The following is a 144179-nucleotide window of genomic DNA, read 5'->3' as shown; positions in this document are numbered from 1 at the left end:
TAAAGCAGAAGGAGGGCTACATGTCCTTTCAGTGTCATTTTTAAACATGTTTGCCTAATAACTCTTTAATTATCTACATCAGAGAATTTGCCTGTGTTTGACTTTGCTGTTTATTATTTGATTAGAAACCAGATAGACACTGGTTTCTGGTTTCCAGAAACCAGATTTCTGTCCAGTTAAAAAAGGTAACCCCAGGGGCGCCTGGGTGGCTCAGTCAGTTGAGCGTCCGACTTGGGCTCAGGTCATGATCTCACAGTTCTTGGGTTTGAGCCTCACATCAGGCTCTGGGCTGACAGCTTGGAACCTGGAGCCTGCTTTGGGTTCTGCGTCTCCCTCTTTTTCTGCCTCTCTCCTGTTCACACACACTCTCTCTCTCAAAAATAAGTAAACATTAAAAAAATTATCAAAAAAAATGTAACTCCAGAGGTTAATGCACAATAGGATGTTAACCAATTTTGTATCAAGTAAGCAGGCAAATTCATTTCAGCATTCCTTTGACCAACTGTATAAAATCTCTGCTTCTCTAAGTCTTCTTTGCACCAGCTTTATTATCTTAACTATTCTTTCATTAATAGTTTGAATAAAATCTTAGACATGTGTTCATTCTATATTTATATGGTAATCTGGTGTTTAACTTTCTGAAAAGTCTACTTTAATGTTATGTTATAACATTCCTACTCAACCCTGCTTCTTTCCAGGGTTTACAAATGGAATAAATTGCTCAGATTTTTGCATGTTTGATGGTTAATCTTTTGAATCGGATGAGGTTGGACCTCTTAGGACATGAGGATTCTTAAAAAACAAAACAAAACAAGACTTTAATCATGGCAATGTAACACAAAACCAAAAATGTATATATTAGATTTTGGTTTATCCATAAATTGGAACACGTGGAGACTTACCATTTAGGAAGCTTCTGAGCTCAAAAGACTGATTTGTGTATGTTCCCACTGGATGCTGGGTATGGAGATTCTCACACCAGCACTGGAGAGCAGAGTATCTGACACAGGACAATAGCAAGTGTCCTGAATTGTGGCTTGAGCTTGCTTGTTAGGAAGAAGAGGAAAATATTTCCAGTGTTCCTGATTAGAATTTATAATATAATTTTCCCAAAAGGCAATTAAATAAGTAATGATTAGTTTCATTGAATTGCCCACAATGTAGTTGAAATAATGTCTTTTATACAACAGAATTATTTTCAGTAATTGTATCTTTTCACTGCAAACTATTTCAGATACAATATGAGTCAAATAGTCTTTTGTGGGGCAGACTGGGAAACTAGTCCCAATTTATAGCATTGTTTTTATAGAAAATATGTATTTTGTTCCAAATAACTAAATAAAAATGCTTTGGGGAGAATATACAGTTCTTTTATAGATTGGGAACAGCCTACAATGAGGTTTATTACAATGATAAAATTAAGCGAATTAAAAGCTGCTTTACTAAAAGGGAATGAAGAGGAAGTGTGTGTGTGTGTGTGTGTGTGTGTGTGTGTGTGTGTGTGTGTGTGTATGTATGCGTGGGTGTGTTTGGTTAATGCGATCACACCTTTTAGTTTCTTATCACACAAAGTAGGACATTTCCAGGTTCCTGAGGCTTTTGCCTATCTTTGCTTTTTTCATATGGTGCTGGTGTTAATACCTTGTGATAGTTACAAACAAAATGATTTTCAGTTTCAAATTAAACTTTCAGCCACCAAAATTTCACCCACCAAAATATCATACTTTCACCCCAATTTCTGCAAAAACAGAACAGATTCTTTCTGGATTTTCTAAGTAGAACATTTCATTAACAAATAATGAGACTGACCACTTCCTTATAACAAAGTCATTTTCATGTTCTGAATGACAGCTGATACTCCACTGCTTTTCTGAAGGAGATTCAGTAGGGGTACAGCATTCTAATAATTATGGTGAATTAACGATACTCTTTGAAGATTTGATACATGCACACTGGAAGATTTCCAAAATTTTTTGAGGATGGTGGCGATGGTAAATTTTTCTTAAGGTATTTATTAAAGATCATTTGCATTTTTTGTTTTCTGCATCAGTGAACTAGGAATATGAGCAGTAAATGCCGGAAGTTAATGAAAAAGAGACAATTTTAGCTATGACCAGGCAGGCATGTTTTCTGATAGGAAATCCCTCAGAACTAAATTGAGAAAATGCCAAATATCATACTCCAGAGAGGAAATAAAGTGTTAGAAATTGGAACAAAACTGGAAACTAGAATGATTCATCAGCTTTAGTTCCGTCGCTCTTAAAATAGTTTATATTTATTTCACTTCTTATATCAAGTATTTCCTATGTAATTAAAATGCCTCAAAATAATGTTAAAGAATGTACAGTTTCCTGCGCATGGCTATGCCTGTGGTAAATTATTCCTCTAAGGCTCTTTTTACTGAATTTGCTTTTATAATGTGTCAATGAACTTTTGTGCATGACTCTTTGTCCATACCTTAAATTATGACTTTAAGATGGTTTCCTTCAATGGAAATTGGTAGGTCAAAGGCTATGAATATTTATTACTTCTGTTACAAATGACTTTGCAGAAAGACTGTCAATTTGTGTCCCATCTGGTTCTTGGTGTGTATTTTGTTCATTCTTCCTACGATTCTAGGATTGAGTATTATTTAAAAAAACAAATCAACACCCACCCCCAGGGAAAACTCCCCCTCCCTCCGCCCTCCTACACACCGCAGTAACTTAAAAAAACTTAAAATTCACATACAAGATAACATAGTCATGCTACAGAAGGGTGAAAAATACAAGGCGATTTTCCCCCTTATATTTTTGGAACTTAGTTCTACTTTCTTCAAGTACTATTGTGATAAAAAAAAAAAAATGACCAACTTAGCACTTAAAAACAAGGCTTTGCTATTTACATAATCTATATTTGGGAAGGAGGGGAGCGAGCTTTAGGGCTACTATACCATGATCCCTGCCTTCATTAAGCTCACAAGACCTTTTTTTTTTTTTTAACTTTATTTATTGTGAAAGAGAGAGAGAGAGAGAGCATGAGCAGGGGACGGGCAGAGAGAGAGGAGACAGGAGACAGAGACTCCCAAGCAGGCTCCGTGCTGTCAGCGCAGAGCCCAATGCGGGGCTCCAACCCACAAATTTTGAGATCATGACCTGAGAGAAATCAAGAGTGTCGCTTAACCAAATGAGCCACCCAGGCACCCCAAACGTCCCAAGACTTTTGACATGAATCCAGTCTACAGCCACCTCTAAAAATGGCCTCTGTTTTTTGCTGACATTCCACCGAGGAAGATGAGACCCCAGTGCATTCAGAGGAGAAGGGAAGGTGGACTTTGGAGCCATAAATTGGCAAACTTGAAAATGGCTATTTACAAGTATTGATAACCTGGGTTTGGGAAAGGTTACAGCTTCTAGTCACTAAAACGTTTACGGTTTGTAAAAAGTTTATGGCATTTATCTAAGAGAGTGGAAAGTTTGTGTAGGCAAGTAAAATATTAAAGATTCTTAGTATGGAACAAAGTTCATAACAATTGATTATTGAGGCTGTTTTCCTTATCACTACTCTTTAGAGTGTCTGCCTGTTTGCTTATCTTTCAGAAATGTTCCATATTGGTGCTTAGACTCTTTTTCTTTCCCTCTTTCACCTACTGTGAATTATTCGAGTTTTTTATTTTTTAATTACTTGAGAGTTAGGTGCAGACATTGTTTTCTGTTATCCCTAAACACTTAAGTATACTAAGAACAAGGACAGTTGTATAGTTTCCTGTATAACCACAATACTATTTTCACACTCAAAAATTTACTGTATACAATAAATATTATCCAATACACATCTATATTTAACTTTCAGTTGTGCACCAAATAATCCTTTAGAGCTGTTTCTTCCATTTAATTTTCCATTCAATCCAATCCAAGTTTGCAATTGCATTTGCTTATCATTATATAATCTTTTTTAATTTTATTTTTTAATTTGTATTTTTTTGTTTATTTTATTTTGAGAGAGAGAGAGAGAGAACAGGCACAAGTTGGGGAGGGGCAGAGAGAGAGAGGGAGAGAGAGAATCCCAAGCAGGCTCCTTGCTGTCAGCACAGAGCCCAATGTGGGGCTCAAACCCACCAACTGTGAGATCACGACTTAAGCTGAAATCAGGAATCAGGTGTTTAACCAACTGAGCCACCCAGGCACCCCTATATAATCTTTTTTAAAATTAAACTTCAATTTTGAGATAATTGTAGATCCACATGTAATTGTAAGATATAATAGAGAGAAATCCCGTTTATGCTTTACCCAGTTTCCACAAGTGATAATGTCTTGCAAAATTATAGCGTGGTATCACAATAGCTTTCCATGGATACCTGATACCATCAAATACCAAATATTTCCATCACTGCAAGGTTCTGTCATCTCGCCTTTTTTAGCCACCTCTCCTTCCCTCCTGCCTCTACACCCCCTAACCTGGAAACCACTAATCTCTTTGCCAGTTCTATAATATTATCATTTCAGGAATGTTACATGAATGGAATCATATAGCATAGCAACTTTTGGATTGGAATTGGCTGTAAACTCTCCTGTGCTGGTTTTTGTGTGAATACAAATTTTTATTTCTCTGGGTCAGATATTCAGGAGTATAATCATTAACTCGTATGGTATGTACATTTTAGCTTTTTAAGAAACTGCCAAATGTTCTTCCAGGGCAGCTGTGCTATTGTATATTCACATTAGCAATGTAGGTGTGATTCAGGTTTGGAGAAGTTATACACATCTCTTATTAAAATTATTTTTAGATGTTTCACATCTTCTTTTGCATTTTTTAATGAGATATTCTCCTCAAATATATCGGCTTTGTATTTTCTTTAAATATTGTATTGTTAAAAAAGCCACAGAAATAGCAGAACATGCTAGGAAGTGCAAAGAAAACCCTAAAAGTTATTTTTAATTCTCTGGCAGAGAGATCCTATATATTCATATTTTTATGTCTATCCTTCTAGTCCATCTGGAATATTTTCACGTGTCTTGTGCAGAATACTGTGTGTTAGTATTTTTATGTGTATCCTTTATTTTTTTTTATTTTTATTTTTTAACGTTTATTTATTTTTGAGACAGAGAGAGACAGAGCGTGAACAGGGGAGGGGCAGAGAGAGAGGGAGACACAGAATCTGAAACAGGCTCCAGGCTCTGAGCTGTCAGCACAGAGCCTGATGCGGGGCTCGAACTCACAGACCGTGAGATCATGACCTGAGCCGAAGTCGGCCGCTTAACCGACTGAGCCACCCAGGCGCCCCTATGTGTATCCTTTAAAAATACAGGTATTTGTATGCATATTTTACAAAAAATGGTATCATGTTGTTGTTACATAACCTACTCTCTTCACATAGCAATAATTCTAAGCATTTATCTGCTTCATTCAACAGCATGATTTTAATAGTTTCATCTGAGAAATGCTCCCCAGAAATTTATTTCTAGTGTCTCTTTTGTTGTGAATATAGGAAAGCTTTCACACTCAGGGGCACTGATTTTATATGTAGTCACTTTACTAAACTTTCAATGATTCTTATACTTTTTCCATTTAGTCACTGAGTTTTCTAAAGAGGCAACCCTAGTGAAGAGAAATTATGGTAATTTTGTCTTTTCAATTTCTTAGTTCTATTTCATGTTGGATTATCTCACTTAAAACCTTCTGAAAATGCTAAATAATGGTGAATGTGTTTTGTATTTTGTTGCTCTCTCCCTCCTCTGGTATTTATGTATCTATGTAAGTGTGTATTTAGAGCATGACAAGGAAGGGGCAGAGAGAGAGAATCCCAAGCAGGCTCTGTGCTCCGTGCTGAGCCCAAAGCGGGGTTGGATCTCATGACCATGAGATCAAGACCTAAGCCAAAATCAACAGTCGAATGCTTAACTGACCCCTCCTTCCTCTGGTTTTTAAATGGGGATGTTTCTACCCTTTCATTGTTGAATAGTATGTTGGCTAATGGTTTGATTTGGGATAAGAATATTTATGATTGATATTGAGATAAACATTGCTTTTGATTGAGGTGACCACATGTATGATACAAAATATGTTTAATTACTAATAGATGTCCTAATATCCAACCATCCAGCAAAAAATTCCACTTAAACAGGTGCAGTAATTCTAGTAATGCCATGCTGAATTTGATTGGCTCCCAATTAAAAAAAAAATTTTTTTTAATGTTTTTATTTATTTTTGAGACAGAGAGAGACAGAGCATGAGCAGAGAAGGGGCAGAGAGAGAGGGAGACACAGAATCTGAAGCAGGCTCCAGGCTCTGAGCCATCAGCCCAGAGCGTGACGCGGGGCTCGAACTCACGAACCGCGAGATCATGATCTGAGCTGAAGTCGGACGCTCAACTGACTGCGCCACCCAGGCGCCTCTGATTAGCTCCAATTTTATTTATTTGCTCACGTTACTTTTTGTCAGGTTGTGCTAAATGGCTTATGCGTGATTCACAAATGTATTTCTAGCTTTTTAAATAATCTGAATCAAATGTATGTAGCATTATAATTAACTCCGTTAGAATTTTGAAAGAATTCATTAGTTAAAAATTCACTGCTTCCTGAAGATTTTTTTGGAGGTAATTTTTAAATATTTATACTTGCATAATTGCTCTCTTCAGATATTCTGCTTCTTAAGCTTAATTTATGGTTCAAATTATATTCTCCAAAAACTTTCCACATTAGTAAGATTTTCTAATTCATTACCAAATAATCTTATATGATATGATAATTTATTTTTTAAAAACCTCCCTTGAGGCAAGGAACGTTCTAAGAGCTAGGGATACAGCAGGAACAAACAGACAAGAACCTGGCCTTCCCGGAACTAATGCTCTGGTGGAGGGAGTAAGAAAATATTTAACAAACAAACAAATAAAATGATTTCAGGTCACAGTGAACCTTATGTTTGATTTGCTCACTAAAAATTTCTAGTTTTCCTTCTTACCACATGGTAGAACTGTATGGCTCTGCCCCTTTGAGTTAGATATGGCCACGTGATTGTTTTCCCATTGAAACGTGGACAGAAGTCCTGTGTCTCTTCAGGGTGTATCATTTGCCATACCTACTCTTTCCCTCGGCCACAGCAACCCTCATTTCTGCTGCAATTTATTAGCCACAGGAAAGTCACTAGGCCAAGCCGGTATCAGGGTTTGGAGGAATTGTTGAGAGGAGTTGCAAAGTCATATTGCAAAAGGTGTAGATTCAGGGAAGGGTGACTAATTGTAACTATTTTGCAGTCAATAGACCACAATTATTTTCTGTTTGGATTTTTAAGATTTCCTTTTTTAAATCTCTCTTCAGTGTTTTATTTAGAGAAAGAGAGAGAGAGAGAGAAGAAGAAGAACAGGGGAAAGGCAGAGAGAGAGGGAGAGGGAGAGGGAGAGGGAGAGGGAGAGGGAGAAGGAGAGGGAGAGGGAGAGGGAGAGGGAGAGGGAGAGGGAGAGGGAGAGGGAGAGGGAGAGGGAGAGGGAGAGGGAGAGAGAGAATCCCAAGCAGGCTCCATGCTATCAGCACAGAACCTGATGCAGGGCTTGATCGCATGAACCTTGAGATCATGACCTGACCTGAAATCAAGAGTCAGATGTTTAACGACTGAGCCACCCAGGCACCCCTAATCTGTTTTTTTTTAACATTTAAAAATTTTCACTTGAGTAGCTATTTCATGTGTATTTAAAACAAAAACAAAAACTTTAAGGACTACTATTTTGATCCGTTTCTGCCCGCAGAACACTCCTGACACCCAATGTGTGGAGTTTTTTTCTCACACCAACCAATTCTGCAGCTTTCTGGGCACCCACTGGGTGTACCACAATTTAATTCAATTCTGACTCTAACTACTCAGAATTAGCACAGACCCCACAGTACTACAAGATGGCTTCCACTTCAGATGTCAGTGCCAAGTCTGGGCAACATATACATCTGGCTTACCAGCTATGAAGTTGAGGGGTTCCCACGAGGTCTGATAATTTGCTAAAATGGCTCATAGAACCCCGAGGATCACTTCACTTACTATTACTGGTTTATTATAAAGGATATAACTCAGGAACAGCCAGATGGAAGGAAGAGATGCATAAGGCAGGGTATGTGGGAAGGGGCAAGAAGCTTCTATGCCTTCTCTAGGCAAGCCACCTTCCCAGAACCTCCATGTGTTCACCAGCTCAGGAGCTCTTCAGACCCTATTGGGGGTGGGGCTGAAAGGTTCAACCTTCTACTCACTGAGATGGTCCCTCTGGCAACTGGCCCCTATCCTGAAGCCAAACCCAAACTCAGGTATGCTTGAAACGGGCTTATAATGAATAATAAAAAATGCTCCTCTTAACCCTATCACTCAGGAAATTCCAAGTGTTGTAGGAGCTCTCATGAACCAGGGACAAAGATCAGATGTATTTGTCTGATTATATCATCATATCACAAATCCATTTAGACCTGCAAATTTCCATTTGAGTATCTTACCAATTACTACATGTCAATATGTGGTGGTCTTCTTTTTTTATTATTCTGTAAATAGTCTAAAATTGTAGTTTTATTTCATTGTACTCTCTTTTTTGATCTAATAGCCCATAAGGTTATGTTTTAAAATATTCAAATCATCAGGATTTTCTCTTTATCTTTGTTATTAGTGACTGCATTATGTTACATTTTGGTTGGAGGATATGTTTCATGTAATTTTGTTACAATGAGGTCCGTTATATGAGCAATCTTTGAAAATGTTTCATGGATGCCAGAAAAAAAGGCATGGGTATTTTTAAATTGTACAAGAAGTTTGAGATAGAGTTGTATGTAAGATCAAACACATTAATTAGAATATATGAAATCTTGAAGTACACACATCCACATAATTCATCATAGAGAGTGGCTTCTTAAAGATTCTATGAGGGGCGCCTGGGTGGCGCAGTCGGTTAAGTGTCCGACTTCAGCCAGGTCACGATCTCGCGGTCCGTGAGTTCGAGCCCCGCGTCAGGCTCTGGGCTGATGGCTCGGAGCCTGGAGCCTGTTTCCGATTCTGTGTCTCCCTCTCTCTCTGCCCCTCCCCCGTTCATGCTCTGTCTCTCTCTGTCCCAAAAAAGTAAAATAAAAAAAAAAAAAAAAAAAAAAAAAGATTCTATGAAAAACAAGTTTCTGTCCATTTATCCTCTTTTTTTGTTTTAAACATTTCAGTGCTTTGTCATTAATATATGAAAGATAATTATTGTTAGTTCATCATTTTAGATTATGTATAGTTTAATTTCTGGTCTTTATCAGGCATTCATTTTGTTCAGATCTGCTCAACTAAGGTGCATACCTATCAAGTTCCCTTATTCTATGTCAGGGAGCAAGAATTCTTGTCCCCTTAAAGGTCCTTCTAGCAGGAATAAGAATCAAATTGACATGAGACAGATTGACAGGGGAAAATAAAATTTATTAGCATTTGTATGGGGAATCCATGTGGATAAGGAAATTCCAAATACAGGCAAAGTGAGGTATATGTCATTATGAATTAAGGAGAAGGGGGTAGGGGCCTGGGACTTCTTTTTTTTTTTTTAAGTTTATTTATTTTTGAGAGAGAGAGAAAGAGGAAGAGGAAGAGAAAGAGAAAGAGAAAGAGAAAGAGAGAGAGAGAGAGAGAGTGAGAGAGAATGAGGCGGAGAGAGGAAATCCCAAGCAGGCCCCCTGTTGAACTCAAGAGTAAGATCATGACCTGAGCCCAAACCAAGAGTCTTTGGATGCTTAACCAACTAAGCCACCCTTGCGCCCCAGGGGCCTGGGACTTCAAAGGGAAGGAATGCAATTTATAGGAAGAGGGAAAAGAGTAAATGTTTGGTAAACAAGTGTTTGCTGGGCCACTTGGAAACAATGGTTCATAGAGGACTTTGATCAAACAGGTCTGGCTAGTTTCCTCCCTAGTATACCTAGTTCATATCATAATGTAGTTATCTATGGTGATAGCTCCCTTCCTGGAGTAGGTCCTCTATCTAAATTCTTTTTAGGGGTGCCTGGCTGGCTCAGTTGATGGAGGATGCAACTCTTGATCTGTGGGTCGTGAATTCAGGCTCGCATTGAGTGTATACCTACTTAAGAAAAAAAAAAATCTTGTTAGGCAGTTGTGAAGGGAGGTAAAGAGTTATTCCTGAATTTGCTGAGTTTTAATTACTTTTTAACTCGCAGTAATCTGCATGCCAAAGTAGCCCAGCTTGGGACGGCCTGCCCTTGGCCCCTACATCTGATACAGAGTTAATGGTTAGCTTGTCTTTCACATCTTGGGGAAACTAAGATAACAGAAAGTAGGAACAAGTGTATTGTTTGTCACAATCAATATGGATGGATGAAACTCACCTATTAAAAGGGAAGGATTGGATTAAAATACTAAATCCAATTAGATACTACTTATAAAAATCCCAGTTTAAATGAAATAACTACTATTAGTCAAAACGAGAAACAACTCAAGTGGCCACCAAGAGTAAATGCTTAAGGAAACTGTGGTGTATAGAATACTTTATAGCAATGAAATTAAAGCAGAGCCGGCCACAGCAAATGCAGTGAATCTTCAAACATCAAGATGAATAAAAAATGTCAGGCAGGAAAAGAAAATTATTACTATTTTATCTATACAAATTTCAAAAACTTGCACTTAGGGATGTATTCCCAGATAGTAAAAGCATAAAGCAAAACGAGAGAGTGTTTGCTTTAAGGTGTGAATAAGAAAGGACACACAAAGACATTTAAGGTTGGCAATATACTATTTCTTAATTTGAGTCGTAGCTCCGTGTAAGCATTCATCAGACTGCACATAAGTTTTTTGAAACACACGAATAGAGAGTTTTATTAGTTTCCTATGGTGCTTCATAAATTATCACATATTTTGCAGCTGAAAACAGCATCCCTTTATTATGTCACTGTTTCTTTTTAAAATTATTTTATTCTTAATTTTTCCCCAGCTTTCTTGAGATATAATTGACATGGACTGTGTATGTTTAAGGTGTACAATGTGTTGATGTGATATATTGTGTATATTGCAAAATGATTACTGAGAGACTAAGAGAAAAATTACCAGGTGTACTCACAACTGCAAAGAAAAGACCTCCCCCCACCTCCCCACCCCCCCCCACCGTTCCCGGTTGTGGTCTGACCTAAAGGTGGGAACCAATCAAGTTCTGCTGAGTGGTTTGAAAAAAAAGGCGGGAACCAATCAAGTTCTGCTGAGTGTTCAAATTTAAATGTCAACCAATAACAGCTCTGTAACCACAAAAAAATCCCTAACTTGTTTGTGCCTGTCTATAAAAGAAGCTGTAGGATCCTTGCTCGGGGCCTCTTAGCGTCACCGGCAACGAGTGCGGGGAGGACTGGGTTCGAACCTGCAATAAACGACCCTTGCCGCTTGGCTTTGACTCTGGACTCTGGTGGTTTGTTTTCGGGGGGTCTCTTGAATTGGGGCATATCAATTACCACTATAGCATTAGCTAACCCTTCTATTCCAGTATGTGATTTTTTAACATAAAATTTACCCTATTAACCATTTTTAAGTGTACAGTTCAGTGGTATTAAGTACATTCCCATCGTTGTGCAACCATCACCACCATCCGTCCCTGGAATGTTTTCATCTTCCCAAACTGAAACTCTGTCCCCATTAAACAACTTCCAGTTTTTGCCATCCCTCCAGCCCTTGGCAGCCACCAATATACTTTCTGTCTCTACGAATTTAACTCTTCTAAGTACCTCGTGTAAGTGGAGTCCTACAGTATTTGTCTCTGTCTTCTTGTAGGCTGTTAGCCAGTGGCCTGCTCTCAGTTACGAGAGGCTGCCAGCCTTTCCCTGCCAGACGATGAAATCTGTGGGCCCTCTCACCGTATGGAAGGGAGGAAAGTCTCTCTCTTCTGGCTGCTTAGATAGGGTCTTGTGACATAGTGTAGTCAAAAAGCCTGATTATCATCTTGACCATAATCCCTTGCTGAGAGCAAGTCACAGGTTCTGTTTGAATTCAAGAGGAAGAGATTGACACATAAACGTTTCTATGCACTCTTTGTATGAGTAATATATTTATAGTACATTAAAATGATTACATTAAAAGGATAAAATAGCATGGATGGCAAAAAGATGGAGATTATCTATTAACTATTGTGAATTAAGAACAAAAACAAACAAACAAACAAACAAACAAACAAAAACCAAACCGATGCAGGGCAGCAATGGTTATCCTAACCATAGTAGAACTCAAAGAAAAAGCATCAAATACAATAACGAAGGTTATTTAAAAAAATTTTTTAATGTTTATTTATTTTTGAGACAGAAACAGAGCATGAGTAGGGGAGGGGCAGAGAGAGAGGGAAACAGAATCTGATGCAGGATCCAGGCTCTGAGCTGTCAGCACAGAGCCCAACGTGGGGCTCCAACTCACGAACTGTGAGAGAGCATGACCTGAGCCAAAGTCGGCCGCTTGACCAACTGAGGCACCTAGGTGCCCCTAATGAAGGTCATTTTATATTGACATTACTTCATAATTTTTGTTTTTCAAAGGTAATTTTTTTCCAAGAATGAATATTTTCAAGACCCTTTATTATTCTTTAAACTTTAAAATTTTAATAGTCTGTGTCTTCGAAGAGATCTCTCTATTCATTATCTTTATCAAAATAGAGCTCTTCTAAAGCTAAAGCTTTGTTTCGTGCTTGGAAATTGACTTCAATTATAGCTGGAGTAATGCTTTCATTCCATTTGGTTTGACTGGATTCAATTAACTTTGGGGGGAACACCTACCATTCTGTGGATTTCATGTCACCGTTTCATTTAACCTAGAGTATCTATTGCTATCTTTTTTCTGTTGTCATTTTTGTCTCTTTATTCATTTCCTGTGTGATCAGAGAGTGTTTCTCCAGTTTGCCTTCTGTATCACCAGGTTGCAAACTTGTCTTTTCTAGCACCCAATGTATTTATTTTATGTCTTCTCCCTGGGCGTTAGTTTCATTGCACTTCCTTCTGATCTCAGCTTCTCTCCTCATAAAGGCCTCATTCTCGTTCAATAGAGACAATTCCCTATAGGAACAAAAGTAAATAAATATTTTCCCATTTTTCTTCTGGTTCGGAAAAAAGATTTGAAAGATCTGGTCATTTTCCACTGAAAGATTTGGTCATTAGAAAGGTTTTACTTTGTGCTGTAGAATTTCTTCATAGATCTCATATTGATTTTGTTCTATTATTCATGCTAGAAAGAGGAGAATTCTATGTAGAGACGATGTTCAAGAATACTTATGTCAACGTCAGTCAGAACCCTCAGACCTTTCCTTCCAGGGGCTACTGCAGTTTCAGCTTGAGTTTAAGCCTGGACCTACCTCCATAGGAAAAAACAATGCTGGCTTTGTTTCCAAATGTAAGACTCTTCAATGACAATGCAAAGAGACTCATATTGAAATAGTTCTTACTTGATTCAATTTCAATGGGTTCTTTTTTTTGAAAGAGAGAAAGAAAACAATCAGGGGAGAGGCAGAGAGAAAGAGAGAGCACGAACAGGGGAGGGGCAGAAAGAGAGGGAGACACAGAATCCAAAGCAGGCTCCAAGCTTCCGAGCTGTCAGTACAGAGCCCAAAGCTGGGCTCGAACTCATGGACCACGAGATCATGACTTGAGCTGAAGTGGGATGCTTAACCAACTGAGCCTCCCAGGCGCCCCAATGGGTTCTTATTTGACAGAATAAGAAGGCAAATATGGATAGGCACCTAGCTTATTGTATACTTGCAGACCCCTTTTACTGTCATTGCCTTTTTTTTTCATATGGTAAAACAAATACATAATCATTGAACTCAGAATAAATCTTACATGCATCTAAACCTGTAGTTGAAAGAGGCAGGCAGGATTATAGGAGAGCTTTCTGAGGGGCTCTTTAACCTTTCCCCTAGGCCTGTTTTTCTGGTTAATGCAGTGCTGCTTGCTGGAACGGATTTTTATCTTTGCCTTCGGAGTCAGCCTCCCGGATACTTATAACCGCAGCATATCTGAGGCAGATTCTCTCTTCTGCCTTATGCTCCAAGGACTTTCTACTTTGAGCAACCCTGCTCATTAGGGCAGTCTCCCTTCCCTTTGTCAATTGGGAGGTGTCCCTGGCCATCACAAAAGGGGCCTCAATTCAATCATCAATGGGCTTTCTCTTTTCTCCTGCTCCTTCCCTTCCTTTCCCTCTACCTCCTTTCCTTTTATTTCCTGTTTTCCTTCCAGACAATTTTCTCTGCAAAAATTAAAGAGTGGCTTGGGACCCTGTCTGGGTCTCAGTTGTGCCCCTCAAAATTCTTATGTTGAATCCCTAACACTCGATGTGACTGTATTTGGAGACAGGACTTTTCAAGGGGTAATTAAAGTTAAATGATGTCATTTTAAGGTTAAATGGATGATGAGTGGTTTATCACCCAATAGGATTGGTGTCCTGACGTGGGGAAGAACAGGCAGCAGGCACACGTGAGCACAAAGGAAAGACGCTGTAGTGAGAATGCCCCACAAGAAGGCGGCCATCTGCAAGCCAAGGAGAGAGGCTCCAGGAGAAACCAGCCCTGATGATGCTTGGGTCTTAGACCTCCAGAACTGTCAGAAATAGACTTGTGTTGAAGCCATCCAGTCTGTGGTATTTGTTATGAGAGCCCTAGGAGATGAATACACACCCCATCTACCCATCGTGCTGCTAATCCGTGGAGACTCCTTCTGGGGATCCTGGTGTCTAATTTTTATCCCTAATATCTGATATTGCGGAAATTTTCTGGCATTTTAGATGTTTTATAGGCATTTTATTTTTTATTTATTTACTTTTCAGAGAGAGAGAGAGGGAGGGAGAAAGAGCCTGAGTGGGGAGGGGCACAGAGAGAGAGGGAGACACAAAATCCAAAGCAGGCTCCGGGCTCTGAGCTGTCAGCACAGAGCCCGATGCTGGGCTCGAACCCACGAACTGTAAGATCATGACCTGAGCCAAACTCAGACGCTTAACTGACTGAGCCACCCAGGTGCCCTATGGGCATTTTAATGAGCCCTGGGAAAGAAGGTTCTGCTTGGCTTTCCCTTAATCCCCTCTGAAACTTCACATTGCTTATGGTCTCTAGCATGTCATTTACAAATATGCCCTATCCTGTTTTGCTCATTTATAGTAGCAGCTTTAACATCATCTGCCCAATTCACCTATAGCTTGCAAGCTGCAGGCTATCGTGTTCTGTAATTCCTGTCTAATGCCATGCTATGCTTAAAAATGCTGGAGGGTTGGTTGATTGACTTAAAACCTCGAATTGGATCCAGGGCACAGAGATCTTGATCCTTTCTGTTTGGTAGGTTCAGATTTCTGTTTGGTGAATTCAGATTCCGGGAGGAGTGAAGGCAGGGGGGCTGGGCCTTCTCCCAACAGATGGGAACATTTTGAAGCCCCAGTTCTGGTTTCCACATGAAGTGATGAGCTGGTCTGTTGTTTTCCCTGGGGACCCAGAGGCAGCCGCAGACAAACAGCAGGTGAGGAGGAAGAGGCTGGAGCAGGCTGAAGCTGTAAACAACTGGGAGCTATATTAAGAAAAGTCTTGCATGGGCAGTCCTGGTCTCAATGCTGCCACCCACTGGGCATTTCCTGAACTGACTTTCCCCAGTCAGCGGCTCAGGGACAGGTGGTTGAATGATTTGTAACATAAAAGAGTCTTTAAGTTGGGGGGACTATTACCCATCATAAGCTTTGGTGTTTTACAAGGTCCAGTTGTGGCAGATGAAATGATTTTAGGTAGAGACATAGTCACGTTGGGTGTGCATTAACACTGGATTGCTTTTCCAATTTTCTTTTAATCCTTTTGGTATTGAAAAGGAGAAACCATCTGGTGCTGGCAAACCTTTGCACCCGATAACCTTCCTAACAGAGAAAGCATTCTCCCTCCTACATTGTGTTTCTGCTACGACCATTAGAAAGCATATGAAAGTCTTTCTTCATGTAAACAAGGTGACTTCCTTTAAAGGCAAATGTTAAGGGGTGCCTGGATGTTGGTTAAGTGTCTGACTTCGGCTCAGGTCATGATCTCGTGGTTTGTGGGTTTGAGCCCCGCGTCGGGCTCTGTGCTGACAGCTCAGAGCCTGGAGCCTGCTTCGGATTCTGTGTCTCCTTCTCTCTCTGCCCCTCCCCCATTTGTGCTCTGTCTCTCAAAAATAAATAAATATTAAAAAAAAAGATTTAAAAAATTTTAGGGCAAATGTTAATAGTGCAGGTGATATTTGATGTTCCTCCCAGGATCCAAGAGAAAAGAGAGGTTCTCTAGGAGTCAACCGAGCTTGGCATCCGGATGGACCTTCACAATGGCAACGCCTGACACACAGACAAGGTCTCCGAGTGGCCACCCTCCTACTGGTCACCAGAAGAAAGAGAGAACAGTGCTGGGGGAAAGAATATTAAAAGTTGGGAGTGTATTCCCTGTGGCTTTAAAAGGCATGAGAAACCAGGGACTTTAAGTTGTATCAAAGGGGCATATGAGCTGGCAATGCTGTGCAGAGGCAATACAGCTTGCTGCCACGAGTTGTGGATCCTGGGGCCTTAAACCCTATTTTGGATTTTTCCTTTTAATCCGTCAATTTTTATTACATGTTATATACTTCCATGTAGAAAAGTAGGAGAAAATAGAAACTACATATAAAATCCATTGGCAGAGAAGTTACAAAATTCAACTGTGCAAGTCGCTGAGTTTATTTGCTTTCAGAAGCCAACGGACTGGCCATTAGGAACTCCCATTTAGTGGAAAGGCAGGGATGTAAACAGTGCCTCATTTTCCCAGTCATTTCACAGTCACTCCTGTATTTTCCCTCTTGTCCTCTGTCCTTCTTTGGTGGCTCCTACATTTCTGACATTATGGCTTGGAGGTGGGGGATGGGGACCTGGCTGACCCCTGCTCAGGGTTTTGGGTATGGACTTCATCACATCTCAGTATTTGCGGACAGAACTCTTTTTCAGCGCTGGTCATCTGACTTAGTTCAGCCTCTTCCTCCTTGCGACAGTGAGGTCCTCTTGCGACCTCTCTGTGTCCTTTCCAGAGTCTAGCATCAGAGAATCCATGGCTTGTCTCTGACCCCTGATCCCCTGCACCCCACACAGTGTTACCAACTCAGCTGCTGGGACTCATGCAGCCTTGCTAGAGTGCAGCTGGGAGATTTTGCCCACTTTTCCAGGCTCAACCCAGGAAGTCAGATACTCTGTGCTCTCAGATCCCCAAAAGTATTGGGACACGGTTCCATAGGCACCTCCCCTTCTGCCGATTTCGTTCAAGCTGGGCTGACACCCACAGTCCCTTCTTGGAGGCTTTCATCAACATCTCTCTCTTGCTGGGCCTGTCTCCTTCACCTCTCCTTCCAAACCCCATCTGCTCACCAGGATATTGATCACATCTGGAAATGGGATGGCCTAGTGCTTGGTCCAAATCTGTTATTTATGAGATACACTAAATTCAAACGGCCCAAGCTAAGGCAAAACAAAATATTTTGTTTCTTTTGGACTTATTTTCTGAGTAATGAGTTTCAACAGGCTAATTGGAAGGTCATACATTAAGAATTATCTTTGTTCTTCCTCTCAAGGCAGTGGCAGTGGCCTGAGTTCCTCTTGCTGGTAAGGGGAACACATTGGTTCATGATTCAAAATTTATCTAGCTCTAGCTCTGGCTAGCAGTTTATATTTTCTAGAGAAATATAAATAGCCTCTCAAAACTTTTTCCCATTCACTTTTGAACTTAAATAAAATTCTTTGCTTTGTTCCCTTCAGATTTAGAACTATTTCTTATTCAGTATCACTTAAAAAATAAATTTCTGGGATGCCTGGGTGGCTCAGTTAAGTGTCTGACTCTTGATATCAGCTCAGGTCATGAGCTCACAGTTCATGGGTTTGAGCCTTGTGTCAGGCTCTGTGCTGACAGTGCGGAGCCTGCTTGGGATTCTCTGTCTCCTTCTCTATCTCTGCCCTTCCCCCACTCCCTTCTCTCTCTCTCTCTCTCTCTCTCTCTCGCTCGCTCTGTGTGTGTGTGTGTGTGTGTGTGTGTCTCAAATAAATAAATAAATAAATAAGCACTAAAAAATTAAACTTATTTTGAAGCTACAGATTTACATGTAGTTATAAGAAATAATAAAGATACGACGTACCCTTAACTGTTTCCCTGAATGGCAACATCTTGCAAAAGTATGGTACAATATCACAACCAGCATACTGACCTTAATACAGTCAAGTACAGACTTTTCCAGCACTCCTAGGATCTCTTGCATTGCCCCCTGGTAGCCATACTCACTTCCTTCCCACCCCCACTCCTTAACCCCTGGTCACCACTAACCTGTTCCCCATTTCTAGAAGTTTGTCATTTCAGGAATGTTATATAAATGGAATCATACAGGGACACCTGAGTGGCTCAGTCAGTTTAGTGTCTGACTACAGCTCAGGTCATGATCTCTTAGTTTGTGGGTTCAATCCCCACGTGGGACTCTGTGCTGACAGCTCAGAGCCTGGAGCCTGTTTCGGATTCTGTGTCTCCCTCTCTCTCTGCCCCTCCCCCACTCATGCTTGCTCTCTCTCTCTCTCAAAAAATAAATAAACATTAAACATTTTTTAAATGGAATCATACAGTATATAAACTTTTGGACTTAGCTTTTTTTCTTTTCTTTTTTTAAATTAGAGAGAAAATGTGTGAATGGGGCAGGGGGAGAGAGAGAGAGAGAGAGAGAGAGAGAGAGAGAGAGAATCTCAAGCAGACTCCACACTCAGCATGGAGCCTGATGTGGGGCTTGATCTCACAATGCTGGGACCACGACCTGAGCCCAAATCAAGAGTGGAATGCCCAACCAACTGAACCACTCGGACACCCCAGGAATTAGCTTTTTCCACTCAGCATAATCTCTGGAGATTCATCCAAATGGTGTCTATCACTAATTTGTCCCTTTTCATTGCTGAGTACTATCCCAAAGTGTGCACGTACTACAATTTGTTGAGCTATTCACCAGTTAAAGGACATCTGGGTTATTTCTAGTGTTTGGCTATTACAAATGAAGCTGCTATGAGCACTCGTGTACAAGCTTTTGCATGAACACAGTCTTCATTTCTCTGCAATAAATACCCAGGAGTGCAATTCTTGGGTCATTAGGGCAGTTGCATGTTTAGTTGTTTTTAATGGACTTTTTCAGAACAGTTTCAGATTTATAGAAAAATTGAGATTATAGTAGAGAGAACTCTCATATATCCCAAATTCATAGAAAAATTGAGATGATAGTGGAGAGAACTCTTGTATATCCCTCACCTAGTTTCCTCTATTACATGAAGATAATATATTTGCCACACTTAATGAACCAGTAAACTTCCTTCAGCCTTTCCTTCATTAGACTGAATGATGGCCCCACAGTTTCCAGGTTCTAATCCTTGGAACCTGCAAATGTTATTTACATGGCAAGACTTTGCAGATGTGACTTAGTTAAGGATTTTGAGGTGGGGAGATTATCCTGGATTATCCAGATGGCCCCTCAGTGCAATCCTAGATGCTTTTCTTAGGCTCTGGAGAGGCAGAGAAATACTTAACACAGAATGAAGAGGAGAAAGCAATGTGACCACTGAGGCAGAGATTAGAATGTGGCCACTCTAAGAGGATGTAAGAAATGCTGCTCCAGGGACTGGAAGGAGCAAAAACCAATTCTTCAATTCTTTCCCAGAATCTTCCAAAATTCGTAACTTACTAGAAGAATCTAAAAGCTTCTCTTCAACACAGTTCCGCTTTCTGAAGGCAGCCAGTGTTCCTACATTCTTGCTCATTTTCCAGAGATATTTGATACATATACAAGCAGATTATATTTGTACATATTTCTCTCCTACTTTTAGCTGTATAGTACCATGTACATTGTTCTGTTCCTTGCTTCCCCCCCCCCCCCCCCGCCTCCAACAAGAACTGTTAAGGATTGTTCCATATAAACACACTGTTTCTTTTCCTTTTTATGTGCTCATTATATTCCATTGAGAAGATAGATCAGTATTCATTTAACCAGTGACAACATTAGTTGTTCTCAATGTTTTGTTATTGCGAACAGGTCTTAATGAATGTTGTACATATATCACTTTGTTTGCATTCAAGTATATTTGAATATCCCTAGGATAAGTTAGTAGATGTGGAATTTCTAGGTCAAAGTATTAGTGTATGTTATGGACTGGTCCCCAAATTCACCTTGAAGCTCTAATCCTCAGTGTGACTATGTTTGGGGATAATGCCTTTAAAGAGGTAATTGAAGATAAATGAGGTCATAAGGATGAGGCCCTAACCCAGTAGAACGGATGTCCTTATAAGAAGAGAAACACAGGGGTGCCTAGGTGGCTCAGCTGGCTGAGTGTCTGATTCTTGATTACAGCTCAGGTCATAATCTCACAGTTTGTGAACTCAAATTCCATGTTGGGCTCTGTGCTGACATCATGGAGCCTGCCTGGGATTCTTTCTCTCACTCTCTCTCTCTCTGTGCCCCTCCTCCACATAGGCTGTCTCTCTCTCTCTCTCTCTCTCTCTCTCTCTCAAAATAAATAAATAAACTTAAAAAAAAAGAAAGAAGAGGAAGACACACCAGACTTCACACACAAAGAAACCATGTGAAGACACAGCAAGAGGGCAGCCATCTTCAAACCAAGGAGAAAGGTCTTACCAGAAATCAACCCTGCTACCACCCTTGATCTCAGACTTCCAGTCTTGAGAACCGTGAGAAAATAAATTTCTGTTGTGTATGCCACCCAGTCTGTGGTATTTGTTATGGCAACGCACATAGACTACTACAGTGCATAAGTAATCTTGACAATTATTGCCAAATTGCTGTTCACGCACAATGTACTGATTTGTACTTCCTCCTGCCTCTGCTCTTCTGCTGATGGACATTTACATTACTTTAAATTGTTCGTAACAAACGGTACTGCAATGAACATCGTTTTAATTAGTTTTTTTAAAAGACTAATTTTATTTGGTTTTGCTGATTAATAATTGTACACCTGATCAAAAGACAGCCAGACACTTGCTTCAGTCAGAAACCCAAATTTGACCGAGTTAAACAAAAGCAAAAACAAAAAAAAGGAACTATTGGCTCTTCTAACTCATGAAAGTTTGCAATTTTTATGTGTCCCACCGGTATCAAGAGAGGCTCTAAAGTTTCAAACATTCCACTCATTAAATTGAACTTTTACCTATGATGTTATCCCAAATTTCCAGGAAGCCATGGTTTCTTAGATTCAAAATGGCAGAAGGAAAGACCTGTGCATATGTTAGTCAGGACTTATTATGGTTTTGTAGGACAGAAATCCAGATCAACCTAGCTTGAGCAGAAAATGGAATTTCTTCGCTTTGATAATGGAGAAGCCTATGAGTTTGAAGCTTATTTCAGGCATAGTTGGATCCAATAGTTTAAGTGATGTTATCAGTTCTTTCTTACTGCCTCTCTGATTCTCTTGCATGGATTTCTTCCTTGGATTTCATTCCCATATAGATTTTGTCATAGGTAACATGATGGCCTTGGCAGCTACAGACTTATGAAATCCTTTGGTTGCCCAACCTTGGGAGAAGAGAGCAGTCCTTCTCTCTCGATTGTTCATATCACTCTCCCAGAAAAACGCTGCCTGTGAAGGTCATGTGACTAACCCTGGCCAGTCACTGTATCCAAGGGACTGGGAAATTTGATTGACTGCCCTTGGCTCAGTGAGGCAGGCAGGGCTGTGAGACTGACAGCCATGTTAGGGTCACGATAAGTGGAGGAGGAGCTGGCCTCAGTTGGACAGACAGAAAAGAACTGATATCAACTTTCTTATAGAAGATCAAATTATAGTCAGAATATTGCTTGCTGAAAATCCAGCCAGAGCAAAAGGATTTAGTTGGATGATTCAAAAGTGTAATGATTTCAGGCAAGATAGCTTGCGGAGTTCTTCAAGCTATGCACACCCCAAGGATAGGAAAGTGGCATTTTGGGGGTTGACAGCCCCCTTTCTTTCATGAATATTTGTGTGTTTCTATAGACTTTCTGGCTTCAATTTTCTAAGTTTCCATTAATGACTGTATTAATTTTCTAGAGCTATCATAACAAAGCACTACAGGGTGAATGGCTTAAACAACAGGAATTTATTGCCTCACAGTTCTAGAAGCTTGAAGTCTGAGATGAAGGTGTCAGTGGGGTTGGTTTCTTCTGAGGCTGGTTTCCTGTCTCCTTGTCTGGTAGATGGCTATCATCCCCCTATGTCTTCACATGGTCTTTCCTCTGTGTGTGTCTGTGTCTTGATCTTTTCTTATAAGGACACCAGTCCTTTTGAATTATGACCTTATTTTAATCTAATTATCTCTTTAAAGACTCTTTCTCTAAATACAGTCATATTCTGAGGTGCTGGGCATTAGGAATTCAACATATGAATTTTGAGGTGACACAATTCAGCTTATAAAAATGACCCACCACCTCACTTTGGCTAATAAATTCTTTTCATATTTTAATATCTGTCCTCAAGTTTTACTAAGCCTGGAAACGATGTATTTTCTCCTCTTGATGTGACTTTTCACATCTCTATTCTGATTTGTTATGGATTGATTTTATAGAATAACTCTAAGAAGGCAAACTTAATTCAAATATTTTTAGGGGGTGGATATTTCTCTAGTATTCCCATGTAACACCTAATATTTATTAAATGCCTACATAGCATCAGACTCTAACCAGGCATTTTCCTCTGATTATTTAATCCTCATAGGGATTCTGGAAAGTAGGTGTTACCCATTTTTACATAAGATTAATCTGAGGAAATCATCATTGCAGTGTGGTTACATGAATGGTTCAAGGTTACAGAGCTACCTAGTGACAGAGCAGAAAATACATCTCCTATCTTTTGACTCTTGATTCATAATCTCATTATCTCTCTCTACCGAGAGATACCAACTACTCCAAACATTCCAGATTTGTTTATTTTAATTCTACATTAGACTGCTTGTTTCTAGAAGTCAGAGGCAGCTCTGATGGTTGATTTTATGTGTCATCTTGACTGGGTCACAAAAGGTTCAGATATTTGACTAACCACCATTTCTAGCTGTGTCTGTGAGGATGTTTCTGGATGATATTAACATTTGAATCAGTAGACTGAATAAGGCCATTTGTCCCCTTCAATGTGGATGGATATCATCCAATCTGTTGAGGGCCTAAATAGAACAAAAAGAAGGCAGAACTTATTCTCTCTCTCTCTCTCTCTCTCTCTCTCTCTCTGTTTGACTGTTCAAGCTGGCACATCAGTCTTCTCCTGCCCTTAGACTGGGTCTTATGCCACTAGCTTGCCTGAGTCCTTGCTTACAAATGGCAGATCATGGAACTTCTCAGCCTCCATAATTTGTGAGCTACTTCCTCATAATAAATTTCTCTCCTAGATATCTAGAATAGAGATATCTCTTATTGGTTGTGTTTCTCTGAAGAGCTCTGTCTAACATAGTAGCATTGGGGCTCCTGGGTGGCTTAGTCGGTTAAGCATCTGACTCTTGGTTTCAACTTAGGTCATGGTCTCACAGTTTGTGAGATCGAGCTCTTCATCGGTCTGTGTGCTGACAGCACGGAGCCCACTTGGGATTCTCTCTCCCTTCTCTTTCTGTCCCTCCCCCATGCATGCCCACTCTCTCCCTCTCAAAATAAATAAACTTAAATAAATAAATAAAATGGCAGTGTTTAATGCAGTATTTCAGCAGAGAGGATAGCAAGTGGAAATACTTATGGGCTTTTTGAGGACCAGCACAAGCATCAGTGTGGCTATAGCAAGTGGGTGGAAGAAGTAATGATCCTGGTTTGTCCTTGTGAAATCTTTGGCTTTTACTCTAACCAAGATGGGGAACCACAGGAGGTTTTTGATCAGAGAAGTAAAATGATCTGACTTGTAATTTTAACAAGACTAGAATTTGCTGACTCATTGGATGTGAGGATTTAGAGAAAGATAATGAAGAATGACTTCAGGAATTTACCTTGAACTAGGGAGTTAGTTGTCTTTAAACAAGATGAAAAAGACTATGAGGGGAGAGGGTTTGGGGGGAGGATGGGGAGTTATTGAGGCAACATTGTGCTTAACAGTGTGCTAAGCACCTTACATGTATTTGTTTAATTCTCCTAAGAACTTTACCAGGCACTACTCTATTATTTCCATTTTCAAATAAGGAAATAGAGTCAGAGAGGTTAAGAAATGTGCTCAAGATCACACAGCCTACAAGAATTGGGGGTAGAATTTAAACCCAGGTTTGTGTCACTCCAAAGCCTGCAGTACCCAGTACCACAGCCAAAACTGATACAGATAATAATGGCCAAGATAGCCACATTTGCTCATTAAGACGGTGGCCTAATGAGTATCCTCAGATGTGACCATCCATAGAGCCTCTTCCTCCTTGGGTAGGTGGATAAAGGAAGTGTCCAAGATAAGAGACTTGATCCGCACTATATTAGTCTGCTTGGCCTACCGTGACCAAACACCACAGAGTGGGTGGCTTCAACAACAGAAATGTTTGGGCACCTGGGTGGCTCAGTCAGTTAAGCGTCCGACTTTGGCTCAGGTCATGATCTTGCGGTCCGTGGGTTCGAGTCCCGCATTGGGCTCTGTGCTGACAGCTTGGAGCCTGGAGCCTCCTTTGGATTCTGTGTCTCCCTCTCTCTCTCTCTCTCTGCCCCTCTCCTGCTCACACTCTGTCTCTCTCAAAAATAAATAAACATTAAAAAAATTAAAAAAAGAAAAACAACAGAAATGTATTTTCCCACAGGGAAGGCTAGGGGTCAGAGATCCAGGTGTCTCAGGTTTGGTTTCTTCTGAGACTTCTTTCCTTGGCTTGGAGATGGCCACCTTCTCTTTGTGTCCGCACATGGTCCTCTGTGCTTGTGCATATGGTCCTCTGTGCTTGTGCATCTCTAGAAGTGTCCTAATTTCTTCTAGAAAGGACATCAGTCAGACTGGATTAGGGCCCACCCGAATGACTTCCATTTTGTCTTAATCACCTCTTTAGAGGCTCTATCTCCATCTCCAAATACAGTCACATTTTGAGGTACTGGGGGTTAGGATTTCATCATGTGAATTGTGGGAGATACAATTCAGCCCATGACACCCACCTTCAGATCAACAGGCAGAAATCAGAAATTATGTCAACACTATACTATGTTGTTGCTGATTATTACCAAGGAGAAATAGTTTTGTTGGAGAAAGGTCATGAGTTCACGTTGCCAAGAGGCCATTGAACCTGGAGTTGATTCCTGGTATCTTACACCAAGTCTCTATGTAATGGCCTGTGGGCGATGGGTAATAAAGAAGCCACAACGAGACTTAAGAAGTCTGAGAACAAGTCATGATATCATATTGCTGAGAACATTTTTTTTGGTATAATACATGCTAACTAAAAATAATCATGGGTCTTTGTTAGTGGTTGGTGATTTTTTTTTGGGGGGGGTGGAGGGTACTGGAGATATTGGATACGTTGAAGGAGGTTGGAGGATTGGAGGAGAATGATGGTATGTTCTTTGCTAGAAGTACAAAGAACATCAAATCTCAACTAAAGTTCAACTCAGCTAGTCCCCCCCACCCCTTCTTGTCACAAAGCAAAATTACTTTTAAAAAAAAATTGTATTAAAAGTTTTTTTAAGTTTATTCATCTATTTTGAGAGTGGGAAAGGGGCACAGAGAGGGAGAGAATCTCAAGCAGGCTCCTTGCTGTCAGCACAGAATAGGACACAGAAATGAGCACCAAAGCAAGAGGTGGACACTTAAGCAACTGAGTCACCCAGGTGCCCCAAGCAAAGTTACTTTTCAAGGTTGACATGAAGACAGGAATGAGTAGAATCCAGATTGGTCTTTGTAGAAACTTGTATAATGAAGTAAATTATTGCTACTAATAGCCATCCCTAGAAGTGGAATTAAAGATATAAACATTTCTCTTTTCTGCAGTGATAATGGCATGGTGGGATTTTATCTGCATTTGGAAATTGTGCTCTTTGTTTGAGTGGGAGAAGTGTCCCAGGAAAAATTTATAATAAGATAAACATTTAAATCACATAGTAAATTATAAACTGTTTTTTGAGAAACATTGTAGGCAATTCAATGACAGATTTTTGCACAAAAGTAATGAGGAGTTGATTCTGTCTTTCCGTTTCTCTCCAGAACCACTATTCATAAGTTGAAAAGAAAATAGTTTTTAACTAACATTTATTGAAAACATAGCAATTGTTCTCATTATATAGAAAATCAAGCCACGTAGTAACTACGTACAGAAACACAGTTAAATTAAATTAAATTACAGTTAAAGTCCCTTCGTTTAAAAGTATCTTTTTGTCACCCTCCAAAAATTATTCTGCAATTTTGGGAACCCCCAAATTGTAGAGCTTGGGACAGTTGCCCAGTGCGGGTTTTTGTAAAACCGTCTAGTGCCGTCCTGTGATTACTCATTTGGGGCTATTATGTTTACCCTAGGCTGAGAAAGCTCATTCCTCAAACTTGAATTCTAGCCTTAAGAAATTTTGATCCAATTCATCCTACACTGGTGTTTGAACTCATTCTTAGACCATCTGCAGCTAAATAGGACAAGGAGGAAAGAAACGACTTTCTATATTTGGGGTTTGACGACGGAACAGAGGACTCCAAATTAGAAAGGATGTCTAGTACAGTCATAACCACTGCACCTCACTTCTCAGTTCCTCAGACTCCTTCACGAGGCCATGGGGTCTTCATGTTTTCACTTGTTTGAGGAACGAGGAGAAGGCGTTCATTACCTATTTTCTGGGGCCAGTTAGCAGTCATGAGCTTCACGTTGGACCCTTGGCTCCAATGGAAGATTGCAGCCAAATAGGTGTGGGGTGTTGAGCCAGCTACTTCGACTGCCTAAGCTTCTGGCATTGTTTCTTAGTCTATAGAAATTGTGGGGGGTCCCCACAGAGGTAGAGGGGAAGGTGGGGGGGGGAGGATGGAAGTTGGGATAAAGGGAGGGGAGAAGAGAACCAAACTAGGACTCCTGAAACCAGTTCGCGGATTCGACTTCAGGAGACTTTTTTCTGATAGACTTTTTTTGCCCACACGATGGCACTAGCCGTTTAGAAACAGCCTCGCTAACATCAGCGAGCCCGGTGCGGCACTCCTGAATTTGTGGAGAAGGAGCAGCAGCTGACGTTTAGAGCAATTAATAACACATTAGAAAATTTACTAACAGGGATAATCCACATTGAGTTAATTAGAAAGCAATTTCAAGACTGGGGAAGTGGGGGAGGAGTGAGCGTATAGAGATGCTGGCTGTCTGCTACCAGAGCCGTGGCAAGTTTGCATTATCACGGAAGTCTCTAATCTAGCAGTGACCTATTAAGGTCCTGCTTCTTTGCCAACTCAAGTTCCTTTCCAGGCTAAGGGGAGCCAGATGGCATGGGGGTGGGAGAGGCAGGGATGCTCCCTTTCCAGTGAAGTGGAAAGAATCTTGTCCCGGGAGCCTCGAGAGCTGGTTTGCAATGCTTTTCCTGCGACTAATTCCCTCCTGTGACATTGAGCAGGACACTGCCCTTCGGGGACTGTTTCTCACCTATAAGATGTGTTCGTTGGGTCAGATAACCCCTGAGTTCCCTTTCAGCTCTGGCATTTGAGTTGGCGATGTTAGGAGGCAAGAGTTTTGTAAGCTGGAGATATATAGATACAAGTTTATATATGTAATCACGATGTCAGTAAATAGCATCTGCTGGATTATGATAAGAGCACAAAATGCCGCGTTCACACACTCAGACCACAGCTGCAGGAGGAGATTTTGATTGATATCAGCCACTAGAGCTCATGGCTGTCTGGGAAGAAATTGAATTTGAAAAGTTCTCTTAAAAGGGCCTGCAGGAAGCCAAGGGGAGTAAGTGTAGGCAACTTGCTAAGGAGGGTTGGGGGCTCGGATGGAGAGGCCAGGGAAAGGAGTGACGGCCTGGGAGGTGCACGTGGCCAGAGGGAGCCAGGCCAGAGCAGGGCCTGTCGACACTTCCAGGATTAACCATAGCTAATCACTCAGCTGGGAGTGCTGTGCTCAAGGCTGGAAACTGGCATCCAGTCGTCCAAACGCCACTTTGCCCTTTTCATTCTTTTCCTCTTGCTAAATTTGGCCAAGATCTGTCAGCAGTGTTTTATTTTTAATTTGCTTGGAACAACGTAGTATCCTAGGCAGCTCTGACTTTGCTGATTTATGACGGAAGTCCAAGTTTGCTCCAGGTGGGGTATGTCACGTGGAAAAGATCTGGAGCACGAAGAGTGGGTAGAATTTTAGTGGCCAGAAAAAGGGACAAGAATTCATGGCTGAGCTCGTTTCTCCTGATGATCCAATAGAGGTCTTAATTCTCAGCAGAGGACCAGGTGACCGTGATGTATTTTCAACATGGATGGGAGAAAGGCCCCAGGTGTCATGGGGAAGAACATGGAAATACTGGAAATCCTGCCCTTGAAGAATCCGATATATATAAATCCAGACTTTTATTTAAAAAAAATTAGAAGAGTATATCTTCATATGCACCCAATACTATATTTTGCCTCATTTAAAATTCATTATAGTACTGTTACTTATTTGTAAATCTTATGTGGTTTTTTTTTTCTATTTTAAAGGTAACATAACTGATAAGATTAGACAATACAAAACTCTACGGTAAATATGGTAAAAGAAAAAAAAAAGATAAAGCTCTCTGATGGCTAACTGGTCTGACTTTCATGCCCCTGTCCCCTATGGCCTGCTGCATATTCTTTGACGAGTCTCTGTGAACACCTAACTTCCCTAAGAAAAATTGGAAAGGATTCCATTTATGAATTTTGAGCTTAGATGAATTTTCCAACTCTGGTTTGGGCTTGAAGCGTGACCAACTGACCCTGTTTGCCTCAGGCTTTCAGGTCTAAACTCAGGAAAGTTCCAGGCAAGTGGGATGTTTGGTCACTTCAGTTTCACTTAACTTCTAAGTGAGTCTTTAGAACTGAAGCCTGATCCTTGGAAGCTGGGACTCGCTGCTTTGTTCTAAATCTGTGAGATATTTCCCATTCGCTTCAAGGCGAAGCAAGAACATCTGGCTCTCTCTCCTTGAGACATGAGTCCATGAAGACAAGGGTTTGGGAGCATGGGAGGATGGATGGGAAAAGCATCTTCTCCCCTATCAGTTATGTTGTGCCTCCTCTCTTCCTGACCCAACTGAATAAAGAGGACTTCAAAGCCATAAAGCCCACACACCCTGGAGGCCCTACTTCCTGCTGAGTTGAACAGTTGAACATGGACACGGAACTTCTCAGCTCCCACCTGCCCAGTCTCACAGTGTCATATGAATCTCAGGCGATGAGTCCATCCCCTTGGGCACAAACACACTGAAGTGCCTAGAAGCCACAGGCCATCCCTCCCAATAATATTACAATGGCTTCTGCTCTGTCTTTAGCTTAGTGAGCAGAAGCTGTGTCCCCGGGACTGTTGTGCAGTTAGATAGACCCAAGTGCAAAATAGTGGGGATCTAAGAGGAGTGTCTTAGGCGGACAGCATAGCACAGAAAAATCCGCGCACCTGCCTCTCTGACAGTTTTTGCTAAGAATCAGATGAAAACAGGGGCACCTGGGGGGCTCAGTCAGTTAAGCGTCCGACTTTGGCTCAGGTCATGATCTTGCCATTCTGGAGTTCGAGCCCTGCGTCCGGCTCTGTACCGACAGCTCAGAGCCTGGATCCTGTTTCAGGTTCTGTGTCTCCCTCTCTCTCTGCCCCTCTCCCAATCGCACTCACTCTCTCTCCCTCTCCCTCTCTCAAAAATAAACAAACATTAAAAAAAAAAAACCACGAATCAAATGAAAACAAGACAACCCCTCACATGTTAGCTGGACAGAGGGGGTACTTTGGGAATAAAGCTGGCCTACGAACTATGAATGGTATTTGAAACAGAAGGTGCCAGGTATTCATCCTCACACTATTACAAAGCGCCTTTCAATAGTCTTTCACAGTGGAGTGGAGTGGAGTGGAGTGGTTAAGGGGCCCACGTTCACTAGTTAGGGCTGTGTGATCTTGCACAAGTTCTCCATTGCTCTAAACTTCTGTTGCTTCTCTTTAGAGATAAGAATGTCCAACGTAGGAGATTGCTGGGACAGTTAAATAATAGGTAAAGCACTTACAAACCTGGCCTACTGCTTGGGGCTAAAATGATCCATCCTACTTGTAGATGAGGGGATTATGGCTCCCAAAGTTTAAGTAATGTATCAAAGACCTGAGGCAAGATTCAAATCTAGGTCTGTTGACTTCAAAACACTGATAGTCAAGTTTAAACTCAGTGTTGGTGCTAGGAGCACAATGTTCTCTGACTGAGAATTGACCAGGTACGAGGCTTATGGGATGGTTTGGATACTATTTTAAAATAACAACAAGAAATTTTCACCAAGCTAGTATTTGATGAGTATCTACTGAGGGCAGACACTGTCCCAAGTATTTTCCTGTCCTAACTTTCACTGTATAACCTCACTGACTCTGAGGTATATGCTATTAGTATTGGATGAGATAACTGAGGCACAGAGCCCTAGAATCTTGGTAGAAGCCAGAGCTTATGTTGACAAGTTCATTTCCAACCCAAACAGTCTTGGGGAGTGAACTGGCAGCTCTGGCAATGTTCCAGCACACACCCGTGACACCTGGGTCCCCCAGCTAAGCTTCCTGAAGGGCCAGGTGCCAGCTGGAGCTGGGGGCTCCTGGCCTGTGATTGGCCGCCATCATGTGTGGTTAGCTGTCCGTGGTGGGGGAGGCTGGGAAGGACAGTGGAGGCTGATAAATAATGCAGCAGTCTGTTCTGAGGGACGAGAAGGCAAAGAGGAGGAGGAGAACACACTTTGCCTTCTCTTTGGCATCAAGTGATATCAGACGAATTACAGACATCCCAACAATTTGGCCAGGCAGCCTGCTGAGCAAGGTAACACTCATGATTTTCATGCCTTGAACCACAACATTTATTACATTTTTTTTATGTTTCTAATCAGAAGGACTTAGGCTTTTCTTCCTTGCAGGGATTGAGGGGAGGGATCAAGGGAAGCTGACAACAATTTGATTTTTCTTTCTAACGTATAAAAATTGGAAAGGAATAAGAAGCCGAGTTTAGGAAGACACTATAGGTTCATAGAGAAGGCACAGATATCCAAATTACTGTAAATGAATATTGTGGGCAGAGAGAGGCTTTAAGGAGCGCTTCTTGAATGAATGAGTAAATAAATCAGCAGAAGGAAAGCTATGACTCTTGGAAAGGAATACTGTGCTTGTCTAGGCATGATCATCAGCAAACGGATTCCAGAGTGGGAGGAAATGTGTAGTTTCCCAGGTATTTCCAGGTATTGCCAGGAATTTCCTGAACTAGATTGGATGAAGTAGCAGTCCAGTTTTTCTCAAAGTGTGACCCATGGACTCCTCACAGCAGGATCACCGAAATGCTTAACAAATGCATTTTCTGGACTCCATCCCAGATAAACTGAATCAGAATCTCTGGAACCTGATGATCTGCATAAAATTTTAAAAGCAAGCTCCCCAGTGATTCTAATACCCAATAATCTTGGGAATTGCCACTGTAGAGACCCTACACAGAGGTTATGTTCTTGAACCAGGATTGCTGACCAGGGGGTTGTGACAGTGCCCTTCTCCTTCTGAAGTGGTTCAAGCAGGCAGTTGCCTGGAAGAAGGGCAAGAATCTTCGGGTCATGTCGTGGATGCCTAAGACTTATAAAAAGGCTGTGGACGTTGTCAACTTTTTGATGATGGTGTTTGGCAAAAAGCAGGAAATAGTATTTGTGGAGTGAACGAACGGATGAATGAGTGGGGTGGGTGTGACAATGAGGGGTCACACTTGGGCACGCAGTGGTCACTTGGACATTGTGTAGAGACTAAGTTGAAGATGGGAAGAGGGGAGACTGTGAGTCAAGTGCTAGGATGTAGGTGTGTGCAGGGGAGGGGTTGGGTGGGGAGTCGGGGGCGGGGCTGCTGCTGTGACCCAGCCTCCTGAAGTCACTAATCACACACTCACCAAACCGTAGCTTCTGCCCTGGTTTGTCAAAATGAATCTGTGCCCTGTGTTGACAAAGTCCCCACAGCTGTGATGGCAGGTGATGGCAACACTGAGGTGGGAACGGGGCTGGGCCACCAACAGTCACTTTGCCTTTTAGATTCTAAGGTTGGTCTGCCGCTGAGACCTTTTTTTAGAAGAGAGGAGATCAAGCGTTTGCAAGATTCCTGAGTGTCAAACAATGACTACACGATAACTCGTTCATCATGCTAACTTCATGCTGTCTATAGGTCCATATTTTAGTTCCCTTTCTATATGTTTACCAGAAAAAAAAAAAACAAAAAAAAACGGAAAGGATGCTGGTCAGATTTGAGGCTTAGCCAGGTCTTAAAATTCGGTGAGGAGAGGGGAGAATTTAGGAAGAAATAAAAATGACTATGGGTACATATGAATCTAGTCATTAAAACATTTTTCCCTAAAGTGAACTGATCACAAAATTAAAAAAATAATACACGTCTGTTGTGAAAAACTAAAATGGTGTAAGAATGAATAAAATAGAAAATTAAAGATACCTTCTCACCAGTGTCATTCCATTTTTAGAGTAGATGTTGTTAAGATTTTAGTGCATGTCCTCCCAGAATGTTTGCACTTCCAGGTCTGAGCAAATGTGCCTACATGGAATCTTACTATACTCGTTCTTGTTGTCCGTTCTCTGCTTTGTTGTGTGGGTATCCTTCTGTATCGTTGAGGCATATAGAAATCACACATATGCACTAATGCATATGGAAATGTTAGACGTCTGTGTTGTTTTCCATTGTATATCTGGACCATAGTTTACTTAATAATGCCCTAGGGGTGATTATTTATGCTGCTGCCTCTTTTTTAAGGTAACAATTTTTTTAAACAAATCTCTTTCTGTCGCTCTTTCTCCATGTAATATTCACTGTGGGAACAACCTGTGGAATGTTTATTCCCACACAAGGAATAGCCTGTGGGAATATATCTATAGAATAACTTCCTAAAAGCAAATTTATTGCACCAAAGATAAAATATATTTAAACTTTTTTTTTCTTTTGAGAGAGAGAGGATACAAGTGAGCGAGGGGCAGAGAGATAAGGTGGGGGGGGGGTGGGGAGCGTGGCTCATCCAGGGCTCATGCTCACCCTAAGTTGGGCTCGTGCTCATCCAATGTGGGACTCAAACTCACAGACTGTGAGATGGTGACCTGAGCTGAAGTCAAATGCTTAACAACTGAGTCACCCAGGAGGCCACTATATTTAAACTTTTAAAAAACATTGCTAAATTGTCCACTAGAGGTATTATACCAATTTATACTTCTCCAAAGAATGTATGAAGATATTTGCATTTCCCCACACCTTCATTAATGCTGAGTAATGATAGTTTTAATCTTTGTTAACCATATAGATAAAAAAAAAAAAACACCTCATTAGGTCTAGTTATTAAAAGTTCTATCTTCTTGTAAAAGTAATAAATGTTTATTTCAGAAAGTAGAGATCATAGGCAAGCATGAAAAATATAAAACATCTACAGCTCCCACAGATCGCCACGATTAGCAGCTTGATGTATATTCCCTCAAAACAAAGAGCATAACACATCCCTTCCACCCTCTTCTTGCTTTTTGTTTGGATAAAGTTTTAGCAGTTGAGTTGAAAGACAAAATAGCAAATACATTTGATTCGAATGTCAATGGCTAATAATTGGTTGGGATAGTACTCTTTCTCTGGGAGTATTTAAAGGAGTGTATTTTGGCAGATCACATTTCCAGCCAGTGGGTGTCAGGAGAGGAGTGGGCAGGGAGGGGAGATAGTTCTAAGGATCCTTCCAACAAGCCTTGTGGTTGACTTCCTCATTGTGGAAGCTCATTATTTAGCTCCAGAGATGGTGATGCAGTTGTTTTTTTTTTTTAATTTTTTAATGTTTTTATTTATTTTTGAGACAGAGAGAGAGAGAGCATGAGCAGGGGAGGGGCAGAGAGAGAGGGAGACACAGAATCTAAAGCAGGCTCCAGGCTCTGAGCTGTCAGCACAGAGCCTGATGCGGGGCTCAAACTCACGGACTGTGAGATCATGACCTGAGCCGAAGTCAGACGCTTAACTGACTGAGCCACCCAGGCACCGCCCCCCCTTTTTTAAATAACACCTCAAAATAGTATCTTGGAAATCCAGACAACAAGCATGTTAGAAAAAGACTGGGTAGGAAAAGGCTAATGGAATGAAAAGGCATTTGGGAAAGAGTTCCAGCCAATGGGACAGGGGAGACCTGGAAGGCCTTCACACCTGACATAGGACAGAATTTAGAAACATAACTGAACCATAAGCATGTTAGAAAAAGACTGGGTAGGAAAAGGCTAATGGAATGAAAAGGCATTTGGGAAAGAGTTCCAGCCAATGGGACAGGGGAGACCTGGAAGGCCTTCACACCTGACATAGGACAGAATTTAGAAACATAACTGAACCATAAGCAATGTTGAGGCTGCAGTTGAGATACTTCTGAGGTTAATGAGACTTTTGAGATGGTTGAAATTGTACAGATCTCACACAGTCCTGTGTTCATATCTCACACAGTCCTGCAATTTCACAGGATTTCCTTTTTGACCATGTTGTCATGAAAAACATCAATCCCTGAATCCTAGTGCATGCCAGATGGAATAAACTTCAGTAGTTTAAAGGGATGACTCAAGAAGAAACTTTGTTAGCAGCAGTTAGGATTAGCACTTGTCCCTCCTTCCCCACAGATCCCACCCCGGCTCTTTCCTCTGAGGATTAGTCTCCATGACCACATGATTATATAAAAATATCATCAATTTTGTTAGCTAATTAACTGAGAAGTCGGGGGGGGGCGGGGAATGTGTTGCTTGATATAATTGATGGGTCAAGAGTGTTAAGCTAGGCAAATTTGGGAGAGAGATGATAGGTTGAAATATAGTTGCTATTTTTCCAGTGATGTGTACCAAGGAATTTTGAGAATAGTAGGCTGTTTGGATCTGGAGAGGACTCAAATGACATTTTCAGATTTTTTTCTACAGCATGATTGGTGTCTACACTGACACCGATCGGTAGGGTTTCCTGGCATATGCAATTGCTAATATTTTTTTATCAGAAGAAAAATGTTATTCCCACCTCTTCTTATTACAAACCATAAAACTAATGTCCATTGTCCACTAATGACTTCCAGGATGGCCTATGTGATTTTTATCTGAAACTACTTGAATTTTTCATCTTAAAAGCCCTTTGAAATGTTTGTATGTGCACCCTACGGTTTGTTGCAGGTTTAAAGTTCTGTGGTTTTTTGTTTCTAATAGAGACACAGCCCTTATAATTTACAGCAGTGTTCACTAATTAAAATTGTAAGCATAATTACTATCCATGATACTTATTATTAGCTAGCATTCATAAAGCTTCAAAATTCACTTCATTCTTTCAAGTAGTGAGTAATTAGTTTCTTTGGGTTTGTAGCTTTATCATCCCTTTATGGCCTGTTTGGAAGAAATAAACAACCAACCTCCTGGGAGACTGCTTTAAAAAGCTGGAAATATATCGTCCAGCTAGAGCAATGAGGCTAATACAATGCAGAAAATATGACTTTTCCGTGGTTTCACTAGCCAGTTTTTCCTTGTATTTCTTCAGCAAATAACTATTCAACCCTACTAGGAATTGTACTAGGAAGTGTACTAGGAATGTTGGAGAGACAGAAATGACTTACTCAGAGATTCTGTCCTCAAAGACCTTAAGGTTTTGGTGGAAAGAGGTAAGAGTGTACATATCTATGTAACACAAACCATGGTGGCTCACGGTGGTGTAAACGACCACGTGCACTGTCAAGGCAGGGAATGACTGTCCTCTGCTGTATGCTCAGCACCTAACATAGTGTATTAAAATGGGACGTTTGAGAAGTAACTTTTTGCATCAGTGAATGAATGAACAATTGAATGTATTCATTCCTATTTCTTCCAAGATGCATCAGTGGGATATTGAATTTTTTGTCTTAATCTGACTTATTTCCATTGTTCTCAGGTAACTCAGCCATCATGGCTGTCTCTTTGCCACCTGCCCTGGGACTCAGTTCCGCCCCAGATGAAATTCAGCACCCGCATATGAAATTTTCAGAATGGAAATTTAAGCTCTTCAGGGTGAGATCTTTTGAAAAGGCACCTGAAGAAGCTCAAATAGAAAAGAAAATTTCCTCCGAGGGGAAACCCTCTCTGGAGCAATCTCCAGTAGTCCTGGACGAGGCTGATGGTCAGAAGCCAGCCCTGAGTCAACCGGCATTAAAAGCTCACCCTACGTTTTCAAAGAAGTCCCATGATGATGGGAAAGCAGGAGACAAAGCAATCCACCAAGCCAACCTTCGCCATCTCTGCCGTATCTGTGGAAATTCTTTTAAAACTGATGGGTACAATAGGAGCTATCCAGTCCATGGGCCAGTGGATGGTAAAACCCAAGTCCTTTTACGAAAGAAGGAAAAGAGAGCCACTTCCTGGCCAGACCTCATTGCCAAGGTTTTCCGGATTGATGTGAAAGCAGACGTTGACTCGATCCACCCCACTGAATTCTGCCACAGCTGCTGGAACATCATGTACAGGAAGTTTAGCAGTGCCCCGTGTGAAGTTAACTTCCCAAGGAATGCACCCATGGAGTGGCATCCCCACACGCCATCCTGTGACATCTGCCACGCTGCCCGCCGGGGACTCAAAAGGAAGAGTCATCAGCCAAACGTGCAGCTCAGCAAAAAACTCAAAACCGTGGTTGACCGAGCGAGAAGAGCCCGTCGGCACAAGAAAAGAGCCCAGGCAAGGATCAGCAGCAAGGAAGTGATGAAGAAGATCTCCAAGTGCAGTGACATTCATCTTAGTACCAAGCTTCTTGCGGTGGACTTCCCGGCACACTTTGTGAAATCTATCTCCTGCCAGATTTGTGAACACATCCTGGCTGACCCTGTGGAGACCAGCTGTAAGCACGTATTTTGCAGGATTTGCATTCTCAGGTGCCTCAAAGTCATGGGCAGCTATTGTCCCTGTTGCCAATATCCCTGCTTCCCTACCGACCTGGAGAGTCCAGTGAAGTCCTTTGTGAGCATCTTGAACTCCCTGATGGTGAGATGTCCAGCAAAAGAGTGCAATGAGGAGGTCAGCTTGGAAAAATATAACCACCATGTCTCAAGCCACAAGGAGTCAAAAGAGACTTTTGTGCATATTAATAAAGGGGGTCGGCCCCGCCAGCATCTCCTGTCCTTGACGCGAAGGGCTCAGAAGCATCGCCTGAGGGAGCTCAAGCTGCAAGTGAAGGCTTTCGCCGACAAGGAAGAAGGTGGAGATGTGAAGTCTGTGTGTCTGACCTTGTTCCTGCTGGCACTGAGGGCGAGGAATGAGCACAGACAAGCCGACGAGCTGGAGGCCATCATGCAGGGACGGGGCTCTGGCCTGCAGCCAGCTGTGTGCTTGGCCATCCGTGTCAACACCTTCCTCAGCTGCAGTCAGTACCACAAGATGTACAGGACTGTGAAAGCCATCACGGGGAGGCAGATTTTTCAGCCTTTGCACGCCCTTCGGAATGCTGAGAAGGTCCTTCTGCCAGGCTACTACCCCTTTGAGTGGCAGCCACCTCTGAAGAACGTGTCTTCCAGCACTGACGTCGGCATTATTGACGGCCTGTCTGGACTGTCCTCCTCTGTGGACGATTACCCGGTGGACACCATTGCCAAGCGGTTCCGCTACGACTCGGCTTTGGTGTCTGCTTTGATGGACATGGAAGAAGACATCCTGGAAGGCATGAGAGCCCAAGACTTGGATGACTACCTGAATGGCCCCTTCACCGTCGTGGTGAAGGAGTCTTGTGACGGCATGGGAGATGTGAGTGAGAAGCATGGGAGCGGGCCAGCAGTTCCAGAAAAGGCGGTTCGCTTTTCGTTCACAGTCATGAAGATTTCCGTAGCGCACGGCTCAGAAAACGTGAAGGTATTTGAGGAGGTCAAACCTAACTCTGAACTGTGTTGCAAGCCCTTGTGCCTCATGCTGGCAGACGAGTCTGACCACGAGACGCTGACGGCCATCTTGAGCCCTCTCATCGCCGAGAGGGAGGCCATGAAGGCCAGCAACTTAGTGCTGGAGATGGGAGGCATCCTTCGGACTTTCAAGTTCATCTTCAGGGGCACTGGGTACGATGAGAAGCTTGTCCGGGAAGTTGAAGGCCTCGAGGCTTCTGGCTCAGTCTACATTTGTACCCTTTGTGATGCCACCCGCCTGGAGGCCTCTCAAAATCTTGTCTTCCACTCCATAACCAGAAGCCACTCTGAGAACCTGGAGCGCTACGAGGTCTGGCGTTCCAACCCGTACCACGAGTCTGTGGAAGAACTGCGGGATCGCGTGAAAGGAGTCTCATCGAAACCTTTCATTGAGACCGTCCCTTCCATAGATGCACTCCACTGTGACATTGGCAATGCGGCTGAGTTCTACAAGATTTTCCAGCTAGAGATAGGGGAGGTGTACAAGAATCCCAATGCCTCCAAAGAGGAGAGGAAAAGGTGGCAGGCTACGCTGGACAAGCATCTCCGGAAGAAGATGAACCTGAAGCCAATCATGAGGATGAACGGCAACTTTGCCAGGAGGCTCATGACCAAAGAAACAGTTGAAGCAGTCTGTGAATTAATCCCCTCCGAGGAGAGGCACGAAGCTCTCAGGGAGCTGATGGACCTTTACCTGAAGATGAAACCCGTGTGGCGATCGTCATGTCCTGCTAAAGAGTGCCCAGAATCCCTCTGCCAGTATAGTTTCAATTCACAGCGTTTTGCTGAGCTCCTCTCTACCAAGTTCAAGTATAGATATGAGGGCAAAATCACCAATTACTTTCACAAAACCCTGGCGCACGTGCCTGAAATTATTGAGAGAGACGGCTCCATTGGGGCATGGGCAAGCGAGGGAAATGAATCTGGCAACAAACTGTTCAGGCGCTTCCGAAAAATGAATGCCAGACAGTCCAAGTGCTACGAGATGGAAGATGTCTTGAAACATCACTGGTTGTATACCTCCAAATATCTGCAGAAGTTTATGAACGCTCATAACGCGTATAGAAACTCTGGGTTTACCTTAAACTCGCAGTCAGGCGTGGGGGACCCAATAGGCCTAGAGGACTCTCTGGAAACTCAAGATTCGATGGATTTTTAAGCAGGGCAGCCGCCTTTGTGTTGGTTTTGCAAATAAGTTTTCTTCTGGGTTGCACTCAGACCTTCTCCTGGCACCCTTCACTTCTGTGTGTGGGGCTTCACCACCCGAGCAGTGGTAGATCGGAGAGGCCAGAGGTGCCGAATCCATGTCAGCAATGGATAACTGATGAGCTGAGTGCTTGAGCCGTTTAGGGAGTTCAGGAAAGCAACAGGAGAAATCAGTTACTTGGAAGCTCAATAACTCAGAACAGGAGTAACTGCAGGGGCCCAGAGATGAACAAAGATGTGCGTGTGTGACTGAGTGCCGTGGAAAATCAAAGATAAGGTTGTCAAAGAAATAGCCAGGGAAGTCAGGAAAGGGATTTGTCTTGTGGTTTGCATTCCCCACCCCCTCAATGTATTATTTTTTGTATTGAGATATAAGTGTGTGTTTTTTTTAAATACCATTTCTGTAGAATTCTTTATTTTATAAATTTCACAGATCTTGGCTTATTCCACAGGATTCAAAAATCTTTCAAAGCTTTTCAGATTTCTCTGATAATAACATCTTACACTTGTATGGCATGGTGACCTTTACAAAGTGCTCAGTGCATTTTCTCATTTGGTATTCTTATGCAGAAATACCCTAGAAATATCCAGAAAATTTTTGGAAAATCAGCCTTCTTCTGAGTCTCAATGATGTCAATGTCGAGTGACCTTAAGGGGCTTAGGGGGTCATCTGCCACCGTGAATTTTTCAATAATAAAGTTGAAAGAATAAAACTGTTAGCTACAGTTAGTCATGAAATCTTCTGATAATACATTTTTCTTATCTATCAGTAGCCAAATATGATTTTTATTTTTACTTTTTAATTTCAATAGAGTCTCCAATGCTTTTCTATATAATCTTGAAGCCTTTTAAAATCTGGGTTGACTTACTGTATAAAAACAGATTTAATGTTTTACTGAAAAATTTCTGCCAGATTTTCTCCATGTGAAACCGGGGTCAATTTTACTAAATCCAGATTTCATGGAGTCTTTCCCTCTGCAATATGTTACTCTTTCTATTAAGACCAGTTTACTTTTTTATTATTTATTTTTGTTTTTATTTTTTGAGAGACAGCACAAACAGTGGAGTGGCAGAGAGAGAGAGAGAGAGAGAGAGAAAGAGAGAGAGACCCAAGCAAGCTTCACGCCCAGTGCAGAGCCTGACATGAGGCTTGATCTTGCCACTGGGAGATCATAACCTGAGCCAAAATCAAGAGTTTGGCTTGGGTGACTGAGCCACCCAGATACCCCAAGATCAGTTTACTTTTAGTGTATTCAGATTTTCATAGCAGGATACCTTTGTACTTTTCACACCTGCTCTGTTTAGATGAATCCTGCTCGTAGTAAAGAGGAAGAGTTAACATTTGTAGAGTGAGTTTTTGGGGTTTTTTTGTGGGGTTTTTTGGCCACTTTTGAATATTTTCACATTCATTTTTCCTCACAACAACCTGTGTGGGTGGATATTGTTATTATTCCCATTTGATGGAGGGTTAAACGATCTGCCTGAAGTTACTGTGATAGTAAATATCTGATCTGGAATTTGAATTCAGGCATTTTGTTTCCAAATTCCATGTTCCTTCCACCACAAAAATTAACCACCATCTTTTTTTTCTTTTTATAAGGCGGTATCATTGTTTAGGATCCAGAACTAATCACACTACAGTTTATAATTCTTAGGAGCAGAGATGAGTGGGTTTTACAAGTCATTATTGTGCTTTGAGCTCTTTGATAGAAGGGAATGCTAATGCCCCCAAGAGGCCCCCAAATCTCTGGTGGCTCCTGTTATTTGGAAACTATTGTCTTCATCCTTAGGAATTTGAGAATTGCCAATTGCTGGCAATTTAGAGCAGGCATGGGATTTTATATGCTAGTGAGTCATAATGATATGTTAGTGTTAATTAGGTTTTTTCCCTTTCTTTGATTTTATTGGCCATAATTGCCACTCTTCATACACAGTATATCAAAGAGCTGTGTAATTTAGTTGTCAAACGTGTGTCAGTGACATTATCCTAAATGATGTGCATTTAGTGCTTTTGCAGGGTTTGAGCCCTGAATTTTCCACTAAAAAATACAGCAGTCTTCCTTGCTTTTTATATATAGCATATATATAAATTGCAAAGATATTCGTAATTTAGTTGTCAAAAATATATACAGATTTTAATTGTTTTTGTTTTTCTGGAGAATGTTGAGTTTTGTATTTTGTAAACTAATGGGCTTCTGAGCCACCCCTACCTTTCATCCCATTTAATCCTTACAGCATGTCTCTGCGCTAATAAACAGCTAAATTTATGTAATCATTCATTTCCTGAGGCATGCTGGTGCTGGTTATTTGCAGATTTTTCCCCCCATTTCCACTCTGTTACTTGATTGGTGGCACTGTAAATACTTTCTGATATTAAATTCTCCTTTCTAGCATTGCGGGATCTATTTTGAATGCATGTGACTAACAGCATGATTTATAGCACAACCTTCCCAATAATCTCTTAATCAGATCACATTTTGATAAACCCCAGGAACATCTGGCCGCAGGAGTTTCAATATGTAGAAATGCTGCCTCTGGTTGTTTGAGCCCTCAGTGTTGAGACTGCAATATCGAAGACCTGGTTTTATACTGGAGTTTTATTTTTGACAATGCCCATTGTAAATGCACGCACATTCTCCAGGGAAATTCACCACACTGAACAGAGCATTTTGTATTTTTTTTTTTTTTTTTTTTGGAGTGTAGACTGAGACTTCAGAAGTGCAATGCATTTTTCTCCAGTGAAACCTGATTCTACAAGTTTTCCTGCCAACCCACGGAGGTGCACTGCAGGGACCAGTGGTAATGGCTGATGTAAACTGATGAGTGGTTGGGGTGAGGTCAAAAAGTGCTCTGGGATTAATAAACACACACTGAGAAGCAAGAGCAGGAGAAAAGATGTGTTTTCCTTCCAGGTGAGCTGGAGTTTAGTTTTGCCTGAATTTGTTTTCACAATATAGAGACGAAGATAAAGATTTTGTTGGTTGAGTATGTAGGTCTCGCATTACATCAAACAGAATTCAAATTCCGGGGACTAGTAGGGTTTGTAAGCCAGTGGTGTTTGAGAGGAACAAATCATTTGGATGCAAATGATTTTTCACTGCAGATGTGTATGTGTCTTCAGTCGTAGACTGGGAGATGGTCTGTTCTTTCATTGTTAAGAAGTAAGGGTGTTTTAAGTAAGTTTACTTTCATTGTTTTAGGTAAGGGTGGATATTTTGTTCTATTTCATTTTTTCTCTTTAACTATAGTAATCTACATAAATATACCTCAGAAATCATTTTTGGTAAGATTTTTGTAAGAACGGCACTTCACTTTATTTTCTTGACAAATAATCATAAAGTCTGCTTAATGGCTTCCAAGAGCTTTCCTTTTTGTGTTTTAGGGAAAGTTCAGGTGCCAGGATGCAATGGAATTTTATCTGATGCAGCTTACCTATGTTTCCCTATCAAATGTTTTCAAATTAAACAAACTATGTATTGCAATACTTACTTTTGGATTTTAATATTTTTACTCCTTATTAATATGAATATTGTTTTTGTGAACAATTTTATGTTTAAGTATTTGAAATAAAGTTTAAAATTTGAAAACAGAGTGTATTGTGATTTATATTCAAATAATAATATTGAGGGCGACATTTGAAACAATGAAGTAACACATTTTTTCTTGAGGAAAATACAAAATAAATTTGGTGAACTTTAGAATAAAGGGCAACAGAGTAGTGATAACGAGTATGATTTATCCTAATATAGGCTGAGACCATTTGTTTCTAGATATTTGAAGTGAATAGTAAGCCTTTTGAAAATATAGAATTTGAAAATCAGTGTTTTGGCTCTTTTTGAGAATCAAATAAAATATGGGCCTGTTTCTCAGAAAATTCACATTTTCATACCCTGAAAACTTTGGTCAGAGTGGTCGACTTGTCAAGAGCCACACAGGTAATGGCAGGAATGAGCAAGATCCCGAGTTCTTTTGTCCAGTGTTTTTTCTAATGGTGATATTGATGATGATGATGATGATGATGATGATGATGATGATACAAACATCAACAACGTCTGCCACTTAGCAAACAGGTGTGGTAAGCAATGGCACATGGTTTTCTCATTGGATTCTTTCAGAGCGGGTACTGTTACCTCCATGTTGCACATGAAGTCACTGAAGCTTAGCTCAGCCAGAAAAGGGCAGGCCTGCAGCTCCACAATTTCCCCTCCAGCTCTGTGCAGCTTCCCTGTACACTACTCAGTCATCTCTTCATCATCCATGGATTTTCAAGCATCTCAGCACATCTTTGCTAGAGACCTCTGAGCTCCCTTCTGCTTAGAACAGAGATTCAGCCTGTCTGCTTCTGTGCAACCGTACCAGCTTTTTAAAAAAATATTTTTAAGGGTATTTATTTATTTTAGAGAGAAAGGGAGAATGAGTGGGGGAGAGGCAGAGAGAGAGAAAGAATCCCAAGCAGGCTCTGCACTGTCAGCATAGAGCCCAGTGCAGGGCTCAGCCTCACAAACCATAAGATTATGACCTGAGCTGAAATCAAGAGTTGGACCATTAGCCAACTGATTCACCTAGGTGCCCTGTACCAGTTTTTAAAATATTGAAATCTGTTTGTACTTGTAGGCAAACAGCCTGTGTCCCCAAGGCCCTAGTAGTCTTCCAACTCTGGCAGCCCTGTCTCATCCTCAAGGAACCCAGATCCAGCAAGTAACGGGTTAATACTAGCACATCAGGGGGCCTTAAGAACTGCCTCAGCGCCATTTTCTTCCATTGATTTTTTTAAAACTGTGCTATCCTTGCTTTGCTTTGTTTTTCCAGTTTTGTTGAAATATAATTGACAAAATTGTATATCAAGTGTACAACATAATAGTTTAATACACATTGCAAAATATTTACCATAATCAAACTAATTAATGCATCTATCATTTCACATTGTTACCTTTTATTGTGGCGTGGTGAGGGTGGTTAAGATCAAATAAAATATGGGCCTGTTTCTCAGAAAACATTAACTGTCGTCACCATGCTGTTCACTAGATCTTCAGGACTTACTCATCACAAAACTAAAAGTTTGGACCTTCTGACCAAGTATTTGAATATTACTCCTGCCTTTGAGAATGAAGCATCTCCTTACCCCTTAAGGCCCGGCTAAGTTCTATATTGTTCCTAATAGCCTTTCTAACTACTTCAGCCTATATTTTAAAGAAATACGTATAGGATACCTTCTATGCACATGCAGTGTGTGCCTGGCACTGGAGATACAGTGATGAACAGCGCAGTTTTTGCTCACAAAAAGCTAGGTGGAAGCAGACATGAAGACAACAGTAAGCCTAATAAATGCATCACCGCACACTCTAGTAGATGTTATGAAGAAAAAGCACTAAGTTCAGTTTGAGTATAGTAAGACAATGGAATTTAAATTGGGGGGTCAGAAAAAGCATCTAGGAAGAAGGAACCTTTAAGGAGAGATGGGTAGAATGGGTGATGTGGGGGCAAGTGTGGGGGGTTAGACCAAGAGCAGACTTCACCCGTGGGAAGATTCTGAGGTGGAGAGCAGTTGGTGGAGTCTAGGAACAGAAGAAAAGTCCCTCTGACAGGAGCAGATAGAGTGAATGCGAGGAAGGGGTTGTGTGTATTTGGAGAATCAGGCAGAAGCCTTATTATGCAGGACGTGGCAGGTGGGGTAAAGACTTGACTACTACCCCGGTGGAAATGGAAACCTTTGAAGAGTTTTAGGCGGGCAATGGATGCCATCCAAGCCATGCCAGGAGTGGGGCATGACTGAAATGTTTTCAGAAGGTATACATGGGAGGGGATTCGTCCAAGATTAAGAAGGGTCACGCATAAATATTTCAATGACGGAGTAGCGATTTCAAACATTTTTTTATGTCAATTATACATGACCTGCTGATTCATGTGTCTCACTACCTCACACAACTGTGTCTAACCCTAGGCAGGAGGATGTGAGGGAGGTTCTGCAGCAGCAACATCTTCTCATGAATTTAGCATTTCTTTCCATGACAGTTTTCCTTCTCTCTTGTGGAAAGTTCCTTTTCTCCTTGGCTTCTCTATGATTGTTTTTCCTCTCTTCATGGTGACAATGTATCTCTGCCTTCACAAAATACACACTGAGTTACTTGTAGGCCAAGTATGTGCATTTAAGTTTATTGATTTATTTATTTGAGACAGAGAGAGAGAGAGAGAGAGAGAGAGAGAGAGAGAGAGCACGAGGAGGGGAAAGGCAGAGAGAGAGGGAGAGAGAGAATCCTAAGCAGGCTCCACGCTGTCAGTACAGAGCACTATGTGGGGCTTGAACCCATGAACCGTGAGATCATGACTGGAGTCGAAGTCAGACACTTAACCGACTGAGCCACCCCGATGGCCCCAAAGTTTGAAGCTTCTAATCAAGGCTTGCTCTCTCGGGTGACCAGCCCCCATGCTGAAGTCATACAGGGCTGTCTCAATAGAACAAAAGACTCTCCTAGCACCCTTATCACTCAAGAAATGCCAGGAGTTTTAGGAGCTCTATGCCAGAACCAGGGACAAAGACCAAATATCTTCCTCTGACACCACATTCATAGTTTTTAATGGTTAAAAATTGATGATTTGGTCATCTTTAATATGTACACCCACACCCCTCCTCTTTTGGTTATCACCATACATTTTGGATGGCACTTCGAGCAGTCTTTTCCACATTTTAGAGTTGTCTTGGACACAACATCTCTTCAGCTAAGGTCAATATAACAAAGGAGACTTAGAGATATTTTAGTCCAATTTTTAAATTTTACCACTATATTCCAGGTTAAAAAAAAGAAAACTGTTATTGCAAGGATAGCTTGCACTATACAATTTCAAATTTGTCACCAACTGCTTCCAGTATACGATTTCACTTTCTGTAACTCTCCTGTCCTGCCCCTTGCCCCGTTCTACAGTAGGACAATAAGTTCCTTAAAGACGGGGCTCTTCTTTTGTTCTTTTTCAGGTCCCATAATATTTATTGTGGATCTTGGATTTTATTTTCTTTTTTGTTTTTTAATTTGAGAGAGAAAGTGCATTTGAGTGGGGAGAGGGGAAGAGAGAGAGAGATAGAGATAGAGAGTGAGATGGGGTGCCTGGGTGGCTCAGTCGGTTAAGCGTCCGACTTCGGCTCAGGTCACGATCTCACTGTCCATGAGTTTGAGCCCCGTGTCGGGCTCTGTGCTTACTGCTCAGAACCTGGAGCCTGTTTCAGATTCTGTGTCTCCCTCTCTCTCTGACCCTCCCCCGTTCATGCTCTGTCTCTCCCTGTCTCAAAAATAAATAAAATGTTAAAAAAAATTTTTTTTAAAAAGAGAGAGAGATAGAGATAGAGAGCGAGAGAGAGAGAGAGAGAGAAAGAGAAAATCCCAAGCTGGTTCCACACCGAGCATGGAGCCTGATGCATGGCTTGATCCCACAACCCTGGGACCATGACCTGAGCCAAAATCAAAAGTCAGACATTTAACCAACCGAGTCACCCAGGGACGGCCAAGGATGTTGGATTTTCAATAAACACTTACTGATGGGTCCCCTGAAATAGTCTATTAATAAGGGAATTAAGCCAGAGATTCAAGGGATCTTTATCCTTAAGCTATACATACTCACAAGCCTTTTTTTCCCCATGTTTATTTATTTTTGAGTAAGAGAGCATGCGTGGGGGAGGGGCAGAGAGAGAGGGACAGAGGATCCAAAGCCACCTCTGCACTGACAGCAGCAAGCTTCATCTAGGGCTCGAACTCACGAACTGTGAGATCATGACTTGAGCCCAAGTCAGACACTCAAGCAACTGAGCCACCGAGGAGCCCTATATCCACCAGTCTTTTTAAAGGGGTGTTATTGATAACTTTTCTTTCCTATTCTAAAAATAATAATTTAAATGAATATACATTTACTGGATTGATATCTAGAGACAGAATGAGGTATTGGTTCTCTTAGTAATAAACGTGCTGTATTAGATGTTTCTTGACAGAACTATGTTTGGGAAAATGTAATATCATTTATGGCAAATTCCAAGTCAAAAGGCAATGTTCTATGGTAGAGTAGAATTTGGTGGTGTATAAATCATTTGAAATTCTTGTGACTGTGGGTTAGAATGGCTGCCTATTCAAGCTAAGTTTACCAAGAAATGCCCAAGAGTGGTACAGAAATAGACAAGTCCTAGGTGGTCTCACAGAGAGAACTGTGACCATGCTGAGAGAAGAAGGGCAGAATGATCTCCTCCATCATATGAGCCCAGTAGGGACCCAGGAAGCAGCTGAGAGAAAGCTAGATATAATGATGTCTGGTGGTTAAGGCTGAGATACAACTCAGGAGTCATCATGAAGCTGATAACCTTGGCCCTGTGGGGGTGTGGGTATTGTAGCAGAAGCCAGTGAGAAGGGATGACGACCCTTAAGGACCAAATGCTTCAACCCTACTCATTCCCACTTCTGGAAACCCAGTATTATGTTTCTCCCTGGAACCTGGATAAAAAGCTGGGTAAAGAGGGTAGACCTTAAATTTATTGAAATTAAATTTCCAACACACAGTAAAGGTGATGCATAATACAATGTGAGTTATAGAAAAATACAGATGGTTTTGTCTCTTGTACTGCTGAGTATATAAGCAGAGATTTGTAAGTGCTATGGCCATCAAGGAGGTAATGGGGTTCAGAACAGCCTTTCTGAGGGAGAAGGTATCTGAACTGAGATGTAGAGTGGATAGGAATGGGCCAGATAGTCTAGGATATTAGCAGGAGTTATAAAGCACCAGAGGAAAGGCATGCCCAGCAGAAGGGATGGGTTGCTCAAAAGCTTAGTTTAGTATTTTTGGAGAATGAATACAAAAGGCGAAGAGTAGTGAAACAGGAGGGGGAGGGGACAGGGCAAACGGTATGAATGCAGTTGTATATGACTTTATTTTACCGATGAAAACCTCAGGGAGCCGGCCCCTTGCTTTAGGGTCACGCCATTCCATACTCCCTTTGTTTACTATGTTTTAACCATACTGACCTTTCAGTTCCTCAAACGTGATAAGCTTCATCTCACCCCAGGGACTTCAGACTAACTATTCCTTTTCCTTATGCTTCCTCTCTTTCTAAGACATTCAGCCCCTTAAAATGGTCACCTTGGAAAGCCAAATACTTATTTATTGATATTATTCTAGGTAAGCAGTTTCCAGACTTATCTTTAGGACATATTTATGAGCCATATCAGAAAGACCATTTGTACTCAGACTTTCTTTTTTCTTTTTCTTTTTAACCTAAAGTGGTAATACTGAGAGTTATACCCTACTAGGGCTTTGGATGACATTTGTCTGTTTTCAGAGATGTTTCCTACTCCATCTCTAATGGTGGAAGAAGGACAGTTGTTAAGTGTCTTCAAAGGAATGAACCATAGGACCCGAAGGTGACTGAAGTGTGAGTTCTATAAATGTTTTAAGCAAAGGCAGTATATCATTAGAATAAGTGAATCCTTTTCTAATGTGGTCCATTTGAATGTTTGCATGTGCTTATCAGAACAGAAACTTCATCATCTTTAATGTCAGCTGCTGAATTCACTTAGGACTTAAAAAGACCTAATTCTACTAAAAAATATGGTAGTAAAACCAAAGTACTTGCTTTCGTGACACATACTCATATAACACACACACACACACACACACACACACACACACACACACACACACACTCTAAAAGTAGCTATGCTGGTGGCATCTGAGTTTAACTATAGAACCCAGTGAGTTCAGAATTAAATCACTTAGATTATCATTGACTACAAAATAAATATGGTAATAATTCTTCAGCTACTCAGTCACTATAGATGAGTTAAGGGAATGTATCTACCTCTTGAAGAAATAACCCTTTTGAACTCTGTAAAGGATATTTCAGTTCTAACTTATGACACTTCCTATGAACAACAGAAAAAAGAAATCAAAGTAGAGTGATCCTGAGAAAATTAAATAGTATAATTTTGTCCTTAATTGGGTAACTATGCATATTAATAATGACAAATCAATATAAACAAGACATTTTAATGCTTTATTGGGTTTACATAGATGACAAAAACAACAAAAAATCAAAGCAAAGGTATAGCAAATGGTTCAAAAGGAGTATTCATTAAGCAACATTACTGAAACAAACAACAGGACTTAATTCATCCAAGTTAGTTTTAGTAGCTAAGACATGGAACTGGTAGCAGACGAACTTGTATTCCAGGGATTTATCTCCTGTATGGTCATGTGCCCCCTAAATCTGGCAATAGAACTTCACACACTGTGGACTTTCAATGAATACTGATGAATAGGAAGCTGTGGCTTAAGCTCCTAGGATAAAGTAAGATGCTTTTCTAGAAAAATACTCCAAAAGGAGAGACATTTATTTATAAGGTCATCTAATTATCAGTTGATGTCTTAAAGCCTCAAAGTGAACAGTCTTTTTTAACTCTCTTTCTAGAAAGTATCTAATTGAACCATAGCAAGTTCATTGATTTTGCAATTTTCATTGGCATCCAACACCACATGTCAACTAGACACATACACACACAAATTTATTTTTCCCCACTTAAAATCTTATACCTATTAACTTTAGAACATTCTTTAACTTCTTTCATTGGGGGGAAATAATACTATTGTTCTTTATGAGATTTTAACTGGTGGTCTTTTCTTAGCATGCTCTGACTTATTCCCTTTTCCCAGACTGCTAAGTAGCAGTGGACTTCAGTTTTCATTAAATCTCTCAAAGAATTGGTTCAAGCAATTGGCCTTGGTCCATCATCTGTGCACCAGACAGGGCAGAGAGGGGGAATCCTCTGAAAAAAGTCATGCAGGTAACTTGATAAAATATAACAAACTTGATGTAGAGTCCTTTTCTCCTCCTTCATGTCAATGGAGACTATGTTACAGCTTAAATAAGCTTTATGGAACTTTTTCTGTTCATAGATATAATCAAGAGACCAGTTTAGAGTTAGAGACATATAAAGAGTACTAGCATGGGATACAGGTGATCTTGGTTTTAATTTTTGGCCAACCATCAAATTGTTATATTGTGCAAAAAAATTCATTTAAGTCCTTTGGGTGTTAGTTTCTTTACTGGCTTAATTTTGTCTTAACTACTCTATAGCTTATTTGTTATGAAAAATTATATGAAGGATATAAACATATCTTGATTATTACTACTGCCTCTGTATTGAAGATTGCTTGAATGAAAAAATTCAGGTCAGAAATTCTCATTTAAGATACCTTTGACTAAAATTTTTTCAAGCATTTAGCATTGTATTATGAGCACTTTCCCCTGGCACTTGATTCATAAGACTAAAAGAAAACACGGGCATTTTCAATAAACAAAAATAGAAATATAATTTTCATCATTGTTATGATTCTTTAAAACAGGTTTAAAAATTTGATGCACTTGAATTTGGAAGACATTTGTGAAACTAATCAAACAGCCTTCTAAGAAAAGATTTCTTGGCAGGAGTAAAAATTTTCCCAGAACCTTTTTTGTGGAGGGATTTCAGTGGAGGCTTTTTTAAGGGTAGGTCTCTTTTGGGGGTTTGTAGTGCTCTTGCTATCTTCACATGCTCATTGCAGTAATACTTGTTGCTTCCTTCTGATAGATGGATGAGTGTGCGTTCTGCCAGATCCATGCACTGGGCATGGACCCAGTGCCCATCTCCATGAGAGCAGTAGATCATGGCAGGTTTATTGAGCTCAGTTGAATAAAATGGTACCCAAGTGTTGATATCCACATCACAAGTAGCACAGCATGTAATCCAGTAGCCTGTCTCAGACTCATCTTCTTCATCGTCTTCGTTATAGGTGTCAAATTCATCATCGCCATCAAAACTATTTGCTTCTGCACTGAAACAAAATTCTTCTGAGTCTTCAAAGGGAGTGGAGTCCCCTGGGTCTTCTGTTGATGTCTGACTATTTGTGAGTGTTTTCTGATCTTCATTCACATCATCTTCAGCACATTTCAACATATAAAAATAGAATGCCTCTGAAGAAGCCTGTTTATTGTCTCCTGGTATGCCAAGGAAAACATTTCCATTTCCCATGTTGCTCCCAAACCAGATCTTGCTGTGCTTAATATCTGGGGTCCAATCTGGGGTCTCCATCTCACAAATTTCTATCTTGTTGTCCACAAAAGAGACAATGTTGCAGACCATTCTCTTTTGATTTTCAAGCTGATAGCCACCAACAATAACAAATTCATCACTGTTTGTTTGAGTCAGGATCGCACTGGAGACAGAGATTCCTCCTGGCAATACTGTGCAATTCACAGCTGGGCTACCCAGTGGGAGATCAACCTTTATGCTGTATAGGTTGGCAGGGCGGATGTTATTGGCAAGTGAGTGTCCTCCTAAAATATAAATGGTATCATTTCTGGCAATGGAGACATGAAAAGATAACCCATCCTGAAGTTCTGGCAGAATGTATGACGTAGAACACCCAAATTCAAAATCTACCAGGAAAACATGGGGCAGACAGTCAGCTACACTATTCCATTTTTCTGTGATTCTTTGGGCAGAAGGCATGTATGACCGTCCTCCAAAGAGAACACCTATGCTTCTCCCTCGACTATACACCACATCAATGGAATGACCATATCTGGCTTCAGGAACATCTCCTACCAAGTCTTTCTCCGTGCAGCAAAAAGTAACTTTTTTGTTGTTCTTGCCAACAACAGACATGACATAAATCTTATCTGAAAGCTCATTATTTGGTGTTTTCCCTCCATGGATGATATATTGATGCTTTTCAGACTCTAAGCTGCCTCTGAAGATGCAAGTGGCTGGGTAACGAAGAGGAGGAAGGTAGCAGGAATCCTTAGAGAAAACTGCAGGCTTCAGTTTGAGATGGTTATGCTTTACATCAAAGTGGAAAACTCCAGTGGGGCAGGATCTCTTGGGCCAGCCTTTTTGGCCAAAGAAGAAAACTTGCCCATCAAAATTCATCAGTGAGAAGCCTGGTTGTATTAGGGCTGTATTATTACTGACTGTTATCATCTGTAGTGACATATTTTCTGATAGTGGATGGATCTTTTATCTGAAAGAATTACACACACAAAATTACTGTATCTCTTCATATAAATCATTATGTTTGCATCACCTTACATGTAAAACGCTTATTTAAAAAAAGTTCTTCCACAAGCTTGTAGAGGGACTGAATTAGCAAAATCCAGGCAGCTAGGTAAGTAAAGAGCCACAGAACCTTCCTTCCTAATAGGATCCAAGCAGTTGGGACATGTTTTCGACATGGACCATCCTCCCTTAGATTTCTGGGAATTGTAGTCCTATCCCCCCCACCCTCTCCACAGATTCACCGCTTGTCGGCCGAAAGAACTACATTTCCCAGGAATCCGTTCTCTATGGGATGCGTGGTTGGAGACAGTTTCTGTTGCTCCGGGAGAAGCGACTCCTGGGATGCCCCTCTGAATAAAGACGCTCAAAGTGCGGAGTGACTAGAAGGGAGCCAAAGCGGAAAACTAGGGAACGGGAGGTGAGCGCAGCTGACGCAGACCCAACATCCGGGTTACGGGAAGGCTGCAGCACCAGGAGGGGCGTCAGGCCGACTGCTGCCAAGTGTTCCCGGTGCCTCTCCGGGGACTCTTAAACAAGTGACCCCGTAGGAAGCACAGTTGTTTCTGGCCCTAGTGGGGTTGCCTGGAAACCGCAGCTTAGAAGGAAGCCCCGGATGAGGCGTCCTAGCGGACTCCTGCCTGGATGCTTTCGAGGACTCGAGTCAGTTACACCCCTGAACGTCCTTAGGTTGCTGGGTCGGGGCGGGGGGGTGGTGTGGAGGACCTGAGGTCACAGAAGCTGTGACTGTTTTACGGAAGCCAAAGACCAGGCTCTGAATACCTGGAGCGCGGGGGAGAAATTACCTGATAATGATTTCGTAGTGGAAACACTAATTGGATTTCAACGAGTGTCTTGGCAAAAGCCCCTGGTTTTTCCTCAATCGCTCTTGCTCCTGCATTTAGGGTTCTTTCAGGGAAGCAGAGAAGGTTCCTAAATACCCCCCTGCCTCCATTCTCTCTTCCTCTTACCTCTAGGAAAATACAGTTAGTGGCCGTTATTTCAGATCGCTCTTTCCTGCACAAAACATTTGACATAAGCCTTTAGAAACGCTGTCGTAAGCAGGTACTAAGCAAAGAGGTGCCAGAATTATTCAGGATTTAATATTAGTCATAATATTTTTTAAAAAGCTATTTATTAGATGAACTCAGCTGGATACATTTTTATTTTATTATTATCACTTACCTTAGGGAGATGCCAGGAGCCTTAATGAGAAATATACTCTGTTTGCAGAGTGAGGTCCTAGGCACCAAAGGTTAAAGGAATCAAAAGGGTACAGATTCCCGACTGTTCAGAGTAAATTATTACTATGCTTCAAAAACAGGATGAAACAGTGTCTCTGAATATGGTTCTCAGTAGAGTATGGACTCTGAAGGCCGTTGGCTATAATCAAATCCTTTGTCTGTCACCTATTAACTATATGAACTTGGGCAAGTAATTTAACATCGCTCTGTCTCAGTTTCCTCATCTGTAAAATGAGATAATTTACCTACCTCCTTGGTTGATGTAAATTATCATTAGTAAATTACTGCATGTAAATTATTTACAATAGGGCTTTGCACACTGTGTTAGTTATAATTATGCTTGAACTTATCAAAAGTAGCGTTGTTAGTACACAATTACCTACAAGTCATGGCAGATGATACTTAATGTTGGAGATGGTTAAAAGAAATTTAGGATCTGGGATCTGGTCAGTGGGTATAGATTGATGAATTTTTTAGACTAATAAGAATTGGATAAGCATACACAATGGAGGTGTGGGTGGTGAGTTCAATTTAAATAACAGGAAATCATTCAGTCATTCTTCTGTTACTCTTTCTCTAACCTCTCCTTAAAAATGCAGACTTTGGGGGTGCCTGGGTGACTCAGTTGGCTAAGTGTCCGACTTCTGGTCAGGTCATGATCTCACGGTTTGTGGGTTCGAGCCCTGCATTGGGCTCTGTGCTGACAGTTTGGGGCCTGGAGCCTGCTTTGGATTCTGTGTCTCCCTCTCTCTGCCCCTCCCTTGCTCATGCCTTGTCTCTCTCTATCTCTTAAACATAAATAAATGTTAAAACATTTAAAAAAAATGCAGACTTTGCAGCCTGAGTCCAAATCTTGGTCAAGTTATTTTTTCTCTGTTCTTTCTTTTCTGTAAAATGGGAATAGTATTAGTGTGTATTCATTGGGTTGTTTTGAAGGATAAATGGGATAACACATGTAAATCACATAGCACAGTGCCTGGCACATAATAAACATTTGATAAATGTTGGTCGATACTATAGTTTTTATCTTGCCTGCAAAGATTCCTTGGCCATTTAGAATCTATGTGTTCAGTGTAGTGAGATTTTGGTAAGGCTTTTTGTCTTGAAGCACTTCTGTAGATCAGATGTAATTAACCACTAAATGTGCTCTTCTATTTAGTTTTAGTTTACTTGGGAGATTCCTCAAGGTGTGATATTTTAAGAATCACATCTTGTGGGTTATGAAACCAAGTGAGGACATGGTGAATGATAAGGGTTATTGTTAAAGTCATGAAAGCAAGCCTGCCTCTTCTTCATGATGGTTTGTAGGTTCAGCAACTTGCCCTGCTTATGAAATCACATGGGTGTCTTTTTTATTCATGGCCCATCCAAGTATGCATGAGAGAAGGCCTGGTGCAACTAAGAACATGCTCTCCATAGGGATTAAAAGGAAGTATCGTTCCCTCAATTCAGTAAATGAAAACTGTAAGTGACTCAGCATGATACATGCTTGTCAGACAGTTGTCCGCTTCTGGGTAGGGAGAGCACTGAAGCCAAAGCCAGTTTGTTTTAAGTATCTCTGAAGACTGTTATTGGAATAAAAAGCAAGCTCTACAGGGGTCATGGAGTCCATATCCCAGGGGGTGAACATATACCAAGAACACTAGCTTTTAAACAGCAGACTTAAAAAAAAAAATTAATGTTTATTTATTTTTGAGAGAGACAGAGACAGAATGCGAGTGGGTTAGGGGCAGAGAGAGAGGGAGACACAGAAGTGGAAGCAGGCTCCAGGCTCCAAGCTGTCAGCACAGAGCCCAATGCGGGGCTTGGACCCACGAACCCTGAGATCATGACCTGAGCTGAAGTCGGATGCTCAACCGCTCAACCAACTGAGCCACCCAGGTGCCCCAACAGCAGGCTTTTTTAAAAATAAGGTCTCATTGTGGCCTTTTGGCTTCATTTTAAGGTTGTCTTAGGGAATTTGGCTTCTCATAAGTGAAAACATGACTACTACAGATGAAACAGATACATTTTCTTAGGCAAGACATAAGGAATACTACCCATTTTTTTTACAGCTTAGTTTGGTTCCCTAAAGATTTCTGACCTGTTCTCCTTTTGATGCCCTGCTCTTGATGCACCTCGTAATTTCAGGGCCCTAAAAAACAGGCGAGGTTTATTACTGTTAAGGTGAATTTCCTCCTCTTGTAATGCAGGTCAAGTATCTGTGTATTTAATGTTTAGATTACCCATTTAAAACCATGACCAGATGGCACACTTATTTAAAGAATAAACAGGAACACTGAAAGTATTTTCACATTAATTTGCCATATTTTTTTAGCTTTTGAGATTTGCTTTATTCACTTAAATATGCCCTCACTGGAGTGGACTATTGTATATTTTCCATAGTTTTAACATGACTATATTAGTCACATCTTGGTTTTTAAGAGTTTTTAAAAGGTAATACTAGAACTAAAATAATCTACTTTCTTTAAATAGTCTAGATAAAAAAGGAAGATTTGGAAAAAAAAAAAAAGATACTGTTCTTCAACTGAAGGAAGTTTCAAAGTCCACGCATTAAAGATTCTTTTTAAAAGACAGAAATAGAGGACCAATAAATTTATACAATTTTCCCAACCCCATGCTAACATTCCTCAGCAGGGAGGTTTTCATTTATTCACTGTGAAGCTAGGGCACAGTTGAAAATCAAAAGAGGACTAATGGTGTGAGGTCTGGGTTTGTAGTTTCCTGTGTCTGAACTGACTCTTTTTTTCCTTCCAAAGAAAGGTACTGTACTCGGAGGCATTAAATCTTACTGATCAGTGTTGCCCGTGTTTTCTTGATTGCTCCAAAAGAGTAGGTAACCTCATGTAACCACATCATTTCGGGCATGAATTAACACTATCTTGCACAGCTAATTGGGTCTGAGATATACGTTGTTTGCTTTTTTTGCTGGCACTGAAGCCAGGATTAGGTCTTTTTGTTTTGTTTTTTTTTCCTGACACTTATGCCAGAGAAGCATTTATGTACTAAGATGAACACATGGGCTCTGATGCCACAGGAACTGAATCCTTGCAGCAGCCTGACAGCAGAAAGCCCCATAGTTTCCAAATTTTACAGCATCCCTTCCCCATCTGGACACCCAATGCATCTGTAACTCACCCGCTGCTAAAGTGGGGCATCGTCTTTCCCTTCAAGTTGACAAACGTAGGTGCCCATCTTTTAGCTTTGATAGAAATGAAGGTATCGGACCTACCTGAAGGCCAGAGAGGCTGCTCACCCCTCTCTGAATCTTTGCCGCTAAACCAGGTATTAAATGTCAGCACTTGGGGAAGATTCACTGACTGCCCACTCTGACTGTGGCAAGAGGAAGGCTCACAGTAAAGAGAATGTGTATATGTGCCTCCAGATGTTCCAGTGAACACTGATCTAACGGGAGTAACTGACTGTGACCTTTTTTTTTTTTTTTCTTTTCTTTAGATGGTCGAGGGAGATATCAACCGGGGTACATGCTCAAGATTTAACTATTTCCTTACTGGCAAACAATGGAAACACAGTCAGCTATTTGTAAAGACCAAAACAAAACAAAACCTGGCTGAAACCTGACTTATATTTTTATTAAAAACATTTTAGAGAAATATAGAAGAAAATGAATATAATTGCTATGATTTAAATAACACTATTAAGAATCAAATGATAAATTATTTCCTAAAGCAGAGACCACTGATACCAATGTCAGTTATTTTGATCTTGAATTGCTCTTCAACAGTCTCATTTTCTTTAATGCAAAGCTCAGAAGTCATTCTAATTATTGGAGGCCTACTGCCAACTTCATATCATATATCAGGAGCTGCTGTGTAATATTACCCAGCAGAATGATTAAGCAAATGGGCTTTGGAGTCAAACTGACCTGGTTTTCTTTACCAGCTCTGCCATTTTCCACTGGAGTCATCCTAATCTCTAAGCCTCTGATTGTCTCTGTAGTGGGAATAATAGAAATAGTCACCCCAAAAGATTGTTGCAAAAAGATTAAATAAGATAATGTCTTTATTTTTTTTAATTACAATTTTTAAAAAATGTTTATTATTTTGAGAGAGAGAGAGAGACAGACAGACAGACAGACAGAGAGCCAGCAGGGGAGGGGTGGAGAGATACAGAACTCGAAGCAGGTCCCAGGCTCTGAGCTGTCAGCACAGAGCCTGATGGGGAGCTCAAACTTGCAGACCGCGAGATCGTGACCTCAGCTAAAGTCGGATACTTAGCCGACTGAGCCACCCAGGTGCCCCTCAGTTAGTATCTTTAAAGTGCTCAGTGCCCAGTAGCAACAGATGAGCGTTCCTATAGCTGCACATCCTCACCAGCATTTGGTGTTGTCAGTGTTCTGGATTCTGGTCATTCTAATAGCTGTGTAGTAGGATTTCATTGTTGTTTTAGTTTGTATTTCCCAGATCACATATGATGTGGAACATCTCTTCAGGTTTTTTGTTTGTTTGTTTTTGTCATCTGTATGTCTTTGTCAGGTATCTCTGAGTTTTTGTTTTGTTTTGTTTTGTTTTGTTTTGTTTTTTTGCCAGGTTGTTTGTTTTCTTATTGTTGACTTTAAGAGTTCTTTGTATATTTTGGATAACAGTCCTTTGTCAGATGTGTTTCTGGCAAATATCTTCTGCCAGTCTGTGGCTTTTCTTTCTATTGTCAGTGTCTTTAGCAGAGCAGAAGTTTTTAACTTTAATAAGTTATTATCAATTATTTCTTTCATAGATTGTACCTTTGGTATTATATCTAAAAAGTGGTTGCCAGACCCATGAGCTGTGAACTTTATGGTTTTGCATTTTTTTTGTTTAGGTCTGTGATCCATTTGAGTTAATTCTTGTGAAGGGTGTAAGGTCTGTGGCTAGATTAATTTTTCACATGTGGAGATGCAGTTCTAGAATCTTTGTTGAAAAGACTGTGTGTATGTCTATTCTATTGCCTTTGTTTCTTTGTTAAAGATCAGTTGATTGTGTTTATGTGAGTCTATTTCAGTGCTCTCGGCTCTGTTCGATTGATCTGTTTGTCTATTTAACTAATACCACACTGTCTTGATTACTATAGCTGACTTAATTTTAAAGCAACTCATTAAAAACAGTTCCATCAGGAGAAATATATACCACTCATTAGCTTATTGCCTTATCATAAAATTTTTTATTTGTGCTCTATTACAATGTTTATCCAAATGTATATACATTTTACCTGATTATAATAAATAAGAATGCATTTAAATTTTATTTTCTCTTTTTAATGTAACATTATTTCGTATACACTATGAAATGTGTATTTTATTTCTACCTTTATGATTTTTAATAACTTTCTAAAATTCCATTCAGTAAATGTAAGATAATTTTTCTGACTAACCACCATTGTTGGTTATTTAATCAGTTTCCGTGTGGCTTAGATGATAGAATGCATGATCAGAAGTAGACAGATCTGGATTTGAGTCTCAGTTTTGCCACTTACTAGCTAAATTCTCCTTTTGAGCTTCAGTTTCCTTATCTCTAAAACAGGAATGATCCCTGCTTTGTTGTAAGAATTAATGGATACAAAGTGTCTGATATAAAAGAGTGTACTAGTAAATCTTGTCTGATGATGATGATGATGCTATAAATATATTTGTACAAGTGACTGAGTTTTTGCAAAATTTTAGTATATATATGTTCAGGGTTGATTTTTTAAAAAACTAATGAGTAGCTCAGTTGTTTGGCTGATTTTCATCATTTGAAGTGTTGGTCCATCCTTTAAAAAGGCATCATCATCTCTTCTAGTTACTTCCATGATGATTTTTTTCTTTGTCTGCAAAAGAGTATTGGATTATTTCCCTAATCTGTTTATGGTGTTATATGATGATTATAGTACTTGAAATTCCAGCATCAATGACAGCTCTCATAAAGTTGATGTATTGGGTATCTCCACAGTAAATACAAAATAAGAAATGCAACATAGTAACCATGGGTAGGTTTAGGCAAATATTTTAGCCTTTCTGTGTTACTAACATCAGAAAACAGGCAGTTTGTTGCTGAATGGGTTAGTTGTTTTCTGAAGCAGCTGGAATTAGCAACACATTTGGAAATGGATTTTAAAACCTTTAGCCTTTGCCACACCATTAGGAGAGCATTAGATTTGCAGTGATCTCAGTCAAGATCCCAATCTACTGAAATGCTCAGCATAGAAACTAAATGTGAAATAGTAAACTGTATTTATTGTGCATCCACTATGTATAGGGGCATGTGGAGAATTAGAAAAATTATCACAGACACAAATCTTGTCTTTAAGAGACATACATAGTAATGGGACAAAGCAACTTTACATCCTTCCTTACACTTACCCTTAGAAGGTCTTAAAAGTTCACCAGGAAATTGTAATTATAGGTTACTCAGCCCATTCTTAAACCCCTTTGGCACAATCTAATTCAAACTTCTGCTGAGGGGCACCTGCGTGGCTCAGTTGGTTAAGCATCTGATTTTGGCTCAGGTCATGATCTCCCGGTTTGTGGGTTCGAGCCCTGCATCAGGTTCTGTGCTGACAGCTCAGAGCCTATAAAGCCTGCTTCAGATTCTGTGTCTCCCTCTCTCTCTGCCCCTCCCTCACTCAACTCTCTGTCTCAAAAATAAACATTTTTTTAAAATTTAAAACAAAACTACTGAAATATATTAATTTCTCCTACCTTAATCCAAAACACAGTGGATAATTAAAGAATGAGAGTCAGTGCAATTACAGAATAAAATAATTTTTCTTTCACAGTGGGGAGATAAAAGTAAGAGGATATACTGACATAGTAATTGAACAATTAGGAAGCATAATTGGAGAAAAATAGAATGCCAGAGATGGGGGACAGCTTCAAGTCCAGTGCCTTTATTTTCACAGTCAAACTACTTTAAGGTCAGAGAAGTTAAATAACAGAACAAGGGTAGCAGAGCTGCAGGGGTGTGTATCCATGGTGGGTTGAGGGGATGCAGGGGAGGGACACTCTTCTGTGAACTCATGATTGGTTTTCAAGAAGTACAGAGTGCCTCTCAAGCATTTCCATCCCCATTTTGCAAATGGAGAAAAAATTACATTGCTGCTCAACGAATTAATAAGTTTGAGTCAAGGACAACTTTTCATAGCATTCGGATAGGAATAGATAATTTTTACTTTTTAAATAAGTGGCTGATGTTTAAGGAAATAATATAAACAGCCTAGGAAAAGGAGATATTTGACTTGTTGAGTGAATCCCGTAATGGGAGCCACAATGGAAACTGGCAGAGAGGAGAAAAGAGGCAGGAAAAGGAAGTCTATGGAAGGAAGCAAACTACAGTTAGTATGATGGATTGTCAAAAGAAGGACATGACAAGTGACCTGTCACTTTTTATTTAGGACAATTAATTAAATATGGCCACCTGACTGCAATGACTGGTATTTTCCTCTTCATTGTTCTGTGATTTAAGGTGGACTCTGCTGTAAAATAAAATGGAGAAAAATTGCAGAGGTGATTTACAATGTTGTAGTAAAAAAAATTCACTTCAAAATTTTATTTTTAGAGAAGGAGGGATTTTGTGTTTCTTAGTTACTGTCTTTGGATATAGAAACCACATTTGTGTATGTGTGTTACATTGTGTACATTGAGGCAAAATTGCAATTAAAATGCTGAGATTAATTGGAAGCTGGGGAATTACTGTACTCCCTGTTAAAGCTCATTTATTATTCCACAGTCATAGTCATAGGAGTTTAGAATAAAAAATAGTTGAGAAATGCATCTTTAAAATCTTATTTCTTTCAAGAAATGTCAAATGAAAAGGTCGATTTTATTTGCAAGATCTGGCATTTTGAAGCACTTAGAAATGAATTTCTGCAAGCAGAGTTGGTTTAGTTGGGTTTGTCTACACCTGCTTCTGACTGGCTGTGTGGATTTTGCTTTAAAGCAGGATTTCTGGTATTGTAACAGTACTGTGCACTGTGCAGGTGGCTTACAGACTCAGGACGCTGGAGAGAAGGGGATAGCTTTAATTAAGAGTGGATACCTTTGTGCTGCAATTACTATGCAATACAGGTAACATAGGCATTAATGGGGCATTGCATCCCCTGTGAAGGTGGGATTACAACTGAGCTAAAAAAAATTCTCTTATGATTGAAATATTATTGCATGGTTATAGAGCTATAAAGTTGACTCAGAAACTCTACTGCCTCTACTGGATTCACAGCTTTATCAGGCACCTTGAAAAAATGTTCGATGAAAGACTCGTCACCATTCATAACGCACTGATGTAGTTGATCACATTTCTGAAGATAGGAGATCAGTTTTGAAAGTGGTTGAAGGACATGTGTGGCACATTTTTCTTGATAAATGGACTAGCCTAGAGTTAATGTGCTTGTTGGAGTTTTACTAGGGGGTGAAGATAGGGTATTTACTTGTGATTACCCATAATGAAATTTTTCAACAAAGCAAATAATCAAAAGTGGTAGTGAAAAAGTAGTCTTTCTGATTTCCCAAACAGTGGATTTTCTGAAATTTGTCTTATGGGTATATCCTTCAGATTCCATATCCACTGGTAATCTGCTTTTTAAAAAAATTATAGGAAACGAGTGGGGGGAGGAAGTTTGAATGCTTAACTGTGTGCATTTTTCTTTGCTTAATGGAATTAATAACTGTGTAATTGAAAACAATCTAATACTCAGTTGACCTGCCTCAGTGAGTCAATGCAGACATTTCTGGATTGACTTAAACAGCTTGAAGGAAGAGTATATTTTGGGGACATAAAATTGATTTTATACAATCTGCTGATGAACAGTAAGGCTTAATGAATGATAGCCTCAAGAAACCTCATTACAGTAGCTTGGATGGATGAGCAGGAAAGGGAAGCAAATTTTTCAACAGGAAAGTTTCTGCTTCAACATGTAATTTTATAGATTAGTGTTATTCCCATTCCCCCAGAGCTTTCTGCAGGGGAAAAACAATCAACATGCATAATTTTATTTTCTTAAATCTTTTCTTTTACCTTACTTGCCTTAGCCTTCTTCTCTTGCTCCCCTTTTCCCCTTTTAAACTTTTAACTTTGAAATAATCACAGATCACAGAACGGATTCATGTGAGGTTCCAAAAAAAATGTATAGGGAGGGAGATTTTGTGCACTCTTGTTGCAGCCTTTTGCAATGTTAACATCTTGTGTATCTGTGTACATTATAAAAGTCAGGAAATTGATATTGGTACAATCCATAGAACATATCCCGGTTTTACCAGTTACATATGCACAATTTGTGTGTGTAGTTCAGCTGTCTGACATGTGTAGCCACATGTCAAGATACGACAGTCAAGATACCCAGCTCTATCACCACTTCCAGACTAATGTTACCCCACTTATATCCACAACACAAAATTGGTGTTCTCACAATTTTTCTGATGATTTGTCTCACCCATTCTGATGAGTGTGTAGGGGTATCTCATTGTGGCTTTAATTTACATTCCTTTAATGGCTAATGATATTAACATCTTTTCATTAGATTATTTACAATTTATATATCCTCTTTGGTGAAATGTCTGTGCATGTCTTTAGTTTTTTTTTTTAACTGGACTTTTCTTTAATGTTGGGTTTTGAGAGTTCTTTATATGTTCCGTGTGCTAGTCCTGTGTTGGATGTGTAATTTATAAATGTTTTCTCCCAGCCTGTGATTCTTTTTTATCTTCTTAACAGGATCTTTCCCAGAGCAAAGTTTTGAATTTTGATGAGGTTTAACTTATCACGTTTTCTTCTTTTTTTATTTCAGGTTTTTATTTAAATTCTATTTTTTTAAATTTTTAATTATTTATTTATTTAATTATTTATTTATTTATTTATTTTGAGACAGAGAGAGACAGCGTTAGCCGGGGAGGGGCAGAGAGATAGGGAGACACAGAATCAGAAGCAGGCTCCAGGCTCTGAGCTGTCAGCACAGAGCCCGATGCGGGGCTCGAACTCACAAACCGTGAGATCATGACTTGAGCCGAGGTCGGACACTCAACCGACTGAGCCACCCAGGCACCCTGTTAAATTCTACTTAACATATATTGTAAAATTGGTTTCAGGTGTAGAATTTAGTGATTCATCACTTATATATAACACCCAGTGCTCAGCACAAGTGACCTCCTTAATACCCATTACCCATTTAGCCCATCCCCCACCCACCTTTCTCCATCAACCTTCAGTTTGTTCTCTACACTTTAAAGTCTCTTATGGTTTGCTTCTCTCTTTTTTTCCCTCCTTCCCCTATGTTCACCTGTACACACACACACACACACACACACACACACACACACACACACACATTTACACCACATCTTTATTTGTTCCTTAGTCAATGGACATTTGGGCCCTTTCCATAATTTGACTATTGTTGATACTGCTGCTGTAAACGTTGGGGTGCATGTGCCCCTTTGGATCTGTATTTTTGTCTCCTTTGGGTAAATACCTAGTAGTGCAGTTGCTGGGTTATAGGGTATATCACTTTTTCTTCTTAGAGACATGCTTTTGGTGTCGGTTCTAAGAACTCTTTGCCTAGTCCTATGTCCTAAAGATTGTCTATATATTTTTTTCCTGCTTCTTTTATAAAATCCACTGTTTTGTCTTGATATGTTTTCATTGTTCTTACTATTACAGCCTTCATTAAAAAATACTTTCACTCCATTCCATATTGCTCTAATTTAAAAATAATCACCAAAAAAATACAAAAAATAAAAACAATCACCATACATATGGATCATCAGAGTCATTCTTGTTACAAAAATGGAGTCCTGTATAGAGTGCATAGATTACAATCCTCTTTAGGAAAGGAACTAGATCTGTTTCTCTTAAGGCATCTCTTGTATCTGTGTTCATGATGAGCATGTACTTAGCTCGCATGTTTTATTAGATGCAGCTTTTAGTATGGGTGTCTCTTTTTTCTCTTTTCCTCACGGTGAGATTTTGTCAAGGAAAAAATAAGCTGCGAAATTCCTATTAATAAGACCATCGCATGGATGACAATACAACTTCTCTCTTCTGAAGCTCTGTAGTCGGCAGTAATCCCCAAGCTTTTTCACCTCCCTCCAAGTGCTGCCCTTAAAGCTCAATGCAGAAGTGTGCCTAGGGAAGTCTTTATATAGACATGTAGATGCTTATGCCATCAACATTTTGGTGATAATGAAGAATTCCGTGCCTTTAAGTGTTAGGAAAGTCTCGTTGGGAGAAGCTTATAACTTGAAGTGCAGTGTATTCTTTGATGCTAGAATTGTATGTTTTTATCTCATTCTGATAAAACGCAGCAGAGGAGTTACTGTGCACACACGTATACACATATGCTTTGCCTTGCTTTGCCTCAAGGTTTTTGTATGTTGTTGAGGTACAGGATGTAGTTGGGGGCATGGTTATAACAATCCTGATGAGATTTCTGCCTTTCCCTTAATTTCCTGCTGCCTTCATGTTTGCCTTGAAATTCATAGTCATAAGCATGTTGTCATTACTGTTTTGATATGCAAACCATAGTACTGCTCCTCATCAGTAGTCCTTACTTGACAAAAACCCTACCTGAAGTTTCTTTGCCAGATTTATTCATTTATTCTCTGTCATTGGACTAGATGACCTCCAGGTTTCTCTCAACCCTGAGAATCTGTGACAATTTCAATCACTGGATTTCTTTCTCTCTTTAATATGATCTAAAAGACATAAAAAATATTAGAGGATGCAAAATAGGTGTAGTTCAGTCAAGGCAGAAGAAATCAGTTCATACCGGGTCTCTTCTATCATCTAAATAAATCAGTACACTTGCAATGTAATTTTGGTCTTTTTAAAATTTGCCCATTTTCCAAAAAATAAAAGAAGACCCATCCTGTGAAGTACCAAGGTTGATAGTTTCATCTCTGTAGGCAAGGTGAATTCTTTTGATAATATTCCATCTTACCATTCGGCACAGCAGGAGATTCTTGTTGAGCAGAACTATGAACATTTGAGGAAGTGGATTTTGACAGCCTCTGCACAACTCTTTAAAAATGTGTTGTTATTTATTATTTTAAAATATCAGCAGTAAACCTCACAGTTTAAAAAAGACAACCCCATTTTTGTCAACGTACAATTCTTTATGCTGTTAAAAGCAGGTTATACGCTTTGAGGGGAGACCAGCTCATGGCGACTTGTTTCCGAAGACTTACCACTCTTGCCTCTGAAGGTTGCAATTTGTTTAGGTAGGTTGCATTAGGCAGAGGTCTGCAGATAAACATCAAAGATGTGTTAAGTCAATGGTGATAATTCCACATGCCATGTTTCATAATTATGCTTTTCAGAGACCACAGAGCACTAATTGGCTTGGGTGGTTGTTAGTTTCATTATTTGGTAGTAGAAAACAGGACCCCGGGAAGGTTCTGTGATTTTCTCTCCATCTCTCAGTGACTGGATAGGAAGAGAACCGAGCCTGTGGTCTTCCTGTGAAATTTAGTAGTCCAAGCAGAGCAAAATATCCTCCCTGTGTTTCCCTCTGGAGGCTGTGATTGTGAAAGTGTTGTGTGTGATTTTCCAGTCAATATTTCTACTCATTTACTTATCGTCACAAAAGTTCTGGGTCTTTCATGTGGAGCTCTAAGCCTTAAAATATAAAATCCATGCCAAAATAAAGGATCCTATTATGGGCAAGTCGCTCTCGCTCTCGCTCTCTCTCTCCCCCTTTTTCCTTTTTAGAAATAATACTTCACGATAAAAACAAATAAACGTGAATGGCAACTGAAAAAGCATTGCTTCCTTCTAGAAAACCACTGGGATTTGCATAAACCACTTGAGTGTCTGGTAAATGATTACCTGCTCTGTCAGTCCCTGGGGACTTTTAACATTAGGCTATTTGCATTTTTAGAGATAAGGAAAGTTCTAAATTTGAAGGTGGGTATTTGTTACACTCTTCAGATGATGCCAGTTTACAAAACTCTTTATAAAGTCAGTAAAAACATTACCTCTTCTGTATTGGGATAACCACGTGAATTAAATTAAAGGCCTTGAAGGAGTTTGAATGTGTCCTGTGCATAGCCTGTTAATTATGTCCTTTTGGTAAAACTGAGATGTGTTAAGGCTAAAATCTCAGAATATTACCACTTTGAGAATTGGAAAAGAAGTTTAAAGGATTTTCTATTGTCACTCTTAAAGCATCCACAAGGAGACATTTACAGCAATGTAAAACAGCCTGGCCGCCTCTTTTCGGTATTTATCGGCTGAAGGAGATTTGAGGAAGAGATTGATGTCCTACGGAGCTGGAATTTCACTGGGGTTCCATCCTGGAAAAGCAGATTGACGTTAACATTCTTGTAACTAAGTCCATGTCCTACTGACAGTGAAATAATAGCCACCTTTGAATTTATTATTTTTTATCTGGCAACTGCAAGCATAGTTTATTAAACTTCGAATTGCTGAAGCCTGGCAGTGTTATGGGTGAATTTGCATAAACTCTACCTGATACTTTTTCCTGTATTTAATTTTCAGGTTACAAATAGTTTGAAACAGTTTCTTTCATTTTGAGTTCATATATAGTTACGTTAAAATTTTTCCTTTTATTTTTATTTTATTTTTTGTGGTTTTCAGACTTCGATAGCACCATATTTTTTTCTAGGGTTGTAAAGCATGCGGGCTTATCTTGATTTATCTTGAGGTGACATCAATGCCTTCAAAGTCAGAGGGGGTCACACACAGTCAAGGCAGGTCTTTGTGGAGGCAATGGACAGAATACCAAGGCTGATCCATTATCATCATGGTCATCATGGCTAACATTGTTTGACGGTTCATTTATATCCATTTAATTCTCACCGCAATCCTGTGAAGTATGCGAAACTTAACAATTCCTTACTTAAAACCCTTAGGGTCAGATGTGTTTCAGAATTCAGAGTTTTTTGGAGTTTAGAAAGGTAATCAGGGGTAATACCATGTGTTACACAAAATCTCCAGTGGGGTCCGGGAAAACACCTCAAAAGCATCCCCCTTAGAACTTCTTCAGGGAAACGTCTGAGTGGTCACACTGAGTAGAATTAACAAAAACCATAGATACTTTCATGTTAATTCAGGTCAGGTCTTGCCACCAAATGAGGTTGGCCATCATCTTATGAAAACATTTCTGTGTCTATCTGAACTTCTGGTAGATACCAAATAAATAAATTTAATAACAGATAACAAAATTTTGTGCTTGTTTTGGAAAACTAGAAGAAGCTTGGTGCTTTCTCTCCCTCCTGTACACTATCAGAGAACACCCTCCTTTTTATTATCCCCCACGAATTCTACTTCTTAGGCAGTAATTACTCTTCTGCTTTCTGTAGATAGTAAATTTCTCAAAGCTATGATATTTCATACCGAATGAATGGAGTTTAACAAGTTGAAATGTCACAAGGAAAAACAAAGTTAGACTGCAAGGATTGAGGCATTGTGTCCTAGCCGACACGCATTTAGCAGTATGTTAAGTAACTGACAATGTGAAGAGGCCACCAGCAATGTGAACACACTTCAGCATATAGTAGGAGTGCAGTATTCAGAATGTGGGAGTTAGTCAAACCTCACTGGATCCAGAGCATATCTGGAGTCTTGTCTTCATTTCTGGTTGGCATACTTTAAAGGGATGCAGGCGGTGTGAAATCTCTTCCGGGTAGACTGCTCAGGAGAGCGGAACCGCTTGAAGCTGTGTCGTGTTAAGGCACAGGTGAAATAATTGGGCAAGTTTAGTTGAGTTTTGCCAGTTTCTAGCAGTATTTGACTACCCTACCTGCTCAAATGAGTAACGTTAGCTTCATATTGATAGGTGCCAGCTGTATGCCATGTCCTGAGCTATTTAGCACTTGGGATACAAAGAAGGAAAGACATGGGCCCTGCCTGTCACAGGCTTCATGTCTAATGGGACCCAGAAATCTATACAACTATTTCCAATACAGTATGTTAAGTGTAACCATAGACACAGTATGAGGCAGCACAGAGAAATTGTGATTAGCTCTCTGTGGTGATGGGGTTGGAAGGCTAAAGCCTCCGGAGAGAAACTGATTTTTTTTTTTCTTCATCGAGAGAGAGTGGGGGAGGGGGAGAGGGAGAGAAACTTTTTTGTAATTTTAAATGTTTATTTTGAGACAGAGAGAGGGAGAGTGTACACGTGCAAGCGGGGGAGGGGCAGAGAGAGAGAGGGAGGGAGAGAATCCCAAGCAGACTCTGAGCTGTCAGCATACAGCCTGACATGGGGCTTGAACTCACTAACCGTGAGATCATGATGACCTGGGCCGAAATCAAGAGTCAGACAAGTGTCTGACTGAACCACTCAGGTGTCCTGAAAGAGAGAGACAGACAGGCAGACAGTGAGAGAGAGAATCTTCAGCAGGCTCCACGCTCAGCATGGGGCTTGACGCAGGGCTCAATCCCACGACCCCGGGATCCTGACCTGAGCTGAAATCGAGAGTTGGATACTCAACTGACTGAGCCACCCAGGCACCCCGAGAAACTGAATTCTGAGGTTGGTTTTGAAAAAAAAAAAATTAAGTGAGTGAGATAAAATTGAGAAAGGACGGCATAGGCTTGTTCAAATATTTGGAAGGATGTTATGTATAAGAAGGATTGAAATTGTGCAATATGATCCCCAGGGGCTCAGGGCCCAGTTGGGGAGATGTGCAGGGAGAGAGATTTTGAAGGAGTCTTTGATACAGTGGTCCAAAGGCTTCTTTGGAATGTTCGGAGTTCCCAGTCCTTGGATGTGTTAAAGCACAGATGAGTCAGTTGTTTGGTGGCAACAGTACAGTAGCACGTGGTGGGGGCAGGGGTACCACACAATGGCTAGAGGTGAAGCACAGTGAAGTGCTTAAGGGCATGGGTTCTAGATCTGACTCCTGGAACTGGTCCTTCTAACTACTGGCTCTGTGACCTGAGCTAGGATTGTTAGGAAGTTAACATCGAAGGGCTCAGAACTGCACCCGGTACACAGTGAGTGCTAAATAAGTAGCTAATGAATATTAGCTGTTATTGTTGTCGTTGGATATACCCTTTGAAGTACCTCTCACCTTGAAAGACTGAATTTCTGCAAATTTCTACAACATTTTCAAGAGAGGCTGGTACCCCAACTCTCTCTAGCTCATGCTTTTCTTTGTCCCATAGATAAAGTGGCCTCGTGAATAGGAATGCCTGCCCGAATATCAGAATTGGAGATCATGGATGAAGATCGATTAACTGAAGAAGTCTTGGATAAGTTTGTTAATTGTCATGAACAAACATATGAAGAATTTCTGAGCACTTTTCCTCATCTTTCAAAAGGTAAAATGGGGAAGTCAACTCTCTAGAGCAGTAGAGATAAAGAATTTTATTATAATTTTATGTCTTTGCTGTTTTTTCAAAAAGACTATTTAATAAGCATTCATTCATTCCTTTCCTTTGATCAGCTAATGCATATCAGGGATTTGAGACTGATGCATGCAAATTCCAACATTTTTCTACAACCAAGAGTTGTATTATGGAGTCAGAGCCATCGAATTTGAGAACTAAAAGGGACCCGAGAAATCATTTCATATAATTCATTTGCTTTTGAAGAGATATAAGCGCAAAGAGTAGAGGTTTTTAAAAGCATGTTTAAAATGTTTAAGAAATATAGCATAATATAGGCTATGGAGTTACACTGTATCCCTTTGGGTCCTGGCATTGCCACTTTCTAGGTATGTGACCTTGGGAGAGGCGGTTGAGTAAGGGGGGTGGGTAATAATGCTGCCTTAAAGGTTTACGAAGGTTAATTGAGAGACTCCAAGTAAAACCCTGAGCAGAGTGGCTAACACAAGAAATACTCAATGCTAGGCATTGTTGGTTGTTGTCACTGGGATGTCACTGGGATGCTGTGGTCACTGGAGAATGGAAACACCCCTCCAGACTGGAAGTGATAAACCGAAGCCTAAAGTCCAAGCCCATGTTGTGTGTTTCATTATGTGTCTTGCTCGCCTCATACAGTGGTGTTGTGTTTTTTCGATTGAGTCAACCTTTAAAAGTTGGGAAATGTTACATAAAAAATCTTTATTTATGGTCTTCTTTGATTAAGAGGGAAGACCTGTTACCTCTGATTTCCCTGATGGCAAGATCAGCTAGAGCTGGGGAGCCCTTGCCCTGTGAGCGCCCTGTTTGTCACACCCTCTGGCATTCGCACGTTGTGAAGAAGTGTGTATGCGTTGCCTGCTTCATTCACCGAAGTGGCTCCTGTAGGCATTTGAGTTTGTAGTCTTTGTTCTGGGTTCTGCCTCAGATGGCCTGCCATTGGCTCGGTCTCAACTTTGGTCCTTTCTGGGTCCCTGATCCACATTTGTGAGACAATTGGTTCTCCCCCTTGCTGCACATCGGACTCACCTGAGGGGTTTTTTAGAGCATGGTGACACCAGGGCCCACTCTAAATCTTAGCTGGGGCCCAGGAATTGGTATTTTGTAAAAATTCCCCTGGTTATTCTAATGCGTACCTGATTGAGAATAGGGAGTTTCATAATCTCCGGGGTGATCACACTTTCAAGATACTTCATGATTTTAAGTCATGATTCATGTGCCCTTAACAAATGTAAACGAAGGGTATTTATAATGAAGAAAAGGAAAAGTGATTCTAACTGGTTACTTTGTGCAAGATAGTTGGAATATTGATATTTGTTTTGTTTACGCTTGAAAACTGTGGGCGATGTGTTTATTTACACTTAATGGAGAAATTAGGAAATATCTTGTTTACTTTGAGGCTGTGAACGATCTGTTTTGACATGATATGTCGATCAAATTAATCTTGCTTAAGGCCAAATCATCTTTTGGTCTATAAACTTGGGTTTGGGAAGATGTTTGCTTTCTCAGAGCCTAATGATTTAGTTCCATCCTTTCTGTACCTAACAAAGCAGTAGGAATGGTTGGGGTGGGGTGTGGAAACAAGGGCAAAACTAGCAGAATTAATATATTTTGTATGACAATTGCATTTTGTGTGTGGTGGTTTTTTTTTTTTTTTTTTTTTGGAAAGAGTGTGTGTGCAAGTGGGGGTGGAGTGGGGTGGGGGGAGAAGGCTGGAGAGAGAGAGAATCTTAAACAGGCTCCATGCTCAGTGTAGAGCCCAACGAGGGCCTCGATCCCACAACGGTGAGATCATGACCTGAGCCAAAATCAAGAGTCGAATACTTAACTGCCTGAGCCACCCAGGCGCCCCACCAATGGCATTTTGATAATCCAAATTATTTTGGAAGTTGCAAAGCTGACTTTATTTTCATACTCTGGAAAAGTAAGAACTTCTTGCAAGGACCTGAATGTTTTAAAGGGGTTATGATGTTTTTTGTTTTGAGGGTAAGGGGCATATTGTGTTTTCAAATTTCTGTAAGATCATTGCATGCTGAGAAAGAAACTGTTGCAGATGTGGTGAACTCATTCTGAGTTCAGTTTTGTGCCCCAAATTGAGCTGAAATAAATGATGATGCAAGTTACATTAACTGCATCTCCAAGCACACTCTTTTTTTTTTTCCCTTTCAAAATATCCCTAGGCACCAGTTCACATTATAAACTAATGACCTGAAAAAATTCCTCTTAAAGCACAAAGAATTGTGAGTGCAAAAATGTGTCTTAAATCAGTAAGCATCCTTCCCTTCCCCGCCCCCGAAACATTTAAGTACCTTCTGAAAAACCAAATAGTACTCAGGGACAGGCCTAGGAGTCTGCAGAATTGATTGAACTGAATGCGGTTAGTTTTGTTTTAAGGAAGAGATGAAAGCTGTTTGTTCAAAGTTTTCCCATTCTTTCCAGCCCTTCATTTGTCTTGGTGTGCTCGCTTGTTTTGCTGGTGTGTAGAATCTTCTCTCTGTGAAAGTGGTAATCACCACACAGGCTCATGTACATTTCTTGAGTAAGTTTGGTTTCTCAAGTCTATTACAATTTCCTCTGATTGACTGTTCTATTTATTTTTATAATAGTTATATGCCGGAATGCTTATAAGATTCATTTTCTTTCCAAGACTGTTAAAAGGGTCAGTAATCCTATTAAAAATATTTCCCTGGAAAAAGATTAAACTATAGCCTGATTGAAAGAAATTCACATCACTGTTTCAGACTGTTGGAAAATCATTGGAAACTGTGAATATTGTAGCAAAAGTCTCACTCCAATACATTGATGTTGATCCTATTTTGCAAGGGTTTTGTTTTGTTTTTTAAAGCAACTCTGTTTTGTTTTTTTTTAACTATGGTACATACTTGATAATAAATACAATGTTCTATCAAAATGTTTATAGAGACACATTAATTATGTGTTTCAAACAGACAGTTGTAATTGAATTCTCAATAGTATCATCAGTTCAAGAGAGTAAGACAAAGTTGTGAGATTTGTATTAGAAAATCAGTGTGCAGACTTTGGTTTTATTCATTATTGGTGAGATGTTTATTATATTGTTGATATTATTGAGGGTAAAGATAAGAGGCTAAGTTTCAATCCTTGGCATCTCAATTTCTTTGTGAATGTAATTCTTTTATCCATATAAAGGAAAAAAGTGCCTTTTCCTTCTTGTCTGTCATATTTCTATCATTTGCTTAGGTTAGGAAAACATAGATGTGAAAACTTATATTTGATTTTCTGCTAATGCATTTATTCATTTATTCATTCATTAATTCTGTACCTCCTAATGGTCTAGGTATTGTTTTAGGTGCTAAGGATCCCAAAATAAATTAAGATATACTTTGTGTTTTCAAGCATACATAGTCCAGGATGAGAGGTACATAAGTAAACAAAAAAATTACACTATTGTATGATAAATACCATAATAGAGAAAAGCAGGGAGTTCCGTGAGAGCTCACAGGAAGGCCATTCAGCCCCTGCCTGGGTGGGGAGGGCAGTAAAATCTACTCATTGGCGACAATGTCCATGGTGAGCCTGCAGTAACCACTGAACCAGTGGTTCAGTGCAGAAGGTTTTGAGAGATAGGAGCCAAATTGAACGATGTTAAAAATGCCTCCATTGTTGGTTGTCCTTTGGATCATATTTCCCTTTGTGTTGGTACTAATATATATATTTTTTAAATAATAGGTTTTTAAGGTAGAGATGTAGCCTTATCTTAGTGAGGGTGAGAATTGTTTCTAATTTCCTTCCACACCAAGATCAATCACCACACGAGCTGATAGGGGAGGCATTTGCTCCCTTTTTTTTTTTAATTTTATTTTTTTAAAATTTACATCCAAATTAGTTAGCATATAGTGCAACAATGATTTCAGGAGTAGATTCCTTAATGCCCCTTACCCATTTAGCCCATCCCCCCTCCCACACCCCCTCCCGTAACCCTCTGTTTGTTCTCCGTATTTATGAGTCTCTTCTGTTTTGTCCCCTTCCCCATTTTTATATTATTTTTGTTTCCCTTCCCTTATGTTCATCTGTTTTGTCTCTTAAAGTCCTTGTTTGAGTGAAGTCATATGATATTTGTCTTTCTCTGACTGACTAATTTCACTTAGCATAATACCTTCCAGTTCCATCCACATAGTTGCAAATGGCAAGATTTCATTCTTTTTGATTGCCGAGTAATACTCCATTGTATATATATACCGCATCTTCTTTATCCATTCATCCATCGATGGACATTTGGGCTCCTTCCATACTTTGGCTATTGTTGATAGTGCTGCTATAAACATGGGGGTGCATGTGTCCCTTCGAAACAGCATACCTGTATCCCTTGGATAAATACCTAGTAGTGCAATTGCTGGGTCGTAGAGTGGTTCTATTTTTAATTTTTTGAGGAACCTCCATACTGTTTTCCAGAGTGGCTGCACCAGCTTGTGTTCCCACCAACAATGCAAAAGAGGTCCTCTTTCTCTGCATCCTCACCAACATCTGTTGTTATCCGAGTTGTTAATGTTAGCCATTCTGACAGGTGTGAGGTGGTATCTCATTGTGGTGTTGATTTGTATTTCCCTGATGATGAGTGATGTTGAGCATTTTTTCATGTGTCTGTTAGCCATCTGGATGTCTTCTTTGCAGAAGTGTCTATTCATATCTTTTGCTCATTTCTTCACTGGATTATTTGTTTTTTGTGTGTTGAGTTTGATAAGTTCTTTATAGATTTTGGATACTAACCCTTTATCTGATATGTCATTTGCAAATATCTTCTCCCGTTCTGTCGGTTGCCTTTTAGTTTTGCTGCTTGTTTCCTTTGCTGTGCAGAAGCTTTTTATTTTGATGAGGTCCCAGTAGTTCATTTTTGCTTTTGTTTCCCTTGCCTCTGGAGACGTGTTGAGTAAGAAGTTGCTGCGGCCAAGATCAGAGAGGTTTTTTGCCTGCTTTCTCCTCGAGGATTTTGATGGCTTCCTGTTTTACTTTTAGGTCTTTCATCCATTTTGAGTTTATTTCTGTGTATGGTGTAAGAAAGTGGTCCAGGTTCATTGTTCTGCATGTCGCTGTCCAGTTTTCCCAGCACCACGTGCTGAAGAGACTGTCTTTATTCCATTGGATATTCTTTCCTGCTTTGTCAAAGATTGATTGGCCATATGTTTGTGGGTCCATTTCTGGGTTCTCTATTCTGTTCCATTGATCTGAGCGTCTGTTTTTGTGCACTCCCATTTTTTAAAGTGTTAGTTACTACTCATATTGGGGTCACACAAATTATATACTTAGGAAGCCAGCAACTTAGAAATTGACATTCAGTCTTTTCAACTCCATTTTGTTACATATGGTAGTAACTTTGGTGGGGGGAGGGTTATAGTGGTTACATCCAGTTCTCAAACTCTCCCTATCATACACATACCCCGTCATTGTTCTGGTTTTGTTCTTTAGGCTGCATGATTAGTTTTCATTAAAGTTATGTACTTTACCAACTGTTTAACTTAAAATAGTTTGGAAGTTGAAATGAATACACTGTGATTTTATTAAAACAATTTTTTTAACATTATTTATTTTTTGAGAGACAGAGACAGAGCGTGAGTGGGGGAGGGGCAGAGAGAGAGGGAGTCAAAGAATCTGAAGCAGGCTCCAGACTCTGAGCTGTCAGCACAGACCCTGATGTGGGGCTCGAACTCATGAACCGCAAGATCATGACCTTAGTCGAAGTTGGACACTTAACTGACTAGCCACCCAGGCACCCCTATACTGTGATTTTATGATTAACTCTTAAATAAGTCTTTGGTTTTCATTCTCTCCTTTCAATCTTAAAACACATAGGATCCAGTTCCCAAGTGATTTTACCAGTTTTTAGGATTACCACATAACAGCTTTCTATTCACTGCTATATTTATCTACTTTAGCTTGTTTTCTTATGTCTAGATCAAAGATTTTATTTCTGATTTTGATGTGTAATTTCGTTTCTGGTTTTCCTTATGCTACTCTCATTTTACTAATAATACTTTGTGCTTTCAGCATTTTATTATTCTTTCAATATATCTTTGAAAAAACGCCCATCAACTCAGCCGCCCTTCTCCCTTCATACTTGTTAATATTTGAATTAAATTCCCCCCGAGGTAGAACATTCAGTACAAATGGCCATGCATGTGGCTTTATAAGCTGGTGGTGTTCTGGCCTTTGTTCCAAACTCTTAAGAGTTTCAAAACCTCTGAATAGGTTTCAAGTTTTTTTTAGATTTTAGTAATCTTATATAATCATAAGAGAGCTTATTCTATATTTTTCACTTTATTCACATTTAGTTCTTTAAGGAGCTGTGCCAGTGCTCTATCACCATTACAAATTTCAGGAATGTACAGTTACCATGATTTGTGATCATTCGGCCTGCAGTGTCCAGCACGAGAGACACAGATGGTGGTTGAGCACTTGAAATGTGGCTAGTGCTGCCCACTTGAGTTTTAAAGTTCACTTAATTTTAATTAGTTTAAGTTTAAATAAAAATGCTCATATTCAGCTCAGTTATTGGAAAACTTTTAAATATGTTTAGGACAACTTGGGTATGTGAATTAATTTTTTCAAATGTAAATTTTATGAAATATTGAGGAGTCCCCTTCTGTGGTTTCAATTACCTGTGGTCAACCAGGATCTGCAAGAAGATGGTCCTCCTTCTGAATTATCGTCAGAAGGTCATAGTAGCCTAATACTACATCATAGTGCCTGCCTCATTCACATCATTTCATCTTATCAGATAGGCATTTTATTGTCTCATCATCACAAGAAGAAGTGAATATGTTACAGTAAGATATTTTAAAGAGAGAGTGACCGACCATTCACACTAACTTTTATTATAGTTATTGTTGTAATTATTCTACTTTATTACTGTTGTTGTTAATCTCTTACTGTACCTAATTTATAAATCAAAGTTTACCATAGGTATGTATGTACTGGAAAAAACAGTTTATATAGGGTTTGGTACTGATTTGGGTTTCAGGCATCCATTGGGGGTCTTGGAACAAATTCTTCATGGAAAAGCGGGGAACTACTATCAACACAGATCAAGTATTTCTGATGAAAAATTTTCACCTGGGGGCACCTGGGTGACTCAGTCGGTTGAGTGTTCGACTTTGGCTCAGGTCATGATCTCTTGGTTTGTGAGTTCGAGGCCCACATCGGGCTCTGTGCTGACAGGTTAGAGCCTGGAGCCTGCTTCAGATTCTGTGTCTCCCTTCCTCTCTGCCCCTCCCCTGCTCATGCTCTGTCTGTCTCTGTCTCTCAAAACTACATAAACATTAAAAAATTTTTTAAAAAGTTAAAAAAATTTTTCTTCATCTGAATTGAGATAAGCTATAAATGCAAAATATGCAAGGTTTTTGAAGAATTTGTATAAAAATAGAATATAAAATATCTCAGTAGTATTTTCATTTTAACTGCATTTAAAATGACAATATTTTAGAAAATTGACTTAAATAAGATATGTTATTAAAATTAAATTCACTTTCTAAAACTTTAAAAAATGTTGCTTGAAAATTTAAAACCATGTATGTGGCTTACATTATATTTCTACTGAGCATCACTGCTCTAGATCAGTAGTTCTCAAACTTGGCTAAATATCAGAAAAACTTTTATAATGTCAAACTTGTATAAGCATAAAGATTTCCAGGACCACCTGGGTCACTCAGTCAGTTAAGTATCCGACTCTTCATTTTGGCTCAGGTCATGATCTCACAAATCAAGCCCCACGTCGGGCTCTGTGCTGACAGCCCAGAGCCTGCTTGGGATTCTCTCCATCTCTCTCTGCCCCTATTCCACTCACACACTCTCTCTCACAAAATAAATAAATAAATAAATAAATAAGCTTAAAAAAAAAAAGAATAAAGATTTCCAGATGCTTTCTGGGCTTATTAAATTAGAGGCTCTATAGTGAAGGGTCCAGGAATTTTTACATTCATAACACTTTTCACTAATTCAGCTGTACCACTAGTTTTGAGAACCTCTGGTTTAGACTACAATTCTGATAATGCAGTCCCTTAAAAGGCAGGACTATCTAAATACCTTTTTTAAGGTATTTAGATTTTTTAAACAATACTTATTTAAGTAATCTTTATAGCCAACGTGGGACTCGAACTCACGATCCCAAGATCTAGAGTCACATGCTCTTATGACTGAGCCAGCCAGGCATCCCCTTGTTTCTGTTTAAACTATAATGTTAGAAGAGACATTCCAGTGCTCTTAATTTTAGCTTAATTCACTGATGTATTCACTAAGCATTTGTCTTGAGTAACTTTAATTGTGACAATGATGCAAAGAAGAGCCATTACTTACCCTTTTTATAGCTCAGAGAACTGAAAGCCATTGTAAATTAACACCTTGCCTGAGGACCAGTCAGGGGTTCAGACTCCAGACATCTGACCCTCCTCTGTATCACTATACTCCCACAGAAACATCTGGGAAGGTGAGATTGTAGGAAAACTAGTCTAATATTATTATTGATAAGCAGCTAGCATTTAGTAGGCACTAGATATTGTGCTAAGCACTTTACCTGGGTCATCTCATTTCTTACAATAGCCAAGTGGATTTTTTCTTATGTTTTGATTTTTACGATTGCCAACTTTTAAACAGGTGAGGACATGAAGACTTAAGGTTAATAAACACCTTACTATTGTGGACTGAACTGTGTCCCGCCAAAATTTATACAATGAAAACTGAACCACCAACGTGAGTGTATTTAGAGATAGGGTCTATAATGAGGAGATTGAGGCTAAGGGTGGAGTCCTAACCCAATATGATGTGTGTCCTTATGAGAGAGACACCTCAGGGAAGTGCACACACAGAGAAAGGCCCCAGGAGGACTCAGCAAGAAGGTGGCCTTCTGCAAGCCAAGGAGAGAGGCTCAGGAGAAACCGAACCTTGCTAACACCTTGATCTTGGACTTCTAGTCTCCTGAATTGTGAGAAAATATATTTGCGTTGTTTAAGCCACCCAGTCTGTGATATTTTGTTATGGCATCCCTAACAGACTTTCCAAGGTTATGTAGCTAGTTATTGGTGGAATTAGATTATGGACCAAGTCAGTGTAGCTCCAAAGCCCATAATCAACCCACTTTGCTTTTTCTGTCTTCCTCGTAGCATCGGGCAGTTCTTCTCAAGATCTGGGAGTCACTGGCATGCAGATACTGTGGACCACGGGAATAGTTGCACTTCCTCAAAAGATAATTATTTCAATGTTCTTTAGAGTGTAAGCTTCATGAAGGCTAGATTTTGTTCACCGATGTTATTCTAGTGCCTGAAGCAATGCCTGGCAATATAGAATAAATAGATGCTTAATAATATTTGTTGAGGGTCACCTGGGTGGTGGCTCAGTCAGTTAAGTGTCTGACTCTTGATCTCAGCTCAGGTCTTGATCTTAGGGTCATGAGTTCAAGCCTTGCCTTGGGCTCTGCACTGGGTGTGAAGCCTACTTGAAAACAAATATTTGTTGAATAGATGAAAAAAAAAAAAAAAGAATGTAGAATGCCAAACAGGAGGGCCTCTGAGATCCAAAGAACATCCACATTTAATGGACGGGTACAAGAAGAAGAAGCCCATGAAGAAGACCATGTCAGATGCCCCCTGTTTGGATTCAGTATACTAGCTAACTGGGAGCCTTAGTAGAATTCACACACACATAGACACACACACATACACAGGGAGAGAGACAGAAACAGAGACAGAGAGACAGACATTGCAAGCGATTTTGAAAGGCAGAAGCAAAGAAGGAGAGAAACAGTTGGAGTCAGGGAGACCAGCAAGGACCCTGAGCAGAAATACGTCCTTGGAGGTACGGAGGAGGGCAGTGGAGGGGGATACGGAAAGCGGGGAAGCCTATAATGAGACCCTGACAGCACCTGGCACAAGGTGAGTGCCAGAGGATTAGGGAGAAGCGTCAAAGATGAGTCACAAGTGTCTTGCCTGGAGAGGCTGAGGCCCATGGAGGCCGAGTGACTGGTTTGAAGGCACACAAGTCTCATTTCAGGAGGCTTTTGTTTCTTTCCTTATTGGGCGTCTGCTCTGTCAAGAGCTTAGAATCTTGGGCTGGGATTTGCTTTACGCTTCCGGACTGATGAGTTCTGAGCTGTCACTTCAGCCAAAGGAATATCACTACTCATACTTGACAACTTCTAAAAACTGTAATTAAAGAGGAAAGTGGTGACAGCGCGTAAAACAACACGTTTCCAAAGTTGACACATCATTTTGGTCCCCAAAGCTGTTTTGAATTTGAACGCTAGAAACGCATCTTTCAACTTCCATAGGGTTCCAAAGAGTCTCTTCCTAGTCTGAAGAATGAATTTAAAATCTGCGATAGAAAAATACCACAGAGAAAAATAGAGAAAGCAGCTGGCACTCTTACCCACTTCAGAGCAGGAAAGGAATTTCAGCGGAGCATGAAAACAGCTTTCTCTCATGAAAGAAAACACAACAACAAAAAATAATCCCTGCTGTGTAGCCTTTTGCAGTTGTTTCCTGTCGAGTATTAGACAGAGACCGGCGGGCTTAACATTGTTTTGATAGCCCTGCAACCCGCAGACAGCGGAGGAAGTTGGAAACGAACCGCCCAGCTTCATGCTTCCAGGTGGCACGTTCGCCACATTTTCTGCGCTGTTGTTATCAGTCACTTAATTCCCTACTGAATATTGAGTGGTGTTTTTAGTTCACAGGCCATTTGCAGTGTCTTTCTGTTTCTCCTTTTTTTTCTGTTAGCCACGTGAGAAAAAAAAAGGCAGCTTGGGAGGCGCTTTTGCAAATGGGAGTTTAACAGTGAAGTGCACGATGGAAAACAGCACAGCAAATAGCAGTAAACTTGCCTTGACCTAAGACATAGGCCACTGGGATGTTAACCTCAAGAGGAAGTTGTAGGAAGCATAGTATGAGGGCTTGCTAATAAAAGCCACTAGGCAATTAAAAATCCCTGCTAATTAGTCTGGCATCCCCAGGGAGAGAATAAGGAAGCGGTGTTATTTTTGAAGATTTTTATTGATTTTTTTTGTTTGCCTTTTGGTATTGCTGAAAGAATTTTTTAAAAAAGTTCATGATTTGGGACACCTGGGTGGCTCAGTCGGTTAAGCATCTGACTTCACCTCAGGTCACGATCTCGCGGTCCGTGAGTTCGAGCCCTGCGTCAGGCTCTGGGCTGATGGCTCAGAGCCTGGAGCCTGTTTCAGATTCTGTGTCTCCCTCTCTCTCTGCCCCTCCCCCGTTCATGCTCTGTCTCTCTCTGTCCCAAAAAGAAATAAACGTTAAAAAAAAAAAAATTTAAAAAAAAAATAAAAAAAGTTCATGATTTTATATTGACTTATATTAGTTTTATATCAGTAGTTATATGTATGTGACCTCTTTATCAAAACATAGTACCGAGCGGGGGGGGGGGGGGGGGGGGAGGGGGGGAGGGGGGGCACCCGCTGTAGCGCAATCGGTTAAGCGTGGGACTCTTGATCTCAGCTCAGGTCTTGGATCTCAGGGTCATGAGTTCCAGCCCTGCATTGGGGTCCATGCTGGGCATGAACAAAACAAAACAGAAAAACATAGTACCAAGCATCACATAGAACCCTCAAGGAGGAAGAAAGTGTTGAATAAAGGGAACTCATTTGTAGCAGAGCCCCATGGAAGAAACAGCACCAGCAGCATTAACCTATTCTTTCTCTTTGAGGGAACATCTGCAAACTGTAATTAAGCAATTTTCATTTGTTTCTCTATTTCTTTTGTCATCACTAAATCACTACATTTAGGGAGCAAATTGATAAATTAGATAACACAAAATGGCTGGTTCAGTGGTGGAAGAAAATCTCCCCTCCCTCAAATTATGATGCATTTTGAACTGATTAAGCCATTTTGTTTTAGATACATTAGCGTAAATCTTCAGCTGTGGTTGTTACAATTCATTTTCTACACATGAATATTTGGTCCATAGATAATCATTTGTTTTCTGTGTCTGCTATAACTCAGGTGCAATTGGGTAAGGAAAGAAAATGTATTGGAGTATTTACAATATTTTGAATTATAATCATTAAACTTATTTTTGGCAATGTTGTTAACACATAGTATTTTGTTGCAATAAATTTCTAGTGTGTTTTCTCAGTGAAGTAAGATATTATGAGCATTTAAATTGGGTTTGTGTGTAAATAAAGGATCATTTTCTTTGATTCTCCTTATATGTTTTTAGTGTATATATATTGTATATATTTTGTGTGTGCATATAAATGAGAGAGGTGAATTTTCTTGGGCAAACGGAATCTTGAACTTTTACAAACTAAAGCAGAAAATTGCTGGTGGCCAAATAAACTTTTAAGGTGGTCACGGTCAGCCTTTAAGTGGCTGATTAAAACAATATTAAGTGAGTGCGCAGTTGTTTTGTATGCGTTTGTCTTTAACTTGAGACGTTATTTTTACTTATCGTTGTTAAATGTATTATCATACTTGAAGAGAAAGAGTAAATTACTTAACTTGAAACCGAGTTGGTTTTAAGACTGTGTCCTTGGATTCAGTTGAACGGGCCCGTATTCAAATGTGAGTGGTTTTCAAATCTGGAATCTTTCAGCTGTAGAACAATAATATTTTCTTTGAAATGGTCAGCTAAACCCAACGGGATACAAACAGGAAACTTTATGGTAACCAAACTCATATCTTCTTTGTATGAAAATCAAACCACAGTCTGTCTAGTTTGAGATTGTTAGTGTCTTTTTTCTCCTCTACTTGGATTGCCTCCAGATGAGATGGATTTACGTGACACCACTTAGCTCAGTGTTCTTGGAGCCCATTGTTTGTTTAGCACAGAGAAGAATCATTGTACCATTTTTGTGAGTTTTCTGGACTTAACCTGCCTTTGCATTAGCTATTACAGCGTACGGGCTGCTGATTAGAAGAAAGGGATTGTGAATCAAGTACCCTATTTCCTGCCTCTTCTCTATAAATTATACTTTGTGTGACTTGCAGCCCGTCATCTAATTTCAGGGTATAAGGCTTAGTCCCCAATTAAAGTGTCAATGCAGTTCTTGCACATGTTGAGATCATTTCAGTATTGACTGTATTCCTGCTATGTTTAGGCATTGAGCTAAAATCTGGGAATAGAAGATGAATGAGACACAGTCCCTACTCTGGTATATCGTTCTTCCTTATTTCTGTGTGCCCTGTGCTCCACACGCTCTAGATGTGTGAAGGCACATTAGCAGTCACAGGCTGCATGGTTAGGGGCTGATTGGTAAGGTAATACTAACTATTCTTTACGTAGAGCTGATAAAACACTAGCCAGAATATTGCGCTTGGTCTGGGGGACTCAGTTTTAGATTGAATAAACACTCTATCTGAGTTTTAAAAAGAGCAATTAGGATGATTAGAACAGTGGATTCTTCAGAATTTTTCTCCTTTTTTTTCTTTCAAGCTTTTTAAATTTAATTTTATTTTTTATGAAAGATGCCCTGAATTACCCTGAAAAATGAGGGAATGTGAGAGACGTGTATAATTTAAGTGTATTCTTGCATTGCCCTAATGCTGTATGCCAATGAATGGGTCTTGGATTATTACAGATTTGTGCAGAAGATGTTATTCCACCTCATAAAGTTTGAAAACCCTAAAAAGCATTTATTTGTAAAGGAGATGGAAAAAAAATTACTTTCTCTAACTTTCTCCAACCTGTGTGAATAAAAGAGGTTGTTCTTAAGTTGATACATCGTTGTGCAGGTAGGCAGAAGGGCATGATCTCAGGGTGAAGGAAAGTTTTTTCGGTCGATGGGATTTTGTTTTATGAAGAGTTGGGTATACTGCCCTTGTATTTCTTATTTTGTTGTAGGCAGGGCCAGTGTATGGAAGGGATTCTATTCCAGCTTAGGATTCAGAAGACCTGGTCTAGGCATTTATTACTTCTTTGACACTACAGGCCTACCACTTAATCTCTCTGAATCAGTAAATCAGGGATAATCCTGCCTTCTCAGTGTGTCTCATATGGTTGTGATGTGAATCAGCTGAAATATACATGAAGGTACTTGGTAGGTTTTAAAGATGTACACCAGTGTAGTTTTATTTATGGGGCCTATTTAGGATTTCAAAGAGAAACATCAAGGTTAAATATTAAAGAAATCTTGAATCTACAATACAGAAAAAAGAAAATATTGTTTACAGTGTTAGCGGTCCACATCCCATTCCTTGATGGAGTCACAACCAATTCTGTATAGTATATATTGTATAGAGTCTATGTACAGTGTCTATTGTGTAGTGTAAGACTATACAATTCAGGGAATAATCCTACACTGGCCTCTGGTGGATAGAATAAATAGTATGTTTACACATAACCTTCAGGTAAAGGTATTTATCTCCTTTGACAAAGATATCAGATACTACATCTTTATGTGATTTTTTTTTTTTAATTTTTATTTTGAGAGACAGAGACTGAGTGTGAACAGGGGAGGGGCAGAGAGAGAGGGAGACACAGAATCCAAAGCAGGCTCCAGGCTCTGAGCAGTTGGCACAAAGCCCGACACTGGGCTCGGACTCAGGGGCCATGAGATCATGACCTGAGCTGAAGTCGGACGCTCAACTGACTGAGCCATCCAGGTGCCCCTTTAATTGAAGTATAATTGACACACAATGTTACATGAGCTTCAGGTAGACAACATAGTGATTCAACAGGTGTGCATTATCGTGTGCTCACCACAAGTGTAGCTACCACCTGTCACCATACAACACGATTAAAATTCCTTTGACTATGTTCCTTGTGCTGTACCTTCCATCCATGTGACTTATTCATTCTATAACTAGAAGCCTGTACCTCCCTCTCTTTTTAATTCTCAATTTTTACATCCTACTCCCAAGGAATCTTTACTTGGGAGTCTTAAGTATCACCTGGGAGATGCTTATTAAAATGCAGATTCTTGGGGAATCACTCCCCAAATTCTGGTTCAGCAGTGCTAGTGCACAGACTTTTGGATCAGCTTTCAGAAATATGCCCTATATGAGATCAGGGAGAGATATAGGAAGATGTATTCATTCCACAAAATTCTCTGCTTTTGTATATTGTGTTTTCCTGGGGATAAGGTCCACAACTTTCATGAATCTGTACAGTTATTTCACTTTAACCATTTTTTTTTTTTGTGCTTAATGTTACCCTATTTATATTATTTAAAAGGAACTTGGACAGTAAAAAGTGTGATGGGTTACAGGAGCAATTTTACTGTGATCTTGCTAATTGTTAGGACATACTCGCTCACAGAATTTTAGGGTGGGCTTTGGTTTTTGGCATACGTTCTGTCCCAGGTCTGAGGGATTATAGAGCATGTGCACACAGGGTTACTCTAGCACAGGGAAATCTCCTGGATACTTGTGTTGCCAGAAGAACTGTGTTCCCTACGAGCATTTTTCCATTCGAAGTGTGCAGGCAAGAGTCTTGGGAGACCACAGGGATATAGAGGCATCTTGTGTGTACTTTAAGGAGATGCTCCTCCAATAATTTTGGTGCTTTTGGTACATTTTTTGCTGTGTATTTTACACATGAAGGTACTTTTAAAGACTCACTCAAGTGTAAAATTTTATGATTAGGTAACTATGATTTAAAAGAGGGACGTCAAAATTGAATATTAAAAGAATCTTGGACCTATAATATAAAAAATTTAATTGTGAAATATTATGTATGTATATGTATTTTTTTTCTTCAGTATTTCCAGGAAGGGCTTAAAAGTATTTTTTAATGTTTATTTATTTTTGAGAGAGAGAGAGAGAGAGAGAGAGAGAGAGACAGAGTGTGAACAGGGGAGGGGCAGAGAGAGAGGGAGACACAGAATCCGAAGCAGGCTCCAGGCTCTGAGCTGTCAGCACAGAGCCCAGCATGGTGCTCAAACTCATGAACCATGAGATCATGACCTGAGCTGAAGTCAGATGCCCAACCGACTGAGTCAGTCAGATGCTCCTTCAGGAAGGACTTTTTAAGAAGGAAGGAAATCTATGTAGGTATCCTCCCTAGAAGAAGAGACTTGGTTAGGTAAAATGCTTTTCACCTATAAATAGGTTTATTTTTTTGTTCATGGTAGGAAAGCTAGAAAATAAAGAGGTATGAACACACACATACTCTCTCTCTCTCTCTCTCTCTCTCTCTCTCTCTCACACACACACACACACACACACACAAGAAAATAGAAAACATATCCTTTCTATAGCAATAACATTTTTAGCTGCTCCACAGTCACTCAGAATAAAAATGACATGTCTCATTCTCCCTGCAGCTGGGTATAGCTGTTTGACTAAGTTTGTGCCATTAAAAAGTGAGGGGAACTGATACGTGTAACTTCTGGGTGATATCCTTAAGACACGTGCCCAAGTCTCTTCTAATCCTTTCCCCCAGTCTGGAAATAGGCAATCGTGGAGCAGTCCTTAGACACAGAGGTGGAAGCCATATGCTGAGGATGGCAGGGCACCCTGCCAGCCCAGCTCCCTGGACCATCTCATGGAACAGGGCCTGCCCACTTGTCTAAACTGTTACATAACAAAGAAATAAAATTATGGGGCTCGAACTCACAAACTGTGAGATCATGGCCTGAGCTAAGTCAGACACTTAACTGACTGAGGCCACCCAGGCTCCCCTATGAATACCTAAATTATAGTAAGGGCTCAACTTACTATATATATATATATATATATATATATATGTATATATATATATATATACACACACACACACACACATATATGTATATATATATGTGTTATATATTTTTTCATTCATTTATATATTCAAATTTATTATGATTATTTTATAAAAGTGATACCATACTATACATACCTTTGTAACTTGCTTTTTCACATAATAAACTTCCCAATTAATAAATATTATTTAACAGAATTTTTAAAGACTGCATAGTATTCAATTGTGTGCCCTAATTTACTTAACCATTCTCTTTTTTGTTGGACACGTAGTTATTTCCAATTTTTGGCTATTAAAAACGATGCTACATTGCACATCCTCATTCATTCAGTAAATGTTTATTGAACATCTGTGTGCCAAGTACTGCTCACATAACTGACCAAAAGAGACAAAGGTCATTACTTTCAGGGAATTTGCATCCTAGAAGGGAGAGAGAGCAATGAATGGTAAACATAATGAGTAAGAAAAATATTTGTGCTAGAAGATAGTAACTGCTCTGGTAAAAAGATATACAGAGCAAGATGTGGGATCATGAGTGCGGGTGGGGGGTAGAGGGTTGCATTTTTATGTAGAGTGATCTGGTTAGGCCTCCTTGGGAAAGTAAAATGTGAATGAAGTTTGGTAGGAAGCGATGGGGTAAAGCCTATGCATTCTTGAAGGAAAGGCATTTGAGCCCAAGGGAACAACCAGTGTGGAGGCCTGGGGACAACAGCGCCCCTGCCTGGTTGAAGAGTAATGAAGAGGTCACTGTGGCCAGAATGGCATGAGCAAAGTTGAGCAAGGGAGCTGAGACCAGAGGGTATGGAGGTGGTGGGGCACGGACAGCCTTGCTGGTCCTAATAATGCCTCGCTCCTTATTTATCTTTTTGGTAGCTCCGGCTTTGCACCCTTCTTATTCATGGCCTTTGGATAAATTTTTACACATGGAAATGCTGGTTCAAAGACATGCAAAAGTTTAAGGCCTTGATTAAGTAAAAATTTTCAAGGGAATAGGTTAGATATTTTCTTGTGGATAAACTCTTAGACATGGAAATGCTGGCTGAAAGATATGCAAAATGTTATGTCTTTGAGTGAGTAGAAGTTGTTTTTTTTTTTTAATGTTTATTTATTATTGAGAGACAGAGACAGAGTGTGAGCAGGGGAGGGGCAGAGAGAGAAGGAGACACAGAATCTGAATGAAGCAGGCTCCAGGCTCCGAGCTGTCAGCACAGAGCCCGACACGGAGCTCGAACTCACCACTCACAAACCATGAGATCATGACCTGAGTCGAAGTCTGATGCTTAACGGACTGAGCCACCCAGGCTCCCCGAGTGAGTAGAAGTTTTAAGAGAATAAATTATATGTGTCTCACAGGCAGAGGCCAAGTCTTAATAACTTTCTTAACTCCTCCTCCAGTCTTTCAGCTTAGCACTCAGTGAACTCACTGGTTGAAGGGTTGAGTATCAATCTACATTCAGTCTTAAATGTTACATGTCCTTTGGACTGGAGAATGAATGTTTTCCCTTTTAAGAACTGTAAGTACTTTCCTGACAGAGAGGTTCCTGCTTTCTTTAGGCTTACATTTTAGTGGGAAGAGATAGACCATGAAGAGTTAAGAAAGGTAATTTGAGATGATTTCAGATACATTCGAAGAAAACGGGAACATATACTAGAGTGGCCTCATGCTAAGTCTAGACCATGTGAGGAGATAAGATGATCAGAGAGTTTTAGCTCCAATGACTACTGCATTCCTTCCATTGTCTGGGTGTGGAGGAAAGTTGAAACTATAGTTGTCTTCTGTTTTGGCTTCATCATGTTGTGGCACTGCATGGAACTGGGTTAGCAATGGCGTTCCTGGGATCAAACTCAACATCAGAATCAAGGGGGAGCAAAATGTGGAAACTACCCAAATGTCCATTCACTGGTGAATGGAAAAAACAAAATGTGATCTATCCATACAATAGATAAAAAGTAGCAAAGTGCTAATACATGCTGAACCTCAAAGATGTTATGCTGAGTAAAGAAGTCAGGCACAAAGACCACATATTGTTTGATTACATTTATGTTGTCTAGAAAAGGCAAATCCATAGCTATAAAAAAGTAGATTAGTGGTTGCCTGCCGTTGGAAGTAGGAACAGAGAGGGACTCCAGATGAGCACCAGAGACCTTTTTGGGGTGATGGAAAAGACGTAAAATTTAATTGTGGTGATGGTTGTACAACCCTGTGTTTACTAAAAATCATTGAATTATATATTTAAAATAAGGAATTTTGTAAATTATACCTCAATAAAGCTATGGAGAGGTGGAGCTACCATTCATGGGTACTTAGATCCTTACTGTGAGTTCTTCACTGGATGACTATATGACCTTGTGACTCTGGATTTGGCTCGAGAAGAGGAGCATCCCATTTGTCTGTAAATATTTCCGATTAAGAAAATGAGTTGTTTGTGCACAGACTTGAAAGTTCTAAGTAGGTAAACTTGTGATACAAAAAGAAAGGAACTTTTGGATGCAGCAAGATCCTGCCTTGTGTAGACAATGTCAGCAGCAACTGTCACCCTGTTACGGACTCTGGGAGCTAAGGGACGCTGTGCTCACGCATGAGGTATCTGCTACTAAGGCAGGCCACCTCCCTTCTGTGGCCTTGGCTAAATCAGTTGGGAAGGTGAGCCTATCTTATGGGATGATACGTGTAGCCTCTTTGCACCAAAGTGTAATCCATTTCACAGGTTGCAAGCATGCCGTATTATCTACTTCCATCATCACAGAGCTTGTTAAGAAAAAAGAAGTTACTTAGGGTGTACCAAATTAAATTAAAAGAATAGTACAGGTTGCAGTGGAGAGATAAGGTGAATATTTGGAGATATCTAGAGGGAGGAAATATAACCACCTGGAGATAGTGTCTTCATTTCTGTTTTGGAGACAAAAAATAAAAATAAATAAATAAAACAAAAGAACTCCCTTTGTGAGCTCTTTTTTTCCTTTCTTAAATCCTTTGCTGAGGGTCCCTTTAGCTCTTACCTGGATTACTTCCTGTACTTTCTGCTTTTCGCTCCAGTGTCTGATCTCCTCTGCTCCACTCTCTCCATCATCTCCTTAGAGCACAGCTCTGATTGTGACTCCCAAGGGCCTAGGTTAAACTACAGAGTTTTTGTTTGGCCCTCCGAGTATCACCCCTTCCACCTGTCACTGAAGGTGTGCTCCCACCTTCCTGGAATACTCTGTGATTCTTCCTCAGGCCCCCTGTTTTCCCACCTTGGGAGCTCTGCTCATGCAGTTTTCCCTTTTTGTGGGATAACCTCAGCAGTGCTCCGCTGTTGAAATTGTAGCTGTAGTCTTCCAAAGCCCAGCTCAGATGCTCCACGCCTATGTGAAGCCTTTTGTGATTCTTCCAAACCTGTTGTGATTTCTCCATTCTCTTACTTTGTACTCCCTTACATCGTCCGCCGTAGTTGTGTTCTGTCTTGGTCGTTGACATATCCAGCTTAACTTCTCTGGAGACTCTGTAAGCGTGGGGACGGGGTCTTGCCCATTTTTGTCACCTTGCGTATAGCCGATGCCCACAATATAACTTTCAGATCGAATGGATTGCACGGCTCAGCGGCCACTCGGATTCTCTTCCTGTAAATCACCTTTCGGCTACTTTACACGCCCTTCACAGTTTTCTCTCTGTAAGTACCTAATGCTGGACATTTCAAAAATTTCAACTTATTCCTGTTGTGTCCCTCATCTTGGTCTTTTGACACATGTTTTTCCAGGCCAGGGTTGTACATTTGTGTCTTGGCAGCTTGAGAGCTGACTGTGAATAATGAGTCAATTATCATCCAGCCTCAGGGAAAGCACAATTATTCCTGACTGGCCTGGCTGAGGTAATCCTCTCCTCCCTGTGCCCTTTCAAATGAAGAACATAAAGCAGTTGGAATTCAGAGCACTGCAAAGGGAATTTAGACAAAACCTTTGTCTGCTGAATTTAGCTTCTTTGGATTTATTCTGATTTATGATTGATTGGTTTTTAAATTGCTTATTTAATCCTAACGACTATCGCTCCAGGGGAGGCCGGATACGAAGGAGCATGTGATCAAGAAGCAGTGGAGTGAAGTAGTTTGGCTGGACAAATCAAGAGCAAATATTATTGTCCAGAGAAACATTGCTCTAGGCTAGGAATATAAAGTGAAAATCACCCCCTGACTTTCAAAGTACCCAACCTTGTTATAAGCATGATTGCTTATCCCCTATTCTTTTTGCAGAAGGCTTTTTGCAACTGCCCAGTGTTGCACAGAATTTCCCCCCATGTATTTTTCTTTCCTTCCAGCAACATAGCCAATATCTCTTCGTGACTGAGCACACGCTCTTGATTTATATTGCCGTGGATCGTGGGGCAGAAGGACAGACTCTCGAGGTTGCCGTCAGGAATCAATGGATCATGAATTCTGATGTCGGTTGTGTTGATCTGTGAAAACTCTCCCACGAGCGTGGTGCTGCTATTCTCAGCACATGGGGTCTAGTCTAGTCTGGCTTTTGTATGGGCAGAATTTGAATTTTTAAAAAGCTTTTTTACAAAATTGAGTTCTCTGAAAGCGATCACTTTCATCTGGAAGAGACACAACCAATATGTGGTTAATGTTTAACTTATCAAGGCATCTGTGGTTTCCACCTTTTCAAAGAGTGAAATCTTTTTCCTTGGCCTGAAATTAGACATGGTAGGTATAGTTGGTGGTCTTGTAAGGGACATCTGTTAGAAGCTTATCTGTTTGGTACCAAAAGAAAATTGAAATTCCATTGTTTCAGAATAATGAAACCTTAAAAAACCTTTAGGAAAAAACAAACAAACAGACAAACAAACGAAAAAACCCTTTGTTTCATCCATATTGAAGTTTTGACTCAGAAACACCCCAAGAAACTGTCTTTCAGGTCTCAATAACCTACTTGCATTCTGAAATATTGCTGCTAGATTTCTAAAGTGTATTATGTCTGATACTTATTTCAAAGCAAGAAACATTACGGATGAGATGAAAGGGGTAAAAGGACCCCGATGGAGCACAGAAGCAGATGAGACGGGCGCTTGGGTGGCACGTTTGGATTGCCAACAGGATAACTCTAGGAAGCAGCAGCTGGCTCTCTGATCAGGCTTTAGGCCACTTTGGATTCTGGGCTGTGCCAACATCTGCCATTTTGACATTATCATATCGAAAAAGAACTTTTTTTCCTATCTTATTCTGCCAAGAGATATAGTATTTGCTGTTTTTTCAAAAAATGATAAAAGCTTTCATAAGAAGCATTCTGGGTCTTTGGAGTGATAGAATATACATTCTTATGAAACTACTTTCAAGGTTCAGGAAGGAGGCTTAAAACTGTAGGTTCCGTCAGAGAGAGAACAAGTTCTTTTCTGAATCTTCTGGTATTTTTTTTCTTTTTCTTTTTCCTTTTCTTTTTCCTTTTCTTTTTCTTTTTCTTTTTCTTTTTCTTTTTCTTTTTTTCTTTTCTTTTCTCTTTTCTTTTCTTTGCTATTCTTAAGTTTACTTATTTATTTTAAAAGGAGGGGGGCGCAGAGAGAGAGGAAGATAGAGAATCCCAAGCAGGCTTGGTGCTGGCAGCACAGAGCCCAACGCAGGGCTCGAACCGACAAACCATGAGATTAAGAGATGATGTTTAAATGACTGAGCCACCAGGCATTCCTCTTCTGGCATTGTTTTTAGTGAAAGCTTTATGTTTACAAAAAGAAGTTTTAAAAGAATGAAGATGTTTTGTTAGATCTGAGATCCCTGCAATAGCTCAACATCAGCATCAGACGATGGGACTTTGTTATATATTGCTCATTATTTTGAAGGAGTCTCATTTGGTTATCTGTCAAATAACCTGAGCGTTTCATTGGAAATGGCAGAGGAGTGCATTGAGTGATTATGGGAACAATCAGAACTTGTCCTTACAGAGCATCTGTTCTTCTCAGACATCACTGCTTCTCAGGTATTTAAGTCAATAGACTATTACAATAGTGTGCTGGGACGTAGTGTGTTCTTAGTAAATACTAGCTTTAGGTTGTGCTGGATTTAAAGGAAAAGCAGGGAGAAGAGAAACTATTCCACCTCCTATTAGGACAGGGCACTGAAGGGGGTGCCTGGGTGGCTTAGCTGGTTAGGCGTCCGACTTCGGCTCAGCTCATGATCTCATAGTTCGTGGGTTTGAGCCCCATGTCGGGCTCTGTGCTGACAGCTCAGAAGCCTGGATCCTGCTTCAGAGTCTGTGTCTCCCTCTCTCTGCCGCTTCCCCCGCTTGCACTCTGTCTCTCTGTCTCTCTCTGTCTCAAAAATAAGTAAACATTAAAAAAATAAAAACAAAAACAGTGCACTTAGGAATGACCGCTAGCCACAGGAAGTCTTCTTGTCTCTAACTTTGATGAAGTTTGAGGAGCCCTTCCGTTCCTCAGGTGAATCCTCCTGTCTCCAGGCATTTCTGTTCAGATCTTGCTCTACCCTGCTACCTTTGCTTATCTTTCCCCCAGGACCGATTTAGGACAGCTCTGGTTGTAAAAGGGGAAGAAATCGGGGAGGTAAGTCCGAAGACCATCACTTCCTCACCTATCTGATCTTTTCTAGTGCTGGTTGCTTACTCCAGCAGTATTATTGGCAACATTCCCATTACCTTACTCACTCAGCCCTCCACCCCCTGACCCCCACCCCTCCATGCCAGCTGCCAAGGCTAGTGCTTCCCATCAGAATTTCTGCCTTCCCAGTGGAAGCTACTTAGGAGTCATGGATGCTGGTGTAGGAGTAAGCAGAGAGAACTGACCTCAGCTTGTGTTATTTATTAACACAGACTTTTTAAGGAAAAAAAAATGATGCATTCAGTATTTGCATTTTCCCTCTCTTGTTTATTGAGTGTTAATAACGTATTGCAGACTAGGTTACCTTACCTCTGTGCCCCAACAGTATTCCAGCATTAATGTCCTGTAGATACCCCTGCAAGTCTTAATTCTGCCAATGATGGGGTAGACGGAAGCAAACAAAGGACTCTGACTGAACTTGCACTAGGCTGTAAACAGCAAGAATCTCACTGCTTTTGATGCCATGCAAGTCACAGCTCCAGAGAAACAAACATGGCCACTCTGCTGGGTTAGGCTGTCTCCTACCGCTTTGGTTAGATACACGCCTAGGAAGCACACAGATCAAAGTTCTCCTGGCTCTACGACTACCATTGGTTCTTCTTGTGCTGTTGTAAACTTTTCTTTGTCTCCTTTCTGGGATTTTTTTTTTTTTTTTTTTTTCTGTTTCATTCTTCTGTACTCTAAACACCCTTTCCCTTCATTTGCTATATCACTCTAAGTGGCATAGCACTGTGATTGGGAGTGTGGATTCTGAGTCAAAAGGCCTGGGTTCAAATCCCCACTCTGTGATTTGCCAGCTATGTGACTTTGAACGGGTTACTTGATCTCTCTAGTAGGTCTTGGTTTCCTCGTCTGTAAAATGGGGATAACAGATAGTATCTACCTCTAGGGTTTCTGTGTGCCTTAAATGAGATGTATGAGGCCCTCGTGAAAGAGGATTTGACACTCAATCCATGTTAACCCTCGTTATTAGTTCTAATACTGAAAATAATTTTATGGTTTAAACCCCTATCCCAGTGTAATTTTGACCAGATATTTACCTCTAGCTATGATACAGCCTATGTCTATGCTGCCTCTGGGATGTTTCCCTCACTATTTCTACTGGCACCTCAAATGAGCATGATCAAAGCTTAATTCATTACCTCTCATCCAAATTTACCCCCCACATTTCTGTTAATGGCATCATGTTATCATAATCTTTTCAGTCTCTTAATTTAGGATTACTCTTAGACCCTTTCCTTATCTTAAGAAGATAATCACAAATGTGAACAGATTTAGCACAAAGATACTATAATTATAAATAGTCAAGAATGGTCAAACATTGCTCTTTAGAATTACATACGTGGACGCACAGATAAAATATGAGAAAAATAGCCATTGGGAAAAAATTTTGTTACAGCTTTTCTGTTTTGTAAGATTAGGAGTGATTTTCTAATTTTAATTTTTTTCTCTTGCAAATTTTCCAAAATCATCCATACATTGCTTCCACATAAGGAAAACCTACCCTCAATTTTAGAAAAAAAAAAAAAAAGAGAAATATAATATCTAAGAGTTTTGCAAATACTGTACTTTACTGACCTTGTAATGGTGGTTGAGAACAGTGTTGGATATATAGTAAGCACTTAATAAGTATTTATTGAAAAGTGAATGAAATAGTGTTATCTTTCTATGCATTTTTAGAAATAATTTTATAAGTTTTTTTTTTTTTAAATAAAAGTTTACTTATTTCTTTTTGAGTGGGGGAGAGGCAGAGAGAGAGGGAGAGAGACAGAATCCCAAGCAGGCTCCATGTTCAGCATGGAGCTCAATGTGGGGCTCGATCCCATGACTGTGAGATCATGACTGGAGCTGAAATCAAGAGTCAGGTGCTCAACCAACTGAGCCACCCAGGCACCCCAGAAATAATTTTGTAAAGTTAAGAGTGCTCAATCCCTCAAGCATTCAGCTTGTAGATTTCTTTGAAAAACATTTTTTTTTTTTTTTTTGGTTGTTGTTTGCAAGAAAGATTCTCAATAAATGTAAAATTAACTAGACTCCGTGTGGTGGATGTTTTATAATATCATTTCAGAGGATAACGTGACCAAAAGAGGAGCATTTGGAACTGATTCTTCAGAAAACGTATTTCCTTCAGAAGAGGAACAGGTAATACCCCACATTTATAGAAACAGGAAAGAAAAACATCTTTTATGAATTAGAAGAAGAGAGAAAGAGAGTGTAAGAACATAAGAAACATTGGACAGTACTGGATCAGTAACTCAGACTCTTAATTCTAGGCATGGCATTGGGATACTTCATTGAAAATCATCATTACATTTCATGATTTCAGCAGCCAAAGTTTATGACAGTAACATAGTTATCCCCCAATTTTTAAGTTCCCTTAAGGAACTGCCATCTAAAAATTCTTATTATTGTTTACATATTTTAGCTTGTCCTCTACTTGGAAAAAAAAAAGAGTTCCTTTTTATAATTCTCTGTGTAAAATAGGAATTTCTTTTACCTGCTCTGGGTTCATCTTTTTTTTATTGATTTTTTTTTTTTTTTTAATGTCTAGTTTTGAGAGAGAGAGACAGACAGACAGATGGCAAGCAGGGGCGGGCAGAGAGAGAGGGAGACACAGAATCCAAAGCAGGCTCCAGGCTCTGAGCTATCAGCATAGAGCCTGAAGTGGGGCTTGAACTCACAAACCACGAGATCATGACTTGAGCTGAAGTTGGACGCTTAACCAACTGAGCCACCCAGGTGCCCTTGGGTTCATCTCTTAAAGTGAAATCTATTATCCTGGTTTTTCCAAGATTTGGTCAATAAATATTGGATGCTCTCTTCCCAATTTTAAAGACTTAATAGACTATATTCGTATTCTCCTTGGCTATGGTTCTTAACTATCAAGGAATCCTAGTGGAAGCTAGTGTACTTTTTACACCATTTGAGTTTCTACTTTCTAGTTCATCATGTCTTCCTTGGGGTATTGTGGACAAAAGTGTACATGAGATTGTGGTTTCATACAAGGGAACAAAGTTCTCTGTGTTATTAAAGTGTTTATACATAGCAGAGTCCTACAATTCTTTAATTCCAGAACTTGCTCCCAATGAGATGATTATGGGACCTAACCATTTTTTTCCCCTGTAAAGGATTCACTTTCTACTGGCAATCACTGGCAATTGGTATATTTTCTATTGAGTCTTTAACCAGCATGTGAGAGGCAGAGAATTGTCCAATGATATTGTTTCCTAATAACTTGGAAATGTTGTACTAGCATTCTCTGGTTTGTCCTTCAGAGGTTCAATGGGATGGAATGGGAGGTGGGGTAATGAGGTGGGGAGTGTTCCTACTTTACACATGAGAAAACTGAGGTTAAGTAGTTTACTCTAGGTTATACTGTGGATGAGTGTAGAAGCAGAAGTAGAAGTCAGACTTCCTGAAAACTATTCCCTGACCACTACTATGACTTAGTGGATCTGGTCCATCACGCATAGCTAATTAACAAAAACTGGAAGGGGAGTTTTATTGCCCGAGGGGCTACAATGTCAGCTCCTTTATTTTTGGTTGTTTCATTTTCCCATCAATGTGTCCTCACTGTTTTTTTCAGATAGTGATAGATGAAGGCCAAAAAGTTGGCAGTACCTTTCAAGGTGATCTGAGTCGGGCAGGAAAGGTGAAGGTAAGGCTTGATTCAATTTTCTTCCGTGGTTAAAAAAAAAAACAAAAAACAAAAAACAAAAAACAACCACAAAGAAAAAGAAAAAGTCAAAACAAAACAAAAAAACCCCACAGGACTCATTTGCTATCTCTCATACAAAATTGGATAATTCAGCACATTTTACTGGTGTTTAAATATCTTTGAAGTATGCTTGGTTGGTGGGGTTCCAGATCTTTTCTCCTGGAAGCGTAGCAAATGGAAGGGGTGTTTTAGTAGAGAAACATGACTCTAGTCACCCTGAACATACACCATTATTAAGAGAAATGGCAGTCTAACAGTTTTAGTACTGAAACCATCATGGTGAAGATAAATTCTTGCTGTCACTTGGATGCCAGGAAATAACTACAGTTATGTACTTACAAGCAATGGAAGCTTCCATTTTTAATTCATATGCCAGAGCCACGGTCTGGGAAGTAGAGCTGGGGGAAGAAAAACCCAGGCTGTGTTTTGAATTCCATTTACGAGATCTGAATTTCTAACTATGATATTTCGTTATGAGCATGTTTTAGGTCACGAGCATTTCGACATTATGCCTTTACTCTACTAGGTCTCCTTTATGCCGGTGGTGAAATCATTTTCTTATTTACACTCTGGTATTCACCTGAGATGAATTAGTTCGTGTCTGAAATGTTACCGTTTTGTTAATCTAAAATGTCTCATTGTCAGCTTGCTGTGGAGAGCAGGATTCCACGAGGACTAGTCTTTCATTGAAATGCTGCTATTGTGTCTGTAAAGGTCATTTGCTCTGCTTTTTACCTTTGAAGTAATTTTCAGTTTTATTTGTTCGAAAGAGAGAACACTTGATTTTTGGCCCTGCTCACCTCTCTTGTGATTTACCTGGGGCAGGATGATTTTATTTCCAATGAACCTTTCTCTTCTGCTTTCTTTAGTTTCTTCTCTCTGACTCTAGAGTGAAAAGCCCATTATGGTAATAGCCAGACCCAACACCATCATTTGGTTGAGAAGCAAAAGCAATAAAACAAAAACAAAAAACCAGAGTCACTGTTTTGGACTGTCTTGGTAGTAGTATATATCCTGGGAGAGAATCTGGGAACAAAGTCCCTTTTCAAAAACTCCTCAGACCATCCTTTCCCTTTCAGTATAGAGATCTTACTATCGTGCCTATAAAACCCAGGCTAACTTCCAAATTTACTGCTTCTTTCAGATGTCTTTGGGAAAGCACAGTGAACCCAAAGACAGTTAGTTGAGACTCAGAAGTTAATGAGAAAAGTGGATTCAGTTGCTTACTTTGAATGCTGTGGAAGGGGGTTCATTGATTCTTAATTGTATTTTTTCAGTAGGTCTCATATACATAACAATGATGTTAATCCTTTTTTAGGTGGACAATTTCCTAGATTTAGAAGATTTGGACATAGATGAAGAGACTCAGCCCCAAATGAGCAAGGGTATGCTTTCTGTTTCCTCTCTCTACTGCTTGACCTCTTTCCAGAAACTACAAATAAGACTTTAGACAGGTTTTTCTTTCTTTCTTTTTTTTTTCTTTTTTTTGGCAATCCCTACCTGCACTTACCCTGACGTAGGGAAAACTACAGTCCTGCAATTTCTTTTTCAATAACAAAGATTTCAGCTGAAAGGTCAAAGCCTGTTGAAGGTTGTAAACTCTTTGGTAAAATGAAATAAAGATGCCCCTCCCTGCCCCCACCCCATATGGTTGAGTTTCAGATAATTTTAAGCCATTTGAGTCAAACCCTTATTTCTTAGAAGTACCGTGTAAATTGAATTATTTTTGAGTGATACCTAAAGTATCAATCGATCATAGAAATCATAAAAATAGCAGAATTCATCGTAAAATAAAAACATAAAATCAAAATCTTCACTTTTATAAGTATTTATTAAATATATAAGCCAAACATTTACGACTAAAGATATATTGTAAATGTTTCTTTCAGGGCGTTTTCCCATTTGGGCTGGGCTGGGAGAGGCTTAATGTTAGTCCATTGATGTTTATGTAGATGAGGCCTTTTTCCTTTCCTGCTTAACATTACTGTGTAAACATAGGTGTCCTTTTGTTGCTCAAAAAACCTTCGAAATACATTCAAAATTGGAGTCGTTTGGTTTGGAAATTCCTGTTCCTAATTTAATATGCAAGAATATCTTAAAGTTAATGTTGAATGTTAGGAAAGGGGCAGTTTCTCTGGGGGTTTGGTTGCTGGTGTTGAATTGTTGTTTACAGTCTTTAGGTAATTATAAACATGGATGACAGTGATTATTGTTGGGGAGGGTGATTAATTTATAATCACCTACACATTACAGTGTGGGTGTTGTTAGTTCCGGGGGTGGTGACTCTGTGTAAACTGGTTGTATGAAAGTCCCTGCTCTGGCTCCTCTGGTTGCCCAAAATTGAGAGGTTCTGGTAATTGGGAATAATGAACATTTTTATTCTGCTCTGAAACATCACACTACTCCACGGAAGGGAGTGTTTCTCATGCACCCTGTTAACCAGTAGACTTTACAGATTTTTTCCTTACTTACTTGGTTCAAGTGAGATCAGAGACCTAAAGGAATCATGCTCCAGAGAGAGGTTCTTTTAACTTTAATACCCCAGGCAGCTCTGAATGTCTCTATATAAGCAGCTTAAGGGGTCCGATTGGATTAGAAGGGGTAACTAAGGACTTATCAGGAAGCCAAGTTTGTAGAGAAAACACACTGTTTGGGGGAAGAAGAGATGTTAAAAACGCAGATTCCTGGGTCCTATTCCCAAGACAGAGTCTAAATCAGAAGGTCTTTGGTGAACAGCTAGTGCTCTACATTTTTAACCACTATCCCAGGGGATTCTGATTCAGTTGTCTGTGGATGACACTTGGGGACAAATGGTTCTAGTTCGCATGTACTACATTTGCAGTATAAACTTAATATTCTAGGAAGGCACAAAAGTAGACAGGTTGGGCATTTCTTCCATGCCTCAGATGTCTTGCTTCCTGCCATTAACAAGAATGTGTGTATACTGGCATAAACCCACTTAGGCCACACATCTGATTTTGGTGATAGCAGTCTTTCAGTTAGCCTTTTTACCTTTCCCATTATTTTTACATTGTTTTTGTTTTCTTTAAACATTTTTTCAAGTTGTATTTTTTTTTTTTTTATTACCAGAGCTATTTCTTTAAAGAAAATAGCATATAAACATCTCCCTGCTATAGCAGATTTTTCCAGAAATCAGATAACAGGCAGTATTGCATTTGTGTATAAAAGGTTGCTGAGGCTAAACCAGGTCTCAGTGGACTTGAAGGAGCTAGTCCCCCCTGTCCCATGTGGAAAGCAATGTGCAAAGGCCAGACAGAACAGCAACCCAGGCTTCGGTGATCGATTCCAATTTCTGAAAAGACCACCAGGACTTCACAATTTTCATAATGCACAATCTGGGTCATTTGAAAGGAAAAAAAAAAGTTTGTGCCAAGGTGAATTTTCGTTTGGGCCTAATTTGTATTACACTTCAGGAATGTGAGCAGAAGGCAGATATTTATATCAGATGGGAAATGTGACATTTGAAATAGGCAAGTTGCTTGTATAATCTTGGCAGCTGAGAGGTTTACTGATTAGATTCTGTTGTTATTGTTTAAGCAACAGATTTGCCCAGGGCAACAGGGAAGAGTTGCGTATTGTTTTTCTACCATTGATTTTATTTGCTCACCTTATTTGCTTTCATAAATATTCTCCAAGATTCAGGAGCATGATTCTTTCCTGGGATTTGGCTAATCATTTTGGCAGCTTGGGAGGAGACGGTGTTTCCAAGGAGCCAACTCGGCGCAGCGGTCTCGAGCTGTCGTCTGAGGGACACATTGGCCACCAAGTTTGGTGCCCGGTGTGTCTTTGACATCAAATTAACCGCTTTTGCCTCCTTTGAATTTGAGATAGGTGGTTAACCTGATGGTTACTGTCATACCCGACTCTTACCCAGAAAAATCGTTATTTGGCACAGGTATTAGTTATTGTGCTGAAGCCTTAAAGCAGGAAGAATCTTTTGGTCTTCTTTCTTTATTTTTTCCCCTCATTTGGTCCAGCCTGTGTTCTGGCTGAGTGCAAGTTGACTGAAGAGAGTCTTTCGAGGTTTTATTCTCGCATGATGCCATCTTACACAGGTCTCTTGACCGGTGGGTGTGCTTATGCCGTGGTTATGTTGGGTGAAAAAGGGCAAGTCATTCTGGCTCAAGCATTGGCAGCCTTATCTGATTTTCATTTTCAAGCTCTCTGGTACTCCCAATTCTAAGGAAGGCACTAGTCACCTCTTGTTTCAAAAATTCTTTCCTTGAGGCGCGTGTGTGTCCCAGTCAGTTAACTCTTGATTTCGTACAACTCTTGATTTCGGCTCAGGTCATGATCTCACGGTTCATGGGATCCAGCCCTGCCTTGGGCTCTGTGCTGTCAGTGCGGAGCCTGGTTGGGATTCTCTCTCCTCTCTGCCCCTCCCTGCTCATGCTCCCTCTCTCTCTCTCTCTTTAAAAGTAAATAAACATAAAAAAAATTCTTTCCTTCTCTGCAACTTCAAGCAGCTTGTGCAGTCTGTGAATGGCCTGGGACTCATTCCACAGACATATAACAACTATGACTGGAGCCTGGAATATAATGAAGAATAAGCAGATCCAGGTCTGTCCTCATGTAATTCATTAACCAGATGTTAACCAGATAATCACAAATGTAGGATTATAAGTTGTTTTAGATCTCATGGGAACATATGGTGGGGTAACTTAAATTTGTCTGTGGGATCAGAGAAAGCTCTCCCAGAGCCTGAGATCTAAAGGATTTGTACCTGTAACTAGATGAGAGGGGTGGGGGTCAGGATGAGGGGAGGGTGGAAGAGTATAGGAACAGCATAAGGAACAGCATGTGTAAAGGTCCTGAGCTCAGAAAGACATATTTCAGCCAACTTATAGCTTAGGCATTTTGTTTCTTTTATACTTAGGACTGTTAATAATCATTCTTTTATTGCTTAGAAGACTACTAAAAACACTGAGAGAGAAAAATCCTTGCTTCAAAATGTCTCTCTATCCCTGTTCCTCCAGTTTTGTTTTTGATTTTTCCTGTTCTTCCAATTTTTATATGTGCAAACTTACCTACCTATGAAGGCCCAGCTTGAAAGCCACATCAGCCACAGGGGCAAATCTGCCACCCGATCCTCATGATTGTATGAAGAAACTTCCACTCCATTCCTGAGAAGAGAACAGAATTGGGAAGACATTTCTGCCCTTTCAACATCCTCTACCTTTTTCTCTCCAAGGGAAATGTAAGGCTGTATCTACTTAGAGAGATTGGGAAAACAAACTGTGTATATATGGTTCAGTCCCTTTGTTTCTTCTTTTGGGTTCATGCTCTTTGGAAGATGTATGTCTTCTTGTCTGGGTCTTTGCCATCTTTCTTATAATAGACACACTAATTTGATGGGGCCCATGCCTATCTTATCCAGTGGTTTTCAGCCTTAGAGACACAATGGAATCACTTTAAAAAAAAAAAAAAAAAGATACCTGGATCCTACCTTTGCAGATTCCTTTTCAGTGGTTTGGTGCATGTCCATTTTAAAGCTTCTCAGTGATTCTCCTGTGCAGTTGAGGCTGACAATTGAGATCCTCCTGTGCATCTCTAGACCTCTGGAGGCACTGCTCTCTGAGGTCCTACTTGAAGGGCTCTAGGGATGTGAAGCCGTTCTTATACTTGGATAGATATGTGTCTGCTGTGTGGACTTTCTGTCAGGTGGAATAGCCTAACGTCTAGACTTGTAGGGAAGCTTGATACATAAGAAGCCCACTTTGTGACGACAGGACAAACGCTATTTTCAAATTCAGCTCTATTGGTTGTAAAGCTCCTATTTTAATCCCCATCTTTTGACTTCTGTATGTATTTCTCTTTTGTTTCTGTACTTAAAGATAGAGGGATATGACCTATTATAACTGTCAAATCCCAACCCCACACAGTGAAATGAGTCTTCCTTCATTGTCCCGACCTTGTCCTTGGATGGGCAGTAATCTTCCTCCTTTTGCACTTCCATTTTATTTATTCTGCATTTTTTTCTCAAAGCAAGTGTTGATGTGTCTCTTGAAAGCAGCATATGGTTTATATGTATGCATCTACATACATACTATAATTTTGAATTTTAATTGGAGTGTTTAGTTCATTTATACTTAATGTAGTAACTGATATATTTGGCTTTAAATCTAGTATCTTACTATTTTACTTTCTACTTGTCCTGCCAGTTTTATGCATTTTCCCCCTCTCATTTCTGGCCTATTTTGAATTAATCAATTATTATTGTATTATTTCATTGCCCACTATTTTTGCTGGGTTGAAAATTCTAGGGTTGTAATTATTTTCTTTCATTATTTTACAGATGATATTCTATTCTTTTCTGGTGTAAATTGTTGAAACTGTTGAAATCCAGATGTCAATCTTACTGTTGTTCCTTTGAAGATTATGTTTTTCCCTCAGCTAGCTGCTTTTATATTTCTTTCTTTTGTTTTTCAGTAATTTCACTATGACTTGGCGTTGTTTTATTTGAATGTATTTTGCTTGGGGTTTGTAGAGATTTTTGTGAAGTACTGGGAAATTCTCAGCTCTTGTCTCTTCAGATATTACTTATGCCTTGAACTTTCCACCGTGTCCCATATATCTGTCTTTTATGGGTTTTTTTCTGCATTTTCCATCCTTTTTAATTTCCTTTCTTGCTTCAGTTAGAATATTTTCAACTATCTATATTCCAGGTCACTAATTCTTTTTCAAATTGTGTCTATCTTCTGTTAAAGCCATCAATATTTCAATTATTTTAGGTTAAAAAAAATTTTTTTTAAGTTTATTTGTTTTGGGGGAGGGACAGAGAGAGGGGGGGAGAGAGAGAGAATCCCAAGCAGTCTCCACACCATCAGCGCAGAGCCTGATGCAGGGCTCAAACTCATGAACCATGAGATCATGACCTGAGCCAAAACCAAGAGTCAGAGGCTTAACCAACAGAGCCACCAACAGAGCACCACTGAGGTGCTCCTCAGTTATTTTAGCTTTTAAAAGAGATCTGGAATATCTGTTTTTATAGATTTCAGTTTTGTACTGAAACTCTCCAGTTTTGTAATGTATTTGGGGGGAACATAATCAGTTGTTTTAAAGTTCGTGTCTTATAATGCCAATACTTGGAATCTCCTGTGGGTCTGTTTATTTTATTCATTTTCCCTTTTGATCTGGTATCTTTGTATACCTGGTAATTTTTGTTTGAATGCTGAATATTGTATATAAAATATTATGTAGGGTCTGGATGATGTTATCTTTTTCTAGCATAGCTTTTCTTCAACGTCTTGCTAGCAATTAGAGTAGTAATAGATTACCTTAATCCATTCTAGGGATAGGATGATATAGGATTGGGTTTAAGGCCTTGTGGGGGCTGCTTTACTTCCAGTGCTTGCTTATTCCTAGGGTGTAGCCCTACAAATAAATCACAGCCCCTCCTGTTTGGAGGCCCTAAACTCTAATTTTATCTTCATTGCACTGTGACTCTGTTGGTAAATTCTGCTAAGCTTCTCAGCATCTTAGCCTCTCTCTCCTTTGCTTTTTGGCTTCTCAGCTTCTGCTTGCAAATCAGTAAATGCCATCAGTTGAAAAGCATTTTGGACTGTTGGACTCATTTCTCAGTATGTTCCATCTCTCTAGGATCTTGGCACCTCAAGTCCCAGGCTGCCCTGGTAGCTTGCCAATGCCTTTAAGTAGTTGATTTTTTGGTAACTTATCCAGCTTTTCCAGTGTTATTGGTGGGAGAGTTGGACAGACATTCGTTAGACCAGCAGACCCCTAGGGATGTGGTCTGGGAACTCCTAGGGAAATCCCAAGGTCTGAAGGGCAAATGTGTTGATGTTTGCATTGATGTAGCAAAAGCAGTGTGGGTAAAGATTCTGGTAGCTTAGTGAAAGTCAAGGTAGTGGCACAAAACTATACTAGTAGTCATTGTAATCTTCACTGTCATGGATTTGTAGTTCAAATAAATGCTAGTTTCCATTGACAATGTTTTTGATGAAGTGGTAAAAATGATTAGTTTTGCTAAATGTTGATTCTTGACTACACCTTTTTTAGTGTTTTGTGTGCTGAAATAGCAAGTATGCAAAAAGCACTTCTGCATTCTGAAATACAGTAGTTGTCTCATGGAAAAATGCTTGTGTGATTGAGTGTATGCTGAACTAGTTTTTTTCTTTCTTTCATGGAACAACATTTTTACTTCAAAGAATGACAGACAAACTATAGTTCTCAAAAATGAATGAAGTGAGCCTTCAAGAAAAACAACTGGTAGTGTTCATGGCCAATGATAAAATTGGCAATGGATCCAGTGAAAATTCATTTTTGGAAAACTTGTAGCTAGTACTGTGAGCTTGACAGCTTCCCAATATCTAAAGGCTTTTCTGATAAAGTTCGTAATGCTAACTAATGTGATTTTTATACTGTATAATGAAATGTGTCAACATTTGGAAGATCTACATAAACAGTGAACCAATATTTTCCAAATGACCAATTTATGATGTTATAAAATTATGCATAGGAGAAAGATCCATTCAGTGTGTAAGATAGACCAATGAATTTTAATGTAACAGTATGAAAAATTCACTGAAATAGTTTCAGATTGCACACTGAAACTATTTTTAAAAACGTTATCATTTGTCAAGATCTGGTATAGCATCAAAGAAGAATATCCACAATTATATAAAAAGGCTATTAAAGTACTCCTCTCTTTTCCAACTACATATCTGCATGAGACTAGATTTTCTTCATTTACTTCAACAGAAAGAGCGTATTCCAAAATTGAATGCAGAAGCAAATATAAAACGTAGTTTTTTTTTCTCTTAAGACAGACATTTACAAATTTTGAAATTGTAAAACAATGCTTTCTTTCCCACTATTTTCCTTATTTTTGGAAAAGAGATTTTTCATAAAAATATTTATTTTACTATGTAATAGTATTATTGTTACTAATTGAATAAGTATGTATAAATTTGTCAGTTTTAATTTCTAATATGGTGAATGTTGATAAGATCTAACCCACATAAACAAAACAGCTCTTTGGGGTCTTCAAAAATGTTTAAGAACAAGAACCAGTGAGATAGACTATCATAGCCGAAAACTATGTGCTGAAAGCAGTTCTTATCTATATTCTCTTTGATCTGGGGGTTGCCCAAATTTTCAGAAAATTTTGGCCATTTCTACATGGCAACAAAGGAACAAATTGGTTAATTTTTATGAATATGCCAGGCAGGGGCTCCTGGGTGGCTCAGTCAGTTAAGCGTCCAACTCTCTCTCCAAAAACAAATAAATAAACTTAAAAAAAAAAAATGCCAGGCAGATTGAAAATTATCTAAATGATCAGATGTCAGGTAAATTGCTTATTTTTTTTAAAAAAATTTAAGTTTATTTATTTATTTTGAGAGAGAGATAGAGAGTGAGCGAGCATGAGTTGGGTAGGGGCAGAGAGAGAGGGAGAGAATTTTGTCAGCATAGAGCCTAACGTGGGGCTTGAACCCATGAACTGTGAGATCATGACCTGAGCTGAAATCAAGAGTCAGATGCTTAACTGAACCACTTAGGTGTCCCTAGATTGCTTACTTTTTAATGTTGTACTAGACTATGTGATTATAGTTTTTGAATTGTGATTATTGGCTTAATACAGAAGGACACGTGGCATCAACACACAGTTTGTACATGTTGAAATTCTTATCATTTAGTTGAGAAAGAAGATATTGGAATGTTTTCAACCCGTCTTGCCCTATGACATCGAGATTTGCTTTTGAGAGATGCCTTGATTCTACAATGCACATGAGCCAAGATGGTGGTATTTAGTGAAGATGAAAACAAGGCCTTTGGTTGTTTCAGAAACAACCATTAATAAGATCGGATTAAGTTTCACAAAACATTTCAGTTTTAGAGAGTGAGAACTTCAGAAATTCCATTTCCTCCCATCAATGAATACAATCATTTTCCCAAGAGAATGTAACTTACCTATGATTTTAAAATGGCTGAAAGATAAGATAGCCTTCTTAAAATATGCCTTACCAGACTATTTCTGTATGTATTAGTTTCATTCTTCTATAAATCTGTCCTCTTTAGGGTTAAAGCTGTTCAATTTTGTCCTTAATTATTCTCGGATTGATTTTATGTATGAAAATCTTACCCCTCTAATAAAATTTATTTTTTGTGGGGAAGGATTATATACAGTTTACATCATCCACAGTGTCCTATTGGTAGACAGACTCTTGATATTTTCTGTTCAGTTTAAAAGTCGAGATGCAGGGAATTCATTTCCTATCTCAAGTATTTGTTGAGAATTTGCTATGTGTAAGGTGCTGTGTTAGGCATCAGTGAATATGCATTTGTGCATTTTCGGAGGAAACCGAACCTTATTGTTTTGAGAGAATTGTTTCCATGGCAGTAGAATCTTTATGAAAGAAACCATTTTTGTTGAAATCCTACTTTCTCTGCGAACATATTAGGAAGGCAAAGAGTTTCAGCATAGGAATTAGAGAGTGGTCTTCCTTGGCACATAATATTGTCAATCAGATTTTAAATAGCTCCGAAAACAGAATTGATTTTGATTCACATTTGAACTGATGTTTGCACTGGCAGCCAGTGGGTCTGGTAGTTACTGGTTTTCACATTAAGAGGCCTGAACCTTTCTCTGCTTGCCTTTGTTGTTGGCAGGCCCTGACCAGCCTTGTATCCATCGTAGGCAGTTCCACCAGGGAGATCAATGCGGGGAGCTGGCTTTGAGCTCATAAATGGATATATTAGAAAGCCAATCTTTCCATCAACCTGATTGAGTTTAAAAATGCTTCTTCTCCGGGTATAAAATCTTTCAATGTAACCATGCTAATGTGCTATAGTAGTGACATTTCTTGGCTCTGAGTTTGGACGTATCATCTGATAGACTTAAATAATTTATGTAATGAAAATGCTTGCTTAGAAGAAGTTCATCATGTGACATAGCGGGCTAAGAGTCTGGGCTGTGCTGCCAGACTGTCCAGCTCTGACACTTTCTAGCTGTGGCACCTTGAATGAGGTTACTCTCAGTGCTTGAAGCCCATTGCCTGGAAAACAGGAAGTAATAGCACTGTTGGGAAGATTAGCTGAATTAATGCATATGAAATGTCAATTCATATAAGTGTTGGCTATTACTGTTGTTTTTATTTCTGCTAACTAATTAGGTCCTATTTTAAGGTTCCCGTAATTCATCATAGCAAAACTACCTTCTTCACCATACCCCTACCCACACGCGTTCAGTTTCTAGGCTGTGTTCTGTTGCTGGAGTCCTAAGAACTTTGTAGTTACACGTTTTGTGAAGGTGATATCTGCAGTGGTGAGAGATGTATTTCAAATAAGTTTCAGTTTTTGAATATTAATACCTGCTTAATTATCTCCCTATACGTGCTGCCATTGGCAACAGCCACGGCATGCCTGTTGTTAATTAATCACTTCCACTGAGAACTTAATTAGTGTCTTCATTAGGCTCATCATGGAGTAGCAGGCAGCGTCATCCTGAGCCAGCTGCAAGTTATTGGCTAGGTCCAGCAGCCCTTCTGGTCCTATGAAAGCTTACACTGACCAGGAGGCCTGGTGTGCTTCCCTTTTTTTTTTTTTTTTTTTGTCCTCTTTAGAGAAAGTTGTGGAAGATCTGACCGTGAGGCATCCATGTTCTGTCACACATGCAAAAATAAGGCAACATATCCACTTACAATAGATAGATCAAAAAACCCAGATTGGTTATTGAATTCTTGTCATGGTGCTGAACAAACTGGAAACAAGTTGTTGTTGTTTGCAATGTCGAAAATCAGACCATGAATCCTGTCTATGACAGAGTGTTTCATTTTTCTGCTGAAAGTCAAAACTCTTTCCTTCTGGCATCATTGTTTTTTTTAATACACACAGAGTCTGAAATATTGCCAGAGTGTTATGGGATGAAATCAGCCCTCCCATTTCCTGTCTCTCCATCCCTTAGGAAAATACGGGGAAATGAGGCAAAGGTAGGCATCTTCTTGCCTTACTTTTCTGCAGAGGTAGAGTCTGGGTTGGGGGTGAGAGGCATGAGCAAGTCACCCTATAAACAATACTTCTCCCAGACCTTTTGGATGGAATGTAACTCTGGGACAATAAGATAAAAATAAATGCACCAATGACTCCTATTTAATGGAAAACAGAATCCCTTGGGTCAGTCCCCAAATGAGCACAAGCATTGTGAAATGAACGACTTTACTTGAGCATTTCTGCTTCATTCTTTTGGCTATTGTAGGCTTCTAGGTAATTTAGGTCAATTGTGAACGTGGTGAAATATTTTGTATCTCACAGATTTGCTGCTGCTTCCAGGAGAAGTGGAGGAGGACATCCACACACCTGTTCCACCTTACATTCCTTCCGTGGCCCAGCCCTTCACCCCTGAGGTCGAGCTGGTGCCCACTGGGAGAGGGGCACACAAAGAAATGGAAGAGGTACCCCACGGGGAGTTCAATCGGTTTTGAAATTGCCTTGAGTTTGTAACTCGTCCTTTCAGAGAAATGCTGCTATATCTGTGTGCTTTTTAATTTTTCTTAGATTTGGGAAAATTTTAAATTCAAGTTGCTTAATTGCATCACTCTGAGTGCCATCTGTTTCTAATGGGTGTATTTCTTTTTAAACATGGGGAGCAGAGTGCCTGGGTGGCTCAGTAGGTTGATCCTCCGACTTCAGCTCAGGTGGTGACCTAGAGGCTCGTGGGTTTGAGTCCTGCATTGGGCTCTGTGCTGACAGCTCAGAGCCTGGATCCTGCTTTGGATTCTATGTCTCCCTCTCTGCCCTTCCCCTGTTTGCATTCTGTCTGTCTCTCTCTTAAAAATAAATAAACATTAGAAAAAATTTAAAAATTACTGAGAGCTATTATGTTTTTATGTGGAAACTATTTTTATTTCATGATGTATGTCGTGCTATAGGACAGTGTTACCTGGGGGAGGCGCTTATGCAATAGATTCTCTCTTTTTTGTTCTGGACTGGCCATTTTCTTTTTATTCTTGTTTCCAAGGTCCTGTAAACATCTGGTGGTCATTAAGGTAAGGCCAAGCTGTTGTCGCAGAGAATCCCAACAATAATGCAGTGGCTGAAAAGAGATAGAACTTTGTCTCTCATACAACAGCCTATGGAAAACCTTTAAAGTGAGCATTTGGCACTGTTCCCTGGGGCCATCAGGGGCCCAATTTCCTTCTCTCTGGATCCCCACTATGCCTTAGGACATTGTCATATTCCCCTGGCCACCGTCAGTTACATGTTCCTATCGAGCACAGGGGGTGTTGGGAAGGGTCATCCAGTCATGTCCTTCACAATCAGGGAGAATGGCGTCCCTGCCACATGTCTCTCCCACTTGTACATCTAGAAAGTCGTCTTTTGTCATCCTTTGCAACTCTTCTGTATATACTTTACAAACATGCACTAACCAAGGCTGCCGGTGGTGTTGGGTAAGGACCTTTATCACCCTGTTTACTCCAGCATCAAAGAGTATCAGCTACAAGAAGCTGTGAAGGGCTCTTTATTATTGCTTCCTAATAAAACCCCTAGGGATTGATTATTTGATCATTCAGTTACTACTAGTCTTGTCACCTGAAGATATTCTGTTATGGAAGCAGTCATTCAGTCAAAGGTAGTCCACACATTTCAATTTTAAATTGCCTCTTTCTCATGGAACTTTAGTTTACTGACAGCACAAAAGTATGTCTAGGATGCTTGCAGGCTTATATTAAACCCCCAAATTGGTACCAGATAAACTGGTAGGGACAGCCACTTTTCAATGTGCTTTTTGGATTACAGATTGCTTTCTCTGAGTAATAAGAAATAAAATTGCAATGTTATTTCTGGCAGGAATCAGTTTCTTTTAAAGACTTGTTCATACTCTTGACTTCAGCTGTGACCATACAAATGACTGGACCAACCAGTGGTCATGGCACCTAGTGCCATAGAGGAATTATTATACAATTGTTTCAGTTGATAGGTTACAGAAACGGAATGATTCCTAGAATCTATCAAATAGCCAGTAAAAATGCAAGTTAAAACCTTGTACATGATTGTATCTTTAAAAGGAATATAGATTTCTTCCCAGAAAATGTGAACATTTTTTAAATGTTGGAATCAAAATGCTGTGAACAATTGCTGTGTTGGCAAACTTCTGAAACGTAGATGAAGAACTTTTGCTGTTTTTCAGATATCTGGGATATCTTGGTTGGGATTTTTATTTCCAACCACTATTTGTTAGAGAAACTTTTCAGAACTGTCTAGAATCATAATGCTGTATCAACTGTACCTTGGTTTAACAGTCTTAATCTTATTTTAAGGCACCTACTTCCAGAAAAGATCATAAGAATCATTTTCTAGCAAATATGTCTTGTAAGGACCTACCAAGGGACTACTGTGGGCCCGAGATGATAGCTGCTTTCTGTAACTTCAGTCTCAAAAGACGAAAGTGTAGCCTGGATGTCTTGACTTCCTCTTAATTGCCTAAGAAGAGGCCACAAATTACCAGGTTTTACACATATGCATCTCCCCTTCGAGTCAAACATTTTCCAAGAACCTTCTATATTCTATTTGTGAATACCTTCTTGCCTTAGTTATTCTGTTTTGATGAATTTTGGACAGCTTTATAGATGAAAAAAAAATCCACATTAGGAAGATGAAAAATTGTGTGTTGTTCCTCATAGAAGAAACTTTTGTAGTATTTCAACGGGAGATCTCCTGCTTTTCTAGTGCATAATGAGACTCTAAATTTTTTCACCTATAAAGACGGTTTATTTACTATATTACTTTGTAAGATAGCCTACAGCTAAATGCTGCTCTTATTGATTTGAGCATTAGTCCTGTTTTCTTTAATTTGCCTGTGTGGTAATCTGAATGAAAATGATTCCTCCTGTAACAGGGTCTCTCTTAGAATAAGTCACATGAGCAATTGTAAGGAAACTAGCTGTTTTCTAACAGTGTGCAAATTCTATTCCCTGAGAGGCTACAAAAAAGATTTCAATTAGATTTGAAATGAGACCCCTCAAATCCACATATTTCTCTCAGCTCCTTAGGCAAAAATAACAAGTTAATAACTTAATTCACAGTTGTTTTCTTTTTAGTAGCAGGGGATTTGGTTTTCCATTGCACAAATTATTCTCTTTGAAATAAATCAGAATTTCAGTTTGTAATCCAAAAACCGTGGAGTCTTACAGCTTAGAACCCTGAAATGAACCTAACCTGAAGGAAGAGAATTCCCAGTGTGTGCCACAGTAGCCAAGAGCTGAAATACATAAATAGAATTGCAACTTTTACTGTATTAGAAAAAAAAATTTTTAATGTTTATTTATTTTTGAGACAGAGAGAGACAGCATGAACAGGGGAGGGGCAGAGAGAGAGGGAGACACAGAACCCCAAAGCAGGCTCCAGGCTCCGAGCTGTCAGCACAGAGCCCAACGGGGGCTCGAACTCACCGTGAGATCGTGACCTGAGCCGAAGTCGGACGCTTCACCGACTGAGCCACCCAGGCGCCCCCCCTACTGTATTTTAAAAGCTGCCATTTAGAAGATCACAGTGATGTCTTCTGAATTGCAGTATACATCTGCTTTGAATTACATATGTGACCCTCGTCCTGGAGAACTTTGAATTCACTGATGTGTGTCTTTGTAAGCTTACTTTTCATTAAACAGCAAAAAGGTAGGAACCAGTGCCGAGTTCAGTGCTATGCATATGGTAGACACGCAATAAGTGTTGATTGAACAAATAAATAAACAAAAAACCTCACTACCTACCGAGAGTGTTTTTTTCTGGTGTGGTAACATGGTAGGGCCCTTCTCTCTTTTCTTCTCTGTTGGTTCATTCTCCTCAACGTGTAAACGTGTTCAAGTCTCTCGCATCCTTAATGGAATGGAATGAAACAAAGGAAAAGAAAAACAGCCTTCTCTTTACCTCAGGCCCTCTTTGGCTACAGTCTGTTCTCCCGTTCTCATCTAGACTTGAGGAACTGTTAGACTAGCTGCTTCCTTTCCCGTCATGCCTCATTCAGTCTACCACAGAGTGTCCTTGCTCCAGCACCTGCTGGAGTGTATTCAGAATAAAGGTCCCGATTACTCTCTAACTGCCAGATCCCAGTGGACACTTCCCATCTTTATTTTAATCGACCTCTCTACTGGGCTTCTCACTCCACTGTGCTGGACCCTTGTGGTCCTTCTGGTTCTCCCCTCACTGCTGTCCGCAGATGCTCTGTGCATTTGTTTGTTCTTTCCCCGCCTCCATTGGGGGTTTCCCTGCATCCATCCCCGATGAGGTGGTGTTGCTCAGGGTTCTGTGCCAAACCTCTTCCCACTTACATACTTGAATCCATTTATCTCTAGGCTACCACCTTCTATGATTGTGCCTCCAAATGTGTATCTCCAGCCTCAGACCTTTTTCTGAGCTTCAGGTTTCTGTTTTCAGTTGCCTGTTGTTATCTCTATCTGGATTCCTTTAGGTGCCTTCAAATCAGCATGTTAGAAACAGCTTACCTTTCTTCACCTGCTTCCCTCCTTGCATTCATCCCCTCCTTCCCTTTCCATATCCAGATCAGTCATCAAGTGCTGCCAGTTTTACTTTCTGATATTTTCACATCTCAGCTCTCAGCTTCCTGTTCTCATTACCTCTTGCCTGGACTGCTTCAGCAGGCTCCTAACTGGCCTCCTTGACTCCAGATCTACCCTTTGTAATCTTCAAAGGAACCTATCTAGATATAACCTCCCAAGAGGGCCGGACATCTTTCTGTTTTGTGCAGACCTATCTGTCCAGCACTGTCTCATTATAGGTGCTCAGTTAAAATTTGAATGCATGAAGGAATTTATCTGAAACGCACAGATGACCAAGTATCTACTTTGCTTTCAAAAAATCCTTCAGTGACTTCATCATCTCTAGGATAAACAGCATATTAGACCATCATGATCTGGCACCACCTTTGTCTCTCGCTTCTCTCTACCTTGACATTAACACTTAACTACTTGCAGAGCCTCACATGTGAAACGTTGTATCTTATTTCCTTGGCCTGTTCCCTAGAACTCTCCTTATCTGCAAAGTTCTTCTTTCCTCAACCTTGTTAACTGATATGACGCTTTAAGATTCTGTTTAGATATCACCTCTGCCAGGAAGCCGTCTCTGATTCTTTCCCGTTGCCTTCCAGTCTGCGCTGGGTTAGGTATCCCTTCTCTGTTCCCGATACTCCCTAACTATGTGATTTGTACTTACTGTATTTTACTGTACTAACTTGTTCATATGTCTATCTCCTTTCTCTGTGATTTCATACAAGTCTTCATCTTTGTATCCTCAGCACCGAGCACAAAGCCTAGAATTTAATAGGAACATAGTGTTTGTGGAAAGAATGGAAAATATCTGAATGACTACGGGAGGCTCATCCTCTGACATTTTTGAACCAGGGATATACTGGCCACATTACAGTGATATCCCCAAATGGTTTAAAATGTCTGGAGTATCATCACATTTCGGCATTTTAAATACGAAATTATTCCATTCTTTTTTAAAACAATTATTGATATTCTTGGTTTCTTGCTTTTGTATTTCAGCATTTAGCTGATTGCCTAGGGAATTAATCTAACAACAGCTACCATTAATAATTCAGCTTCCAGGTGAAGAAATTTATATTTTTAAGTATGCTTTTATAGCTTTAAGTGTATTATGAATGAATAATTCTTGCATTGGCATCAAATTTATTGACTAGCTAAAAACTTTATTCTTTGTTCTTGTTTTGGCTAGTACCAAATGATTGATGAAAAGAATCATGCTCCATGACAGAGAAAAATTTGTGTATTAAAAAAAAAAACCTTAAAGGAAAATAAGATTTTCCCACTTAAGGATAAACTTCTACATCTCCAGTACTGTAATGTTGGATATTACGGCTGTAAGATATGTTGGGACCTTAGGGAATAGGGAGGTGATGGGTTAGACCATATGTAGAGCTAAGTTGGCTATGGGAGTGAGCCCTTATCAGAGAGTCTAGATGTCTACCATGTGAACCTTACTCTGTCTGGGTTGCTAATACAAGGTGGGTCACGAGTGGGGTGATGAGTAGGGAGGCAAGTAGGATTTTTCAGAGAGTGGCAATACTCAGCTGAGGGTAAGGTAAGCTTCAGCACTTCCCCCTCTGTGCTTCTCTAACCTTTTTTGCATTGCTCTGTTGGAGAGCATGGCACATGATGTTGAAATCATTCATTTACTTCTATCTTCTCCCTGAAGTTAGGAAACTTTGTGGACACAGGTTTTGCTATTTTCATCCTGTGTTCCCCATATCTAATACATATTACACATTCAATAAATGTTTATGGAGGGAGCAACTCAAGGGGAGTGGAGTGGGAACATGAGAGTTGTTTATGTGTTATGTAGGGGGAATGTGAGGAGTGTCGTCCGGCATCACTGGGATTTTAGCACGGCAAAGGGATTTGTCTTCTTTGAAACCGCATTCCAGCCTCGAGGGGAGGTGGGTGAAGACAAAGCAACCTCTAATATAGTGAGAGTGGCCAGTAAGGTGTAGGTAGGTTTTAGAGACCAGAGTGGGGGTGGAGGTTTCAAATTCCCAGAGCTGTAGGCCCATATGGGTACTTGCGGCCTGAAACTTGGTGGACAAGTAGGTGCCAGGACTTTAACCGGGCACGAAAGGGCAGCAAGAATCCCGTCAGACTGGATACATGGTAGAGATGGGGTTCCTCCTCGTCCTCTGCCAGGATCTTTTGGAATCAGCTCAGGACGCAATGTGGCCAGGCCTGCCAGCCCCAGTGCTCACTGCTGAGTAGAAGTAGAAATGACAGGGATGCTGATGTTCAGGAAATGAACATACTGTAGCATTGTTTGTTTATACGTTTCCTCATTTGAGATGTTCTTAACAATATTATCACTCTGTCGCTTTAACTTAACCTTAGGAACTGACCAAAATGGACAGATCCACTTACGCCGCAGACTCACGGGTTTCCTGTGTACAGCCACTCGCTTGAAGGCAGTCACGGTGTTACATGGAGCCTTGAATGTGTTTTTGATGATAAGCTCTGAGAATTGCTTAGCTTATTTAGAAAAATTCTTTTCTTCCAAAGAGCTATGTATGACTTGGCTTAGTGAAAAGCTCAAGGTTAATTCTTGCTGGTATTTTTGTTGAAAAGGTAAAGATTTAGCGAAAGCAGATTGCCCTGGATTCAAATCTTGCTTCTCTCCCTTACTAATTGTGTAGCCTTGGGCAAGTGGCCTAATCTTTCAGAGCTTCAGAAGACGGCTTATTTGAAGATTACTGCTAATGCCCACACCGTTCCTGGTACCGGGGCTGGCACGTGGTGGGAACTCACTCAGCAGCAGCTCCCGTCATTACTTTTGTCAGGAGAGCGCGCAGACACTTTGAAATGAGGAGGAAGTGAACAAGCCTCTGAAATTTGTTCTCTTGCTGGTTTTACTGAGAAAGGATGGTACATGGCTATGTGATTGCTGTCAGCACTGCACCCCTAACCCCGAGACGCAGCTTGCCAAATAGATGGGGGATGGCCACTTTTCATGTTTTTTATTTCACCTTTAATAACAGCACATGGCTTCTCAGCTACGTGCTCTATTTTCAAGAACATTGCAAAATCCACTCAATGAGATAATTTTGAATGCAAGAATATTTAAAGCTGATTATAGCTTCAGGGCATATTTTTTTCATTCTTCCATAAACCATGGTTTTCAATTATTTTAGTATCACCATACATATTACAACACAGAGGTGCTAGATAAGTTCGTTGTATCACACACCATTTGCTTTTGGAGAGTCTCTTTAAGGGGTGATACAATGTGATTTAAGGTATTCTCTTTTTGTTTATTGGAAAATATGCTTCTTTATCTACCTTCCTCTAGGAAGTCTTTAAAACTCACAGATTATGAATAAATAGGTGCAAAATTATTACATTGCTTTGCAGCTACTCTGACTTGTAGATAAATTCTGCAAAAGTTTAAAAATTCTTAGTAGGAGATTGGGGCGCCTGGGTGGCGCAGTCAGTTAAGGGTCTGACTTTGGCTCAGGTCATGATCTCCCGATTTGTGAATTTGAGCCCCACATCGGGCTCTGTGCTGACAGCTCAGAGCCTGGAGTCTGCTTTGGATTCTGTGCCTCTCTCTCTCTCTCTCTTTCTCTCTTTCTCTCTCTCAAAAATAAATAAACATTAAAACAATTTTTAAAAATTCTTGGTCGGAAAAAGGGATCCTGGATTTTTAAAGATGATACTAATCCCACTGTTATTGGCCCAAAAATTATAGGTAGTTTCTGAAGAAGTAAGTTTATTGAGTGTAGAGTATTTTTATCTTTGAAAATAGTTTTTCTGAGGGTTGCCTGGGTGGCTCAGTTGATTAAGCGTCTGGCTAGCCATTTTGGCTTGGGTCATGATCTCACAGTTTCGTGAGTTGGAGCCCCGTGTCAGGCTCTGCACTGACAGTGCGGAGGCTGCTTGGGATTCTTCCTCTGTCACTCTCTCTCTGCCCCTCCCCTGCTCATCCTGTCTCTTTCTCCAAAATAAATAAACTTGAAAATTACTTTACTGATATAAGGTGTTTTTGTTTTCTTTTGTTTTGCTTTTGTTTTTTTTTTTTGGTTTTTTTTTTAGTAAATGGTGAAGGTGTATTTAAGGTTGATCAAAATCTTAAGGTGTATCTTCTCTAATGTAACTCTTAGTTTTTCCATATGCCTCTAGCCCTAACACTACAAGTGGTAAAAATATAATGAATGTGTGCAAGAGAGACTTTCTGATTCTTGCCGTGGGTGGAATTAGTTAATGATATTCATTCAGATTCAGGGTGGTACAAATGGGGCATATCAAGAGACTTAAATTAGGTCAAATTGAATAATTGAATGTATTCCTTTACTTAAAAACATCTTAATCAGCGGAGAGTGCTGAAGTCTGAAAAAAAGTTGAATTAAATATTAATAGGGAGTTTATGTTTTCAACTTTTTCTTTGTTTACAGTGATTCTAGGATTTTTCTCCTTTGTTACCTTTTACAGGTACTTGGAGATGAAGTTCAGCCCTTCTCACTTGATGAAGAATTTGATTATGATGCTGTGACACTAACCCCCAAGTTCACGCCTGCCAAGAGAGAGGCGATCACAGAGCTATCCAAGCAACAGAGGCAGATCACCAACACAGATTTAGAGGAACCCCACGCCTGATTTCACCAAGACATCTTTGTGTTAATGTTTACTGTGTTGTTATGCAAGCAGCATCGGAATAAAAGGTAGACCTACCAGAACTCCCTTTGTGGAAATTTACTTGTGCGTTGATCAATCAGGGTTTTTATCTGTAGGGAGATGTAACTAAGAAGACCAAAGAGATCTCTGCACTTACAGGGTTCTCTTCTGTCATGGTGTTGCTGAATCCCATGGCAGGTAGGGGGAGATGGAGGTGGCAGATGGGGACAGGAAGTGACGCCTACAGAGGGCTTCTTTTTTTTTTTTTTAACTAAAATTTCTTTTATTTGAGTATAGTTGACGCACAACGTTACATTAGTTTCAGGTGTACAACGTAGTGATTGGACAAGTTTGTACATGATGCTACGCTCACCACAAGTGTAGCTACCATGTGTCGCCATGCGATGCTGCTACACCGTCAACCTTGACTGTATTCCCTATGCTGTGCCTTTTGTTGCTGTCACCGGAAGCCCGTATCTCCCGGTCTCCTTTGCCTGTTTTGCCCATCCCCTCAGCCCTCTCCCCTCCGGCAACCCGCTTTAGTTCCAGCTGTCCCGCCAGGGTACCCTCTGCTCAGAGAGCTCAGGGACCTCCTGGCCCACACCTGCCTCAGCTCCAGCCGCCCTGCCAGGGGACCACCTGTGCAGAGTGCCCCGGGACACCCTGGCCGTCCCATTTCAGCTTCAGCTGTCCTGCCAGGGTGCCCACGGTACACAGAACAGAAGGATCCATTTTGATGAGAGCACAGCAACTAAGTAATATGCCGGCTATTCCAAGATTGGAAACCACATCCCACCTCCTTGGGGGTGAAGCATCAAAGCACACTGTAGCACATAGAGAGGAACCGATGGGGTCGGGAGGTCCCTGGTCCCGGCCATGCAGAGACAGTCGTGTGAATGTGAGTGCCGAGAGGCTGGGCTTCTAGGATCGATCGGGAAAGGCTTTGCCAAGAAAGAAGGCATCTGAGAATTGATTATGTGTCATATGTTTATTTCTTGTACTTTATTATTGCCGTTAAGCCGTGTGTGTGATGATGGTTACAAAGTACAAGGAATGATGTCTATCTATCTCCAGAAGCTTAACATATAATTTCAGAAGGCAAGACCTAGACAGAGAAGGTAACTGGAGAATGTGGAAACATATTATGAACTGCTAATTGTAAGGAATATGCATAAATGTGTAGGAAGGAGAAAAGAACAGTGAGGGCACAAAAAGGGGGAATAGCATGTCAAAGTAATTTTTACTATTAAAGGGATCAGTGACAAATCAAATGTACGAAGGCTTAATGAGTTTTCACGCAGGCTTGTGCTTGTGGGTGCCTCTTACATTCCTCATAGAGAATGTTCTTGATTTAATGTTAGGATAGAGTCAAGTGACTCCCACTTCTCTTTTTCTTTATCTAGTCAACAAGCTTTCATAAAACACCATTTACATGCCAAACATTAAGCTAGGCGCTGGGGACGATATAGTAAATTGGACATGGTCTGATTTAGTGGGGAAGACAGACCCACACACTAATTATAGCAGAGTTACACTGTCCAATATAATAGACAAGAGCTGCACGTTGGGCTATGGGGCATTTGAAACATAGCTAGTATGACTGAGGGACTGATTTTTAAATGTTAATTTTACTTTAAATTAAAAAGTAGATGTAATGTACACCATGGGGCATGTAGTCAATAACATTGTATTAACTTTGTAAGGGGACAAATGGTAGGTAATTAGACTTACAGTGGTAACCATTTCACGGTGTATACAAATATCCAATCCTTATTTTGTACACTTGAAAGCAATATACTGTAGGCCAGTGACAAAGGAAGAAAGGGCACAAGTCTTTTTTTGTTTTGTTTTGTTTTTAATTTGAGAGAGAGAGTATGTAAGCGGGGGGGGGGGGGTTGAGAGAGAGAGAGAGAGAGACAAAGAATCTTAAGCAGACTCCATGCTCAGCAAGGAGCCTGATGGGGTCTCGATCTCATGACTGCAAGATTTTGACCTGAGCTGAAATCAAGAATTGGACACTTAACCGTCTGAGCCACCCAGGAGCCCCACAACTCTTTTTTTTGAAAAAGTTGCCATTTGATGCAGTTACTGTAAAACTTTCAAGTAGGTTTGGAACAACGTGGGTGCATGACTGTACGTTTTCATCTGTAAATTTTATGACAGGTAAATACAATTCAATTATTTTTTATGACAACTTAGTACCTAATTTAAAAATGCTATGGGGTGCCTGGGTGGCTCAGTTGGTTAAGCATCCAACTTCAGCTCAGGTCATGATCTTGTGGTCTGTGAGTTTGAGCCCCGCGTCAGGCTCTGTGCTGACAGCTCAGAGCCTGGAGCCTGTTTCAGAGTCTGTGTCTCCCTCTCTCTCTGACCCTCCCCCCGTTCATGCTCTGTCTCTCTGTGTCTCAAAAATAAATAAACGTTAAAAACAAATTTTTTTTAATGCTATAAATGTAAGACACACATTGGATTTTGAAGAATTAAAATGAAAAATTATAGACTATTGTATTCTTTATATTGATTACATGTGGAAGTGATAATATTTTGGATATACCAGGTTAAATAAAATGGATTATTAAAATGCATCAATTTCTTTTTACCTTTTTTTTTTTTTTTTAAAGTTTATTTATTTTTGAGACAGAGAGAGACAGAGCATGAACAGGGGAGGGTCAGAGAGAGATGCAGAATCTGAAACAGGCTCCAGGCTCTGAGCTGTCAGCACAGAGCCCGACGTGGGGCTCGAACTTGCGGACCATGAGATCATGACCTGAGCCGAAGTCGGACGCTCAACCGACTGAGCCACCCAGGCGCCCCTCTTTTTACCTTTTTAATGAGGCTACTAGCACATTTAAATTTGCACACATGGCTTGCATATTTTTGACAGCACTGCAGGAGGGAGAAATCTGTGTTGTAGGAGCGGTGTGTACCAGAGGTTACCAGGGCAAAGCAAGTGGAGTTGTTTAATCATGGATGGAGAGCTGGGGAATCTTCATGGGGAGGTGACATATGAGCCTGCTCAGGACAATCAGTAGTTTTTGGCTGGAGGCTCTTGGAATAGTTTTTATGGGAGATAAGAGCCGAATCAAGGCGGTGGAGGTGGAGGGATTTGATTAGAGATTTTGAGGTAGGACAAGCGATAACAAGCAAGGATTATTGATTGATACAGTGTGGGAAAGGAAGAGCAACTGTGAGAAGAAGACAAGATTTTAGCACACAATCTGTCTACACGCTGACTTGAGGAGACAACACATTGTGATATAATTGTTCACAAGACCAGAAACTCACTTGACTCAATATATATGCAGTATTTTGGTATTTTGAATAAAAAAAAAAAGACGTCACCATTTTTAAGACACCTCAATTTTATGGACTTAAATGTTTTGTAATAGAAAAAAACACTATCTTTCTACGTGTTTAAGAACTGCATTTTAGTGGAGTATTTCAGTAAGCAGCCAGGCTAAATGCAGGCGGACAGTACCACAGAGCATTCCGTCTGGGTAGCCGGTGCACTAGGTTTTGGCTTTATTCCTTTTAGCAATTTTTGATTCCTGTATTACTTGGGGCAATTGTGCGTTACAGCAAAAGCGACACTGGAAAATGGGTTCCTTAAAGCCTTTGCTTTCGTGAAATAGTTGCACCGTGACTCTTGCCCTAACTAGCAAATGCTCCTCCATGACTTTCGGCTTTAGGTATCCCTTGAATTGATGTAAATGGTTCGTTTTACGTCGGCTGGCAAACCCCTAACCAAGCACCTTTAGAAGAAGCCTGCACTTGTATCGATGGATAATGCACACCTCGATTAGGGAGTGGCATCAGAGGTAAGATTAATAGGGGCGCCTGGGTGGCGCAGTCGGTTAAGCGTCCGACTTCAGCCAGGTCACGATCTCGCGGTCCGTGAGTTCGAGCCCCGCGTCAGGCTCTGGGCTGATGGCTCGGAGCCTGGAGCCTGTTTCCGATTCTGTGTCTCCCTCTCTCTCTGCCCCTCCCCCGTTCATGCTCTGTCTCTCTCTGTCCCAAAAATAAATAAAAAAAAAACAACAAAAAAAAACAAAAAAAAAACGTTGAAAAAAAAAAAAAGAGGTAAGATTAATAAAGAGCAAAAGATAGAAGGGAACACCTGCATATATATATATATATATATATACACATATATATACACACACACATATATATATGTATATGTGTGTGTGTATATATATGTGTATATATATGTGTGTATATATATGTATATATATGTGTGTGTGTGTGTGTGTGTATATATATATATATGTGTGTGTATATATATGTCTGTGTGTGTGTATGTGTATATACCAAAATGGGAGGGAAGAACATGAACAGTTTAAAAGCGTCTTGAAATAACGCAGGAGTTGCAACACAAGCTGGCTTGAATAGAGACCATTTCGCCTCAAGCCTGCAATGCCGTCCTGCCTGCTCTCTGTGGTGGCCCGTGCATTGAGCGATCGTATGCTTTCAGGTTCCACCTCAAGTGGATCAGCACAAGAAAGTGGATAAGATCTTTGGATCTGATACTGAATTCCCTTGATTCCTTCATCAAGGATTCTCTTTTCTTTTGCCATGAACGTGATGGAACTGTAGCCTCATTTCAAAAAGAAAGAAGAAAAAGAAAATTTCTTTAGTCAGAGAAAGACAAATATCATGACTTCACTCATATGAGGAGTTTAAGAGACAAAACAGATGAACATAAGGGAAGGGAAGCAAAAATAATATAAAAACAGGCATGGGGACAAAACATAAGAGACTCTTAAATACAGAGAACAAACTGAGGGTTTCTGGAGGGGTTGTGGAAGGGGGGATGGGCTAAACGGGTCAGGGGCATTAAGGAGGGCACTTGTTGAGATGAGCACGGGGTGTTATACATAGGGGATGAATCACTGGGTTCTACTCCTAAAATTATTTTTGCACTATCTGCTAACTAACTTGGATCTAAATTAAAAAATAAATGTGTAAATAAACAAAATTTTAAAAATTTCAAAAATTTTTTTAAAAAAGAAAATTTCCTTAGTGCTCAGCAACCGTATGGTTGAAATAAAATGTGAAAACAACAGTTGAAAAAAACTTCATTTGCTTGTTTCTTGGCAGTTGATGGTGAGTGAATACAATAGTATAGTCAGTCTTATTATGAATTTTCTAGAAAAATATTTCTCCATATGTGAAGAGAAATCCATACTCTTGACCATGGCCTACCCAGCCCTTACATATTATGGCCCTTGCTTACCTCTCCAATCTTATCTTGAATTGTCTTCCTCATTTTTTGTTACGTTCCCATCAGTTCCTATTCTTTTTTATTTTTCTCTTTTTTTAAATGTTTATTTTTGAGAGAGAGAAACAGAGTGTGAATGGGGGAGGGGTAAAAGGAGAGGGAGACACAGAATCGGAAGCAGGCTCCAGGCTCTGAGCTGTCAGCACAGACCATGATATGGGACTCAAACTCATGAACTGCGAGATCATGACCTGAGCCAAAGTCAGATGCTTAACAGACTGAGCCACCCAGGTGCCCCTCATTGTTCATTTTTTAAACACACCACTTCCATTTCTTTACTTTTGTTATTTTTTCTGCCTGGTCTTCCCTGGTCTTCGTATGGCTGGATTCTGTCACAATTCAGGTCTCCGGTGAAATGTATCTCCCCAAAGTGTGTCTCTGACCACCCTATCCAAAGCAATTTCTTTCTCACAACCTTCACCCTGTCACTACACATCCCTACCCTACCTTGCCTCGTTTATTATCAGACGCTTCCATGAGAACATAAGCTACAAGAGGGCATGGGCTTACTCTGCCTTTTTAGTGACAAAAAGGGCCCGGAGAAAAGTAGGTGTTCAATAAGTATTTACTGAACCTGAAAGTGTAAGTGTATCAGTTTGAATAATCCGGAGATCCATTTCATCTAGTCAGTTTGGTTAGACATATATTGGGCACTTTTTGTATTCACCTTATCAACTTCTGTATAGGAATATGTAAGTTCTTACTTCCTAGACTCATGATAGTCTGATGGCCAATGCAAATGTGGAACACCTAACCTAATCGAATAGAATGGTTCCATGTTCCACGTTGCCTTCTTTTCCTCACCATAGCCCCATGGAGAGTTGAGAGAATCTTGGAAGCTTCTCAACTTCTCAACCTACTTCTCAACTGCTCTTTTGAAATTTTGTTATGACTTCTTCCACTAAAGATCTCATTCCGGAGCCATTCATACATTCCTGGTATGACCAACAATCCGCATTAAAAGAGCGCATTGATGACTGAAGTCAAACTGAAAGGGAAAAGAACACAAGCCTCGAGGAGGGAGGTAGGAAGAAGAAAAGCTCCATTTTGGTAGCTGTCTGTAGAGCAGAATCCTTTATCCATTCATTCAAAAATGTTAATGCTCATGAGAGTCATCCGACTTTAGAAGTGGTCTTAAAGTCCAATTCCCCTGTTTTCTTTCTATTTTTATTTTTTCTGAGAGCACAGAAGGTTTGAAACAGAGGAGGGACCTGGTCTGACTTCTATTTGGGGGGAGATGGGTGGGAAGGGGGCTGGGCTGGATTGTGCTGGGGAGAGGTGACCCTGGAGGGGGTGGCATGCATGGCTGGATTGTGAAGGAAATGTATGCAAGTTCGTTATCCTCAGCATTCTGAAAATGTATGATGATGTGTGTTGACATAAGACTGTTTTTGTCTTTTGATACTGGGCATTTCAGTAGCCTTTTAGTTTGGAAAACTATGTCCAGAGTTCTGAGAAATTGTCTTGAATTATTTTTTGATTATTCTCTTCCTTCAATTCTCTTCCTCTTTCCTTTCTTCCTAGAATGTCCACTTTTCAGATGTTGAATTTCTTTGATCTCTGATCCCTTCTCCTATTTTATATTCCCTTCTCTCCTATTTTCCTCTCTTTTTGCTCTATTTTTCTGAGATTGTGTTCAACTTTATCATCCACATTTTTTAAAAATAAGGGCTTTAAAATTTTTTTTTAACGTTTATTCATTTTTGAGACACAGAGTGTGAGCAGAGGAGGGGCAGAGAGAGAGGGAGACACAGAATCTGAAAAAGGCTCCAGGCTCTGAGCCGTCAGAACAGAGCCTGATGAGGGGCTCGAACTCAGGATCTGTGAGATCATGACCTGAACCTAAGTCAGACACTCAACCGACTGGAATCCCCCAGGTGCCCCAAATAAGGACTTTTTAAAAAGTTTATTTATTTATTTGAGAGAGAGGGGAAGAGAGAGAGAGAATCCCAAACAGGCCCCACACTGTTGGTGCAGAGCCAACGCGGGGTTCGAACCCATGAACCGGGTCATCAACTGCACAGAAGTTGGACGCTTAACCAACACAGCCACCCCGGCTCCCCTATCATCCATGTTTTTTGTTGCAATATGTGTATTGTTTTCTTTTTGAATTTTACATTCCTTTTAAATCCATAAAACAGCAAAACCATTTCCGTGAGCAACAAAGGACAAACAGCAAGAAAACACATCCTCCTCGGCCAAGTGCTGCAGCAGGACAAGACTGTCAGAACTGTGAAGGTGAAGACAGCATGTCTTGTCCTCGGTCGTGTTGAGAAAGGTGCCTGTTGATGGGAAAGCTCTTGTGTTTGCTCTGTCGAAATGACTGGGCAATAGGAAATGGAGTGAGATGTCGAGAGGGTAGTAGGTATCCCTGCATGGGGTAGAAAGCCTCAGGTGTGCACGTGTGGAAGCTTGGATCCCTGTTCTGGGATCCTTGATGCTGACGGAGGGGACAGGTGCTTTAGGGTGGTGGATCTCTGGGTGCTTGCCGTTAGTATGTCCCAGGCATTCGTGCGGTAGGCGCCCCATCCTCTAAAGCAGCTCCTTTTTCTCTTCCTGATGCTCCTGTTTGTGGCACCACTTTGGTTGCCAGAGTTTGGTGTTTTTGCCTCTGTGCTACCTTTTGATCCCATTCCCTCCCCTGTATCCCCCTTGCTGTTATTCAAGCCTTCATTTTTTACTTATCTTCTCCCAGAAGCCTCCTTACTTCCCAATTAGACTCTAAATGCCTCTGTTCTCTCAATTCTGGGTTGTTTTCCACGTTGCTGTCATACTAATCTTCATTGTCGCTTATCTTGTTTCGAAACTACCACAGCTGCTCGTTGTCTACTTATTCCAGAACTCCTCAACCTAGCACTCCATGCCGTATACCCACGTACCCCCACGATACAGATGAAGCGGACTACATGGGGCTGCCAGATGTTTCCTTCCATCTTCACGCTTTCCTTCCTATGGTTCTTTCTCTCTGGATGGTCACCCTTCATTTCTGCCCAGTGAATTTCTACTCTGCCTTTCAGATGTCCCCCAGTGGTCACCTCCTTCGTGAAGACTTCCTCATTCTCCCACCCAGGTATAATTTCATCTTCCCCAGAACCTTGATATTTGTCACTTGGTTAGTACTTGTCACATTCTGCCTTGTATTGTCTGTGTACACGCTTTCCTCCCGGGCCCAAGGGCAGGCACCAAATCTCATCCATTCTTACATCTTGAGTAAGCACTGTCTCGTGAACATCATGGCTCTGGTCACTGGCATTACTTACTTAGAAAATCCAGGTCGAGTGCTATAAAAATGGATCAGTTAAGATTTATTCATTCAACTAATGCTTATCTAGTGTCTGCTTTGTTTGTTAGAGTTTGCTATAGAAACAAATAATTAATGTTACAGTTTATTAACTCATTGAACTTAATGGTAAAGAAACTAATGCAAAATATCTGTACAAGCTATGCCAGATTGTTGATGTACTGAGGTAACAATTAGAAAAAATAATTCCATCCAGTAAAAAAGTTGGAGGGGAAAAAAAGCAACAATGTAATTCCAATGTAAGTAAGTTTTGCATGAACAGATATAGGAGGACATTTTAGTATCAAAATAATGGCAAGTCAGTAATCATGGTTATGTACATGATATATAATTATAATTTTTCATGTCTATAAAAATGTGCATTCTTTCCAAAGAGTTTTGTTGTTGCTGGTTCCACTTCAGATGGCAGTAGATTATCTTCATTTCATGCACTTAGAATATTGACATCCCTGTTAAGATTAAAAAAGTAAATCCAATAACTCTCCAAATTGTGTTAATATTGGCAATATTCTCAGAAGAAATTAGCATCAATTTTAGTTTAGACTGAAAAGTATTTTCAGAGGACGGCTTATGTGCAAGTGGTGGTAATGACGCTTGAAGTAATTAGGGTGTTTAACAACCAGGCAGAAAAAAAACCCCACTAATTATTCTCTTCTTCTTCCCCTCCAGCCCCACCCCCACAAGGATGGGGAAACCTGGAAAGGATTTCAATCATACACAGTTTGGGGCATTTTTATTTTAAACCAGGATATCAGATGACTTTGCAAAAATGATTTCCAAAGTCCTTGGGTTTAAGAAGGTTGGTGTCATGGACCTGCAGAGGACTTAGCTTTGGAAAATAAAGTCAACTGATCCCTGAAGAGGCTTTAGTTCTTACAGAATAGTTTATGCCTTTCTTAAATGATTTGGCTATAGGGTCATCCCAAAATTGATGCATATTCATATGTATATGATATATATTTTATATGTACATGCATGAAAATGATTATTTTTCAGTGAATCCAGCTTACTTCCACATGTCAGTAAGTTCCGCAGATTAGTTCATTTGTCGTGCCTTTTTGTTTTGCTGAAATTGAGTTTGTTAACCTTTTTCAGGGAAAAACGAGCAGCATCGGTCTCTATTCAACTCTGTTCCTTTTTATTGTTTTGACCTGGTCTTTGCCTATAGCATCTGTGTCTGCTTCCCCCAATCCATCAGTGTAAGCATAACATAGAGAGATGTGTGTTGCTTGTTGTTTTGTATTTAAACAGCTGAACACCTGTCTGCTCATGTGCAGGTGCACAGAACTCGGGAGAAGGGGTTTTAATTTAAGACAAACAAACAGAGGAATATATGCAACTTGCAGATGGGGTCTGGGGTGTTGGACTTGAGATGCTTCTGGGTTCAAAAACACTAAGGACGTGTGAATTTCTTATATGTCGGTGACCATGTAAAGTACTGGTCATTGTATCTCTGGAACATTTGTTCCCTTACATCATGGTTTCCATAGTTGTCAGCCTGAGCAGGTCTATTATATCTTAGTTAGTCATCGTCTTCAATTTACAAGGATCACAGAGAGTTTTACACAGGTGGCACCCAAAGCGATCACTCATCATGCTGAAATTAAACTCTAATATGCTGTGTATCAAATAAATAACCAGTCCCACGCCATCACAATAGTTCAGAATGAGAAATGAAATACATTTTGCAAAAAGTGTGCTCACACGTTCATTTCCCCAAAATTGGACAGTTATCACATGTTACCCCATTTAGACAATAATTAATCAAAAGAGAAAGTGTTAAGAACATAGTATCACTTGGGTGTCTACCGAACGTCCAGCATCATCTTAGGCGAGATGTGGGAGAAGGAGAAAAGAATGAATATACACTTTGGAACACGACACAGTGGCAAATTTTGACCCAGGAAAGAGAAGTCAATGCAATACCCCAGGCAAGCCAGTGGTGAACCAGTGCCACGCTGGCTGGACTCATTGCTGCAAATACTGACTTTTTGTAGCTAAGAGAAGTAAATCGACTTTCTTTATAACTTTCTAGAAGTTGAGCCCAGTGTTCTTTTGGGCAGAGATGGCTCCTCTAGATTATGTAGCATCAAAGGCAAATACCATGTGTGTGATGTATTGGGCAGGTATTGTGAGATTGTATTTTCTTAGCCTGTCCTGCTCCCCTGTGAGACGCTTCGCTGCACCACAGCTGGCACATGCTTATCCTGTGGTAGCGAAGGGTTGACATCAAAGGCAAAGAAACCCTTGAAATCCGTCCCTCTCAGCCCACAAGAGCAGCTTCTCTCTACCACAGCGATGAAAGCCCACGATAGCAGGGGCATTCCCACCGCTGCGCCCTCTCTTGTGGGCAGCTGACAGTTGACACAGGTGGGCGTAAGGTGCTGCCCGTCTTTTGAAGGTTGTCTGTTGAAGGGAATGCCACCTCTTTGGGATCGGTGCCCTGCTTTGGCACGTGGAGCTGCTTCTGAGAAGTGACCAGGTGGTGAATACCTGCCTGGCTTTTCAGAAAAGCACAGGTGGCTGTCAAAAGACCCAATATCCGTTCAAAGGCTGTCAGGCAAAGTGGTGAGTCTTTGACAAGTGGCTGTTGGAGGGGCCACCTTGATTCTTGCATTTTTCCGAGGTCAAATCCGATTGCTCAGCAGCTGGCTCATCTACCGCCTCCCATGAGTAGATGGGAGAGAGGCCGGGTCTGTTCGACTTGGGGAGTACACGGCTAAAGTGCATTAGGAAGGAAGCAAATGTTAAATGAGTGTGCCGTTCACCAAGCAAACATCATTTCGTTTAAATTACACTGTGCTATTTTATCTTGACCCACAACCCAGTGGAGCTCATTGTAATACATTATCACATACGAGATAGTGGCTCATTAATAAAACCCTAGGAAGAAGTCAGGGGTAAACAATGAAAATTCCCACACATTAGCACCATAATGTACTACAATATTTTTCCTTCTTTTCATCAAAATCCTCCACGTAATTAAATCTCAAGTAAGTCAGCAAACAAATCCCTCAGCTTCCATTACTACACTTTTTTCTAAATAAGTGATTCGTTATTTTTCATACTAAATAGCAACTCAGACAATAAATATTTCTTGAGTGCTCATTATACGCAAGGCACTGGCACTCCGGACTTAAAGCAGGGAGTAAGACAGAACGCATATTACCGACAGATGCTGGGATGAACATCCGTTTGGGTGAAGTGATGGAGAGCATTGAGGTGGGAAGGGCATACCTCATGAAGGAGGTTTCAGGTAAGCAGGGCGTGGAATGGCGAGACGGAGCCAGGCTCGCAGTAACCTGACGAAAGCCAGCTTCCCGGCTGAGCCAATAGTCAGGCTGAAACCCTAAAGTGGGAACAAACGTGGAGGCCAGAGGAGAATGAGGAAAGCCTGTGTGGCTGGAGTGTAACGAGGGAAAGCAGAGGTTGTGGGAGATGAGGTCAGACAGGTAGGGAGATCCCGAGACGGTAGATCATGCTGGAGAGTTGGGTTTTAGTCTCAGTGCCATGGGCAGCCATTGGGTTTCTTGCTCAGTCTTTGATGGGCTTTGTAGTTCAAGACGTCGGTTCTGCTTGATGAGGTTGTATGAAGTGGGGAGAAGAGGCAGGGAGGCCAGCTGGTGTTGCAGGAATTCGGGTGTGAGAAGGTGGCGGCAGGGGTGTTGATGGCGGAGGTGGAGCCAGGTGGACTCAGGACGTGTTTTGGACGTAGAGTTGATGAGGGCTTCTCGAGGGGTTAGGTATGGACAGGGTGAGCCGACTCCTGAATTCTTGCCTCACAGGTTTCTCAACCTCCGAGGGTTAAAGCCAAGATCAAGAAAAACATGTGGCCAGGGGGTTGGGATTTGTCTAGAACTTGCAAACGTAGCACTGCATGATGATACAGGAGGTTTCATTCTCGATTACACACCATCTTCTCTGACTTGGATGTGCTATTTCTCAAGCCACACGCAATCCGCCCTGTTTTCAAGTTAAAACCTATGGATTATTATTTTTTTTTAATTTTTTTTTTAAGTTTATTTATTTATTTATTTATTTATTTTTTTTTAAAATTTTTTTTTTTTCAGCGTTTTTTATTTATTTTTGGGACAGAGAGAGACAGACAGAGCATGAACGGGGGAGGGGCAGAGAGAGGGAGACACAGAATCGGAAACAGGCTCCAGGCTCTGAGCCATCAGCCCAGAGCCCGATGCGGGGCTCGAACTCACGGACCGCGAGATCGTGACCTGGCTGAAGTCGGACGCTTAACCGACTGCGCCACCCAGGCGCCCCAAGTTTATTTATTTTTGGGACAGAGAGAGACAGAGCATGAATGGGGGAGGGGCAGAGAGAGAGAGGGAGACACAGAATCGGAAGCAGGCTCCAGGCTCCGAGCCATCAGCCCAGAGCCTGACACGGGGCTCGAACTCACGGACCGCGAGATCGTGACCTGAGCCGAAGTCGGACGCTTAACCGACTGAGCCACCCAGGCGCCCCAACCTATGGATTATTTAATGATAGTCTCACTTTGAATTGGCCCAGCCTCATTCTGGATTCATCGCGGCATCTGAAAGAGGCTTCAAGCCAGCCGTCTAAATATCATTGGTGCCCACAGCTCCTAGCACACACATAGAAATTGCCTAAAAGATGCCTGGAATTGAACTGGAAAGGGATTGAGGGCAATCCCGCTCGGTGTGGTCTTCCATCCTGCATGGTTCTGTGAACTGGTTGTTCTGAGCGGTTTGCCACGGGTCCGTGGCAAGACAAACTTGGAAATGAAGAGTGAACATTTAGAAACTTTTATTGCCTTTTGAAGTTTCTGTGCCATCTAGGCAACACTTTTTTTTTTTTTCCAGTAATTTACTTTTATTCTATTTTATAAAATATCCGTCTGAGATGGATTGGAAGTTAAACAAACAAACAAAACTGTGTTTTTACCCCAGATAGTTGAAGAAGCAGTGGCTGAGGCCAATAGACAGCGTCGTTGTGTCTCCAGGCAAGAAAAGTAAAGTGCAGGTGGCGACCTGACGTGACAGGTGGAAGGCATTGTGGGAAACAGAGCTGGTTCTTGCGTGTTCCAATTCCACGTGGGTTGTGGGGAGTCGAGGACTCTTGCAGCACGTGTTACCCCTGTGGGTACCTGAAAAGCGGAAACAAGAAATGACTGGGAATCCCAGAAGTCCAGATTACAGGGAAGCATGAAACTGAGCTTGAATAGGTGATTGAAAGCCCATGTGTGGACTGGACCTATTTTACCTACATCTCCTTCCAAGAAAGGTTCTATCAGCCGCTCCCAGTGGGTGATATGAAATTGGTTTTGCCATTTCAGAGAGACATAAAATTTGGAGTTAGAAGGCACCCGGAGACTGTTCACTTCCATTCTCTCATTTTACAGATGAAGTAACAGATATCCTAAGAATATCTTTTGAGAGGAGAAAGGTCCGTAGGGTCCAGAAGCCCAGGATCAAGGACCCTTGCTGGTCTCTGTCACCACAAACTGGGCAGAGGCTGTGCGTGCTTTTTCACCGTCCTCATTTCTCAGTGTTGTGATTCGATGAGCTTTCTTTACAAGTCCTCATCTCTGTGAAATTGGGGCGTGGGCACCCATCTTTGCCTCTTGTTTTGACATAAGCCAAAGTTCTGTTCAGTCGTAAATTCGGGCCGGAAAAACACAATCGTGTGCCATAGCAGCCTTCCCCGGTTTGCACATCTGCGGTTGGAAGTGTTCGCAGAGAAAACTTCACGAGGTGCCTTTCACGAAGGGAGCGACACCGTCGATCTGTCTGTGCCTGCTCTTTCATCCGCTTCCAGTAGGACTCGCCAAGCATTTCACTGCTTTCTTGAGGGTCTTCAGGGCTTAGTGGGTCAAGAGGATGAGTTTTGGGGTCAGGAAGAGCAGAGTTTGAGTTCGGCACATATTAGTTAGGTGATTGTATGAATGATGTACCCGCGATGGGCTTAATTTACTCGTCTTCAAGTGGGGGTAATATTATTTACTTCACAGGGCTGTTAGGGTTAAAAGGGAGGGAACGTGTAAGCACTTCGCACGGTGCCTAACACAGAATAATCGCTCAATAGTGGGATGTTATAGGCAGATGTATCTGATAAGGGGAGGGGTACTGAATGCAGAGAGGATCAAGTGACAAGGTAAGCTGCCCACTCAAGTCCAGTGTGGGGACCACCTGTCGCTCTAATGTGACAACAGAGGCCAAATCTCCAGAGTTTACTAGGTGCTGAATGGGGGGAGGGGACACACCCCAGACAGAGCTGTCCATCTGGCAATGCCTTCATCTGCTAGGTGGCTGTCCTCCTAAGCAGAACATTAGAGGTGGTGACATAATCCACCTGGGAGATCTGAGGGTGAGCCTGAGCTCCAGGCTGTGGATCTCCACCCCAGGGGCTCGTCTGGGGGAAAGAGGGAGATGGGCGAGCCTGTGAAAGGATAAGGGAGATGCGGGTTAGACATCTAGACAGAGGCCGGGCCCTTTGCTAGCAAAGAGAAAATCAGGTCTTCAAGGAGGACAGATGTCTACAACCAGGATTGGAATCCAGTGGGAGGCTCTTGGTTTTTTACCCCCTTGCCACAGAACACAACGTTCCGGCAAATGGACCTAGGTGAGCACATCAGGCTTCACTAGGGTGTGTGGATCTGAGCAATTTTCTCAGCGTCTCCATGTCTCACTTTTCCTACGGTGTAAATTGAGTTACTTCCTGCTTGGCTGAGTTGTTGTGGGGACTGGAGAAAATGTACATTGGGTGTCTAGCACAGCGTCTGGAGTGTCCTTGATAAAAATGGTAGCTGCTACTAGTGTGTCTTCTGGTTCCTAAGGGGTTCAAAGTCCCTAGGAGCTGAGTGGTCCAGGAAGGTAGCATGGCAGTTCTTTCCAAGATCCGGTAAATGGGATGGTTGGCTTAGACCAGCACTTCCAAAGGTGGGTTCCTCAAGGCCTTGAGATACTCTATAATAAAAACTTCTACGGTCAAATGTTGACATTCAAACTGAATTTCAAATTGCACATCAGAACATTAAAGACACTGTGAAGTCCCGCAGTAAAGAAAACTCTTTTTGTTGAATCTTGTGTGGGGCATTTCCCAAACCATGAGGTCTCTTTTTTCTTTTTCCTTCCTCCTTTCTTTCTTCTTCTCTCTGTTCCTACGTTTTCTCTTCGTCTTTCTTTTTCTCCTCTTCCTCCCTCCCTCCTTCTTTCCTTTATTTTCTCCTTCCTCCCTTCTTTCTTATTTTCCCTCTTCCCTTCCCTGCCTCTCTCCTTCTCTCCCGTCCCAACTTCCCAGGACACCTCTATAATCTGGGGGAGATTTGACTAAGACCTACTCTGAATGTCTGAATAACCCAACACAGTGACTTATCTAATGAAATTCCTGCAGTTCTCCATCATATTTAAATGGAAAAAAATTGCCTAGAGAATAGTGTTCAATCTTAATCTTTGTCCATATGTCAGCTTTCTCTTTTGTGGGTGAGCAAGAATCTGATTGGACTTTGTGGATGAGCACGAATCTGACTGGGCTTTTTAGAGCAATGTTTCTCAAACTCTCTCGTTCACAGCAAGCTCCCCAGAGAAACTGTCACAATACAGGTGCTGACCCAACAGATCTGTGGTGGAGCCGGAGATTATTCTACAAGCTCTCTGGTGATGCTTGTCACAAAAACAGACTCCCAGGCCTCACCCTAGATCTCTGGAGTCAAAATATCCACTTTCATGGGATCTCCAGGTGATTCACATGCACAGAAAAGTTTGAGAAGCGTTGGTCCAGATCAGGGCTTCTCAAATCTTAGCTCTAGTGACATTTTGGGGCTGTCCTGTACATTGTAGGATATCTAGTGGCACCACTGGCTTATACCCACCAGATGCCAGTCGCACTCCCCTTCCAATGATGACAAGCAAAATTCCTCCAGAAATTGACAAGAGTGCTCTGTTTTTGTTGTTGTTTTTGGAAGGGCTTATGTGGCAAAATTAATCCCGGCTGAGAACTGGTGGTCTAGATCCATCAAACTGTCTCATATTTCTGTTTCTGGGGCATTTGGAGATACTTGTTTCTTCTTCCTGTGAAGTGCCTTGTTTCTTAAAAAAAAAATTTTTTTTTAATTGAGGTATAATTGACATATATCATTAGTTTTCCAGGTGTACAACATAATGATTTGATATCTGTATGTATTGTGAAATGGCACAATAAGTCTAGGCAACATACATCACCGATACAGAGAGAGTTACAGTTTTTTTCTTGCGACTAAGATCTCGGCAACTTTCAAATACGCAACACAGTATTATTTAACTACAGTCGCCATGCTGTACGTACACAGCCCCAGGACTTATTTATCTTAGGAAGTTTGTAACTTTTGACCCATTTGGAGATAAGATAACCAAACGATCATCTCCCTTAAAGCTGGGTTGCCTGGGTGGCTCAGTCGGTTAAGCGCCCGACTTTGGCTCAGGTCATGATCTCCTAGTGCGAGTTTGAGCCCCGTGTCAGGCTCTGTGCTGACAGCTTGGAGCCTGAAGCCTACTTTGGATTCTGTGTCTCCCCTCTCTCTCTGCCCCTCCCCTGCTCACACTCTGTGTCTGTCTCTTTCTCAAAAAATAAACATTAATATGTATATATTTTTAAATAATAGAGTTGCCCATCTGTAGTTCTCAAAGCTGCCTAACGTCAGAATCACCTGAGGAGGCTTGCAGATTCAGATTCACTAGGACTGGGGAGGAGCTTAGGAATCTGTATTTTTTAAAAAATAAATGTAACAGTTTAGACTTATGTAACACTTAATCTGTGTCAGGTGCTGTTCTAGAAGTTTTACATCCATTAACTCATTCAATCCTGGCCCCTATAAGGTAGGTACAGGTATTGCCTCTATTTTACAAATAAGGAAATTAAGCCACAGCGTGGCTTCTTAAGATTTCAGAGCCAGTATTGGAAACCGATGGGGGCAGGGAGGTGTCTGTCCACAGAATCTGTTCCCACGTGCTGGGGACCCTGAAGATGGCTGGTATGGGGACTGCATAGGCCAGCTGTCTTAACCTCTTGGTAGTTATCCTTTTCAGCACTTGGAAAGATGGGACCACTATCATTTTCCAAGTTGTTCTTTATGCCAAGGTTACTGGTATCTTTCACTTCATCTGGGCATAGTAACACAGTTTACCATTTAGGGCATTTTGATCGATTTCCCCCAGAAACCTGGCAGAAGCAACAGACTTCTCCTGCCTTTCTATTACTGCCCCCTTTCCCCACTGCTTGTGTTCTATTAGACAAAAGCTTAATCTTGAGTTTCCAAATAAAACGGGAAATACAAAACAATGGGTATATCCTAGTAACTCTTCATGAAAGAAGAAAGTTATTTAAAAAGATCTAGAGTTTAAATGATTAACAGTGTGACTGACACAGTCTGTTATGGATAACCTTTATTTATTTTCACCTCACCTGGGGCAGAATGATGGTATTGAAGCTGTGATTAATCACAGCGGTGAGAGTCACATGAAAACAAGATTAATTTTTAAAAGGCCTTAATGTCAAGTCCTTCACCCAAGTCCCAACATCCAGGAACACAAGTTTCTAGGACTATGTCCTGGAGTTATTTCTAGAACTAAAGTTGTTAAAAAAAAAAGTTAGAGCTTGCATAAATTAGCATTTAGCATATTTCAGTATTATAAGTTCTTTAACACATTTAGTCTCTCCGGCAACCCTATTGGTTGGTGCTATAATTACTAGCGGCTTACAGATGAGACGATTGAGGCACAGAGGGGTTGTGTAACTTGCCCAAAGTCACACAGCTGGCAAGTGGCAGAGCTGGATTCTAACTGGGTTGCTCTGGCTCCAGAGTCTGGGCTCTGAACTACTTTTACTAGATTTTGGTTAGGATTATGTCAACTCACTGTCGTGACGTTGGTAGCTCTGTGCTGACGACAGCTTACATTGTCATTCCCTTTGTCCTTCATTAATTAAAAAGATGGGGAACAAAGGAACATTAGTCAATACTATTAGTTTGATTGGCAATATATATCAAGACATAGATTCCGTGGAGGAAGGGAGAAGGCTATGATAAAAACGATCCTTAATTGTGAAGATATTGGGCAAACGTGCATGACGACTGCTCGTGGGACCATAATGTTGCCCCTCCTGCAATATTTCTGTGTCAGAGGGGGCTTAGCTGGCGTGACTCAGGAGTACATTTAAGGGGCTGTGGAAATGCTAGCATAGAGATTTGGGATCAGGGAGATGTTTTAGAATTGCCATTTGCAGTGGAGATGGCCGTGTCTACTGTCTAAAATAAGGCTCTCAACAGAGGGTATCAGTACTCCTGATGGAACTATTTCAGGTGAACAGTTTTTTGTTTGTTTGGGGGTTTTCGCCCGAGAGAATCAGAGATGAGCAAACACGGCTAGCAGTTTCCCCCACCCCTTGCTACTCTCTCTAAAGCTAATGATCTCTCCCCCACCTGAACTGTTAAAACACATAGCTCCAAGCTTTCCTGAAAGGACGTGTTTTCATCATTCTTTTGGCCCCTTTCAAAGGATGCAGAAGGCATTCTGACCCAGAGTTCCAGGACCCTTGGATTCAGCTGCTGCAGGCCTGTGACAGATGCACCAAGTGCCCCCATGTCCCCCATAGCCTGGGAGCTCCTTTTTGGTGGAAAGGGTGAATCTCCTTTGAAGTATTTCAACTCTGCTGAGCTATTTAGAAAACCCAGTCTTTCAGAATCCTTATTTGAAACATTAAAAAAAGATGAAAATCAATTAACTTCACACATGAAAAAATTCTTCATAGGGTTAATCTTCCTTTACATAATTTCTTGATTATGTTTGGAAGGAAATTGCCTTGATTATACCTTGGAATGGAAAGGAATGTCTTTTAATTAATTTGGAACATGCGATCGTGATGCTGATTTGTACCCAGAATGATAAATTGGGTTGGGAGCAATAAGTCTGTCTGATAAGGAGTGAGCTTCAGTTTTTACTTTATTTTTGGCCGAGTGGTGATCCAGAGTTCTGCTTTCTTAAAGGGAAAAAGCAAAGGATCTGTTTTCTTATTTGGAAGCCAGGCTGAGTTCTATTGGCTTTTGGTTGCAGGATCATTTGTGAGAGAGTTTTGGCAACTTCTGCTTTCTTTCTTTAAAACAACAAATTGCTGGGGTCATAAACTGAGACACTGGCAACTACAAAGCTAAGAACTCTGATATCTTTGAATGACAGAGCTGGATGGGGCAATTATATGACAGTATCTAGTGGCTACTCTTTATTGAGGGCATTATCTCATTTGATTTTAACTCCCTTTCACTTGAGGAAATTCTGAAGCGAGATCAAATACCCTGACCAAGTTCCCACTGTTAGCTAATGGTTAACCCTGGTTTTAAACCCAGATCTGTTTACTCCAAATCTACTGTCTTTTATTTTACTTTCCTTTACTTTTTAATTTAATTTAATTTAATTTAATTTAATTTTATTTAATTTTATTTTATTTTATTATTTTTTCAAGTTTTTATTTAAATTCCAGTTAATTGACATACAGTGTATTATTAGTTTCAGGTGTACAATATAGTAATTCAACACATCCATACTGCACCCAGAGCTCATCACAAGTGCCCTCCTTAATTCTCATTATGCATTTAACACATCTCCCCACCCATTTCCCCTCCAGTAATCATCAGTTTGTTCTCTATCATTAAGAGTCTGTTGGTTTGCCTCTCTTTTTTTGTCCTTATGGTCAAGGCTATGGTTAATTGTTCAGGCATTACAATGTTAGGAATCTGGGGACTTCTTATGTGACTAGTGGTAGATACTAAATTGCTAAAATTAATCTCAGTTTAAGTGGGTATAAATAACAACATATACCTTGTAAAGTCTATCTGATGTTTAGTCGAATAATGTATCCATGACTTTCAATGTAGGGACTCATTTACCAGATAGCCTATTGTTTCTTTTGTTGATAGCATGACTGTGTTTGAATTTAGGGTTGATAAAAGGTTTAATTTAATAGAAAGTATTATTGATCTTTATTATGAGGCCATTATTCATTGCTGTAGCATTCCTTAAATGTAGGTAAAGTATAAGAAGTATTTATTTCTAGGATTTTAGAATACATTGTTTAATTAAAAAAATAAACTGAATATTCCCAATGAGCAAATCTGAGTGTATTGCTGATAAAAATACAATAGATAATGTGATGAGGTAGAGTGGTGTCTTATACCAATGTCAAAGTGACCCATTTATTTACTTTTTGTATCCTGACTACTTGTAAATCACTGGGTAATTCTTGCACCGTTTTGTTTGTTTGTTTTTTGTTTTTTTTCCCCCCCTTAACAGAAGAGCCATAGTTTCAAAAGAAGATGTCCTCCATCTGAGAAAAACTTTATAGTTGGTGTGTGATTAAGCCAGATGTTTACTGTACTCTGGGACATATTGAGAAGATGTTTAAACATCTTCTAAAACCTGTAATTGATAGGGGTGCCTGGGTGGCTCAGTTGGTTAAGTGTCCAACTTCAGCTCAGGTCATGATTCCATGGTTCGTGGGTTTGAGCCCCACATCAGGCTCTGGGCTCACAGCTCAGAGCCTGGAGCCTGCTTTGGATTCTTTCTCCCTCTCTCTCTCCCTCTCCCCTGCTTTTGCTCTCTCCCTCTCTCTCTCAAAAATAAGTAAATAATAAAAAAAAATTTAAAAAGTTATTAAAACCTGTAATTGATTAATGTGGGTTGCATAATCTTCATCTTTCTGATGGAGAAACTAAGGTCTATAATAGCTAATTGTGTTCAAGATTATCCAGAGTATTTCAGAATTATCCCTCCTTCCTGATATTTAATTCCTACTTGTTTGTTAATCCAAGACAACCAAATAGCATTCAGAGGTGTTTAGTTTTTATATTAGTTCCATGACATAATATTAAAATATTTTTAAAATCACAGGCATGGTAAATATTTGATATAGAAAGTTTGGAGCATAAAAAAAAAGAAAAAGGAAAAACAAACCTCCTGGCAACTCAGAAAACCTCTCCACAAAGGTAGAGGAGAAAGAAAACAGTTTTTTGTTTTGTTTTTTTTAATGAGTGTTAAACTAGAATGTGTGGGCATCACAGGTAATCTGTCAAGAGATTACAAAGACAGAAAGAAATCTCACCCTTTAATATAGCCAAGCAGATACAACCCATTTTATACATGTTCTCAAGATAAAGGATAACTAGTCCTCAAGTTAGGGGACATGACAGCACTATTTGCTACACATAGTTCATATCCCAAGTTCACCTGATAATTGGGATGGCCATCTGTGTTTGCGAGGTGACTTTATCCAAAGGAAGAGTAAGTTTCTAATATCTTTACGACAGGAGGTAGGTTTGTAATATGGATCCAGGAAGTGAGGCTCCTATCCTTCCAGGAAGCTGAGAGGCAGCCTATCTTTCTTGATGATTACATTTCAGAGAAATGACTCCTTGGTCCTTGAGGAAACATTTCTAGATTGTAAAATTGGCAAGAGGCTTACTTAGCTTTTAAAAAGATTTACAAGGGCACCTGGGTGGCTCAGTCAGTTAAGCATCCTACTCTTGAACTCAGGTCATGATCCCACGCTTTGTGAATTCAAGCCCAGAGCCAAGCTCTGTGCTGAGTGTGGAACCTGCTTGTGACTCTCTCTCTCTCTCTCTCTCTCTCTCTCTCTCTCTCTCTCTCTTTCTCTTCCTCTCTCTTCTTCTCTCTCTGTCCCTCCCCTGCTCTCTCAAAATAAATTTAAAAACTTAGCACACACAAAAAAAGATTTACATACATTTCAAACAGGCAAAGAGCTTATAATGATTACTTTTTCAAGGTAAAATCTCAAAGAACAAGGCAGCGGGAGATGGTCTTTTTCTATTTTCTTCACCTCAAGGAGAATTAATTTTTTTAAAATTTCTAATTCATATTGACCCTTATCACAAAAGCATCAGCATCACCTAGGAACTTTAGTTAGAGATGCAAATTCTCAGATCCCAACCCAGACCTACTGAACCAGGAATTCTGGGGATGGACGCAGCAATCTGTTTTCATAAGTTCCTGATGTTCCCTGAAGCCCAAGCATCTTCACTGAGAAATGTTGACAGCAGGTCATAGGAAAAGGATGTGGGGATGGTGAAGGATTGTATTTTGCTTGATTTAAGAGTTAGCTGCATTTGGCATTAGACAGTCACCTGTTTGGCTAGCATGTTACCCTTAGTTAATTGGCAAGAAATTAAGATATCTGACTTAAAGATACTAGGTAAGCTTCAGCCAAGATCACCAACTCTTAATGACTTGGGTAATGGAGGAGAGCAAAGCAAAAACATTATTAAAAAATACTAATGACCAATGTTTACATTCTTTTGTCTGTAGAGTGCATTCTCTGATTTGAAGAGTTGCCTGATTTTCCAGCAAATCACAAAATACTTAAATTAAGCAAAGCCATAAAAGCCAAACTCAAGAGGAATGAGACATCTGTGTAATTTTCTCACCTACACCCCTTCTTAAATACACCTGGCTCTCCCCTGGGGACCAAATCTATTCTTCACTAGTCTTCACAATGTTGGATGCAAAATAGAATCACCTGAAGATTATTTAAAACCAAAACAGCAGCAGAGGCTAGAAGGAGGGAGGGACAGGAAGTAAGCATGCTCCTCACTTCTCAGCAAGGACCAGAACCTCCACGGACCTTCAAGACAAGACATTCAGAGACGTTGTTGGTGTTCTAGGCACAGGACGGAGGAGGGTTATTTGGAGTAGTTTGGAACTGTCTCATTTAATGAGTGTGTCCTGAGCAGTTTTTATACTTCAAATCTGACCCATTCCTGAAAGACAGCCCTAATACCTTGGCCCCGTTCATGTGGACCTCACCCTCACGACCACATCTAATCCTCATCACTTCCCAAATGTCCTACTTCCTAATACCAGGACATCGTGGGGTAGGGACACGGACGTTCGGATCATTACAGGATCCGCTTGCTGGAGAAGGTCGTGAAGAAGAAGGATAAAGAAAACGAGGAGATTCTGCGGTGACCTGAGTTCGGAGGTAGAGAACCTTCTGTGGAAGTCCCTGATCAGTGACCTCCTCCTATCTGTCCATCTGTCCGTGTGACCCTGTTAGCAGACAGGAGTGTTCTTGTCATTTTTTTTCTTTAGGTGGAAATCTAAGTGATCCTCAAAAAAGTTATAGAAAATTCAGCATATTTTGACTTTCGAATGTTACTTTTCATTCTCTATTTGGCTTGTTACGTGTTGATGCTAATCTTAAAAAAGGCACAAAGGGGGAAAACACACACACACACACACACACACACACACACGATCCAGAGTAACTCCTGGCAATATTTCGTTCTGTCCTTTTAAGTCTTCTATCCATGAGAGTTGACTTAAAAAAATCGACCTCTACCATTCTCCTAGGGGGTCTTTCTGGAATTAAAGCAGCCAGGTAAAAAATCACTTGATATAAAACTTAACTTTTAGTGGACTGTATTTCACATATAGAAGACTGCACAGGAATGAGACATTTTGCATAATATTTAATTAGTGGCTGTTTGCTTGGTAAATCCTTATGTGACCCGTGAAGCAATCAAAATAATTGTGGGCACAAATTGCATATGCAAAATTGAGCCCCGGTGGGTGTCCTCATCCCCTATGCTTATACCCCAGGGAATTACTGGTTCCTGACAATAGGGTTGTCTGCAGAAAGTTGCTGGCTTTTTCTTTGCTTCAGTGCTTTGCTTTGAAGCAGCTGAGAGATTAAAAAAATAAAGAACTTCACAATAGCAGAAAAGGAGGGGGAATCAGGGGTCGGGAGAGTGCCTTTTGAACTGCCAGTTAGAGCTTTTATTGACTTCACTCATTCAGAGGAGTGAGGTCTTACCTTTCATTATTATTCAAGAGGCTTTCTTACTATCAGATGGTAGTTTCCTTGGGGTTGTGGCCATGTCCCGTTTCTTCTGTACTCCCTGTAGTACTTTTTCTAGCATTGGGGAAGTGGCTCAGGAACGGCCTGGAGAATTTAACTGAAGACCTGGGGTAGTATCACAGGGTGATATTTTGATATTTTTGTCTTAACTGAATTTTGCATTTTTCTGTGCATAATCTTCCCCCCAGATTACCAAGCCCTCTTCCTACCTCTTAGAGTGGTTACTGGAGGCATGCAAAGGGAAAAAGTTAATATTCCAGGTTTGGTATTTAAAGTTATGTTTTTTGATTCTGCAGTAAGATAAGGCCTTTGTCAAGAAAGGACAAGGTTTTCAGAGCCCCTGTTACTGCCCACCCCCGCCACGTGAAGAGAAGTCCTCAGTGGATTAATACACAGAGATTTCCATGTGCAGAGTCTCCTCCCCGTGCCTAGGACAGGTAGGGCAAAGACTTGATGTCCGGAAGGAGGACAAATTTGCAGAGCCAGGGAACGTGTGTGTAACACCTGCAGTGAGTTGCGGATTCTGGGTGTGGATTTGTTTCACAGGCTGCCTTTGCTGTAACCTGTGGGCGTCTTCATTAGAGGACGCTGCTCAGCACAGCCTGGGTAGGTGGCGGAGGGCCTGGCTTTTCTCAACCAGCCTGAATTCTCAAGTGACTAAAAGGGGCCTAAGAGTTCCTCATGCCCTCAGGGAGAGCCACTGAGTAGGCCCTGGATTGCAGAGCCTGACTGGGGAGCTTGGCAGAAAGGGGTTGCTTCAGTGAGTAGGGGAGCTACTGTTGCTGAGGATGGCCGGTCAGGGATCCCTGGCCACGCCTCAGAGGTTGTCCACTAGTCTACAGATGTCATGTGGGGCCAGCCATAGCCTTCAGGGGCACCAGCAGAATGTCCAGGGCACAGGGTCATCATGCTGCTGTGGTCTGCAGTTCAGGGGTCAGCCCAGCCTGAACCCTCTGCAGCAGAGGCCAAATGACCACCTAAAGGAGCCCAGCCATCTCCCTTCTGTCCCTGTCAGCTCACATAAGCCACATTGGTCTTCCCATCCTCCAAGGTGCCATCTTAGGAGGCAAAGCAGGTCAGACGCAGAAACACTGAGCATTAACCAAGCCATCCAAGCAGAGATGTGATACCAACAAAACCTGAATTAGTAGGCTGGACAAACATTTCATTTTTTCCTCCTGCCATCAACCGGGTGGAGAGGCCTGTGAGGGAAACCAGATCAATTACAGAGGAATAAAAAGGCTATTTGTTTTGGTACATCTGAGTATAGTGTAAGTGAATATTGATCCTGCTACAGTGTGTTTTATGTTTCCTAAAATTCTGTAGGAATGAATATTTCCCAGCTTTCTCTGTAAGCTCCCAAGTTAGATCTCTGTTTATAAAGGCGTCAGCAGGAGGCAGTGCCTCCCAAGGTGGAGGGAATGTGGGACAAAAGCTTCCTGGCTGCTTCCGAGGGTCTGGGAGCCTGGGACAACTGGCCTGAGTGGACCAAAGCTTCTGGCAAGCAGATTCCAGCAAAGAAATATGCTTATTCTCCTAGAGGGATCCCCTACCCTGCCTTCTCCCAGTCAGCCCAAATGTTTCAATTTGCATTCAATGCTAACTCATCTCCAGAGATAAGGATAAAAACCACTTTGAATTTAACTTTTTAAACTAGGAAACAATAAAGCTGTCAGCTTCTATGGGAGTGAAAGAGATTCTCTGTCTCCCACTGCAAATAATGCATTTTTTTCCAGATACTGGAGGGTATGTGTGTGTATGTGTGTGACAGTTGCATAAAAAAGCCAAGTGTTTTGAGAATTAGAAACAGCATGGACTGTAGGACCTAGCCAGACCCTGGCATGCAATGAGGTT

General features: G+C 40.5%; 3 protein-coding genes across 7 annotated transcripts; 2 read left to right on the top strand and 1 right to left on the bottom strand.

Annotated features, from left to right (window-relative positions):
• The first annotated feature begins 30724 nt into the window (after positions 1 to 30724).
• Positions 30725 to 40546, top strand: RAG1 (recombination activating 1). Its single transcript, XM_019470137.2, has 2 exons — positions 30725 to 30851; positions 35963 to 40546. The coding sequence occupies exon 2, from the start codon at positions 35977 to 35979 to the stop codon at positions 39106 to 39108; it is 3132 nt and encodes a 1043-aa protein (XP_019325682.2). The 5' UTR covers positions 30725 to 30851; positions 35963 to 35976; the 3' UTR covers positions 39109 to 40546.
• An 8619-nt stretch (positions 40547 to 49165) lies between these two features.
• RAG2 (recombination activating 2) lies at positions 49166 to 56853 on the bottom strand. Its single transcript, XM_019470138.2, has 2 exons — positions 56693 to 56853; positions 49166 to 52184 (listed from the first exon to the last, which is right to left on the bottom strand). Exon 2 carries the CDS (start codon positions 52154 to 52156, stop codon positions 50573 to 50575), a length of 1584 nt encoding a protein of 527 aa, XP_019325683.2. The 5' UTR covers positions 52157 to 52184; positions 56693 to 56853; the 3' UTR covers positions 49166 to 50572.
• Positions 52488 to 117932, top strand: IFTAP (intraflagellar transport associated protein). 5 transcript variants are annotated; one of them, XM_019470143.2, is made up of 8 exons: positions 52488 to 52637; positions 69549 to 69704; positions 95057 to 95130; positions 96575 to 96646; positions 98025 to 98091; positions 108578 to 108672; positions 108995 to 109134; positions 117688 to 117932. In XM_019470143.2, exons 2-8 carry the CDS (start codon positions 69572 to 69574, stop codon positions 117746 to 117748), a joined length of 642 nt encoding a protein of 213 aa, XP_019325688.2. In that variant the 5' UTR covers positions 52488 to 52637; positions 69549 to 69571; the 3' UTR covers positions 117749 to 117932. The 5 variants fall into 5 exon arrangements, with proteins under 5 accessions (XP_019325688.2, XP_019325689.2, XP_019325684.2 ...); XM_019470139.2 differs by lacking the exon at positions 108578 to 108672 and having other exon boundaries at positions 52490 to 52637; XM_019470141.2 differs by lacking the exons at positions 52488 to 52637; positions 108578 to 108672 and adding an exon at positions 52749 to 52879.
• Positions 117933 to 144179: the final 26247 nt, after the last annotated feature.

Source organism: Panthera pardus, unplaced genomic scaffold (genome assembly GCF_024362965.1).
Source record: "Panthera pardus isolate Hobbes unplaced genomic scaffold, ASM2436296v1 HiC_scaffold_12, whole genome shotgun sequence".
NCBI lineage: Eukaryota > Metazoa > Chordata > Mammalia > Carnivora > Felidae > Panthera > Panthera pardus.
Note: the sequence above shows the minus strand (reverse complement) of the source record. Positions and strands in the feature narration are given on the sequence as shown.

Bases quoted from the DNA above. Each gene is read 5' to 3' on its own strand.
- IFTAP (XM_019470139.2), top strand. From the start codon at position 69,572: ATGCCTGCCCGAATATCAGAATTGGAGATCATGGATGAAGATCGATTA. The intron at 95,131-96,574 runs GTAATACCCCAC...TGTTTTTTTCAG, and splicing joins TTCCTTCAGAAGAGGAACAG to ATAGTGATAGATGAAGGCCA. The intron at 109,135-117,687 runs GTACCCCACGGG...TACCTTTTACAG, and splicing joins CACACAAAGAAATGGAAGAG to GTACTTGGAGATGAAGTTCA.
- RAG1 (XM_019470137.2), top strand. From the start codon at position 35,977: ATGGCTGTCTCTTTGCCACCTGCCCTGGGACTCAGTTCCGCCCCAGAT.
- RAG2 (XM_019470138.2), bottom strand. From the start codon at position 52,156: ATGTCACTACAGATGATAACAGTCAGTAATAATACAGCCCTAATACAA.